The 144,179-nt window shown below is 39.6% G+C and overlaps 1 protein-coding gene and 1 long non-coding RNA gene across 4 annotated transcripts in view; both read left to right on the forward strand.

Moving 5' to 3' along the window:
* CEMIP2 (cell migration inducing hyaluronidase 2) overlaps positions 1 to 5,182 on the forward strand; it is an 81,271-nt gene extending 76,089 nt beyond the window's left edge. For all 3 annotated transcript variants that reach the window (XM_055311069.1, XM_055311068.1, XM_055311070.1), the window contains exons 22-24: positions 1 to 39; positions 2,687 to 2,790; positions 3,141 to 5,182. The exon at positions 1 to 39 is cut by the window's left edge and continues 116 nt beyond it. In XM_055311069.1, coding sequence (XP_055167044.1) covers positions 1 to 39; positions 2,687 to 2,790; positions 3,141 to 3,337 — 340 coding nt within the window. In that variant the 3' untranslated portion in view covers positions 3,338 to 5,182. The remainder of the gene's footprint in view (positions 40 to 2,686; positions 2,791 to 3,140) is intronic.
* A 37,544-nt stretch (positions 5,183 to 42,726) lies between these two features.
* LOC129500509 (uncharacterized) lies at positions 42,727 to 110,037 on the forward strand. The gene is made up of 4 exons (XR_008662557.1): positions 42,727 to 42,824; positions 91,097 to 91,205; positions 106,784 to 106,837; positions 106,937 to 110,037. It is a non-coding gene; the product is annotated as an uncharacterized LOC129500509 (long non-coding RNA).
* The last annotated feature ends 34,142 nt before the right edge of the window (positions 110,038 to 144,179 follow it).

Raw genomic sequence — 144,179 nt, forward strand, 5'->3', positions numbered from 1 at the left:
TCGCATGGAAGGGTATTTGAGAACAGGCATCCCTCCAAGGTAGGTGACGCTTGCTCGGTAAGAGGGACAAGCTGCCTGACCAGATGGTGCCTGGTTAACTCTGAGCTTTGGTTTGTCTTTCCACCCTTCTACCTCACGGGCCCTCAGGGCTGTTGAGAAGATGTTCATGCCTTCCTGCTCTCACACTGACGCCCATGTGGTCTAAACGGAATTATTACAGATCAGTGAAAGCCCGGATGTTAGAAGAGTTTACAAACGGTGGGAAGGCTCTTAGAAGGGCAATTGTTCGGTATTTTGGATCGTTTCTATCCCACATTTTAGTATTTGGTTGAGTACATGGCATCTAACTCACTCAGAAGGTTCATTACCAGTTTAAAGCAATTTTATAGACAGTATTACCTTTGTGGCCATCTGTACCACTGATAAGCCCTCAGACGGCATTGCACTGGGAATTCCCCTGATTTACATGGGAGTGACTAGAAAGGAGTCAATTGATTTTTAAGCAGACAGGTGTCTGTTCTCTTTTTTAAGAGCCCTGGCCTGATTGGTTTTGTTTTGTTCATCTCTGAAGAAGCATGCACATGAGCAAACCCTTTTTTTGGTGGTGGTGGATGACTGGGGAGACCTTACCTAGAAGAAGGGAGATGAATTCAGGCTCCTTTTCTGCCTCCCTTGGCTGTGCTGCAGACATAGATTTGCATGCAGTCCTTCATTTAGTGAAGTGACTAAGGGGAGGACATAAGCTTCCTGGAGGCTTAAGTCCTGTCTAGTTTTTGAATGCATCTTCAGTCATCTGATGACTTACACTTTTGACATATGACAGAGCCAGATTTCAGTTAAGTCCTATAAAGTCATTATAGTATTTGAGCATAATATTCGGTGTGCATGCATAGCTCTATCTTCTGCTTTAAGATACTTACAGGGAATTCATTTCTAAGGCCTCAATTTTCATTAAGGATTTCAAGATTTTTCCTAATGCTGAAAACATGTACTCAATTCACCTAAAACAACCCAGGGCATACAGCTCACCATAAATATTAGGATAACATGGCAGTCCTGTAAGGGACCCTATAGATTTAAGAGTTAAAACCAACTCATTAAAAAGTCAGTAGGTTGTTTCTAGAAAGGGGACCAAAGGAAGGCTTTTAAGATATGGGTAGTGCTCTGTTTATTCATCTGGGCCGGTTACATAACTGTGTTTAGCATGCAGAAATTCAGTGTGCTATACACTTAGTAATACTTTTCTGTATTTGTGTTGTATCTTAACAAAGTGTTAAGAGGTTATGGAGCAACTGCCAGTGACTTCTAAAGAGACTAGCCATGTGTTAGGGTGTGGGGGTAACTTGGGACCAGTAAAGTGATCTCACGTAAGTGATCCTGAGGAGGATCAGGCCTGTAGGGTTGCTATGGTCCAACATCTGTTCTGACTCTGAATGGTCACCACTGCTTTGGAGTGACATCAACCCGCCAAGACCCACATTCAGAAAATGAATAGTCATGGGTATATAAAAGTTGAAAAAAAGGATAGATTCTCTCTGTTCCTGGAGGGAAAATTAACATAAAAATGTCACTCTGCCTAAATTAATATATAAATTTGCCACATTTCCATTAGTGTCCTAATAGGTTACTTTTCTTTTGTCCTTGAATGTTGATACTGAAGTTCCTCTGGAAGAATGAATGTGGGAGAGTAATGGAGTATTTGTGAACAACTCAAAATAACACACGAGGCTTGTTTTATAAGATATTAAATCACGAGGACAGAGTAATTAAGCCAGCCTAGGGATCCCTGGGTGGCGCAGCGGTTTGGCGCTTGCCTTTGGCCCAGGGCGCGATCCTGGAGACCCGGGATCGAATCCCACATCGGGCTCCCGGTGCATGGAGCCTGCTTCTCCCTCTGCCTGTGTCTCTGCCTCTCTCTCTCTCTCTCTGTGTGACTATCATAAATAAATAAAAATTAAAAAAAAAGAACTTAAAAAAAAAAAAAAAGCCAGCCTAGCTTTGGCAGAGGAGAGAGAGAGATCAGGAGAAGAGAAAATCCACAGATTTAAGTATATGTGTTGATATGCTGCATAATAAACATGGAATTTAAACCAAACCATGGGATGCAATGCCTGGGTGGTTCAGCGGTTAAGCATCTGCCTTCGGCTCAGGGTGTGATCCCGGGGTCCTGGAATCGAGTCCCGCATCTACCTGTGTCTCTGCCTATATCTCTCCCTGTGTCTCATGAATAAGTGGATAAAATATTTTAAAAAAATAAACCAAACCATGGGACACAGATTTTATTTTATTTCTTCTGAAATAAAAGAATTGGCTGTTTATGCATTTATTTTATAAGTAGATAATAGGACACAAATAGATAAATAGAGCATCTGAAAACTAGCCTCCCTTATTAATATATTCCCTAAAAGAGCTGAGTCCCAATTCACCCACTGGGTCCACTTACCTAAATGACCTTTGCTTCCCCAACATTTTGTAATAGCAACCGAGTGTCCTGGGTGGGGCAGGGAGCTGGATCTTGTACCAGCAGGGGTGTGAAAAGCATCTGTTTTTTTTTTTTTTTTCTGTTTGTTTTTATTTCTGCTTTTATCTAATATTCCTATGCTATATTCAGTTCAGAAAGGTACTTAATTAATACTAGTTTATTGACATTTTCCATATTTTCCAATTTTCTAACTTCCACATACAGGTCAATTGTTCTGTTGAGCACAAGAGGAGAAATAAAGCATTTAAATATTTCAGATTCATTAGTACCTCTGGGATTAGCCAAACCAGCTCATCTTTATAACAAAGGTTTGTATTTGTCTTATTCTATGACGTTCTTATGAGTCCAGCCACATAAGCATTTTTATGGTGGAACATGGCTCCCGGACCATTCTCATGAGCTTATTTTGCTGGAGTGGTTATCATTAAGATAATTTTTCAATAAGGAAACATTATTTGAGGAAGTGTTTGGGGATGTGGTTTGTTATTTGGGGCAAGAGGTGGGTGGTAAGAGTTCATTGACTGACGTAAGAAAGCATACGCATTTTTTGGTGTTGTTTTATAGCTGTTTTTGTTTTGTTCACCTCCAGCTCACCTCACGCATTGTCTTGCCTAGAATGGGTAGATTTACAAATTGTACTTTTTTTTTTTTTTTTAAGGGAGTACCATATTTGTGGGATTCAGCGGAAACTTTAAACCATCCTGGGCTAAGCTGTTTACCAGTCCTGCTGGCCAGGGCCTCGGGCTGCTTGAACAGTTCATACCTTTGCAGCTGGAAGAATATGGTTGTCACAGAGCCAGCGCTGTCCGCAGGAGAGACCTGGAGATGTTAAAGCAGACTTCAAAAGCACATTAGGGACTCACTGTAACTTAAGTGCTGGGGGAAAAAAATGTGAACTAACTTATTTAATTTATGGCATTTTAAAATGACACTGTTAACCCAATGGAACCATTTTCCTGTTTGATACAGAGAGGGGACGAAAGAATTGAAAGCGATTTCTTGAATACCAGCTCCTGCACCTTCTAGTTGTACAAAGTGTTGACGAATTTATTTGTATTTGTTAGGCTGGTATATGCAGAGAGCATCTCTCCTGCCTCTCACCCTTCACCTTGTGTGTCGTAGTGACTGTAAGCAGTGCTTCACCTTTCGTCTAACAGGATGTCGTGGGGGGAGGTGGGAGTCAGCCCGAGTCCTTGAGGGGACCAGCTCTTGTAGCGCCTTGGATACTTGAAGTGTGATGCCCAGTTGTGTCATTGGCTTTGGGTCAGCAGTGGACTTGGGTGCCTGGCATGTTCGGTGATGCCTCAGGCCCTGGATTTGGGCCGGCCGCCTTTTGTGGATTGTATAGGATACTCAATGATGGAGGAGTTTTCAGTGGCAGCTCAGGCCCAGCTCATGCCCTTTTTTTGGCCTGGGCATGTGCTATTTTTATCCATTTGTACATTGATTCCTTCCAAGGGTTTAACTTTCAAACAGAAAGCATCCTGGGGCAAAGGGCTTTAGGGATTTGAAATCCCTTGAAACTGCACCCACTGGCAAAAATTTGATCTGCACCAAGGTCTGAAGTCGTCAGGACCATATTTGCAGCTTTACTCCTTAGCCTGTTTCGACTGTATATTTGTGTTTAAAATGCAGAGCTGAGCTAAATATTTACATTTTTTTTTAAAAGAAGAAGGCTGTTTTCCTGAACTGTAAACTTTTGTCGTTTCAGCTTACACAAAGGAAGTCTGTTCTTGGGGTTGCTCCTGCACCCGAGTTTTTGTTGTTTTTGCATGTGGATTTTTTTTAAGCTTTTCTGCTCACCGTCCTGCCAGGAAAATTGCAGAAAGCTTCATGATACCCCAAAATTTTGTACTCAGGGGGAGAAAAAAAGGGAAAGCCTTTTAAGGGCCAGAATTGTGAAGGGGATATTCAGAAACCATACTCTGTATAGAGGAGTTAGTCACTTGTAAATGAATTGTTAGAGCCAATTAAAAAAAAAAAAAAGTGCCGTGATGCCCTATTTCCCTTCCCACAGGGTGCATGCATGTCCTGTCAGTGAGAATTGCATGTGGCAGAAAGATTAGCTCCATGGCCAGGGATGTCCCCATATCAAGAGGGAAGGATGATCAGAAAATGCCTTTACCTTTTCCAAAACCTGCAGTACGTGGAGTATTTGAAGACATGGCGAGAGGGTAGGAAGTGAGTTCAGGCTGACTTGGCAGTGAATACAGACAAATTCGCTTTCCTCTACCAAGAGCAAAGGCTGAGGGCCTGGCCTTTTGTGTCCAAGAGAAACTGCAGAGCAGGTCTGAGACTTCTGTTACTTTACAAAATATGCTACCTCAAAATGCTACCGATAAACCATTCTAACTCTTAAGTGCCCTTGCTAGGGGCACGTGTCTTAAAGTTGAGGGTTGTGTTTTTTTTTTTTTTTTTTCTTTTGTATATGGATGAACGAGATCTTACCTATTAAATATGTTATTGGATCATGGTTCCTGAAGGTGATTAAAGTTTGTGTTTGTGTGTGTGTGTGTGTGTTTGTGTGTTTTATGACTTAAATATCTTTTGTGTGTGTTTTTTAGAGTTTGGTTCTTTAAAGATTTGGAGAGGATATGTAAGTTGTGAGGCACTCCGTTTTTCTGATTTGTATGCTAATTATCAGGGCCTAAGTTAAATAAAGAAAAATATGTGTGCATGTATTTTTTATAGATGTGTGTGACTCAATCAATGAATCAATGAATCAATCGATCATTTTTTCTTCCAGCTTCCAGCCGTGAAGAAGCTATTGGCAGAGATGAGGAAGGGAAACTGTCCACCAAATAGTTTTTGGAAACACTAAAGCTTCAGAAGGGCAGGGCTCACATTCTATATTGCAGAGGTTCTCAAGTCTGTCTACGCGTTGGAATTGCCTGGGAGCTTTAAAAAATACAAAGGCCTGGGCCCCACCTCCCCACCTCCATTCAGATTTAATTGGTGTGGGATGCAGCCTGGGTATTGGAATTTTTTTAAAGCTCCCTGGGTGATTCTAGCATGCAGCCAGGTTTAAAAACCACTGCACTAATATAATAGGTCCACTGTTTGACTCGAATCTGTAATTTCTTGTGACCCAAACAAAATTTCATTTATCTATTATTTTTATTTGCTGTTCCTATATTACAGCACTCCCAGCCCTAAACAGTGCCTCACTATTGTCTCCTTTTAAAGGAATTTTAAATATTGTTTTCCGTCCTTAATCGTCTCACATTGTTAAATTGGTAAACTAAGCTTTTAAGTACATTTCCGGCAATGGGGAGCTAGCAGTCTGTTTTATTTCTGTGGAGAAAATATATCCAAAGGTGATTTATAAGTTCGTAAGCATTTTCCATCAGGTGAGGCGATTGGCTGAGCTCCAGAAATGTGGCCGTCCACAAATCAGCCAGCTGATGAGAAACACAGGGCCTTCTCATATGTCAACAGACCGTGGGTTTTAAGTCTTTGCTGTAAGGTTCCTGCCTCTGCACCTGAGCCAGCATGCCACATACTCTCTTCAGGAGCTGGAGGAGAGTTTGCAAGAAGATGAAAGGCAGGCGCATGGTCTCAGGATGTGACTCCAGTGCAGTCGCTAAGCTCCGTGTCAGATGTGGAGATGGGGTGGGGGGAATATGACTTCTCTGTTTTCCAACTTCTTCAGAAGAGAACACATCCTCTTGCCTTTAAATGGATTACTTTGTTTTGAGGAGGGGCAGGCGATGAGGTGATGGAAGCTTGAATGCTTCAGATAACTAGGTGTTCGTTCTCTAAGAGATGAAGTAATGTTTGGAAAAGTCCAGTTGAAAGGCATTTTAATAAACAAGAATGCACTTAGTGAATTCAAGTGGGTTTTTTCCCCCTAATTGGTCCTTGTAGGTAAGTACATATGATCCCATCATGACCATGACACAAAGTTGGAGCTTACCCTCCAGAATTCTTTTTTTTTTAAGATTTTATTTATTTATTTATTTATTTATTTATTTATTTATTTATTTATTTATTTATTTATTTATTTATTTATTTATTTATGACACACACAGAGGCAGAGACACTGGCAGAGGGAGAAGCAGGCTCCATGCAGGGGGCCTGATGTGGGACTCTATCCTGGGTCTTCAGGATCAGGCCCTGGGCTGAAGGTGGCGCTAAACTGCTGAGCCACCCAGGCTGCCCACCCTCCAGAGTTCTTTGGCTTTCAGATTCTTATGAAACCATGTTTAATAACTCAAGAAATTCAGCTAAAGGTGAACACTGGGGTGAATGGGTGACGGGTACGGAGGGGGACACTTGACGGGATGAGCACTGGGTGTTATTCTGTATGTTGGTAAATTGAACACCAATAAAAATTAATTTATTAAAAAAAATAAAGGTGAACACTGTGAATGGGAGTAATTGGGTAACAGATTTGTATCATTACTGTTGTCTTAACTTGGTGGTAATAATTCAGTTTGCCAGAAAGGCAAGCAGACACTCTAGGCAGGAGCTAATTTTCACCAAAGGTCAGGGAGGGAAAAAAAAAAAAATCAGGAAAAGGCATGCCCAGGCCCCTGTTCACAAGTACCAAAATACTATGTACGTCTTGCTGGACCATTGGAGTCATTTGGAAGGTAGAGGTTTTTTTTTTTTTTTTACCCATTTGTCCTCAAAAGAAGAGAGGAGCTGAAAAAGATGCCAATCAGGCCCTGGTGTGGTGGGGGAAGGACCACACACTATTTTATGTGATAAAATTAGAGGATGACTGACTGAATTATGAAGATTTCTAAATGAGGAACTGTGCCCCAGAGGGCATCCGAAAATACCAGGCATAGGAAGCTGTAAAATGTTCTATCTGAAAATATAGCTGAGAGTCAGAAAACAACCTCATAGATTGAGTTTTTCAGTTTTCCTCAGATGGATAGTGTGATTAGTCTGGATATGAAAAGTCCTCTATTTCAGGTTCATCCTCAGAAGAGCTTGGACTGTATAACCACAGTTGGAGTCCTCAAGGGTTGCAAAGTGACATGGGGGCCAGATTTGCCCCCGATTGGCTTCATACCAATTCTGAGCTAAGAATGGGTTTTACATCTTTAAGTGTAACACCTTGGAAAAAGTCAAGGGTATAATTTTGTGATGTGAAAATCGAAGTTCAGTGCTCATATGTGAAGTCTTATTGGAAGACAGCCACTCTCATTGGCTTACGTGTTGACTAGTGCCCATGTCCTGGTGGCAGGCATTGTACCAGCTGGTTGCAGACACTACCTGGCCAGCAAAGCTGAAAAATATTTAGTGTTCCTTTCCTGAAAAAGTTTGCTGACCCTTGATCTTGGTGAAGGGTGTACTGGGTTCATTATCCTCTTCTTGGAACTTTGATAAGGTTTGAGAATTTTTTAAATAGAACCTTAAGGAAAGGGGTGCCTTGGTGGCTTAATCGGTTAAATGTCTGCCTTTGCCTAAGTCATGATCCCGGGGCCTGGGATGGAGCCCCAAGCCCTGAGTTGGGCTTCCTGCTCAGTGAGGAATCTGCTTTTCCCTCTGCCCCTGCTTGTGTTCTCTGTCTCTCTCACTGTGTCTCTCAAATAGGTAAATAAAATCTTTTTTAAAAAATGGAATTAATAGTAATTTTTAAAAAAAAAAGTTAAGGAAAAATCTGGCATCAGAATCACCTGAGGTGCTTGATGAAAGTGGAGAATCTGAAGCCCCAACTCAAACTGGGGAACTGGCATCTCCGGAGGTTGAAGCCGGGCATGTAATTTTACAACAAGCTCCCCAGCTATTTCTTATAAAGAGAAATCTGAGAGCTTTTTGAGAACCCTGTAACATGTAGCAAGGTCCTGTTCTTCTCTCCCTCCTCTCCTTCAGCAGAGAGCACATCGGAACAAATATGAATGTTGTGTTTTTTAGCCCTGATCTACATTGTCTTCCCAGAACTTTTTGTGCCAAATGCAAGGCAGATCTGATGCACACAGCACAGTGTGTAACTGGTACTGAGGCAGCGGTTTGGAGTCTCTCCATCATCCGAAATTCTCATTGTTAGTATTATCCTGTTGGCTACAGTTCTTCCTACGATGGAAAGCCAGCCATCCTTTGTTTTCTGAATGTTCTTCTTGTTAGTTGAGGAGTTTAAAGGAAAATGTACATTTAGCCACAACCAAGCTGCACAGATTAACAAAAGCATCGTTTCTTTGCTCTGGGGTGGAACTGTATGCACGCTGGTTATTTCACATTCCTAGAAGGATTGTCAATTGCAGGTTTGTTTTTTTTTTTTTTTAAATTTTAGCTTTTTAAAGATTTTATTTCAGAGAGAGGGAGAAGGAGAGAGAACCCTCAAGCAGACTGCCTCCTGAGTGCTGAGCCTGTTGGAGGGCCTGATCCCATTATCTCAAGATTGTGACCCAAGCAGAAACCAACAGTCAGAGGCCTAACCAACTGAGCCACCCAGGAGCCCCGATTTTTTCATACAAGCAGTTTGAATTCTAAGTGAAAGCCTTTTAACACATAAACTTAATGGAGGGGGTGGGAGGTGGTTGGATAGGGTTGGTGGATAATGAAATTGGTCTTTGCCCAGAGAGGGTGGGACACTCTGTGGGACACTGTGGCAGGACTACTTCTTCCATCTCCTCCCACCTGCCCATGTTGATCTTAAACACCCAGTTCCTGAGAAGGGAAGGCTTAGATCAGAAAGGTTTTTGGAGTGGGAGAATGTAGGGTCTTACAGATCTTGGGGGCCAAGGAGCATCATTGGTTCCCACCATGGCAGGGAAGAATAGAGTTCTGATAGGGGAGAGGAAAACAATCCAAAACTTGTTGCCTCCCAAAATGTACACATGAACAATCTAAGGGAGATGGCTCTTTGTGAGTGGATTTGAGATAGTGAAGTGTCTCATACAGTTCATTGTTGTAGATATGGTGGATGTTCTGGTGACCAAGCCAGATTTGACCCGAGTTTGGGATCTTTACTAGCAGTGTTACTAGATTTCTAGTCCCGATCTTCAGCTTCCTCATCTATAAAATGGGATTACTAATACTTGGGTAAAATTACAAAGGGGCTTAAATGAGAAGAGCCGTGGTTCCCAAAAATGGTTAATCAATAATAACAATGCCTGAGTGGTGGGTTCCCCCCACCCTCCCCCCGCCCCCCCAAATAGACTTCCAGACACCTGTGAATTGTGATCTAGTTTTTTCAGGGCTAAGGATGAGGAAATCTATTAAAACAAACTTTATTGCTAATGCCAAATTTGGGAACCACTGAGAAGTCCCTATGAAAGCCCCTGGCCTAGTTTTAACACACTTTCCGTACTCAGTTGTTTGTGTCTAGAAAACAAGACTTGGGGCCAGGAAGTGTGTGTTCAGTGACTTGTTTGAGGTGTCCTCATGAAATCTGCATCCGTGCCCTGTGTTGCACCCAGTCTGTAACCCAGCCTGCCAGCTGGGTATGGGCTAGGACTACGAAATGTGGAGAGACAGCCCTGACGTGAGAACATGGGGCTGCACCTTGTTCCATAGCTGGAGTGGGCAGCTCTCCGCTCTCTGTTCTTGGGACGGAGAATTACAGCTCAGCGAATAGGTTGTTCTTCCAATCCCTCTTTGCCCTAAATGCACATGGACTAGAAACAACTCATTTCTAGTTACCGCTCCGTCCTTCAACCACCCACATTTTCACTTTTGCGTCTTATCAAGCAGCAAAAATGTTAACCTACGGTGAAGTGGTTCAGAGCTTAGGTTTTATAGGACATGCTGAAGCTGAGGGGAGGGCTTGGAATACGAGCGGCTTTGGCGGCAAAGGTTCCCATGTCTCTCTGCATCCCATTTCTTCCTTGTCACACCTCCTGACTGCCCAGGGTCATTTGCCCAGGCCAGACTGGGCAAGACCACATTCCCAGACCTCTTTTTACCTTTCACCCCCCATCACTGATCCCACCTTCTGTGTCCAGCTCTCAGGATCCTGAGCCCTTGCTAAATGAATTCAAAGTCAGGATTAATCCTCAGATCTGAACCTAGTTCCCTCTTAGGCAATGATGCCATTTTAATACCAGCCCACAGTGCTTCTAATGCTAAAAGTAACATGTTGCTGGAAGTTCTGTTTACCTGATTTGAAGCAATTTTGCCCTCCTGCATACTTCACCTACAAATGAAGCTGCCATCAAAGCCTAGAGGAAATCACAAATCTGGAAAATCCATAAACCAGATCATCAGTTACTGGGTAATGGGGTCAGTACGGTTGATGAGATCCCAGCATTTGTGTTTGAATGGAATCCCTTCTGATCATCTTCAAGAACATTATGGATAATTCTATGATTTTCCTCCTGCTTAAGTAATGTTCTCAGAACACAGACTAGATGAGTAACCCTACCTGGCTCTGAAACATATAATTCATTTGGATTCCAGGCCCAAGGGCTTGGCCACAAGAAAGCATATTTATTCCAGCATCTTCCTGGAAGCTGTGCTCTGTGAGCACTGGAAAATCCCCTCTGTTTATAGTGTCTTGCATTTCTGTAAATTGCCTTATTTCAATAGCTGAAAGGAAGAGATTGGGGTAATTATAGCTTTCCTTTGTTGCAGCTTTATATTGAAAACATATGGCCGTAAGGTTAAGTGAGGATCCAAGAGGATAGATGACATATAAACAAGATTAGAGATCACAAGGATTAGGAGTTTCCTGTGCACTTTTATCCAGAGGAAGAAGGTCAATTACAAATACAAAATTATTATTTTGGGGGGTGAAGGCAGAGTGATTTTATTATACTGATGACCTCTTTCTTCTGGCTCTTGTTTCCAATTCCTCGAAAGGGGTTAATTTTAATTTTTTCTGTCAGTTATAAATTTTTAATGTGATATACTTTTTTAAAAGATTTTATTTATTTATTCATGAGAGACACACACACACACACACACAGAGAGAGAGAGAGAGAGAGAGAGGCAGAGACACTGGCAGAGGGAGAAGCAGGCTCCATGCAGGGAGCCCGATGTGGGACCCAATCCCGGGACTCCAGGATCACGACCTGAGCTAAAGGCAGATGCTTTAACTGGCTGAGCCACCCAGACATCCCTTTTAATGTGATATTATCTAAAAATCACTTGATTCAGAATCTACTGACAAGTATAATTATTGGATATTTTAGATAGTCAACTTTGAAATGATCAACTTAATACCTATATTGTTGCTACATACTTGAAATAACAAGAGGTTCTTCTCATTTTATTTGGTTCTTTATCTACTTACAGAAGACAAAATGATTAATATGAAGCATGAAGATAACCAATGAAAAACCTAAGAAAGTAATTGAAGGGGCACCTAGGTGGCTCAGTCAGTTAAGCATCTGTCTTTGACTCAGGTCATGATCCTAGGGTTCTGGGATCGAGCCCCAGTTAGGCTTCCTGCTCAGCTGGAAGCCTGCTGCTCGTGCTGTCTCTCAAGTAAATAAAATCTTTTTAAAAAAGAATAGTAATTAAAAATTAAGAATGAGGGCAGCCCGGTGGCGCAGCGGTTTAGCGCCACTGCAGCCTGGGTGTGATCTGGAGACCAGGATCCAGTCCCGTCGGGCTCCCTGCATGGGGCCTGCTTCTCCCTCTACCTCTCCCCCACCCCCCACCCCGTGTGTCTCTATGAATAAATAAATAAAATCTTTAAAAAAAATAAAAAATAATGAGATGAAGAGAAGAAGAATGACTATCTTTTTTTTTTTTTTAAAAAAAAACTTTTTCCATTAACTATTTCTACCCTTAAGTTAGCAAGTCAGAGCCAGTGGAATCTTGTCACTAAATTTCTGAGTTTGCTATTTTAAATAAATCCTGCCCTCCTTGTTACTCTGTGTGTGTGTGTGTATGTGTGTGTAATATGCCTGAGAGTGTGTTATACTGATATCATCACTACCACCATGAATTTAAAGTCTTTATCACTTTGAGTTCAGTTTTCAATGCATTCTCACTTGAATTTATTTTTTTTAGACAGTCTTTTTGTTTTGTTTTAAAGATTTTATTTATTCAAGAGAGACAGAGAGAGAGAGGCTGAGACATAGGCAGAGGGAGAAGAGGGTCCCTGCAAGGAGCCCAATGTGGGACTTGATCCTGGAACCCCAGGATCACGCCCTGAGCCGAAGGCAGACGCTCAACTGCTGAGCCACCCAGGTGTCCCTCTCACTTGAATTTAATTAAAAGTCCTTAACATGACAACCTTGAATTTAATTTAAAGTCTTCAACATTACGACTTTATCATATTGTGTACAGGTGTGCATCATTTTAGTGTGTAAAAAACAGGTGTTTTGTTGTTGATTAACAAAAGATTCTTTACAATGTTTCATGTAATCTAAATTAGTAAATACTGGGCAGCCCCGGTGGCGCAGCGGTTTAGCGCTGCCTGCAGCCCAGAGAGTTGATCCTGGAGACCCTGGATCAAGTCCCACGTCAAGCTCTCTGCATGGAGCCTGCTTCTCCCTCCGCCTGTGTCTCTGCCTCTCATTCTCTCTCTGTGTTTCTGTGAATAAATAAATAAAATCTTTAAAAAAATAAAAATAAATTAGTAAATACTGCTGTTTTGTTTATCCTTAATACACTTGACTGTCTTTAACTTTGTGATGAGTGACGTGAATTTAATATTAAATATATTTCTTTGGGGGATCCCTGGGTGGCTCAGCGGTTTAGTGCCTGCCTTCGGCCCAAGGTGTGATCCTGGAATCCCGGGATCAAGTCCCATGTCAGGCTCCCTGCATGGAGCCTGCTTCTCCCTCTGCCTGTGTCTCTGCCTCTCTCTCTCTTTTTCTGTGTCTCTCATGAAAAAATAAATAAAATCTTTAAATATATATATATATATTTCTTTGAAGCATGGATTTTTTTTTGTGATTATATAATTGAGGATTTGGAATGAGATCCACCAAGTGTCAAAAACTCACATTTAAAAACAAAATTTGAAAAAAAAATAAAAATAACAAAATTTGGTTCCAGACTTGTAAAGAACTTAATCTTGGTGAAGGCTACAACAGAGAATATTTTACTGGTGTGAACAGTGTTAAAGAAAACAATACTCAGAACTTGTGTTAAGGGTGGAAAGGTAGACTTTATTCAACGGGTTGTTACAATGGAGTTTTGGACTAGGAGAGAGGATGGAGCTCTATTCAGACTACAACTAGACATTCATAGCCAAGGAGCAGGGTGGTGTTGGGGGATAGGAAATTACTAAGAGGAAACTTGATGAGTGGCGGGATTCTGGCTTTATAGGATTTTTACCAGGGTGGTAAGATACCAAGGGTGGGAGATTTTCTCCAAACTGATGCTGCAGGATTCTTGCTAAAACTGGTTGAAATGAGCCAAAAGATCCCAAGACCCAAGGTCAGGGTCCTTGTCAGAACTCAGAGGAGCCTAACTCATTTTGATCAAGGAGAGGATCTGCCTCAGTGGTAGGTAGACTTGTGCTTTGTCGGTGAGTTTAGTCTACTGTTAATTGCCAGGGGGGAAGTTAGCTATTTAGATGTACCCATCTGCTTGGTATGAGTTTCTAAGTTTAGAGAGAAATAACAGTTTAGGCTTTCTCTCTGATTAGACTTATGTGAGATTGTCTTGAAATGGGCTGTAATAGTGAATGTTAAGGTTTCAGGTACCACATGGAAAAAGAACAGTTATAAAGAAGAGAGACATCACTGTTGTGGGTTTTACATTCTTGATTGTTTCCCAAAGCCCAGAATGTATCCTTTTAAAAGTGAGGTATATGGGCTGTTTCCATCAGAACCGTGGAGTTTATTGTTAAAAATTACAGATTCATGGGCTCCATTCTAGATGGATTGAGTTAGAATCTTTGGTTGAAACCCAAAAGTCTGCATTTAAATAAGCAGCCTAAACAGTGGAGTGAATCATTAGCATCCAGAAATAGTCTTGCAACAGAGATAGCATTACAATCAGTGGGTAAGGGATAAACTATTCAATAAATAAAGTGAGAATAAATGGTTTTCCATGGAAAAAAGATGCAGTTGGATTCCTACCAAACAGCATGAAGAAAATCAAACTCGATATGAATTAAACATTTAAGTGTGAAAAGTAGAACTATAAAACTTTTTGAGAAAATACAGAAAAATATAATTTTGACATTGGAAGAGAACAATATTAAGTACATAAAAAACACAGGGACACTTGAGTGGTTCAGTATTCGACTCCTGGTTTCAGCTCAGGTTGTGATCTCAGGGACTTGAGATGGAGCCCTGTGTGGGACTCTGTACTGAGTGCAGTCTGCGAAAGTTTCTCTCTCTCCCTCTCCCTCTGCCCTTCCCTGCCTTGCTCTCTCTTTCTCTCTCTCAAATAAATAAACAAAATTTAAAAGACACAAATAAATAATGAAAAAAAATTTACTAGATTACAATGAAATCATTTTGTATGACAAAAGGTATCATAAGCAAAGCCAAGAGACACACTGTAAACTTGGATATTTGTAATGAGTATAACCAAAAACAGAATTAGTACCGAAAACATGTAAAGAACTTCTCTAAGTCATTAATGAAAATAAAAGCAAACCAAGGGAAAACTGGGCAAATGTTAATCACATCCAACCGAGAACAGGAAACCTGGGAAGCAAATACATATATGAAAAAGATGTCCAACTGTACTAGTGTTTAGGGATAATGCAATTAAAAAGTGAAATATTGGGGCACCTGGGTGGCACAGTCAGTTAAGTGACCAACTCTTGGTTTTGGCTAAGGCAGTGATCTCAGGACCGTGAGATTGAGCCTCATGTTGGGCTCCACGCTCAAGGCAGGAGTCTGCTTAAGACTCTCTCTGTGCCTCCCTCCTGTATGCTCTCTATAAAATAAATAAATCTTTTTATTTTTATTTCTTTAAAAGATTTTACGTATTTCTTTGATACAGAGAGAGAGAGCAGGAGCAGGGGAAGGGCAGAGGAAAAGGGAGAAGCAGATTCCTTGCTTAACAGGGATCCAGAGGCGGGGCTCTATCCCAGGACTTTGAGATCATGACCCAAACAAACCAAAGGCAGCTGCTTAACTGATGGAGCCACCCAGGGACCCCATAAATCTATTTTTAAAAAAAGGGGGTTCCATTCAAAGAGTTCATGAATATGCAGAGAAAATGAAACTTTTGGATACATTGTTGGCTGGGAAGTGAGTACAAACACTTTGGAGATCAAATTGGTAGTATCTAATAGCTTTGTATATATAAGCTACCTTAATTATATATATTCCTATGAATTTCTTGTTCATAGGAATTTCCTTGTGCAAGGAAATGTGTGGAGATATTTATAGCTATGTTTTTTTTGAGATTTTATTTATTTATTAATGAGAGACAGAGAGAGAGAGAGGGAGAGAGAGAGAGAGAGAGAGAGAGAGAGAGAGAGAGAGAGAGATGGAGACACAGGCAGAGGGAGAAGCAGGCTCCATGCAGGGAGCCTTTTGTGGGACTCAATCCCAGGACCGCGGGATCATGCCCTGAGCCAAAGGCAGATGGTCAACCGCTGAGCCACCCGGGCATCCCTATAGCTATGTTTATATGAGTAAAATATTGGAAAGAACATGGATGTTCATTATTGAGGGATCACATAAGTACATTATAGTGTACTCATAGATTGGACTTCTGTATTCCAGTTAAAATGAACAAATTATGTTCAAGTATTGATATAAATACATCTAGAAAAGGTAATACTGATAGATGTTGGGGAGTAAGAATTTCCTTTTCTTTTCAAAGTCTTTCTAGATTGACTAAGAATCAAGTTGGCATGAAACAGATTAATAAGAGAAAAATCAAATTTAATAGCATATGTATGGGGAATCCACACAGGCATGAAAATTTCAAAAGTGGAATATTTTCCTTTTAAATACAGGCAATGTAAAGGATCCATCATCTGGCTATTAATGAGTAGGATCTATTAACAGCGATTCAGACCAATATGCCCTAATGGCTTAACCAAAGACCCAAGAGCTGTCCAAACAGGGCATAGATGATGGAGCCTCATGATCCAAAAGTTCACTCTCAAAATTAGCCTATAAAAGTAAAGACATTTGTTTCACAGTTGGTAAGGATGGTGTGATGAAAACAGTGTCTCCGGTCTCCCCACAGAACATGAGATGCCTCTATCCACAGACCTGCTAATCTGTGACACTCAGCTGGCAATACTGGAATGGGACTTTCCACACTACCAAGGAACAAAGGTTGATGTGACAAAAGTTCCTGTGGGTTGTAACCTCTCATGATAAACGTCCCTGAGAGCTGGCATGGCCAGCTGGCATGGCCAGACAGAGAAAGAGAGAGAGGGAGAGAGAGACTTGAATCCTTGATCTATTTGACCTCCAAAGTGCACTCAGTTAAGTGGATGGTGGAAACCAAAGAGAATGTTCTCATTGGTCACAAAGCTAACCTCTTAGGACATAGAACATCAGTTGTTGCAGAGGAAGAATTTCCTCTTCAAGGTCCTTCTAGCTGGACTAAGAATGAAATTGACCTGAGACAGATTAACAGGAGAAAATCAAGTTTAATCATGTATGTACAGGGAATCCACACAGACATTGAATTCCTAAGACAATGAGGCAAAATCATGCTTCTGTGAGCTAAGGAGGGGGTAGGTCTGAGGATACAAAAGGGAGAAAGGGAGAAAGACCATTAATAAGAAGGTGAGGGCCCTTTGGAAAGCAAAGGTTTCCCTATTATGTAGATAAGTGTCTTAGGTAAAGAGGAATCTCTGTGAATAGCTTTCTTCCTGCTGTATGCAGGCAGTTGGAGAGATAAACAGCTTTTCCAAAATCTGCTGGGTTTTGATTGCTTTTAACTCAAAATAATGTTCCTGCCAAAGTGGCTCATCTTGGAGTGGTCTGCCCTCGGCCCTTACACATACAGAAGATACAAATAAATACATAAGTATTGGTGACATGATATTTCTGGATGCAAACATATTGTTGAAGCTGCATGATCCAATTTCCTTCTACTCTTGCTAACCTTAGAGATTCATTGTTTTATATTTAGATATCAGAATGTTGATGTTTAAAATTCTAAAACTCATCTCATCTAATTTCTTCCTTTTTAAAAAGATCTTTTTAAATGAACTTATAATTTTAGAATTGTTTTAGATGCATAGAAACATTGTAAAGATAGTACAGTACAGAGAGTTCCCATATATCTCGGCACCCAGTTTTCCATATAATTAACATCTTACATTAGTTGGTACATTTTCTACAATTAATGAACTAAGTAGGGTTTATATTTTATTCAGTTTATGTTAGTTTTTTTAAAAATATTTTATTTATTTATTCATGAGAGACATGAGAGAGAGAGAGGCAGAGGGAGAAGCAGGCTTCATGCAGGGAGCCCAGTGCAGGACTCCATTCCCAATCTCCTGGATCACACCCTGGGCTGAAGGCTAAACTGCTGGACTACCTGGGCTGCCCCCTATGTTAGTTTTTAAACTAATGTCCCTTATCTGTTCTGGAATCCCATCTAAGATACATGTAAATGTATTTGTTGTGTCTCCTTGGGCTCCTCTCATTTATAGCAGTTTCTCAGACATTCCCTTTTTTTTTTCCTTTTTTGTTGTTTTTAATGACTTTGCCAGTTTTGAGTTGTAATAGATAATTCATGGAATGTTCTTCACTGGAATTTGTCAGATATTTTTCTCATAATTATATCGGAGTAGAACACCACAGAGATAAAGTAGCATTTTCATCACATTGTATCAAGCATCCATATCATTAACATGACTTATCATCTTTGTCATTAATCTTGATCCTTTAGTAGTATTTGTTGGGTTTCTCATCTGTAGAGTTATTCTATTTTCTCCTCTTTCTACACCATACTTTTTGGAAGGAAGTCTCTATGTGTTGCCCACACCAATCTCCTTTTTTAAAAAAGAGAAATTGGGGATCCCTGGGTGGCGCAGCGGTTTAGCGCCTGCCTTTGGCCCGGGGCGCGATCCTGGAGACCCGGGATCGAGTCCCGCGTCGGGCTCCCGGTGCATGGAGCCTGCTTCTCCCTCTGCCTGTGTCTCTGCCCCTCTCTCTCTCTCACTGTGTGACTATCATAAATAAATGAATAAAAAAAAAAAAAAGAGAAATTGTAGCTCAGAATGATAAAGCAATCTGCCCTAGGCCATACACCAATCATACCTAGTCCAAGGTATGATTTGGGCCATAGTAAAAGAATTACTTAATGTATGGTAGTTTTATTTTAAAACTAATCAATGTGATTCAACAAATTTTATTTTACTTAAATAAATTTTACATTTAATTTACATATAAAATAAAGGTTAAGGCAGTGGGTTTAGCACATACAAAATCAAGTTTCCCTTAACCCCCCAAAACCCTTCTACTTAAAACATATAGAATTATTAGATAATATATCTTTCATATTCACCCTCCCCCACACACATAGCTGAGCTCAAAATGAATAAAGGAAAATATGTACATGTTGGAAACTAGGAAGGAACTACTTCAAAGAGCAGGAGCTAAAGTTTCATTGGAACAAAGAATTTTTTTTTTTTAAGATTTTATTTATTTATTCCTGAGAGACACAGAAAGAGAGAGAGGCAGAGACACAGGCAGAGGGAGAAGCAGACTCCATGCAGGGAGCCTGATGTGGGACTTGATCCTAAGACTGCAGGATCAGGCCCTGAGCCAAAGGCAGGTGCTAAACCGCTGAGCCACCCAGGCATTCCCTGGAACAAAGAATTTATACTGAAACCTGGCCCCTAACAATTGCCATCCATGCAGGAGAGTCCAGAGTCCTGAATCTTGGGAACATGGTGAAGAGGGCAAGAGGTACATGTCCAGAGGGGTGTGTCTTCTCGGGCTCCTGGATTCCTTGGTTCTTAAAGACCGCCGCTGTGGTTGGGGGCAAGAGAAACCCTCTAAATGTTGGGTCACACTCCACGGTCTCAGATACCCAGTTCTTTTTTCTTTTTTTTAAGGTTTTAATTTATTTATTCATGAGAGACACACAGAGAAAGGCAAAGACAGGGATCCCTGGGTGGCTCAGCGGTTTAGCGCCTGCCTTCGGCCTAGGGCATGATCCTGGAGTCCCAGGATCGAGTCCCACATTGGGCTCCCTGCATGGAGCCTGCTTTACCCTCTGCCTGTGTCTCTGCCTCTCGCTCTCTCTCTGTGTCTCTCATAAATAAATAAATAAATAAATAAATAAATAAATAAATATCTTTAAAAACAAACAAACAAACAAACCAACTACCTTTAAAAAAAAAAAAAGGCAAAGAAACAGGCAGGGGGAGAAGCAGGCTCCCTGCAGGGAACCCAATGTGGGAACCCAGGAATGACAACCTGAGCTGAAGGCAGACGCTCAACCACTAAGTGACCCAGGCGTCCCCCAGATACTCAGTTCTGAGGGTGGTGCTGTAAACAGCCATGGGGACTATACTTGAGGATGAAGAGAAATGATTGCAGAGTGAAGCTATGTGGTACAAACAGCAATGATGAATAAAGAAAGCAGTAAAACATAGAATATAGTTTTACAAAGTGCTTTCCAGAACAAGTATAACAATATGTGTTTGTGTTTGGAAACAAGCTGGAAATAAAATACTTCATAATAACTTGGAAAGCATTGTTACTGAACTCAATTTGTCCACATCCCGGATGTGCAGTAAGTCAATGTCTGAGACACTGGTTTTGAAGCAAAAGAAAGCTTTAAAATCAGAAGGAAGGCAAGGGAGTGTTTTCAAGGCTGTCTTGCTCCACTGAGCCCAGGGGTAGCTAATATATGTTTGGGGAAGGAGGTGGATACTTAAGAGGAGAGTGAGGAGTTTCTTGAAAGCTTTAACAGGGTGGGCTTGAAACCACCTACAGGTATGGGTTCTTCTGGACAATGAGGCACCATTTGGGACCTGGTTCTATCAGGTATGTCAGATGATTTCAAGACAAATGTTGCTGCCCGGTCCCCTTTAGGTTTCTACAATCAGCAGATACACAGAGAGCAGGCCTAAAAAGGCGAAGTTAATGACTGATTCTGTGTGACGTTAAGTGGTACATAAAACATAAGTAGGGAACAAAATAGAACATGGAGCAAAGTTAATAGCACAACTAACACAACTGTAGTTCTGCTTATGCTTTCAAAACAGGTCCAGGAACCAAGTGTCCGGCCTCATCATGAGGCAGAGGAAGTTACTGTGTGCCAAGGTCCTGTCTTTCTCAGTAGAGAAAAGACATACTGATTAACTTTGACATTGTCAGCATATTTTAAATGTAAGAATGCATGCTAAAAATAAACAAGAGGCATAAGTTCCAAATTGGAAAGTGAAAAGAAAGAATTTTGAAAAATTGATCAATTTAATGAAAGTAAACAGAAGAAAAACAGTTAAGAATGAATAGCAAAAAATAAAATATAGAGATGGTAGAAATTAATCCAAATACATCAATGATTATAATACACAGGTGCAGGTTATACTTAATTTTCTAATACTGGATACAAAAATCTCTCAGTCTTGGATTAAAAAAGTGAAATTTGTAAAAAGGTAGACCTTAAAAGTTCTCTTCACAGAAAAAAATGTGTAACTATGTCCGATGACATGTTAACTAGACTTGGGGCGATCATTTTGTAGTATATACAAATATTGAATCATTATGTTGTACATCTGGAACTAATATAATGTTATATGGAAATTATACCTCAATTTAAAAATATATAATAATTATAAGCTATTTATAGATCTACCTTAAACAAAATGATTTGGAGTGATGAAAGGAGAGAAAATGATACACTAACAGAGAAATTTGATGTAACAGTGTTAATATTGAAAAATGTTAATACTAAGAGAATCCTAATAGGATATAAGCAAGAAATTGGGTAGAGGAAGAGGAAGGTAACACATAACAATACAAGGTGGCATTGGGAGACAAAGAGAAAGGGATGCCGGCTGGCTTAGCCCGTATAGCATATGACTCTTGCTCTTCAGGTCATGGGCTTGAACCCCTATCTTGGAGGTAGAGTTTACCTTAAAAAAAAAAAAAAAAAAAAAAAGAAGGGATCCCTGGGTGGCGCAGCGGTTTGGCGCCTGCCTTTGGCCCAGGGCGCAATCCTGGAGACCCGGGATCGAATCCCACGTCGGGCTCCCGGTGCATGGAGCCTGCTTCTCCCTCTGCCTGTGTCTCTGCCCCTCTCTCTCTCTCTGTGTGTGACTATCATAAATAAATAAAAATTTAAAAAAAAAAAAAAAGAGAAAGAGGAATATCCTTCTTAGAGCTTGATAGTTCATGGAGGCCAAATTAAGGAGCCACCCTGCTGAATCATGAAAAGTAGGAAATAGGCACTCGGTTGTTCTCCAATTCAAGATCTGTGGTGCTTTTTGCTTTATAGTGTAGGCCACATATTTCCCCTGCATTTCTTAACTACATATTTTCAGTTCTCCAAACCACCATATGTTTTCTCATCTTTGGGCTTCATATGCCCTTTGCTCTCTCCCCAGATCTTTCCTTTCCCCATTCTTGTTTTGAGCTAATGCCTCCTTTAATTTTTTAAAAAAAATCTCCAGTTCTCGGTTCAACTGTCACATCCTGTGGGAAATTGTCACTGTGCCAAGGGCTCCCATAGCACCTCATCCTTCTCCCACAGTGTCATGTGTGATTTTGTGTTGTAATCACCTGTGGTTCCCTGCCCCCCACCTTCCCCCAAGACACAAGCCTTCCAGCACCGGGGCTGGGCTCTTTTCTCTATTGTGAAATGTGATCACAGATAGACAGTTTAATTCAACCTAAGGAGATGACTTTGAAGAGGAAGTGCCCTTTAAGAAAAATCTTGGAGAAGGAATAAGGCCAAGCTCTGGGTAAAGGGAAAAGTGTAAACAAATGCCCTGAGGCCACAGAGAGCCTATCGGAGGCAGGGGATTATGAGTAGTTAAATTTAGTGTGGTTGCAGCATGTGTAGTAATGAAGGAGAGAGAAATGAAACTGAAAATCAAGAGTGGGGTCACTACATAGAGCCTGGAATGCCATGCTAAGGAGGGTTCACTTTCGTGAGATGTATACACTGAAGATATTTAAGCAGCAGGATGATCATGCTAGCTATTAGAGCTAATCACTGAATATTTCCAGTGTTTTCCATTTCAAAGCCTGTATCAGGATTGTACTTCTCTGCCTGCTTTGAAGTAAGCATGGCCACATAATTTGCTTTGACCAACGCTGTTGCTTGAACGTGATGTGTGCCCCATTTGGGCAGAAACCCTAAGAGACACTATCTGACTTGTCATTGAGCCTTTTCCTGCCTTAGCTACTACGGAAGCATGAGCCTTTGTCCTTGAGTGAGAATGACATAGAGAAGAATCTCAGCTAGTTTCTCAGCTAGGGAGAAGCAGACTCCATGCACCGGGAGCCCGACGTGGGATTCGATCCCGGGTCTCCAGGATTGCGCCCCGGGCCAAAGGCAGGAGCCAAACTGCTGCGCCACCCAGGGATCCCTGGCTCCTGCTTTTGGCTCAGGTCATAATCCTGCAGTCCTGGGATCGGGTCCTACATCGGGCTCCCTACATGGAGTCTGCTTCTCCCTCTGCCGGTGTCTCTGCCTCTCTCTCTGTGTCTCTCATGAATAAATAAATAAAATCTTTAGAATAAAAAAAGAGAGAGATGACATTAGAAATGGGTTCTCTCTCAGAGTCTTGAGAAGGTACCAACACTGATGACACCTTGATTTTGGACTCCTGGCCTCTAGAACCAGAGGGCTCAGGTAGAGAGAGAGAGAGCAAATGTTTGAATTCTGTTCACAAAAGTACACTTTACAAAATTGCCAACAGCTTAGGGGAAAATCAAAAGAGCTTTCCTTAAATTTGGAGACACGAAACATTAAAGAACCAGTATTTCAACCTGAATGATATCCAGGTCAACCCACCTCCCCAAGCACATTATTAATTTGCTTTTTTTTACATCAGAGAGAAGATCTTCCACTCAGATGGAAATCAAACACAGAAAGTCAGGGTGTCTAAGTCAGACATAGTCCCTTTTCTAAGTGGGGGATCCACTATGCCCCCAAACTTGGTCCACCCAGTTGGGACCAGTCTGACCCAGGCAAGAGTTGACTTCCAAGTCAGACACAGTTCCCTGCCCCCATTAACCAGGTTTCCAAGTCAGACCCAGCCTGACTTTGGCCACTTTCCAGACTCAGTCCCGGAAAAAGAAATGCTCAAGGGGTCTGAACACTCCTCACAAAGACCCTCGAATCTAGCTAGGATGGGAAGGCGACCTCCAGAGCCAACCAGAGTGCAGGGAGCTGAAGGGCTTCAGCAGGTAGGGAGGAAGGGTTACTCATTGCTCCTGGGACTCCTGGTGGCGGTGGTGGGGGCTTGGTGAGTGTTGAGAGGCCTCCTTTGGTTCCCTCTTAAGACATCAGAACTGTTAAAAGAGAAACTGAGGAACATTTAACATTTTAAGAATTTATTTGAGTGAAATGTGATTGAAATCCAGTAGCACCCAGCTGCAAGTGGCTAGGAAGGCTCTACTCACAGCAGCTGAGGAGAGTTTCTTGTAGAGAAAAGGTGGAAGCAAAGTCAGGAAATCATTGGCTACAACTTAAAATCTACTTGTCTGTGATCAATATTTTGATTTTGTAACCTTGAAGCAGAGACAGATCTTCCTTCCTTCACTTAAGATGGGATTGCATCTCCAGAAAGCCTTTGTAAGTTGAAAATATCTTCTTAAGGGGGTACTTGGGTGGCTCAGTTGGTTGAGCGTCTGTCTTCAACCCAGGTCATGATCTTGGGGTCCTGGGATTGAGCCCAGACCCGCTAAGCAGGGAGCCTGCTTCTTCCTCTTCCCTGCCCCTCCCCCTTGCTCATTCTCCGGAATGCTCTCTCTCTCTCTCTCAAATAAATAAAATCTTAAAAAATTATGTCTTCTTAAGTTGAAAATGCATTTAGTACACCTAAGCTAAGAAACACCATAGCTTAGACTTGCTTGCCTTAAACGTGCTTGGAACACATTAGCTTACAGTTGGGCAAAATCACCTAACACTAAGCCAATTTTATAACAAAGTTTTGAGTATCTTATGTAATTTATTGAATACTGCACTGAAAATGAAAACCAGAATGGCTGAATGGGTACAGAACAGCTGTAACCCTATCAGTAATTTACCCTGGTGATTGTGGGGCCCACTGGGAGCTGTAGCTTGTTGCCCCTACCTAGCTCAGGAGAGGGTTTCAATGTACTGCATATCACTAAATGGGGAAAAGATCCAAATTCAAAATTTGGAGGACAGTGTCTACTGAATATATATCACTTTAACACCATTCTAAAATAGACAAATTTTAACCCATCGTAAGTCAGGGGTGATCTCTATAGGCTTAGATTTTGCTTCGCTTACGTAAGCTGCTGCAACATTAGAGCCACACCAACCTATGGCCTATTTATTTATTTATTTATTTATTTATTTATTTATTTATTTATTTATAGATTGTATTTATTTATTCATGAGAGACACACACAGAGAGGCAGAAACACAGGCAGCGGGAGAAACAGGCTCCCTGCAGGGAACCCCATGTGGGATTAGATCCCAGGACCCCAGGATCAAGACCCGAACTGAAAGGGTCCTTTGCCTCCTTATTTAATTAAACAGAAGCCAGGGTTCTAAATGCTGGGCAGGTGTCCTTACCTGTCAGTTATGCAGTCCCAAGCACAAACCCTCTCCTTTGTCCCCTGTCTCTGTACGCTGCCTTCCAACAATCACATCTATTTCTTGTCATTTCATTTTGCTTTTGTTTGTTTTTGTCTCTTGTTGGGTCAAGTTTGGTTTGTTCTGCAGAAAAAACAAATGCCTGATTCCCCTTTTTTAGAGCTCTGGGGGGAAATGACCCGCAAGTTCATTTCATAGGAAATTTTCCATAGGAATTCTAGGAAGAGAAACAAATGACTGAGACTGAGAGCAACAACATTTGCTGTATGAAATGAGCTCCCCTTTTTTAGAGTTAAATCTCCAGATGTTTATGAGTGGTGACAATCCCCGTTGGCAGATATAGGAGCAGTGCTTTTGTTTGGGAGTGGGCTATCTTGAATGATACCAGCAGAAGGGGAATTTCAGGAATTTGCTTTTATGCAGCTAATTCATTGAAGCACATTGGAGAATGGCCCCCACTTTCTTTGGCTTTTATAAGCCCTTAGGAGGCCCAAATTTTCTTGCATAGTCTGAGAACATTTTTTTCTTTTCTTTCATCTGATGTGGCGGGGATGGGGGAGTGCAAGACAGTTGTTCAAAGGGAAGCTCTTTATTCATCCTGACCCGCAAGTTCATTTCATAGGAAATTTTCCATAGGAATTCTAGGAAGAGAAACAAATGACTGAGACTGAGAGCAACAACATTTGCTGTATGAAACATTCCAGTGGCTGGCTGTGGCCGGCAGGGCAGCCAAGCCTAAGGAATTTCAAGGAACGCAGCACTTTTTAAAATTGGAGCCCTATGTCTGGCCACAATGCTAATTGTTTCACAACAGCAACTTGGTGTATGACGCTATGGGGACTTCAGTGGTTTCTTTTGTCTGAAACAGGCTAACTCCTCGCGCTTGTTCCAAAAGGTCACAATTAAAAAGGATACTGGAATAGAGCTTGAGAAAGTAATCATGGGCACCAATATCCCCTTTCATTATAAGTCGCTTCCTCTTCCCTGCCTCTGTAGTTGTGAGGTGCCAAGTGCTCGAACAGTCCTGGGGTTCTCTTTTCCCAGGGAAGGATGAGGCGTAACTGGGGACAGCAGATATCTGAATGCCGTAGTCTAAACAGCTGGCACGGGGAAAAGGCGTGTAAGTGGAGGCTGGTGGTGATTTAAACAAAGCCCAAACATGCCTGGGGTTAGCTCAATTTACCAGAATCAACAGAATCTGGAAGAGAACCAAGCCGTGGAGACTTTGTTTGGAAACTTGTAGAATGAAGGCCAGTCAGACTCAAGTAAAGCACCACCATCAGGATCTTGAAACAAAACATTGAAGAAGAATAGAGCATTGAAACAGAGGGTGCCCCTATCTCTTCTTCCCATTGTCCGGGTTTTGAGTTCAGTGAGAGGACTAGTGAGTTGGAATAATCAGTCTCTTTGAACAAGCCAAGAATCTCTTCTGCCCTGGAACATAAAACACCGTGGGCTTGGATTTATTTCCATTGCTTAAGGCAAAAGCAAATTACTTATTTTTTCCTGATGTTTTTATTGTGGTTGAATACAAATTGGAGGCACTGTGAAGTTGACACACAAAGTATATGTGACATAAAAATGCCGTCCTAGAGGTGTGGCCTTTCATCTTCCATTTTAGCTGCCTTCCCAAGAAAGTTTGAGTCTCAGTGTCCTTTTCAGTGCAATGGTGGTACTAAAAAATAAAAGTTTTATTTTATTTTTTAGAGATTTTATTTATTTATTTGAGAGAGAGAGAGAGAGAGAGAGAGAAAAGAGCATAGGCACAGGTTGGGATGAGAGGCAGAGGCAGAGGGAGAGGGAGAAGCAGATTCCCTGCTGGCTCAATCCCAGGATCCTAAATCATGACCTGAGCCAAAGGCAGATGCTTAACTGACTGAGCCACCCAGGTGACCCTAAAAATACCAGTTTTAGAACAAGTCAAGTGAAAAACTGCCTGTAAATATAAACTTTGAAGTTCATATATAAACATGACTTTCTATGTATTTGTGCTCCGAATACTATAGTCTCCCCCGACACATGGATTCATCTGTATGGAAACAGAACACACATAGTAGGCACTCAGTTAGTACTTGTGGAATGAAAGAATTTTTTAATGGCAAAGTATCATCATTATGCTCTATAGCAGGAGTTGGCCAGCTATAGCTCACAGGCCCATTTTCCTATATAAAGTTTTATTGGAATACAGCTACATCCAGTGTTGACTATGACTGCTTTTTTTTTTTTTTCTACCATAGCAGAGGTTAGCAGTTGTGGCAGAGACCTTCTGGCCCATAAAACCCCAAATATTTACTAATTGGTCTTTCATGAACAAAATTTGCTAACTGCTGCTCTACCTCCAGAATTTTCTCCTCCCATAGACAATGGATCCACGAATACTTCTAGAACCATATGTCTCCAGGTCTGTCCCAGGGAACACTCATTCTCTGAGCTGCTGCTTCCTGGTTTAGGAAGTTTCAGAAAATAGAAATTTATAATGTACGTTGTGAAGCTCGGCAGTTAAAAACAACTCTATAATTTTGATTCAGTACTTCCAAATTCATTTGACATTATAATAATGATTATTATTTTTCACCAATTAACGTTTTACAGAAGGAAGCTGCCTCAGACACCGCTTAGGAGATATTGATAACAGAATTCATTTTGCATGCTAACCCCAGTAAATAGGAAGCCACTCTCCTGTACGTTGCATTGAGAAGGGTCACGAGGAACTGCTAAGGGATTGTGGGAGGAATACAGCAACTGCTTGCCTAGATCAGCCGTGGTATCTGTGCCAGCATTTGCCAGCACTTGTTGAGACCTTACTCAAACTACAAGAGGGTGATAGTCTATATGGTTTCTATATCTATCCCCATTGCACATGAGAAGTGACTTCAAAGATGCTCTTTTTTGTGTGGAGCTTGTGGTCTAGTTATGAATAAATTTCGCAAAGGGTTAAAGGAGAACTGCTTAGAAAATGAAATTTAATTGGTCGTACAGATGCAAACTTGATTATTACCCTTCATTCTGCCTCTGATATTCCTATTACACTTATGTTAACACTCTTTGTAATTGTTCCACAGCCCTTAGATATTCTGTTTGTTTGTTTTTTTCAGTCCTCATTCTTTTTGCTTTTTGGATTTTGAAGCTCCTTTTGACATTTGCATAAACCTAGAAATTCTTTCCTCAGCCGTATCTGGTCTCATTGAAGGCGTTTTTCATTTCTGTTATAGTGGTTTTGATTGCTTGCTAGCATTGTCTTTTCTTTTTTAGAATTTCCATCTCTCTGATTACCCATCTAATCTTGCATTTTGTCGATTTTTTTTCCATTAGCGCCTTGGGCATATTAATCACAGTTGTTTTAAATTCCCGGTCTCATAATAATAGACCTGATAATAGTTCTCATTCCTAGCATGTCTGAGTCTGGTTCTGATGCTTGTTCTGTCTCTTCAAACTGTTTTTTGCTTTAGCAAGTTTTGTGCTTTTTTTTTTTGTTTTTTTTTTTGTTTTTGTTTTTTGTTAAAAGTCAGACATAATTTACGGGGTGAAAAAGAACCTCTAGTGAATAGACCTTTACTAATGTGGTGGTGCAGTGTCGGGGGCAGGGAAGTTCTGTGATTAAGGCTCAGTCTCTTAGTGAGCCTGGGCCTCTGCACTGTCACCTTCACACCTGCTTCTACGTGCCCTTCCCTTCCCACTTAGGTGGGATAGGAGTGGGCTGCAGTTGGATAGTTTCCTTCCCAGAAATTGGGTAGGATCTGATAAAAGCTGAGCAGGTTAGGCTCTCTTGAAAGGAGGTATTTTGTTAAGAAGAACAGAATTCTCTAGAGTATTTCATAATGGATCCTTTTTCCCCATTGGATCCATTTTCTCCCATAGTCTCTACTTGTCAGCACTGAGCTTCCAGAAATTTGTCAATTACTTTTGAAGCTTTTCCTACCGTGGTATTGGTTGCAATGGGGGTTTCTGCTCTGGTAACGTGTGTTTAGGATCCTCAGAGTGGTACATGAAATAAGGACTTCCATTAAAAGGGCAAAAATTAACCAAACAAAATAAGCAGAAATGAAATTAAAAAGTATATGTGAAATAGAGCCACTTAGGTATCTTGTGCATGAAAAATATGGACTGAAACAAAGAACACAATAGGTTTCATCACCATTAGGCTGATACATCTGAAGAAAAATAGGGTGTTCTCAATAATTGTATTAGAAATTCGCCAAGAATGCAGTACAGAGAGAATAGGGAACAAGATATGGAGAAACAGGGGAAGGACGTGGAAGATAGACTGAGAAGCTTACATCCAACAGGAAGTTCAGAAGAAAGGAAGGAGGCTGAGAAACAGTATTCAAAAGAGATACTAAGGACTTCAGGGTTAGAGTCACAAACCCTCACATGTAAATGAACACGAAGAATAATGAAGAGGATAATTACAAATAGATGCACATGTAGACACAAAATGGTAATAATGTGGAACTCCAGGCATGGAGAGAAAAGTCTTAAAAGCTACAAGAGAGAATGCCTGCTAATAAATACCTGTTAGATGAACAACTGACTTCTAACCCGCAGCTGATGCCAGATTATAACAAAGTAACACTTTCAAGGTACTGATAGCAAATAAGTGCAAACATCGATTTCTAAATTCAAATAAAGTATGACTCAAATATAAAGACCAGGGACGCCTGGGTGGCTCAGTGGTTGAGCATCTGCCTTTGGCTCAGGGCATGATCCTGTGGTCCCAGGATTGAGTCCCACGTCGGGCTCCCTGCATGGAGCCTGCTTTTCCCTCTGCCTGTGTCTCTGCCTCTCCCTCTCTGTGTCTCTTATGAATAAATAAATAAAATGTTTTTTAAAAAAACAAATATAAAGACCATACAGTTTCAGAAAGCATTAGGAAAATTTGCTGCTTAACATTCTCAGTGAAAGAGCTATTAACAGCTATCTAAGAACTGGGATGCAAAAACCCAGAAAATAATATCTTATTATTTTAATTAATGATTGGCATTATTCACACACACACACACACACACACACAGCTCTACATAAGAATACTGAGGAAGTGGGAAAGACAGAAGAGGGAGTTGAGGTCTTTCCATTGGGTAGGAAAAGAAGGCTTTGGTTGTTTAGGGTAGAGATGTTCAGTAATTCTCAAACTCTGGCATGTGTCAGAACCACTTGGAACACAGGCTGTGGGCCCCACCCAGAGTTTCTGATTCATTAGGTCTGTGATGGGACCTGAGAATTTGCATTTCTAACAATTACCAGATGATACTCACGCTACTGGTTTGGGGTCCACACTTTGAGAACCACTCCTCCAGATTTCATTAGAAAAATATTGTAGCTAACTAACTCTGTAGGTCAAAAAACTGAGTAACCATCAAGAGAGTAGAAACTACGTATAGCTTTAAAACCACCAAGGAGAAGAGAATGTGTATAAAAATGTTATAAGGACAACAGAAGGCAAGAAAGGAGAAAACATAATGAAGAAGAAAAGGAGAATAGTAAACAGGAATGAAGTCGGTAAAACTAAATCCATAGGCTGAAAGACAGGTTTCACAACACAGAAGACTGAAAAATAATTTGTTTCTAGAACTTATGAAGAACCCTCGAAACCTTTAAAGAACAGACAAAACCTTGAGAAAATTTGCAAATGATTAGGCGATTTGCATAAAAGGAAACCAGCATGGCCAACGAGCACAGAAAAGTGTATCATCTCATTAGCAACTAGAGAAGTACAGATTAAAATGTGGATTCTTACCCAACAGGTCAAGGAAAATGTAAAAGCCTGGTAATTCTAAATGTAAGTGGGGATATGGAAAAACAAGACAGAAGTCTCCCACACAGGTGGTGAGAGGATGCACTGGTCTAATTCCTTTGTGAACAATCTGATAATTCCTAGTAAGGATATGGTCCTCATATCATATCCAACTAAAGATGCATATTCTCTGGGACCCAGTGGTTCTGCTCACTAGGAACCTATCAAAACTCTTGCATCTGATCACACAGAGGTGCGGGCATGAATGTTCTTGCAGCATTGCGTGTGATAATGAAAGACTGGAAATAACCTAATTCTTTTACCAGCAAGTGGATGAAAATGTAGGATCTTCATCAAATGGAATACTTAAAATGAATTGGTACTATGTGGAGATACATTCTACCTATAGATTCTCTGGTGTTCTTTACTAGACAACAGTATTGACCCCAAATACTTGGAAGTAGCCTCAGCTAAAGTTATCATTGAAACATGTAGTTTACAGTTTCAACGATAAGAAATTTCAGTGAAGTCATTGGCATAAGGGCTTTTGTGAATCCAAAATACTGGGTTAGCTGCTCTTTGTTTAGATTAGAAAGATAATGGAGAAAGAGAATATTTCAGTTCCAGTAACCATGATTTTTAAATTAATCTGTGCTTCCTTTATATTTTAGATAAAATTATCTCTATCTAAGTCTGTTTACTAAACAGAACAAAGAACTTTGTATAATATGCAAAACTTTGTTTAATAGTTCTTTTCCAAAGACAGTTGACTTGTGAACTTGAAACAATGTCTGTTTATTTTATGTTTGTCAAGGAATTTGTAATAGATAATTGTATTTTTCATTTGAAGAAATAAAGTGTTATTCTGTTCTTGTCTCAATTAATACAACCAGTGTATTAAAAATTCATTAAAATTAATAAAGTATAATTAAAGCCTTACTCTCTGCAAAAGGATTTTTGGAAGTAAAATTAGTGTTTCTAACATTCACTTAAAACTGTAATACTAAATCTGGGACCATGGGTGGCTCAGCAGTTGAGCGTCTGCCTTTGGCTCAGGGTAGGATGGGGGGTTCCTGGGATTAGAGTCCTGCATTGGGCTCCCCACAGAGAGCTGGCTTCCCCCTCTGCCTATGTCTCTGCCTCACTCTCTGTATCTCTCATAAATAAATCAATAAAATCTTTAAAAAAAACCAACCTCTAATACTAAATCTAATTTTCCAGTTACATGAGTTAACATGGTAAATCTCAAAAGCAAAAGTTGAATGAAAAAAGCAAGTTGTTGAATATGGACCTTGAGGTGACACTTATTTAACCAATTTAAACATTCACAACACTACATGAAAATATGTGAAAAATGCATTCTTTCCCTCATACGCATAATTCTTATAAACCAGTGATGCCCAGCAGGGTCCTTCTCCATCCTCCCACCCCGGCTGGCATCTCTTATTGGTGCCCATGCTGTGCAAGCCTGTAGAGCTCTGGCGGCAGGAGCCCTGGAGAGGCAGTAGTGGGGTGCAAGCAGCTGCCAGCCCGCAGCATCCTTCACGCTGCTGCTCCGGAGACCGGTCCTGCACTTTTCTCAGTAGCAACCTCTTGTTTGTCCACAACTGCAGACACACCTTCAGCAGTCTTCTAAGGCTCCCTAACAGTCCCCACCCTCAGCAGATGCCACCAGCTAGCATAGAGCTTCTCCTCCTCTGCTTCCTGACCCATGGGTTTGGGCCAAAAGCCTTTATTCTCTCCATTCCCCTCAGTCTCCGTGAGAACAGCGGCCTGCCTTCTACACCCGTTCACTGACTTGAGTTCTGGATCCCCTCCCGGCTTACTTTCTCAGAACATCAGTTTATCCACGGTGCCTCTGACGCCCGTGGTGGTATTCTCTCCTATGTGTTTTTATTTCCCTTTGGTCTACAATTATGCTTAACTGTCTTCTAACTTAAAGAAAAAAAATCCCCCTTGATTTTCCGGGAGCTTCCCATTTCCACTACTCCTATTTATTCCTCCCTCAGCAACATCGGTTTCTGAAAACTCTGTCCCCATGTGAAGAGCCCTAAGGGGGAAAATCCTTTTCTGACTGGCTGTTCCATGCAGTACCCTAACCCTTCACCATCAAATTCCTTAAAAGAGAGAGCTGTATGCACTTTCTGCACTGTCTTGGGCCTCTTCCACGGTTGTTTGGTTCCCGCCTCTCTTAGTTCCCTAAGTTCTCTTGCCAAGAACATTGTCAACTTGCTGTTGGTAAGTACGATGTTTTGACTTGGCTTCTTGGAAGTAGTTCATAAAGTTGATTATTTCCCCTTACTGAATGCCTTTCCTCCCCTGATTTCAATTTAGTTGAATGACCATTTATTTATTTATTTATTTATTAAAGATCTTATTTATTTATTTGACAGAGAGAGAAAGTGTGTGTGTGTGTGTGTGTGTGTGTGTGTGTGTGTGTGTGTGCACGCGCGCTCCCGCACAGCTGGGGGAGTGGCAGGCAGAGGGCAAGGGAGAAGCCGGCTCCAGAGGAGCAGGGAGACCAATGCAGGGCTCCATCCCAGGGCCCTGGGATCACAACCTGAGCTGAAGGCAGATGCTTAACTGCCTGAGCCACCCAGGCGCCCTGAATGAACATTTATTGATGGGACAGATAAGATGTACCAGAAACCATCAGAGGTGCCAGAGATAGGGAGATGAGTAAGACTTGGACCTGTCCTGAGAGCTTTAGAGGCTGGAGACAGGGAATTGATGCTTCAGTAGAATGTCATGGGCGCTGGGCCGTAACTCTGCTGATGAGCAAAAAGCAAAACAGGGTGGTAAGGTGGGGAGCAAGAGAAGGCTTTTGGAGAAGGTTGTACCTGAATTGAGTCTTGAAACAGGATTAATATGATTTTCAACTCTTCTTATTCCCTTTATATATCTCTGGCTTTTTCTTTCCACGTCTCTTCTTTTTTTGGTATCTATGTTCCCCTGGCTTGCCTCCTTGACCCTCTATTCTCTTCTCATTCTACTGGTTCTTTTTTTTTTCTTTTAAAGATTTAAAAAAATTTTATTTATTCACGAAAGACACAGAGAGAAAGGCAGAGACATAAAGGAAGAAGCAGGCTCCTCGCAGGGAGACCAATATGGAACTTGATCCCAGGACCCTGGGATCATGCCCTAAGCCAAAGGTAGATGCTCAGCCACTGAGCTACCCAGGTGCTCCTCCTTGTCTCCTTTCTTAACTGAACTATACCTCAGCCATTCAGGTGTCACTTCCAAACTACAAAATGCTTCCCTGTCTCCTTCTTTCTCAATTTAGCTCACTCCGACCCCACAGGCTCTGTAGCATCAGAATTTTTGTGTCTAGCATTTATCACGCCATACCTTTATTACCAATTGATGTGTCTGTATCACTTAATCTCTAGGGTCCTTGAGGCCAAGGACTGTGTCTTTGTTTCTGTGACCTCAGTTCCTAGAGTTGAGCCTGACACATGGGTGTAAGACATGTATTCAACAGATGTGTGTGGAGTGAATAAGTGGATCTAGCCTCCCTAAAATTTTCCCCATGGCTATCATCCTGGCACTGGTTCCTTCTCAGTCTGTATTCTGAGAATAAAGAAAAACGGAAGCAACATAAATAAGATAAAGAGACATAGGCAGAGGGAGAAGCAGGTTCCATGCAGGGAGCTTGACGTGGGACTCAATCCCAGGTCTCCAGGATCAGGCCCTGGGCTGAAGTTGGGGCTAAACTGCTGAGCCACCCGGGCTGCCTGTCTTTTTAAAGATCTTATTTATTTATTCATGAGACACACACACACACACACACACACACACAGAGAGAGAGAGAGAGACGACAGAGGAGAGAGAGAGAGAGAGAGAGAGAGAGCAGAGACACAGGCAGAGGGAGAAGCAGGTTCCCTGCAGGAAGCCTGATGTGGGACTTGATCCTGGGACCCTGGGATCACTCCCTGAGCCAAAGGCAGACGCTTAACTGCTGAGCAACCCAGGCATCCCTCCTCCTCCTCCTCCTCCTTCTTTTTTTTTTTTTAAGTAAGAGAAGGGGGGGGTGGAGAGGGACAGAGGGAGAGGGATAGAGACTCTTAAGCAGACTTAACACCTAGCATAAAGCCTGACATGGGGCTTGATCCCATGATTCTAAGAACATGATCTGAGCCAAAATCAAGAGTCAAATGCTTAATTGAGCCACCCAGTTGCCCTGGTAGGTGAAAATGCTCAAAAAATTCTTGTAAATATTGCCAAATTTGTGGAGAAGCAGACAAAGGAAGTGAATAGACAGCATAGGAAAAAGCCTGGACACCCTTGCCCCATGGAAATAGTTTTTTAGAGAGGAGAGCACTCACAATTAATGATGTGAATTCTTAAGATATTAGAAGAATTTCTGAAGAAATGGAAGAAACTGTGTCTTTAAATTAAGGTTACTCAGAGTTCCAGCAGAACTCTCCTCTTTTCCCTTACACCACAGACTGTGGAAAAATGAATCTAAAACAATATTCACTCTTTTAACCCATAACACGGAGAAAATAGTGTAGTCTCAAATGAGCTGCAAAGATGTCAATGAGAACTGACTTGCATTCTATCTGAGCAAAGAGAAGTTTGGTTAGAGCTGTCCACCTTAAATATGGGTAAAAAACAAAACACATGATGCTAGATAGATTGAGAAGAAGGAAGGAAAAAGAGAAGTGGAAAGAAAGGAAGAGAGAGTTGAAGGAAGCAAGGGGAAGGAGAAAAGGAAGGAAGGACCAAAGGAGAAGGAAGGAAAGAAGGAAGGAAGGAAGGAAGGAAGGAAGGAAGGAAGGAAGGCAGGAAGGAAGGAAGACAGCTTGGAAAGGACAAAGGAATGAAAAGAAAAAAGGAAAGGAAGGGAAGAAAGGAAAGGGAGGGTGACGAAGGGAAGGAATGAGAACATGGTGAGTAAATCACAGATGACTAGCTCAGTCCGTATTTCTATGAATGCTTTGGATCATAAAAGAAGTATGAACAGGAATTCTATTTTTTTAGAGGGAGGATGGGCAGAGGGAGAGGGAGAGAGAGAATCTTAAGCAGGCTCCATGCCCAGCATGGAGCCCAACATGGGACTCAGTCTCATCACCCTGAGATCATGACCTGAGCCGAAATCGAGAGTCCGATGCTTAACTGACTGAGCCACCCAGGCACCCCAGGAATTCTTTATTAAGAACAGACAAAAAATAAGAACTCAAGGACAGAATGGTAACAAAACAACAGCATGAAATACAGAAGATTTCAGAGCTAAGGGAACAAATTAAGGACCCAAACAACGTCATTAGGAAATTTACGCATAAATTAGAGACAACAAAGAGCAGAGTACACACAGCTGAAAATCAAATTATTTCCATAGAGAAAGGGCTGAAGATTTCAAAAGGAAAATGCAAGAGTTGAAAGCAGTTAGAACAGAGTCTCGCTATGCTGGTCTTCTGGATCGCTCTCAAGGCCACATCTTACCAACTCTTCCACTTCACTGCGATTATGATCCTTTGATCTGTGCGTTTCATAATTAATTCATCAAGCTTTCTTGCCTCACTGCCACTGTATCCAGCTTAGATTGACCTATTGTACTCCTTGAAAGTGGGAATAATACTTTGGTTGTTGTTTTATTTTATCTTTTTGGCAAATTCTCCCTGGAATGGTAGCCTTTCTGGTAATGGCTGGTGCTTGGTTTAGAGCAAGAGATACCCTATATTGAAGGCTCTTGTGCTATGGGCTGTCGCTGCAGTCAACTGTGAGGAAACCAGTATATAAGTTGACTCCTTTGCCTCCATCTCCTCTTTTATTATATTTACTCTGCAAAAGAAATAAGCAAAAAATAAACCTCTAAACAAAAACCCTACCATGACTAAATCCAGCCGTCTGTTACTTTGAGCCCCTGAATGGTGCTGGAGTAACTAGTACACATAGATGGACTAGTCCTGCTTTAAACTTATGCCCATAATTTTCATATGAGCATTTGATACTTCCTGGCCTTCTTTGTGTGTACGTTCTCCTTGCTCTCTCTAACTCTTCAAATTGATCTTTATATAATTCCCTCTCTCTCCTACAACCTTTAGTATCAGTCTGTTCCTGATGGACACTCTTGGCTGATGGCTTCCCTTTACCTGAGAAAAGTAAACGGTTGGCAAGTTGGCTTCCTCCTCTGCAGGGACCTAGTTCTCATCTTTCTGAATGTCTCAGTGGCAGAGTGGCCTCTCCATCCTTCATGAACCACTTACTTTCTTTGGCTTCTAGGACAATACTTATTTCTCCTTTCTCCTTGGCTACTCCTTTTCGGTCTTCTTTACTGGATTCTCCTTTTCTCAACGTCCAGATGTGACTATATCCAAAATCTTAGTCCTGGGTACACTTTTCTATCTATGTCAGTGCCACATTCAGTCCTCACATATGCTGTTTGTTTTGGGGTTAGAGAATGGCGCACCAGTATTTCTTAAAGCTCAGATGATTTTGTTGCACAGCGAGGACTGAAGACACTGGCTACCCGTGGTGATTTTCTTTCTGGTGTTAATTTTGTCCATATGTTGACCACTTCAAAACTTCTCTCGCCACTGAACTCTAGGCTCAACATAGAGTCTACTGGATTTCTAATAGATATCTGAAATGTGACACCCCTGGACACTCCTGGATCCCATCTATTACTTCTCCAGCCTTGCCCATTTCAGTAAGTGGTACTAATTTTAACCCAGTTGCTCAAGTAGAACAAAACCAACCAACCAACCAACCAACCAACCAACCAAGCAAACAAACCATTAGAATTTATCTTTGGTTCCCTTTTTCTTGTTCCTCTACCAGTGATTCCACCCACTCTAGGAAGTTCCCTCTATTCTACTTGTGATGTACATCCCAATTATGTCCCTCTCTGTATCTTCATTGTTTCTACCCCAGTCCACATCGTCATCTCTTGCCTGGGTTACTAGTATTATCTCCTCGCAGGACTTTCTGCTTCTACTTTTTCACCCTACCTCTTCTTTCAATTTTTACATGGCAGGTGGTCAAATTGATCTTCTAAAAATGTATATCAGTTTACATCCCTCTTTCCCCCTCTTACTTACACCTATAGGTTTTACATTTCATTTTGAACATCATTATCTGAAATATCTGTGTAAAATGACTCCTGACTATCTCTCTGTCCACATAGTCTCCTCTGCTACTTTCCCACTACCTTGGCCTGATTTCTGGTACTTAAACAAGCCACACTTATTTTTAACTTGGGCATTTCCTATTCTTTCCACATAGAATGTTTCTCCACTAAGGCCTTTTAGTGATGGAGACTTTTCAATTATTCATGACTCAGCTTACATGTCACATCTAAAGAGACATCTTTTTTTTTTTTTTGCTAAAATAGCTTTTCCCCCTACTCATTCACCATGTATCCTTATATACATGTAGCACTTACCACACACTGTCTGAGAAATATCTTGTTTTGTTTTGCCTTGTTTATTTTCTTTCTCCTCCTTTAGAATGTAAGTTCTGTGAGTGCAGGGATCTGACCCATTTTTGGACTCATCTCCCCAGTGTCCAGATACTCCAAACATATGATTGAATATACTCAGGATTGGAAAACTTATGGTAAAAAAATGATTAGTGTTCAGGTTTGAATACATTTAAGTAGAATACCAGGACTGAATACTCAGAGGATTATCATTACAAAACAGATTTTAAGTATTAAAAATCTTGACAAAGTTAAATAAAATATAACTTATAAAACTAAAAATGTGAATTACAAAAGGTGAATTTCCTTATTGTTCCAGGTAATGAGTTAGTCCTAATTTCATTTTCTGAACATTTCTTCTGTTAAATTCAAGAACAATTAAATTTTACTTTAAAAAGATGGTATATAGAGTACAGTTTCACTTTACATTTTCTCCTCTACCTATCCATCTTCTTTTTGGATGAAAAAAAATGTTACGAAAAGAAAAAAACGATTATTTTGGGGTTGTGAGAGTTCCAGTATTTTTTTTTTTTGCCGTTTTCTTTATTTTTTCCCTATTACTTAAAAAAAAGATCACATATCAATGAAATCATTCTGAAAAATAGTGAATGAAAGATGAAAAAGCACAGACTACATGTGTGGAGAATATTACAAGCTAGAAGCTTACAAACTACCTGTGAAGGAGAGCATTGAAATAGAACTCAAACTAGAGAGGTTTTCTCTAAGATTTTGCTAGCTTGCTTCTTGTTTGAGAAGTGAGGTACTAGAATAAACCAGAATGCAGATGAAATGGACTCAGAAGCAAGAATGTATACGCGTGGCATATTTAGGGAAGAGAGGTGATCTATGGAGTGGGATTCCCTTCCAGAGAAGAGGACAGTGAATGAGTCTCACAGCATCTATTCTGATCAAGTTTCTGTTGAGGAGATGGGTGATTTATCTACTGTAAAAAGGGGAAAAAGAGAAGATGGGTGTGGGCAGATGCAGGAGGTTATGTTGCTTTAGAATCAGTGGTGGGGGAACGCCTGGGTGGCTTGGTGGCTGAACATCTATCTGCCTTTGGCTCAGGGCATGATCCCAGATCTGGGGATCGGGTTCCGCATCAGGCTCCCTGTGAGGAGCCTGCTTCTCCCTCTGCCTATGTCTCTGCCTCTCTCCCTGTCTCTCATGAAAAAATAAATAAAATCTTTAAAAAAAATCAGTGGTGGGAAGTTGAGGGGTTTGATAGCTAATTCCTTTCATTACCTCTGTGAAGTTGGAGACAAGTCATTACTTGAGAATGCATGATGGAAAGTGTAAGGACATTGGAAAAGGTATATAAAAACAGTAGAAAAGCAACTACAGAAATAAACAGCAAGATGAATCAGCCCTGCTGAGGGTTCGGCTGAGGTTGGTGGTTTTAAATGTGAAGTGATGGCCATCTGTTCAGTGGGGTGATTTTTGTCCAGCTTTACTGGGCTGTTTGGCTACAGGTATGGAGAAAGTAGGTGGTTGAGTTCAATCAAAGTAGGTGCTTTGAGAAAGGGTCCTAGGGAAGGAGTTTGCAGGAGGAGGAGCACTGTTACGGATTCCAAGATGGTGAAGACAGAAGTGAAGAGACTCTGATGAATAAGGGGACATTGGTTTGGCCTATGAGTTGAAGGGTGGTGAGGAGTTTGAAGGGGGCATTTGAGCTGTATGTCTTCCTTTCATGCACGGCAAAAAGTAGACTGACTAGCTGAAGCAGTCATCTTAAGGTCCTTGTCCTAGCTGCTCTGTTGAATAACTTTATGGTTTGGTACAATCTACTTACTTGAGACTCTGTTTCTTTAGCTGTAAATAAATGGGTTGAGATCCTTGTATCTCAGACTTAAGGGTGCACACAAATTCCTTGAGTATAATGTGAAAATACAGATTCTAGTAGGTCATAGATAGGATCTGATGTCGCATTGGTAATAGGGAACCATGTAATTCGATGCTGCTGGTCCAGGGATCACACTTTGAGCAGCAGAGAACAGATAAAGTCTAGAGGCTTCAAAAATTCTGATCATAAAATCTTTGACCTTGAAATATATCTTCCCCTCCTCCTTGTCTTCCTTTTCTAAGCTTTGCCAATTCATCTTGAAACCAGGTCTTTGGACACTTCTATAATTTTCCCTTAACTGAGCAGGAAGTCAATAGAGAAAGATGCAAGCCCCACAGAATAACCAACGCCCAGCAACGGAAACGGAAGAGTCCTGATGACGTCTCACAGCTTGTGTCTGCCCGGGTGGGGGTAGGTGATACTGCCTTTTCCCAGGCATGGTGTGTCAAACAGGAATGTACTATCATGCAGGAAATGGCTCCAATACAAACAGGGACGCCAGAGATCAGGCTTGAATGAGAGACTGATCACAGCAAATGGCACATTACAGACAGACACTTAGATCAATTTCCTTCCTTTGTTGTGTCAAAAGGTTTCACTGTGTCAGGCTTCCTTTCCTTAAAAAACACATGTTCCCAATCTAATATACAATACAAAACGGACCGCAAGTCCTCCTTTACTCCCCCAGCTTTGGGTTTCATTTCGTCTTAAAGCTTAAGACTACTGGAAGGTCAACCGGTCCCGACGTAGGGGAACCAACCTCAACTGTTGCCATATTGTGTATTTCCCATATGTAACCTTCCCGTGTCAAAAGATCCCACCTACAGGGATGTGTTTTTTTTTTTTTTTTTTTTTTTTGCAGGCAATCAATTCGCATTTCAATTATTAGAAAAATAATGAAGTGCTTTAGCAGATTGAATATGATGGATTTGACCCAAAGGGAAGATTTGCTGTAAGGAGAAATAAATGAAATAAGGGAACATGAAATTTATGTAATGGCTATAACTGTTTGAGGACAGTTTGCTCTTAATGAGATGGACAGTTTGCTTTCCTAAGATGTTAGTGATCTTAGGAAAAGCTGAGTATGAGTAATTGAGGGAAAAGTCAGAGTCAACGTTTCCTTTCCTTTAGGGATCTGTTCCAAAGGAGGAGGAAATCATTCTGAGAAGTACTTACTGGCTTATAATGTGCATGACACTGCCCATAGGCCAAGTTTACAAAAGAATTGAGAAAGACACATTCAGAACCTACATGTCAGCTTCTAGCCTTTTGTCCTGTGGGGCAATCTGGTCCCACTGAGATTGACAAAGGGGGCTAATGTTATCTACTGGTTCCTTCTTGCTTTCTGGAGCTGGATTTACACCATATCTGAAGATGGCAAAACATAAAAGGGCAAGAACCGTCTTACCTAAGAGGTCTGTCTGTTAGGTTTTCTTTAAATATCCCAACTCCATTCAAGAAATGTCATGGAATATGTTTTACATTGTGCTGAAATCTAAGCCACCTTTATCTCCAGGAAATGGTGGTTGGGTCTCACAAATGAAAGTAAGGGTGTTTATTGATAGCAGCCGTTTGCACTGGGGCAGGCAGTCCACAGGACTAGGAAAAGAACAGTCACAAAAGCCCCTTTCCACAGGAAAAGAACATTGTATGTAATAAACACAAATGAACTCCCTGCTGCACCCCTTACCCCCACTCCACCACCTCTTATCACACCTTCATACATATTGTTGAATCCACAGGCCATGGGATAGGTAGATGACAGCACTGAATAATAATTAGGCTGGAATAACCTAAGAGGCCACTTTAATTATAAAGCCAGAGCTCATCAGTGCATTGAAATGAGGAAAAAGGAATTGGAGTAACCTCGCCTGAATTGCATTAGGTTACTATTTTGCAAGGCCAAAAAATTCCAAGGGTCTTCACAATAGGCATTGTGGAGATTTTTTTCAAAGGGGGTACATGGGGGTGTGTGTGAGTGGATTATAAGAGACTGCAAATTACTTTGAATAAAGAAGGTGTTTTTTTTTTTTAAATGAAAAGGGTTTCTACTACATGTAGCAAATTAAATTCCAGATGTTCTACAGCTACAAAATCGCTACCAGATGTAGAAATCCATGGTGGCTGGGGATGTTTATTGCACATAAGGCATTCAGCACCTGTTTAAAGAGACCTCCCCCTTACCTTTTCATGCAGGCTAGCATGCTAATTATCAGGAGTGCCGAAATATTTAGCCTCCATAATTAAAGAGGCAAGGAAAATGTCTAAAACCATTTGTTATTTTACTCTAAATGCCAGTTAAGTAAATGACTACAGTGTTTCTTCTGGGACATGTTTGAAAATTCATTAATCACACTGTTTCAAAATATGGGATCCATTTTGGGATGTTAATTCGGAGTGGGAAAGGACTTCAGATCACACATGATCCAGCCCCAAGGAAAGACACCGACTTTTAGCAGCCCCGATTGCTCCCTTAAGGTAACCCATTTGCTAAAGTGTCCTTACTGCAGAGCCTCCCCGTTTACAAGCCACGGAGTTGCCACTGCCTTTTCCATTGCATAAGAGCGCGGTGTCCTCAGCACACCGTCAATCATCAGAGCTGGACAGTCCCAGGCTGCTGGGGGAGGGTCCTTACGCAAGCCACTTTCCCCTTTGGTGTCACAATGCATTCTGAATGTCAGTTTGAGTTCTACAGTCTGGGATGCATGTTCCAGATAAGAGGAAATTACGATCGCTGTCTTTGCTACTGTGGAGTGAAATGTGTCAGTCTTTGCTAAACCAGTCACAGGGTAAGCCACAGGTAATGACAGTTATTGTCTTTGGGATTTGTTGCTTGGTACGGGGGTTGGGCAACAGGATAGAAATAATATGGTGTTTTTGGAATCTCACACCACCATGCATTCCATCACACATTCATCCTCTCTATCTGCAGCCCCTTATGCTGGTAAAACAAATTAGCTTTTTTTAAATAAAGGTTTTATTTATTTGAGAGACAGAGAGTGAGTGAGAGAGAGAGAGAGAGCATGAGAGGGGTGAGGGGCAGAGGGAGAAGCAGACTCTTCGCTGAGCGGGGAACCTCATATGGGACTCGATCCTGCGACTCCAGGATCATGACCTGAGCTGATGGCAGAAACTTGACTGACTGAGCCACCTAGGTGCCCCCAAATTAGCTTTTTATGAACATATTTTACATCCTGAGGTCTGCCCTTATGAATTTAGCTGGTCTATTTTTATTAAAAAAAAGAAAAAGAATTTAGCTGGTATTAATCTTTTCTGGTTTTTAATAGACTTATTTTTTAGGTTCGCAACACAACTGAGCATAAATTATGAAATATGCATCATCCCTCCCCCTCCCCGGGGCAGCCTCCTCCACTATCATTATCCCCCACCAGAGTGGTACACCTGTTACAATCAATAAACCCGTGTCGACACATGATATCACCCGAAGTCCACAGTTTACCTTACAGTTCTCTTCTGGGGGTGTACTTTCTATGGGTTTGGACAAATGTCTAATGCCATGTATCCACCAGGGTAGCTTCTGGCCTTATTCATTCCACCCTTCTAATCCCTGGGAACCACTGATCTTTTTCTGTCTCTGTGGTTTTACTTTCTTCAGAACATCATACTGTTGGAATCATTAGGGTATGTACACATTTCATGTTGGCTTTTTTCGTGTCGTCACATGAGGTTAAGTTTACTCCATGTCTTTCATGGCTGAATTTTTTCTCATCCACATAAAATGTGAGAGTGGGAGAATGAAGACACCTGGTACCTTGCAGGAGTTGAGGCTCCAGTGTTGAAGTCATTCTATGAAAAGGCCTTAGGCTAACACACCTTGAATTTTGATAGCCCACCAAGCAAGCTGGAAAGCTTTTACATGCTGGTTAGCCTAAGCCTGTTTTGCCATGTGATGTTCACAGGAGTCTGATGTTCCTTGGTCTTCCTTCATTGCCTCCTGACCCAATTCTTATGTTTATAAGAATCCAGTGAGACTCAAGATGGATTGTTGTTAGGGAAAGAGGATATTTATTCATTTCTATAAATAAAATGGTATAGAGAGTGTTTTGGTATAAACAAGACTAGAATAGTTCGTCTTCTGATTCCAGCTTCCTATTTCAGCAGAGGGCACTCTGACCTTACCTAGAGCCCAGTGTTTTTTCCTTTGACCAGTTTGGGAAAGTAGCTAGTTTATCAAATCCATCCCTCAGTTTAACTGTCAGCAGTGAGAGTATCTTTGAAGTAGAAACCAAATGTATCAAAAGAGGGCCCGGCTCTAGCCTGTGTGATCCTGAGATCTTTCATTCATCTCTACCCTAAGGTCCCTACTGTTTTCTAGTGTAATCCGTGCATTTACATGTAGCCTTTCTGACTAGTCTGTGAACTCCCTGGGGCTGGAACCCATACATTTCATCCTTAGGATATAGCACAAAGTCTAGCACAGACTGCCCACTCAATAAATCCCTACTGAATAAATGAAAAACAACAACAACAACAGTGGAGTCTGAGGGGACTGTAATGAATGGAAGATTGTGCATGCATTTGATGTTTCTATAGAAGTCACCATTTTGCCTATGTCAATAGTGTTCCTGGTTGAGGTCATACTCGTGCTCTGTATTGCTAGATGTCAAGAGGCAAAAATGTCATTGGCCTTAGATCCAGAGTAGAAGAACCCACTGTATCACCCCATTCAGCATGGCAGTATATTCAATCCCTATAATGACTCGGTCACACAGAACATGAGAGACTCCTAACTCTGGGAAACGAACAAGGGGTGATGGAAAGGGAGGTGGGTGGGGGAATGGGGTGACTAGGTGATGGGCACTGAGGGGGGCACTTGACGGGATGAGCACTGGGTGTTATGCTTTATGTTGGCATATCGAACTCCAATAAAAAATATATACAAAAAAATAAACCCCATAAGACTCTAAAAAAATAATAAAAAAAAGTTTGAGAGGCCAGTTAGGAGATTGTTGTCATGGTCAAGGAAGGATTGGCTTGGACCAGAGTGGTAGCTGAGTAGGTGATGGCTAATAATCATATTTGGATACATTTTCTAGAACAGGAGTCAAAGATGACTTATGTTTTTAGCTTTGGGTAATTATAGGAATGGAGATGCATATATAGATATGATTAAGATGTGGGCTGAACAAAATGAGGGAAAATAAAGTATTTGATATTATGCAAAAAAAAAATGGCTCAGTCACAAGTCATGTAGGTAAAGAAATGCTAGTTCTCTCAGCAAAGTTTGGACTGACAAAAGCCCAAGACAAATCCAGTTTGTGATTTGCAGGTACCTTTCTGTGGTCCTAAAATGTCCTACTCTTCATCTCTGAATCTCAAAATTTTACCACACATTCCATCACCAGCTCAAATGCCACCTCTTGGGCCTGTTTCAGGCCACTGAGAACCTTTCTGCTTGGTCTTCTATAGCAGTCAGAACTTTGAACAACCTTCATGGCACTTACTAAGTACTCTCTTGCCTTACAACTTTTCATATAGATGTCTTATCTTCTAGAGTTTTATCTACTGTAGAGGGACTTGACATTTTTTTTTTGAGTACCAACTGCATGTGTTATTTCATTTAATCCTTATAACATTTCAGTGGCAAATTATCACCCTCAGCTTGCTGAGGAACTGGAGCTCAGAGAAGTGAATTATCTTGACTGTTATCACCGAGCTAGCAAATGAGAGCTAGATTCTAAGACCAGTTTGATGCCAAAGTCCATGTTCTTTCCATTACATTACACTGCTTAAGAACAGGACCCATCATGGCCCTGAGAGAGTTGAGCCTTAGCAAGTTGAGGGACTTGCTTTTTACTTTGCCTTGTTTGTAGGCCTCCAAAATCATTATGATTTTCTTATTTCACTATTGACAAACTGCTCATAGAAGAGGATCTGTGGATCTGTCATTCATATTATTTATATGTTTAAAGTTTAAAAATTGATATATAATCTACATGATAAAACACCAAAATCTTAAATGTACAGTTCAGTGAGGTGTTTTGTTTTTTGCTTTTTGTTTGTTTTTCTGACATATTGCAGAGAAAGAGCCCAGAAGACTTGACTGCTATCGTTAGAGGCCTGCTTTCAAGGTTGCTAGGAATTTGAATTTGGAGAGGGTTTGCATTGTTTCCTGATAAGAATGACTCACTGTAGGTCCACCTGGCTGGTTTTTGGAAGAGCATGCGATTTTTGATCTCAGGGTTTGAGCCTCACGTTCGGTGTAGGGATTGCTAAAAAAATAAAAATAAACTTAAAAAAATTAAACAAAAGCAAATGGCTCATTGTGTGTTTATGGGAACAATGTGGTTTATGCTGAAGACTTGCTTTTCTTCTGAGAGTTTGTAATTTGGTACATGCTAGGCAAAAGCTACCTGTGTGCCTAGCTCCCAATAAAAATCCTGGCACGGAGTCTTTAATGGGCTTCCCTGGGAGATAGCACTTCACACGTACCACATTTCTTTCTGTAGGAATTAACAACATCCTGTGTGACTTCATTGGGACTCTTAGAATCTTGCTTCTGGTTTACTCTGAACTTTGCCCCATGTGCTTTTTCTCTTTGCTAATTTTATTGTGCATTTTTTTGGTAATAAATTATAGCTGTAATTGTGACTCTATGCTGAGTCCTTTGTGTCCTCCTGGAAACCATTGAACTTGGAAGTGATCTTGCAGTCCCCTGACATATATACAGATACACACACACACACACACACACACACACACACACACACACACAGATATATATCTGTATAACCTATAGAACAAGATATAGAAAACTCCAGAAAGTTTCTTCATGCTTCTTTCCAGTAAAAATCCTTACTTCCTAAAAGAGATAACAATTATTCTGACTTCTGTTGCCAGAGATTGGTTTTGCCTGTTCTTGAATTTCAAAACAGCAGATTTCAAATCAGCAGAATTCAAATCAGAAGAAACGTAATTACATATACTCTTGTGCCTGACTTCTTCTACTCAAAGTAATGTTTTTTGAGATTAATAAAAAATATCCAATATAATATCCAGCCTCTTAAAATCTTATAGCAGTTCATGTATATACACCACAATTTATTATTTTTTCTGTGGATGGACATTTGTGGTGTTTCCAGATTTCAGCTATTATAAATTATAACTGTTTTTTTTTTTAAGTTTTATTTATTTATTTATGAGAGACACACACACACAGAGAAAGGTAGAGACACAGGCAGAGAGAGAAGCAGGCTCCATGCAGGGAGCCTGACATGGGACTCCATCCCGGGTCTCCAGGATCACGCCCTGGGCTGAAGGTGGCACTAACCTGCTGAGCTACCCGGGCTGCCCTATAAATTATAACTGTGATGAACATTCTTGTATAAATCTTTGTAAGAACATATGCATTCATTTCTCTTGGAAAATATACCTTGGAGCCAAATTGTTAGATCATAGGGCAGATGCATTTTTATATGTATCAGAAAATGCTAAGCAGTTTTCTAAAAGAGCTATACCATTTTACATTCCCATCACTAGTATATAAGAGTTTGTTGTCACATCTTTGCTAGTACTTGGTATTACCAGTCTTTTTAATTTTAGCCCTTTTAATGGAGGCAAAGTGATATTTTGCTATGGCTTAAATTTGACTTTCTGATGACTAGTGACACTGAGCATTTTTTCACATTATTATTGGCCATTTGGATATCTTGTGATGCGATTCATGTTACATTTTGAAATGACTTAAAATTTTTTTCTATTTTGTCCTTAGTTCTATCACCTCATTTCTGAGTTTTCTTTAATTCTGATTGATGTTGAATTTTTTTTCATACGCTATCATGAAAAAATTTCCATTAATTCATCTGAAAATATTAAGTTATAGTTTTCATCTGTCTGTGGCCATTTTTCTGGAGAGCTTTCATTATCTATAGAGATATTTTCTTCTGCCTAATCTTATATTTTCTTATAAAACAGTTGTGTAGAATTCAACTATATTTCTTTGCTGTTGCTCATTTTCACATGAGATTAGTTTTCCTAAACTTTTGGGGGAAGGAACGGATCAGGATAGTTTTCTAGCTTGATTGCTATAGAGTTCTGTCTTTCTGTTGTTTTATTGTTTTTGTTCAAAACAAAAGATCTCCTGGTTTTGTTCCTCATCTCCACTTTCTTTGGATCCTCTCTTTTCTTCCTCCATCTCTTTGTCAAAGGTTAGAACCCTGGGATGCCTGGGTGGCTCGTGGTTGAGTGTTTGCCTTCGGCTCAGGGCATGATCCTGGAGTTCTGTGATCGAGTCTCGTCTCACATTGGACTTCCTGTGGGGAGCCTGCTTTTCCCTCTGCCTATATTTCTGCCTCTCTTTGTCTCTCATGAATAAATAAATAAAATCTTAAAAAAAAGGTTATATCCCCAGTAGTTTCTCCCTAGTACAGAGCTTTGTCCTGGAATAACACTCTGGCAAGTTCACTTCCATGGTTAAGTCCCAGATTAATCCAGATTCTTAAAATCTTCCTGCCATCTCATTGCACTCACATGTAAATAACCCTTCTGGTTTAGCTGTGGTCCTCAAATTGGCCACCTACACTTTCCAGTCAATATATATTGGCAGAGAGCCTGGATGGTGTGGTCAGTTGAGTGGCCAACTCTTGGTTTTGGCTCAGATCTGATCTCAGGATCATGAGATCAATGCCTGCATTGGGCTCTGCACTCAGCAGGGAGTCTGTTTGAGATTCTCTCCCTTTCTCTATGCCTTTCTCCCCTGTGTTTGCTCTCTCTCTCAAATAAATTAAAGAAAAAAAATAGGCAATCCTTGAGTCATCTTATTCTCAGATCTACTAGATGTCCCCTTACTTCCTTTGGCTTCTACCTATATAGATGCTAATAATATATGAGTCTTCGTGTTTTGTCCTCATTTACTCCAATTCTGGAATTCATGTGAATAACTTATTACTTAATGTTATAGATACTGTATGTGGCTTGTTGGTTTGGCTCTATCGGTTTTTATGGGGTGATTAGGGATATTATAAAAACTACATACCCTTACCACTCTCTTCCCATATTGTATTTTGAGTTTAAGCCAAGGTGGGTGTTTTTCCTCCTTTAGTGTATTTATGTTTTAGATATTCTCTTAAATTGTGGGACAGGAGAACACATCTCCAGTTAAAGAAGTCTCAGGTAACAGATGTCAAATTTTCAACCTCTTGAGATCATACCTGGTAAACATGTCTATGGGGCCTTTGCATTCAGACTCTTTTGAGAGAAGGGGTTTGAGAAGAACATATAACTCCATGTTTGGCTTTTCTCTTTTATTTTTGAAAAACAATTCCCCTAATTCTTCTACTTGTTTTCCTTCCCTTGATTTAAATTCCTGGGAGAGTATTCCACTGGTTTCTTATGTAAGTGTGGCAAAAGAAACTTCTTAAAAACTCTTTTCCCACTTCCCAAAGCAACTATTGACAAAGGTATGGATTTCAATTCAAACATACAATGGAACACATGGGACTGTTTGCATCTTTGCATAATGAAATTTCTCTATGGGATTCTTGCTTTCTTTCCTATCTCTTTAGGCCTCCTCCTATACTGAATTTAGATAATGAGTCTTCTGGCTAGGGAAGTTTTTCCTTATTCTATGGTTAGTGACCAATTTCAGAATGCTGCAGATTGGGGTAACCACACATATCAATATTTCTCTAACTTTGTCTACATAAGAATCTCCTGGGATTTTTGGATTCCACAAACTGGAGATTCAGGAACAATATTGTAGGGTGGGTCTAGGAATCTGCACAGGATATGCATCCCAGACGATGCTGATGCAGTTGGTTAGTTTAGGGATGTCAGTTCAAAAAACAGTAGTGTAAGCCAAAACTATTTTCAGAGGCCAAATCAAAACTAAGTTTGATGACTATATCATCTAAAAGCGGCAGTGAAGATTCAGAAAATGCTGTGGGAATATTCTTTCATTGTTTTTTTTTTTAAAGATTTATTTATTTATTCATGAGAGCCACAGACTGAGAGAGAGAGGCAGAGACATAGGCAGAGGGAGAAGCGGGCTCCCCGCAGGGAGCCTGATGTGGGACTTGATCCCGGATCCTGGGATCATGACCTGAGCCCAGGGCAGGTGCCCAACCACTGAGCCTCCCAGGCGTCCCTTGTTCATTGTTTTAATTAACATCATAAATGCTAACTGTGTGTCAGGGCCTGTGCTTATTCATTTTGAAATGAATAAGAGAAAGATCTAGAGTTTATCGTAATATGAGAGAAACATACAAAGGAATAATTCCAATATAATATTAAAAAGATAAAAACGTTGACCATTGGCATTCTTATGGGAGGTATCAGTGGCCTTCCAAATTTGCCATATAATTCCTCCCTCAAAATATGTCTGTAATTAAGAATGAAGAGTGAGAATTTTAGTGATATGTACAGTCTGAGCTATTATAATTTTTTTTCATTAAATGACCTTCAATTTTGTTCTAATTTTGTTCTGTAAAATGATTGGCTCCATGTCGTGAACCTTCTGGTCTGTCAAGAGTATTAAATCTATATCTACCAAAGGTTATTTGAAATTAAATTATTGTAGAACAGTGTTTTTTAAATTCAAGCAAGCTTGTTAAAACCCAGATTCCCAGGCCCTACCCTCAGATATAAGGACTCATTAGGTCAGAAGTGGAACCTGTGAATGCCCAGTGTCAATAATCTCCTGAGTGATGCTACTGCTTCTGGTCTAAAGACTACATTTTGAATAGCACCATTTTAGGAGACCTCTTGGTAGCATGCAGGACCTGGTAATTTGTATCTTAGATTGGAGAGTGAGAAAACATGATGTGGGGGAAGCTCTTCACAAAGGACCTGGGTGTTGGAGATTCAGTAGGGGTTCATAATGTGGGAAAGGGTGGATCATAGGTAAAGAGAAGATTTCCAGGCAGATGGCAGAGTAGGTGCAAAGACCCAAAACAGCACAAAGTGTTCAGGGACCTGTCTACAGACAGATCTTCCTACAGTCTAAAAGCCCACATTGATGCTGGAGACAGTGGGAAAAACTAAGCTCCTACTTGAGCAGCAGAGGAAATGAAGACAATGGTATGTGAGCTTCAAGGAAGCAAATTGTGCCAAGAGATAGCAGGATGCACCGATGTGTGATGTTCCTTTGAGATATTTCTGAGAAAAGGGTGGGTGGTTTGCTTCCAGGAATGAGTTAAGTAGAATTTTGTCCGTGTGGCAGAGCTTGCTGGTTTTTAGAGCTTCCATCCAAATTTTTGATTCTGTGATATTAAACATGCATTTCAAATTTGGGGGCATGAAGAGGAAAAAATTCACATTTCTATTTGATCAGATTTGCAACATGCAAACAAGTAGAAAGTCAGCTTCTGCCAGAGAAGGAGAAAAACTCTCCAAAGGCCTCTCTCTCTCTCTTTTATAAAAAGATTTATTTATCTGGGGGTGGGGTGGGGGGAGAAAGTGGTGGGGGGGGCAGGAGAGAATCTCAAGCAGACTCCCCACTGAGCTGGGAGGCAGATGTGGGGCTCCATCTCACTACCCATGAGATCATGACCTTGAGCCGACATCACTAGTCTGATGCTTACCAGACTGAGCCACCCAAGCCCCCTCCAAAAATCTCTGTCTTTTTTTTTTTTAAAGATTTATTTATTTATTCATGAGAGACCCAGAGAGAGAGGCAGAGACATAGGCAGAGGGAGAAGCAGGGTCCCTGTGGGGATCCCAAGTGGAACTCAATCCCAGGACCCCGGAATCACGACCTGAGCCAAAGGCAGATGCTCAATTGCTGAGCCACCCAGGTGCCCCTCTCCAAAGATCTCTTAACTGTACTTCCGAATATATGCATTTGTGGTTGCAAGTTCAATTTAGACTTTGACTTCTTGACTGTATTCAGGGGCAAATAATCCAGTTTCTCATTAGAATGAGCTGCCAGACAATGTTGTATTTACCGGGCAGCAAAGAGTACTGCCCCTGGTCAACAGATGTAATAATTGGGCACTCTCATTAGTGGTATCTGGAGTTTACAGGAAAGAAAACACCACACGAGAAAGAACATTTCTAATTGTGGCCCCAAAGGCTTTCACATCGCTGGGTATTCATTTCTTCACCCAGGAGGACTGGCAAGCTTTTTGCAAGAGGAAATAATAAGACCAACCAGGCCAAACAGTTTCTGCATGTGTTTTTAAAGAGAAAAAGAATATCCATTTTTACCACATTTTTTTCTGATGAAAGGCAAATTTTCTTCCCTACCCCTTCCCCTCACAGCTGCTGTGTAATTCTGCAGCCTGAAGTACTTCCACTCTAATACAAATTTTCATCTTATCTCTCAGCAGCAACTAACAGCAGACCCTAGGCATGTGTGAATAGCCTGGCACACGCTCTTCCTTCTATTTTAACTGTCCAGACCTACAGGATAGCTAGAGAACAAAAAAGCCAGGGGCTCTTTATTTGTGGCTGATTGGCTTGGGAAATGGATTTGTCACAGAAATCCTCTCTGAAAGGAAGTGACCCAAGTCTTTTGGCTTTTATGTATTTATTTTATGCTGCTAAGGATTGGGTTTGACTCTAAGTTTTTAAAGAAAGGGCCTTTCTAGTTCGTGGATTCAGTCATTTATTCCTTTATTACCATGTATGGTACATCTGGATGTGCCAACCACTGTACCACTACAGAGATACTGAGAACAGTTAAGACTTGGCTTTAGAACTTTCTAGTAGGAGAATGAGATAAGCAAGCAACTTTCCCCATTATTTTGAGGTACAAGGGGTATTTATGTCTACCTGGGTAAGCTCCAGAGACCAGGAAAAATGTAATCTGACTCTTTGAAGATCTGGGAAGCTGAGGGAGGTATACAGGACAGCAGCAATAATAAATGCAACATCATAGGAACTCTGTGGTCTTTGGAAAACTGTAGGGAATTTGGATTGGGTTTGGGTTGAGACAGGTGGTGTTGGCAGTTGAACATGGAGATCCAGGAGAGGCCACACAGTGACAGACTTAATACAAAAACATGAAGAGAATCTGTGGGATTTCTTAAGGGTCTGGCTCTGGGTGTGTGTTATCTCTATACCCCGCACTTTATCTTTATAATGGGATAATGGTTGTGCTTACTTCACAGGATTGTTGTAACTGTAAAGTGAGGTGACATGTGTCAAGCTCTTATCTCAGCCTGATTACTGGCAATTTTTTGTTTTTCATAAATCGTAGTAATTACAGTGACAGCAGTGAGAGTAGTTGTTCTTATTGGCTATGCCCATTATAATATTTCTGCAGTCCTTGCCATTTGGGTCTTTGAACAACTGTGGGGAATCTGAAAAAGAACCCCAGTGAGTCTATTATCATCCGCCTGGGGATGGAATGGTAAGATACCGATTGGAGGAAGCGAGAGAATTCTTGGTTCCCAGAGCTGAGAATGAACAAAATCTGGATCAAGCCAGTGAAGATGAAGATGCAGATCTGATAACAAATAGGTCTCCAACTGTCTGCCCTCAACTTTACTGAACTTGACACTGCTCCAATGGTGCTCTCTAGTGGCCCAGACGAAAAGAACATTTCCTATCAATAGGAGCAGGACTGAATACAGTGGTCCCTGCTTATCCAAGGTTTTGCTCTCTTCCCTTTCAGTTACCGAAGGGTAACTGTGCCCAGAAGTGGACCATCCTCCTGAAAAAATACATCATTCACCTCATCTGATCTTATCATGTACGCATTTTTATCGTCTCACATCATCACAGGAAGGGTGAGTACAGGATAGTAAGATATTTTGAGGGCGACCACATTCACATAACTTTCATTACAGTATATTGTTATAATCGTCCTAGTTGTTATTGTTAATCTCTTACCTTGCTTACTTTATAAATTAAATTTTATCGCAAGTATGTGTGTATGGGACAAAACGGTATATATGGGGTTGAGTACTTTGCACGGTTTCAGGCATCTCCTAGGAGTCTTGGAACATATCTTGTATAGATAAGGGAGAGGGACTACTATAAATTACATATAGACCATGGAATATTATGCAGCCATTTAAGAAGAATTAGCTAGAGCAATCCCAGTCAACTTGGAAGAATTTTCATGAGGGTTTGAGGGAGAAAAGCAGGATGCAGAAAAGCATAGTTGATGTGAACTCCCTCTTGTAAAACAATGACCAAAAAGCTTGTCTCTGTAATATTAGATGTGTATGGATAAGTATATATATAGGATTAAGTAGAATTATGTGAGCATAAATAATACAGGAAAGGGTAAGTACTAGATTGTAAAAGTGAGTTCTCGTGGGGTGGGAGTAAGAGCTCATGGGAATAGAGGGAAGATTGAGAGATTGCAAAAGTCAAACAAAGATCCACATTTATACATTCATTTAACATTATGTTTAAATACATATATTCATAAATAAAGGTTAATTTGCAAGTGAAATAGCCCAGATGATGGAATTTGTGAAAAAAAAATGTTCCAGAAAAGTGAAATAATATGGAAGATAATTTACTCATCTATTTATAACTTCTTATTTGGTTACTTTTATTCTTTTTTCCAAAAGCCTAAAATGGCTAGTGTTTTAAGTCATGGTGTTATAGAAGTTCAGTGTGTATGGTAAGATCTGTTGAGCTATTTCTAAACCCCTCCCTCCTGCGAGTTTGTTTTCTGAAATCCTCCGTTTTGCTTTCTTACCACAAAAGTGTGAAAAAGTCTTAAGCCTGACTCTGATACTGCGTTTTCTTCCATTTAACAGCCTTTACATGTGATAAAACTATGTTTGTGGTTGTTTGCTTGTCTTATAGTGACTTATTTTTTACTTTTATGTGATTGGCAATAAAAGTCTATTTGAAGATGCCATCGAAATATATACAGCGATATAGTATAGTGGAGAGATACCAGACTTAAATCTCAACTCCAACACTCACTATGTATATGAGCCTAGGCAAGCTATTATATTTCTGCTCTTTAGCTGTTTTATTTGCAAAACAGGGACAAAAATAGGACATAGCCCATACGTTTGTTTTGAGGATTGAATGAGATAATTAAGATAAAGTGTTTAGCAATCACCTCGGGACACGGTGTTCATTTATTCATTCATTTATTTGTTCATTCAGAACTACTTCCAGAGTGCCTCTATGTGCCAGGTTCTGTGCTGGGCGCTGGGAATAGGAAGCAACAGATCTATGTAGCATAAACATTAGCCATCCAGACAGACAAATCTAATGGCCACACAGTGAGTCGTTGCAAACTGTGATACAGGCTGAGAAGAAACAGCACAGGGAACAGTGAGACTACCTGAGCTGGCCAGGGAGTCAGGGATGGCTTTTCTGAGTAAGCAATGTTTAGGTTGAGAAATTAAGGATGAATAAATAATCTTTAGTTGCATGAGTTGAAATTGTGCATGCAGAACATTCTAGGCAAAAGGAAGAGCCTGTACTATGCCTGTGGCTATGGGGAGAAGGAGCCACTTTAAGAATGGCGTTTCAATAAATGTCTGTTACCAGTTACTTAACCAAGCCCACTCCTCATTTTCTCATGATACCTATGTTAGTCAAATTGAAATAATACCCACTTTGTAGTGTTGTACGGATTAAGTAAGAAAATGGATTTGAAGCGTGCTACTTAATACATGGTAGATATACCATTAACACCCTCCCTTCCAAAATCTAGCCTTTGGCACTGAGATGTTCAGTGTAAATTAATTATTATTAGCTATCAATGTAAATTAATGATTTTACACACACGTGTGCACCTCCTCCCCACGTACACTAGCTGTCTTGCAGAGACATCTTGCGCTATCGGCCGGAGACCTGATTTTGCTTGTAAAAGGTAAAGTTTTAACCCAATGAAATCTGTGTCTTCCATTTTTGAGCCTTTGTTTTAGAGTTCATGTGTTCTTAGTTTCCCTAGCCAAAGCCCCAGAGGTTGGCTGATATAGGAAAAAAAGAAAAAAATAAATAAAAGGAAAAAAGAAAACTGATATGACCACTACCAAATTCTCCAGACCTCAGGCAATGATCCTTTCTATTCTGAGTATTGACGAGGCTCTCATTTCAATTCACTACAATTTCAGGTGTGCCAACCATGTATTAGGCATTATATTAGTTTCTGGGTAATAAAACATTATTAAAACGGAATCCTTATTCAGAAGAGGAGAGATTCATATAATAACAATTAGTTATTTTTAGTATTCAACTTTTTTGGAGGGCAGTAAACCAGCCTTGGATGCTCAGTTGGAAGCGGTGCAGCCTAAAGAAATCTCCTATCCTGCCAAAAACTCTTTTAGTGCATTTTCCCTCTGATGCTGCTTTCTGCTCTGCTCCAGTGGTTTTAGGGCTCGCACTGTAAAATCTCCACCATTTTAGCCCTAAGAAAACCAAACACTCTGAACATCTAATCTTCCTGAGTGCTTCTGTATTTCCTTTATTCATTTCTACTCTCAGGTCTTGAATGAATGCTTCTTTTTTGGTCACATGCATAGCCCCAGCTAAAATGGATTCTCAAAGGTGAAGTGTTAGCTTCTCATTCTCTATTGTATAGGAAAACATGGTGAAAAGGGGTTGGGATTAGGAATCGAGTAAGCAAATTTGTAATACCTTCCCAGTCTAGCCTGGTCCATGAAGACTAATTAAATTTCAAAACAACAATGACAACAAAAACATTTTTCTGTAAAACAAAATGCAATGACTCCTTTCCCTCTTCCCAAAGAGGAGAATCAAAGTCTCACCAGTTACTGCAAATATCTTGATGCACACTTATCCTTTAATTGAGGATTTGGCAAACCAGTTTCCAGGTTAAATCCAGTCCATCGCTCATTTTGTTGTAAATACTTTTTGTTGTTGTTGTTTTAGAAAATTTTATTTCTGAGTAATCCCTATACCCAATGTGAGGCTCAAAACATAGAACCCTAAGATCAAGAGTCATGTATCCCACGGACTGAGCCAGCTAGGTGCCCCTGTTGTAAATAAAGTTTTATTGGAACATAGCCATACTCATTTGTTTATGGATTGTCTGTGGCTGCTTTTTTGCTCCAAAGGCAGAATTGAGCGATTGCTAGAGATTAGAGTATGACTAATGAAGTCTTAAATATTCACTGAAAATACTCACTAAAATTGGACCCTTTATCAGTAAAAGTTTGTTGATCCCTATCCTAGCTAGCTGTAACCCTGTCTTGGTATCCCATAACTAAATTTATGTTAATCACCATGAATGCACCATATGTAGAATAATAGGGCAAAGGGATTTTTCTTAAAAAGAAAAGAATAGTTAGTATATTTGAGCAAAGAAGAAACTATGAGTATATGTATGCTATGATCATCATGTCTACAACCCATGTTAACAGTTTCCTTTTCTCACTCCCCATTCTATATTCCTTTAACCTTCGGTGAGCATGTAACCTGTACTTCTATTTCCCATGGGTCTGAGCCTTAGTGGTCCTGTCTTTATGAGGTTGCTATAGTTGCTCTCTATTACTACTGGATATGGCAGTACTAGGAGAGGATCCAGAGGAATCATTTCAGACATGATTCTGAGAAGCTTCTCTGCTCACATTGTGGAGTAGCAATCGCTTTTCCTTTTGACTATTAGAATCTGTCACCTCAACCGACAAAATTTTCCCCCAGCCCTTTCACTCACACATTCAGTGGACTGAGGAGCTCAGAGTAATCAGGTAGGATTCTTACTTTCTAGGTCAATTATTTTGTCAGCTAAATTTGTTCTTTCACCCTTAGGTACTAAGATCTCTAAATAAGCTGAGCCCAAAGACAACCAGAATGGAAAACAAAAATTGTGTCAGGAGTTATTAGGGGTAACATTGAGAAGTGCCATTCCAAATCCTACTCCCTGGTCCCTGTCATGGGCTGAACTGTGACCTCCTCAAAAGTTTGCATGTTGAGTCACAATCCCCCATATCTGAGATTGTGACCATATTTAGAAATAGGATCTTTACAGAGGAAATCAAGTTAAAATGAGGTCATTAAGTTGGGTCCAAATTGACTGGTATCCTTATATAAAAGAGGAAATTTGGACGCAGATACATGTAGAAAAATGAAATGAGGACACAGGGAGAAGAAGGGCATCTACAAGTCAATGAGAGAAATCTGGAACAGATCTTTTCCTCAGGGTCTTAATAGGAACCTGAACCCTATTGATACCTTGATCTCAGACTTCCAGCCTCCAGGATGTGAGAAAATAAATTTTGGTCATTTAAGCCACCTGGTTTGTGGTACTTTATGATGTCAGTGTAAGAAGATGAATATAATCCTGGGCCTGTATATTTTGGCTATGGGAGAAACAACACAATATATTATTTACTTATTTAGAGCAAACTATAGAAGAGCAACCCAAACTCCCACCTAATGTTATGATTCTTCAACTGGCAGTTCCATGTTCAGTCGAGTCAACTGATTTTGAGTGATGGAGAACACCATAAGGTCAGTGACTCCTGTAAGTGGTACTTATTGTTTTACTTCTTTGCTATAAAATTGAGTTCATTAGTTAGAAGTGGTATTTTTTTGGTCTTTAATGGAGAGTCCAAGAGTGGCGATGTGGACAGAAGCATGGCTGGCACAGAAGGCAAAATCCACATTCAGAATAAATGTCTATTTTTGAGAAGACGAATCAGTTTCTTCACTCTACCAAGTGGCTGGCTGATCTCCCAGAGGTGTGGTGCAAGCAGTTGGTTTTTGTGGCTGGAAGTTTTAACAATCAGCAATGCTATTAGACCAGATAAAGCTTGATGCCATTATACCAACTTTATTCCTGCCACTATTGTTACTTGATAGATGAGACCATTGAGAAGAGTCTGGATAAAGATGTCAGTTGACATAGAATAAGTCATGTTGTCCATGATTACTGTTAAACCGTGCTAAGGAGGCCACTTTGGATAGGTATTATTATTATTTTTAGAGGTTTTATTTATTTATTCATGAGAGACACAGAGAGAGGCAGAGACATAGGCAGAGGGAGAAGCAGGCTCCATACAAGAGCCTGATGCAGGACTTGATCCTAGAACTCCAGGATCATGACTTGAGCCAAAGGCAGATGCTCAACTGCTTGAGCCACCTAGGCATACCTGGATAGGTATTAAATACAAATGTATTAATACTTGGTTTATTCTGAAAAGATCACACATATACTTCTTTCCAGATATCTTGTCATAAATCCAAGTCCATGACTATTTAGACAACCAATTGCCTCTACCTTCTGTGAATATCTGTGTCTTCAGTCATTTCTCTTCTATGCATTTTCTTCCCATCTTTCCTTAAGGCCACTCCTAACTAAGGCTGTATTTATGCAGTAGTCCATTTATAGCTGATGCCAGGATGCTGAACAAGACCATTTGTAAGTCCAGTTGATATTGTTTTCCCACTTTAATCAACTTCTAAAAGGCGACTTCCCACCAGTTCATAAATGTGGCAGTACAACAGGAATATATATATTAGACATATTAGGAATAGGTATATAAAATTAGGGATTTATATTAGGAATGTGTTTATATTAGGAATATGTATATAAAAATACACGCTCATGCAACTTATTTGTGCTTTCAGGACCTACTGGAGCCTGATAATAAATATAAAACCTCACTGAGGTCCTGCTGGGCACACTCAAGTTTATGGCTTGGTGGGTCAGTAGCCTCAATTTATCACATGTATCTCAGATCTCATTACTTTGTGTCCCATTGTCCACCTTCTCAGGGCCAAGGACCAAGTCAGAAACTATTTATTAGAAGGAAAATAGTGATCTGCTAAATAGTTTGTGGTTATTTTCTAAATTCCAGATTGCTTACATTGTGATCATCCTTTTTAGACTTGCCACCATTGTCACATAACACGCTGATGTGTGACAGATATTTTAAACACCTTTGAGTTTGTTGGTTCATAAGGGCCAGTTGGCAGGATTATTTGCCCTGCAACTACTTGGCTGAGAGCCTCTCTTGCTATGTGCCCCTTTATTCAAAGCTGGCAACTTTGCTAATTACTCAATGAGGGAGTAGGAGCAACAAACCAAAACGGAGTATGTGTTACCACTAATTGTCTCAAAACATTTGTCCCTCCAGAACTTCCCTGAGAAGGCAGATATCTGAGTATTCATGAAATTTATCTCTAACCATCTACATGCATGTGTCTCAAAATGGCATCTAGTATACCTGCTCCCCTCTGTCTACAAGCTTCTGTCATCATCCTGTCATTCAAGTAGTGGGCCAGCATGATGTCCTATGGAATGGTGGGATAAAGTCCCTGCAGAATAAATAATGGCACAGAACCAGAGGTTAGATAGAGCCCTGTGGGAAAAGAATGTAGGCAATCTGTGACCCCACTAGGTGAAAACAAACTGCTTTGGGGGTTTCATAATGGAATAGAAAGAAAGCATTTTTCAGATAAATAGTTGCAGATTTCATGCCAAATGCTGGGTTGACTTGCTCCAGTAAATTGTCTCAAATGGGAACAGCAGCAGCCATTGGAATTAACATCTGATTAAGTTTATGATAAGACACCTGTTATTCAGCAAGAAACAGCTGTGCTCCACAGAAGTTAAACAACCAAGTTAAACGGAGATAGAATGGTATTACCATCTTGTTTGTGGAATCTCTCGTATATGTGGTATTTTTAAAGCTATTCTTTTGGAAGTTGTCTTAGCTCAGGCTGCTGTAATATAATACCATAGACTAGATGGCTTAAACAACGGACAATTTTTTCTTATAGTTCTGAGGGCTGGGATGTCTAGGATCAAGATGTTGACAGATTTTGTTCATAGGGAAGACCCTCTTCCTGGCTTGCAGATAGATGGTGGCCATCTTGCTGTGTACTCATATGACCTCTTTGTTGTTCATGTTCACGGGAGGAAAGAGATCAAGTGCTTTGTGTCTTTTCATCTTCTTCTAATGGCACTAAATTTTGTGATGAGGACACCATCCTTATGGGCCCCACCTCCAACTACCTCATATTGGAGGTTTGGGCTTCAACATATGAATTTTGGGGGTACACAAACATTCAGTTCGTAACAGAAGTCTTTGCTCAATGGTCATGAAGCCAATGGGGGGATGGTTTATGTTAATTTCCAGAAGAAATGAAGATCCAATCAGAAACTCAGGGTTCGTGGAAATGACCAGAGAGGATTTAAAGATCCTTTGAACCCACTGTATTTGGTACAAAAGTAGTTTATTAGCTGATTCACATAGGCTCCTACTGTGGCAGGTAGATGGCAGTGGTGTTCAGGGCCCCAGAGATCAGTATTAGCTCCACTGAATCTTCAAGGGTTAATAATATGTCCTTTCCCCTGATAAATAGCCACAGTGAAGGTTCCTTTGAGGGACATTCTTTAAGAGGACCTCTTGATTCAAGGGGTTCTGAGGCTGCAAAATGACTCAAGTCTGAAACTGATTCACAGAACATAACTATCCATTACCAGATGAAGAGTTTTCTGTTATACAGATCATGAAAGTGAGTATGCTACCAGTCTTCATCTAAGGGACTTCAAGATTTATAAGTCACTATAGAGATTTTTATAGGTCAAATCATTCTCATTACCACTTATGTCTTCTATCATCACAGTAATTACTCTCACTTTGCCTTCTTTATTTTTAAATTTTTTTTTATTGGAGTTCAACTTGCCAACATATAGCATAACACCCAGTTGCTCATCCCGCCAAGTGCCCCCCTCAGTGCCCGTCACCCAGTCACCTCCCCCCCCGCCCTCCTCCCTTTCCACTACCCCTTGTTCATTTCCCAGAGTTAGGAGTCTCTCATGTTCTGTCTCCCTCACTGGTATTTTCACTCATTTTCTCTCCTTTTCCCTTTATTCCCTTTCACTATTTTTTATATTCCTCAAATGAATGAGACCATATAATGTTTGTCCTTCTCCGATTGACTTACTTCACTCAGCATTAATACCCTCCAGTTCCATACAGGTCGAAGCAAATGGTGGGTATTTGTCGTTTCTAATGGCTGAGTAATATTCCATTGTATACATAGACCACATCTTCTTTATCCATTCATCTTTCGATGGACACCGAGGCTCCTTCCACAGTTTGGCTATTGTGGACATGGCTGCTAGAAACATCGGGGTGCAGGTGTTCTGGCATTTCACTGCCTCTGTATCTTTGGGGTAAATCCCCAGCAGTGCAATTGCTGGGTCGAAGGGCAGGTCTATTTTTAACTCTTTGAGGAACCTCCACACAGTTTTCCAGAGCGGCTACACCAGTTCACATTCCCACCAACAGTGCAAGAGGGTTCCCCTTTCTCCACATCCTCTCCAACATTTGTTGTTTGTTTCCTTCTTGTTAATTTTCCTCATTCTCACTGGTGTGAGGTGGTATCTCATTGTGGTTTTGATTTGTATTTCCCTGATGACAAGTGATGCGGAGCATTTTCTCATGTGCTTTTTGGCCATGTCTAGGTCTTCCTCTGTGAAATTTCTGTTCATGTCTTTTGCCCATTTCATGATTGGATTGTTTGTTTCTTTGCTCTTGAGTTTAATAAGGTCTTTATAGATATTGGATACTAGCCCTTCATCTGATGTCATTTGCAAATATCGTCTCCTGTTCTGTAGGTTGTCTTTTAGTTTTGTTGACTGTTTCTTTTGCTGTGCAGAAAATTTTTGTCTTGATGAAGTCCCAATAATTCAGTTTTGCTTTTATTTCCCTTGCCTTCATAGATGTATCTTGCAAGAAGTTGCTGTGGCCAAGTTCAAAAAGGGTGTTGCCTGTGTTCTCCTCTAGGATTTTGATGGATTCTTGTCTCACATTTAGATCTTTCATCCATTTTGAGTTTATCTTTGTGTCTGGTATAAGAGAGTGGTCTAGTTTCATTCTTCTGCACGTGACTGTCCAATTTTCCCAGCACCACTTATTGAAGAGACTGTCCTTTTTCTGGTGGATAGTCTTTCCTGCTTTGTTGAATGTTAGCTGCCCATAGAGTTGAGGGCCCATTTCTGGATTCTCTATTCTGTTCCATTGATCTATGTGTCTATTTTTGTGCCAGTACTACACTGTCTTGATGATCACGGCTTTGTAGTACAACCTGAAATCTGGCATTGTGATGCCCCCAGCTATGGTTTTCTTTTGTAATATTCCCCTGGCTATTCGGGGTCTTTTCTGATTCCACACAAATCTTAAGATGATTTGTTCCAACTCTCTGAAGAAAGTCCATGGGATTTTGATAGGGATTGCATTGAATGTGTAAATTGCCCTGGGTAGCATTGACATTTTCACAATATTAATTCTTCCAATCCATGAGCATGGAATATTTTTCCATCTCTTCGTGTCTTCTGCAATTTCTTTCAGAAGTGTTCTGTAGTTTTTAGAGTCTAGATTCTTTATCTCTTTAGTTAGGTTTATTCCTTGGTATCTTATGCTTTTGGGTAGAATTGTAAATGGGATTGACTCCTTAATTTCTCTTTCTTCAGTCTCATTGTGAGTGTGTAGAAATGCCACTGATTTCTGGGCATTGATTTTGTATCCTGCAATACTGCCAAATTGCTGTATGAGTTCTAGCAATCTTGGGGTGGAGTCTTTTGGATTTTTTTTCTTTTTTTTTTAAGATTTAATTTATTTATTCATGAGAATACACAGAGAGGAGAGAGAGGAGAGAGGCAGAGACACAGGCAGAGGGAGAAGTAGGCTCCATGCAGGGAGCCCGACATGGGACTTGATCCTGGCTCTCCAGGATCAGGCCCTGGGCTGCAGGTGGTGCTAAGCCGCTGAGCCACCAGGGCTGCCCTCTTTTGGGTTTTCTATGTACAGTATCACATCATCTGCAAAGAGGGAGAGTGTGACTTCTTCTTTGCTAATTTAAATGCCTTTTATTTCTTTTTGTTGCCTGATTGCTGAGGCCAGGACTTGTAGTACTATGTTGAATAGCAATGGTGAGAGTGGACATCCCTGTCGTGTTCCTGATCTTAGGGGAAAGGCTCCCAGCATTTCCCCATTGAGGATGATACTTGCTGTGGGCTTTTTGTAGATGCCTTTTAAAATACTGAGGAGTGTTCCCTCTATCCCTACACTCTGAAGAGTTTTGATCAGGAATGGATACTGTATTTTGTCAAATGCTTTCTCTGCATCTATTGAGAGGACCATATGGTTCTTGTTTTTTCTCTTGTTGATATGATCTATTAGGTTGATTTCTTTATGAGTGTTGAACCAGCCTTGCATCCCAGGGATAAATCCCACTTGGTCATGGTGAATAATGTTCTTGATGTGTTGTTGGATCCTATTGGCTAGTATCTTGTTGAGAATTTTTGCATCTGTGTTCATCAGGGAGATTGGTCTGTAATTCTCCTTTTTGGTGGGGTCTTTGTCTGATTTTGGAATTAAGGTGATGCTGGCCTCATAGAATGAGTTTGGAAGTATTCCATCCCTTTCTATCTTTCAGAACAGCTTTAGTAGAATAGGTATTGTATCTTCCTTAAACGTTTGATAGAATTCCCCTGGGAAGCCATCTGGCCCTGGACTTTTGTGTCTTGGGAGGTTTTTGATGACTGCTTCAATTTCCTCCCTGGTTATTGGCCTGTTCAGGTTTTCTATTTATTCCTGTCCCAGTTTTGGTAGTTTGTGGTTTTCCAGGAATGCGTCCATTTCTTCTAGATTGCCTAATTTATTGGTGTACAGCTGCTCATAATATGTTTTTATATAAAGCTCTAGAACAAGGTTGGAATTGAACCTATGTTGTATTTTAACAACCCATAGGATCAGACCCTACAGGTTTGCTTTGGCTGTATCTGCACAGCAGCAGCAAGAGATAATGTCCACATTAATGAAGTCATGGTTCTCTCTCTGTGACTTTGGCTAAGAATTTAAAAATCTCAAAAATAATATTTTCTTTATTAAAGCTCTCCAGCACAGTTGAAATAGCTAGCTCATATCCCACATAACCATTGCATGCCCCATATTGATCAGAATAGCTTTTCACAGCCGTGACTTGGGTCACCAAAGCCCACTAGTAGCCCCTTGCCTTCAAGACAACCATAGTGACAAGTTGACACTGTATTTCATGGAAATCCATTAGACATTAAGTGCCCCAACCTCTAATGCTAACCAGCATTAACCGACTTTATGTCTAACCAGAATAGATAATTGTTACAGATTAAGCCCCTACCCCCATTTATACGTTGAAGCCCTAATCCTAGTGTGGATGGTGTTTGGAGGTGGAATCTTTGGTATGAATTAGGTTTAGATGGGTCATGAAGGTGGAGTCCCCATGATGTGATTAGTGTTTTTATAAGAAGAGGAAGAGAGACCAGAGCTCTCTTTCTTTGCCATGTGAGGACACAGTGAGAAGGAAACCGTCTGCAAGCCAGGAAGAGGGCCTTTACCTAGGAATCAAATCAAGCTGGCACCTTGATCTTGGACTTTCCAGCTTCTAAAATGGGAGAAAATAAATTTCTGTTGTTTAAACACCCAGTCTTTGATATTTTTTTATGGTAGCCTGAGCAGACTTAAACAATAACTAACGTTAAGTTGCCATTTTCTTAACGGGTCCACTTATGGCAAACATTTCTGGTGCAAATTTCCATATGGGCCAGTATTATTAGTCGCAGATAACAGAATCTACTCTAAGTAGTTTGAACAGAAAGCGATTAATTTTAGAGCATTAAGTAGCATATTAGATTTCCAAGAGGGCCAGGGAGCTAAGTTTAGATAATATACAATCTAACATGGTTTAGAGAAACTCTAAACCACTTTGACATTGTTTTAATGAAATTTTTTCTGTTGCAGTTACTTGCCTTGTGACATCTACGATGTTAGTGGCATGAAAGTAGAACTTTAGCTGTGGTTGGTCCGGGAGATCTAAGTGCTTCTTTTTGTGGGAAGATCTGATCTCCTACCTTTATTGTGTGGTTATGAATTACAAGCTCTCAAAGAAACTTTTCAAGAGAATCTGGGTCATGTAGATATATTAGCTTTCTAATACATGAAGGCATATACTAAAAAGATCCTGACATGGGTGTTGACAGAATTGATCCGTAGTATCTACTGCAACCTCCATGGAGTCTAATGAGAAATGCTTGTAAAACATAAACAAAGAAGATTCTTGGTCTGGTCTTTTGTTATCTAGTTCGAATCTTCAAAGAAACCTCTATTTAGGGAATGTAATTTGTGATTATTTGCCGAGTCTCTGTTGGGAAACAATCCATTATTCTAACCCCAGTTTAGGGGAGACAAAACAGTATCTTCCTTTTATTTTGATGAGCTGCCCATTAGTACTCTGTTATTGGACCTGGATGGCTCATTTCCTGACTAGAAGGATAAGCCATCTTTTGTGAGGATGCTTTCAGGAAAACTGGCCATAAGGGGAAAAAAACTAGGTTGAAACTTTAGCTCTTTTTTCCTTTTTTTAAACGTTACTTACGATTCAGAGTCCAGCCTGTGTACCTTTCTCAGTTCTTTAAGATCTAGCTGGATAGTTCAGGGCTTTGTTACTGCTTTCACAGCAAGGAGGAAGTCATGGCACAAGTTGACAGCCTGTGTAGCCCACTGTTTCCCTCTGTGGTCCTCCTGGATTTTGTCCTTCCAATGGCATGTCAGTTCCTTTTTAACCATCCTAACAATGAAGTATGTTTAGCAACGGATGCTGTTTTCTCATAATCTTTCATCTCTTGTGAAAAACCAATTTGTCTTCTCAAATAATAAACTGCAGGGACTCTTGTCCTCCCACATGCCATTTTCTCACATTCTTAGGTCTGAGTGTTGAAAAAGATCTACAATATTTCTATAAAAATATTATTAAGATGCATCTCTCAGAGCTTCGGTGTCTCTACTAGGAGCAGTGTAGTCTTTGGCTAAGGGCAAGAGCTAAGTGGAGCCTGGATGTTTCAATGCCTGAAAGACTTTTCTTTCTTTCTTTTTTGGTTGGGAAAAGAAACATATATAAAAAGATACCCACTCAGGATCCTTGTTCAGTCAGTGAGAAAAACTATGGACCATATTTTAATGAGAAATGTATTCTGCTTAGAAGAGAAATGTTTGGACAAAAAACTATGAAGGGAGTGAGAATGGCCAGGCTATTGCTTTGTAAGAAATAGTAATATATTCTTTTCTGAAAAGTAAAGAAATGATCTTTAGAAAGAGGAATCTTAGAGCAGGGGTTTTTGAAGTACATCAGATTTGAATCCAAATCCTAACTATTCTACTTACTGTCTAAGTAAGTTTGGGCAAGTTATTATCTCTTTGAAACATTTAAGTTTCCACATCAATTTAATGGGTATAAATATTGATAGCTATTAATAGTATGGTAAAGATTAAATGTAATATTGTATGAGGGTACCTGGCTGGCTTAGGCAGTAGAGCGTGTGATTCTTGATCTCAGAGTTATGAGTTTGAGCCCCACGCTGGGGGCAGAGTTTACTTAAAAACTTTTTTACAAAATGTAATAATGTATAAAATATTTTAGTGCCTGGATATAGCCAGTAGCTATTATTAATATTGGTGATTTTATAAGCATCTTGAACAATGTAGGGTTGCATAGGAACTTTCAACTGGAAAGCTTCTAGACCACGTGTGTGTGTGTATGTGTGTGTGTGTGTGTGTGTGTGTACACACATATATACACAAACTTTTTAAAGGTATACACGATGGGTCTTTTTTTTAAAAATTTATTTATTTATGATAGTCACAGAGAGAGAGAGAGAGAGGCAGAGACACAGGCAGAGGGAGAAGCAGGCTCCATGCACTGGGAGCCCGATGTGGGATTCGATCCCGAGTCTCCAGGATCGTGCCCTGGGCCAAAGGCAGGCGCCAAACCGCTGCGCCACCCAGGGATCCCGAATCTTTTTTTTTTTTTTTTTTAAAGATTTTATTTATTTATTCATAGAGACAGAGAGAGAGGCAGAAACACAGGCAGAGGGAGAAGCAGGCATCATACAGAGAGCCTGACATGGGACTCGATCCAGGGTCTCCAGGATCACGCCCTGGGCTGCAGGCGGCGCGAAACCGCTGCGTCACCGGGGCGCCCTATGATGGGTCTTTTAGGTTTTTTTTTTTTTTTTTATTTACTTATGATAGTCACAGAGAGAGAGAGAGAGAGGCAGAGACACAGGCAGAGGGAGAAGCAGGCTCCATGCACCGGGAGCCCGACGTGGGATTCGATCCCCGGTCTCCAGGATCGTGCCCCGGGCCAAAGACAGGCGCCAAACCGCTGCGCCACCCAGGGATCCCAGTTTTCTTTGTTAATAAAAATAATGAACTCAAGATATTGAGTCTTTAGAAGGCAGATAAAACTTGTCAACTGCACAATATTTTTTCCCCCATTTTCCTAAGAAAGTCACAATGTGCTCTGCTAAACAACTAGCGTTCTTGCTGTTAGAAGTGGTTATGTGACACAGTTCTGATTAGAAAAAGAAAGCAGAAGTTTGCAGGTGATTTCTGGAAAAATCTTCCTTTCCTAATATTGCTACCCCCTCTTTCTTCTTGTCACTGTCAGTGCTGCTTTTGGACTGGAAGGTTGAGATGAGGATAGAGGTAGAGTTTCCATCTCGAGGCAACAAGGAGACCATAGGATAAGGGCCACTCACTGAGGCTGGCAGAGCAGAGAAAGAGGGAAGTAACTCGGGACAACTGATGACGCTGAGGAGTTGCTTTCTTGCACCACCTCGATCTGAAATTCTTTGAGGAGACAATAAATTCCTATTTGGTAATCCCTGAAGTGGATCTTCTAATTCTGTGCAGCTGGAATTAATCCCTGACTGGTGATTCTTTCTGTTTTCTGGTAGTATGCTAATTTGCTTTTCATGAATTATCCAATTTAACCCTAACACTACTCTGTGCTATTCTGTGAAGTACAAATATTTCCTTCATTTAAAAGATTAGGAAAGCTCAGAACTGACTTGTCTATGGTCACAGAGCCAATACACAGAATAGCCAGGAGTTAACAAACCAAGGCAGTCAGACTTCAGAACCATTGTTTATCTACTTATACCTTCATATGGTTCTACTATGGATTTCAGGCTCTCTCAAGAACTACCTAAAACAAAAGAGGAGCACCTGGGTGGCTCAGTGGTTGAGTGTCTGCCTTCAGCTCAGAACATGATCCCGGGGTCCTGGGATGGAGTCCCATGTCGGCTTCCCTGCAAAGAGTCTGCTTCTCCCTTTGCCTATGTCTCTGCCTCTATGTCTGTGTCTCTGATGAATAAATAAATATAATTTTTAAAAATATAAAATAAAATAAACAAATATAAGTAAAACGCTAACGTAAAAAACCCCAAAGTGTTGCTGTATAGGAAAAAATACATTTCAATAGGATGTAAAAACCAAGGGGCAGTGACCAGTGGGACCAGAACACAGGTGGATGGACCAGACAGTCACTCTAGGAAAGATCCACAAACTTAATGTCTGAGCTTTCTAGTAGCTAGGGAAAGATAGGATATGTTTTTGTGTGATGAGAAGACAGACCCATTGTTAATGGGAAAAAAGCTTTTCCATAGTAAGTTCTACAAGCAATTGCTAGCATAGGTTTTCATGTGGAACATAAATGTGATTAGAGGCCCTGCTAAGACACAGATTCCTGGAAGCTACCCTCAGAGATTCTGATTCAGTGGGTCTGTAGTAGGGCCTGGGAATTTGCATTTATTCCGCACTTCTAGGTATTACTGATTCTGTGGACTACATTTTGAATGGCATAGATACAGGACACAGGTCACAAGCTGATATGCCCAGAGGTACCAACTAAGTGATATAAATGATTGAAGTGGGCCTCATGGAAGACAACAGGGAGGGGTTGCTGCTACAGCCATTTAGGGGTTGAAAGCTTCATTTTAAAGGGGGAGCTGCTTCTTGACACCAGCCAGTTGTTGCTTTGTGGAAATTCAGACAAATATTGCTAGATTTTCAAACATTTCAAGAGAAATTCAAATGTTTCAAGATATCCCAGATGTTATGACGAGAAATTTATGTGAAATTTCTATTTCTAAAAATACAGTTTGAGGGACGCCTGGTTGGCTCAGTGGTTGAGTGTCTGCCTTTGGCTCAGGTCCTGATCCTGGAATCCAGGATAGAGTCCCACATCGGACTCCTTGTGGGGGGCCTGCTTCTCCCTCTGCCTATGTCTCTGTCTCTCTCTTTCTCTCTGTGTCTCTCATGAATAAATAAATAAAATCTTTTGAGAATAAAAATACTGTTTGGGCCAAATACATCTCTCTCTCTCTCTCTCTCTCAGACTCCATGTCCAGTGTGGAGCCCAACAGAGGACTTGAACTCTCAACCTTAATATCAAGACCTGAGCTGAAATCAAGAGTTGGATGCTTAACTGACTGAGCCACTCAGGTGGCCCTATCGATTTCTTAATAAAAGGACTGTAGGGGGTGAACATATCTTACTGCTTTTATTTTAATTTCTCTATATTTTTGTGAGTTTTGTAAAACATTTTTCTGCATGTTACTAATATAGCCATTGATGATTAAGGAATTCCTCCTGAGATAATGTGTGTTTATGGTTTTACTTATGTCAGTGACTTTCTATCCCTAATGGAGGTTCTTATATAAGGGGTAGGTGGCCAGATTGCAAAAACTTACTCCAGTATCTTAAAGCTGAGGGGTTTTCTTCCATTTCCTTGGAGATCAAGAATTAATGGGAAATATTTATAGGGGGTCCAAGATCTTGCAAATAAAAGTCTTCTAGTTTTTGGTCCAAATTCCATGCAAATATGAGTTAGAAGATTTCACATAATCTTTTATTCAAGGTAATTTTTTTCTTCCAATAAATGGACAGAAGGGAAATCTCTTCGAAATTTCCAGAGTACTTTCTCTTTGTTGACTGATGACATGATGAGATACTGTGATAGCATGTTTATTGTTTCTTTGATAATTTCTTCCTTTTTATTTCTTGTTCTCTTTTTCTAGAACTGCTAATATTCACATATTGACCTGTTAGACTGTCCTCTAAATGTTTGCTCTGTAGTTTTTATGTGGATACATATTATAAGATAAAGGAAATTCCTTCTCTTCCCGTTTTGCTAACAGCTTTTTTAAGTCATAAATGGGTTTTTTAATTTTATCAAGTGATATTTTTGCATCTATTAAGATTTTCATGATTTTTCTCTTGTTAATATGAAAGATTTCTTAGATTGATTTTAGCACATTAAATCATCTTTGCGTTCCTGAAATAAACCTTATTTCACTAGGGCATATCATAATTTTTATGTATTGCTGATTTGATTTTCTAAAATTTCTCTTTATAAAGAACTTTAGCCTATGATTTTCTTTCTTTTAATGTATTGTCAGATTGTAGAAGCAAGTTATCCTGGCTTTATCAAAAGAGTTAGAAATGTTTTTTTCCTATTTATTCTCTGGATATAAGGAATATTAATTAAAGTTATTAATTTTTTCCTTAATTATTTGGAGGATCACTGATGAGGCTAGCTGAACCTACAGATTTCTTTGTGGAAATATTCTTTTAAAATTATTATTATTATTATTATTATTTAATTTAAATTTAAATTTAATTTAGTTAACATATAGTATATTATTAGTTTCAGGAGTAGAGTTTAGTGATTCATCAGTTGCTTATAAGACCCAGTGCTCATTACATCAAATGCCCTTCTTAATGCTCACCACCCAGTTATCCTATCCCCTACCCACCTTCCCTCCAGCAACCTTCAGTTTGTTCCCTAGAGTTAAGAGTCATTTATGGTTTGCCTGCTTCTCTGTTTTTATCTTCTTTTATTTTTCTTCCCTTTCCCTGTGTTCATCTGTTTTGTTTCTTAGATTCTTCATTTGAGCGAGATCATATAATAATTGTCTATTTCTGATTGACTTATTTCACTTAGCATAATATTCTCTAGTTCCAAACATATTGTGGCAAATGGCAAGATTTCATTTGTTTGATGGCTGAGTAGTATTCCGTTGTATATATACACACCACATCTTCTTTATCTAATCATCTGTTGATGGACATCTGGCTCTTCCCATAGTTTGGCTACTGTGGAATTGCTGCTAAACACTGGGATGCAGGTGCCCCTTTGAATCACTATTTTTGTGTCCTTTGAATAAATACCTAGTAGTGCAATTGCTGGGTTGTAGGATAGTTCTATTTTTAACTTTTTGAGGAACTTCCATGCTGTTTTCCAGAGTGGCTGCACCAATTCACATTCCCACCAACAGTTTAAGAAGGTTAGCCTTTCTCTGCATCCCCACCAACACCTGTTGTTTCCTAAGTTGTTAATTTTAGTCGTTCTGCCTGGTGTGAGGTGGTATCTCATTGTGCTTTTCATTCGTATTTCCCTGATGCTGAAGGATGTTGAGCATTTTTTCATGTGCCTGTTAACCATTTTTATGTCTTCGGGGAATTGTCTGTTCATGTCCCAATGGCAGAAGCCCATTTCTTGACTGGATTATTTGGTTTTTAGATGTTAGGTTTGATAAGTTCTTTATAGATCTTAGATATTAGCCCTTTATCTGATATGTCATTTGTGAATATCTTCTCCCATTCTGTAGGTTGTCTTTTAGTTTTGTTGATTGTTTCCTTGCTGCGCAGAAGCTTTTTATCCTGATGAAGTCCCAGTAGTTCATATTTACTTTTGTTTCCCTTGCTTTTGGAGATACATCTAGCAAGAAGTTGCTGAAGCTGAGGTCAAAGAGGTAGCTGCCTGTGTATTCCTCTAGGATTTTGATGGATTCCTATCGCATATTTAGGTCTCTAATTCATTGTGGGTTTATTTTTGGGTATGGTATAAGAAAGTGGTCTGGTTTCATTCTTCTGCATGTGGCTGTCCAATTTTCCCAGCGTCATTTGTTGAAGAGACTGTCTTTTTTTTCCACTGGATATTCTTTCCTGCTTTGTCAAAGATTAGTTGAGGGTTCATTTCTGGGTTCTCTATTCTGTTCCATTGATCTATGTGTCTGTTTTTGTGCCAGTATCATACTGCCTTGGTGATTACAGTTTTGTAATAGAGCTCGAAGTCTGGAATTGTGATGCAACTCGGTTCAGTTTTCTTTTTTAACATTCCTTTGGCTATTCAGGGTCTTTTCTTGGTTCCATACAGGTTTTAGGATTTTATGTTCCAGCTCTGTGAAAAATGCTGGTGGTATTTTAAAAAAATATTTATTTATTTGACAGATCAAGAGAGGGAGAGAGAGAACACAAATAGTGGGAGTGGCAAAGGGAGAGGGAGAAGCAGACTTCCTGCTGAGCGTGGAGCAGAAGGACTTGATTCCAGGACCCTGAGCCGAAGGCAGCCGTTTAACTGACTGAACCACCCAGGCACCCCTGCTGGTGGTATTTTGATAGGGATTGCATTGAATGTGTAGATTGCTCTGGGTAGCATAGATATTTTAACAATATTTATTTTTCCAGTCCATGAGCATGGAATGTTTTTCCATCTCTTCCTGTCTTCCTCAATTTCTTTCATAGTGTTCTATAGTTAACAGAATCCAGATCTTTTACTTCTTTGGTTAGGTTTATTCCTAGGTATCTTATGGTTTTTGTGCAATTATCAACGGGATCAATTCCTTGATTTCTCCTTCTTCAGTCTCATTGTTAATGTAGAGAAATGCAACTGACTTCTGTGCATTGATTTTATATCCTTCAACTTTGCTGAATTCCTGTATCAGTTCTAGCAATTTCTTGGTAGAGTCTTTTGGGTTTTCTACATAGAACACCATGCTGTCTGCCGAGAGTGAAAATTTGACTTCTTCTTTGCCAATTTGGATGCCTTTTATTTCTTTTTGTTGTCTGATTGCTGAGGCTAGGACTTCTAGTACTATGTTGAACAACAGTGAGGAGAGTCGGCATTCCTGTTGTGTTCCTGATCTTAGGGGAAAAGCTCTCATTTTTTTTTCCCTTTTGAGGATGATATAAACTGTGGGTCCTTCATGTATGGCCTTTCTGATGGTGAGGTATGTTCTCTCTACCCCTATGTGCTAAAGGGTTTTTATCAAGAAAAGATGCTGTATTTTGTCAAAAGCTTTTTTTTGTTATCTATTGAGAAGATCATGTGGTTCTTATCCTTTCTTTTATTCTTTTTTTTTTTTTAAAAGATTTTATTTATTTATTTATTTATTCATGAGAGACACAGAGAGAGAGAGAGAGGCAGAGACACAGGCAGAGGGAGAAGCAGGCTCCATGCACTGGGAGCCCGACGTGGGACTCGATCCCGAGTCTCCAGGATCACGCCCTGGGCCAAAGGCAGGCACCAAACCACTGCGCCACCCAGGGATCCCTCCTTTCTTTTATTCTTGTGGTGTATCACATTGATTGATTTGCAGATGTTGAACCATTTCTGTAGCCTTGGAACAAATTCTTGGTTGTGGTGCATAATCCTTTTAATGTATTTTTGGATCTGATTAATTAGTATCTTATTGAGAATTTTTTGCATCCGTGTTCATCAGGGATATTGGTCTGTAATTCTCCTTTCTAGTGGGGTCTTTGCCTGGTTTTGGGATGAAGGTAGTGCTGGACTCATAGAATGAGTTTGGCAGTTTTCCTTCCATTTCTATTTTTTTGGAACAGTTTCAGGAGAATAGGTGTTAATTCTTCCTTAAGCACTTGGTAGAATTCCCCTGGGAAGCCGTCTGGCCCTGGAGACTTGTTTGTTGGGAGATTTTTGATTACTGATTCTGTTTCTTTGCTAGTTAGAAGTCTCTTCACATTTTGTATTTCTTCCTGTTTCAGTTTTGGTGGTTTATATATTTCTAGGAATTTTTTCCCAGATTGCCTAATTTGTTGGCATATAATTGCTCATAGTATTCTCTTATAATTGTCTATATTTCTTTGGTGTTGGTTGTGATCCACTTTCATTCATGATTTTATTTATTTTTTTCATTTATGATTTTATTTATTTGAGTCCTTTCTCTTTTCTTTTTGATACATCTGGCTAGGGGTTTCTCAATGTTGTTTAATACTTTCAAGGAACTAGCTCCTAGTTTCTGTTGTTCTTTTGATTTTTAGATCATTGATTTCTGCTCTAATCTTTATTATCTCTCTTCTCTTGCTGGATTTAGGCTTTATTTGCTGTTTTTTTTTCCCCCCAGAACTTTTAGGTTTAAGGTTAGGTTGTGTATTTGAGACTTTTCTTGATTCTTAAGGAAGACCTGTATTGCTATATACTTTTCTCTGGACTACCTTTGCTTCATCCCAAAGATTTTGAACTGTCGTGTTTTCATTTTCATTTGCTTCCAAGTTTTAAAAAAAATTCTTCTTTAAGGGACTCCTGGGTGGCTCAGTGGCTGAGCATCTGCCTTTGGCTCAGATTGTGATCTTGGGATCCTGAGATCGAGTGCTGCATCGGGCTCCCTGTGAGGAGCCTGCTTGTTCCTCTGCCTGTGTCTCTGCCTCTCTCTGTGTCTTTCATGAATAAATACATACAATCTTAAAAAAAATTCTTCTTTAATTTCCTGGTTGACCCATTCATTCTTTAGTAGGATGTTCTCTAACCTCCATGTATTTGTGGTCCTTTCACGTTTTTTCTTTTTTTTTTCTTTTTCAAATTTTTTCTTGTGATTGAATTCAAGTTTCACAGTATTGTGATCTGAAAATATGCATGGTATGATCTCATTCTTTTTGTACCAATTGAGTCTTGATTTGTGACCTGGTAAGTGATCTATTCTGGAGGATGTTTCATATGCACTCAAAAAGAATAAATATTCTGAATATATGAATGAAATGCTCTGACTATATCTGTGAAGTCTGTCTGGTCCAGTGTATCATTCAAAATCCTGTTTCCTTATTGATCTTCTGCTTAGATGATCTGTCCATTGCTATGAGTGAGGTGTTAAAACCCCTTACTATCAAATTATTATCAGTGAATTTAAGTTTATCATTAATTAATTCATATGTTTGGATGCTCCCAAGTTAAGGGGCATAAATATTTACAACTTTTAGATCTTTTTGTTGGATAGACCCTTGTATTATGATATGGTATCTTTCTTCATCTCTTATTACAGTCTTTGGTTTAAAATCTAGTTTATCTGGGAGTGTCTGGGTGGCTCAGTGAGTTGAGTGTCTGGCTCTTGGTTTTGGCTCAGGTCGTAATCTCATGGGCATCGCATCAAGCTCTGAGCTCAGTGGGGAGTCTGCTTGAAGATTCTTTCCCTCTGCCCCTTCCCGCACATGCATGCTGGTCACTCTCTCTCTCTCTCAAATGAAGAAATAAATCTAAAAAAAATTATTTTGTCTGATATGAGGATGGCTACTCCAGCTTTCTTTTCATGTCCATTAGCATGATAAATAATTCTCCTTCCCCTCTCTTTCAATCTACAGGTGTTTTTGGATTTAAAATTAGTCTCCTGTAGGTAGCATATTGATGGGTCCTTTTTTTTTTTTTAATCCATTCTGATACCCTATGTCATTTGATTGGAACATTTAGTCCATTTACATTCAGAGTATTTATTTTTTAAATTTTTTATAATAAATTTATTTTTTATTGGTGTTCAATTTGCCAACATACAGAATAACACCCAGTGCTCATCCCGTCAAGTGCCCCCCTCAGTGCCCGTCACCCATTCACCCCCACCCCTCTGCCCTCCTCCCCTTCCACCACCCCTAGTTCGTTTCCCAGAGTTAGGAGTCTTTATGTTCTGTCTCCCTTTCTGATATTTCCCACACATTTCTTCTCCCTTCCCTTATATTCCCTTTCACTATTATTTATATTCCCACAAATGAATGAGAACATATAATGTTTGTACATTCAGAGTATTTATTGAAAGGTATGAATTTAGTGCCATTGTATTGCCTATAAAGTCACTGTTTCTCTAGATTGTCTCTGTTCCTTTCTAGTCTTTGTTAATTTTGGTGTCTCTGATCAAAGGGTCTGCTTTGTTTTTTTTTATTTTTTAACTTTTTATTTTTTTTTAGATTTTATTTATTTATTCATGAGAGAGAGAGGCAGAGACACAGGCAGAGGGAGAAGCAGGCTCCATGCAGGGAGCCTGACGTGGGACTTGATCCTGGGTCTCCAGGATCATGCCCTGAGCCGAAGGCAGGCACTAAACCACTGAGCCACCCAGGGATCCCAAAGGGTCTCTTTAATATTTTTGCAGGGCTGGTTTAGTGTTCACGAATTCCTTTATTTTATTTTATTTTATTTTATTTATTTTTTTTAAGATTTTATTGATTTATTCATGAGAGACCCAGAGAGAGAGGTGGAGACATGGGCAGAGGGAGAAGCAGGCTCCCTGCAGGGAGCCTGATGTGGGACTTGATCCTGGGACTCTAGGATCATACCCTGAGCCAAAGGCAGATGCTCAACCACTGAGCCACCCAGGCGTCCCAATTCCTTTATTTTTTTGTTTGCTTGGAAACTCTTTATCTCTCCTTCTATTCTAAATGACAGTGTTGCTGGATAAAGTATTCCTGGCTGCATATTTTTCCCATTAGCACGTTGAATATATCATGCCAATCCTTTCTGGCCTGACAGGTCTCTGTGGCTGCCAGCGTCATGTATCTACCTCATAGGTTAAGGACTTCTTGTCCTGAGCTGCTATCAGGATTTTCTCTTTATCTTTGTAATTTGTAAGTTTCACCGTAATATGTCATTTTGTTGATTTTGTTGATTTTGAGGGGAGTTCTTGGGGCTCTTGGACTTAAATGCTTATTTCCTTCCCTAGATTAGGGAAATTCTCAGCTATGATTTGTTCCAATAAACCTTCTGCCCCCTTTTCACACTCTTCTACTGGAACTCCTATAATATGGATGTTATTTCACTTTATGGAATCACTGAGTTCCCTAAGTCTACCTTTGTGACCTAATAGTTTTCTTTCTTCTTTTCAGCTTCATTATTTTCCATAATTTATTCTTTTATACACTAATACAGTCTTCTACCTCATTCATCTCTGTTGTTATGGCCTGCACTTGGGACTGCTTCTTGGTTATAGCATTTTTAATTCTGGCCCGACTAGATTTTAGTTCTTTTATCTCTACAATAAGGCATTCTGTAGTGTCTTCTATGCTTTTTTTCAGGCCCAGATAGTATCCTTATAATCATTGTTTTAAATTCTAGTTCAGACATCTTATATCCGAATTGATTAAATCCCTGGCTGTAAGTACTACCTCCTGTTCTTTTTTGGGGGATTGAATTTTTCCATCTTATTGTTTTGTCCAGACAAGAAAAGAAGAAAGAAGAAAGAAAGAAAGGAAGGAAGGAAGGAAGGAAGGAAGGAAGGAAGGAAGGAAGAAAAGCAACAAAAATAATTATAACAACAACAACTACAAAAAAATTAAAAAACTATATCCTGGGTGTGTTTTGGTCTGCTTGTTAAAAGAAATTAGATCCCCAACTAAGAAAGCAAGGAAAAAAAATAAAACAAAATACAATTAAAGGAAACAAAAAAAATAAAATATATATAAAAATTTAAAAAGAATAAAAAATTGGAAAAATAAAAAAAATAATTTAAAAAATAATAAAAAGCTAAAGAAGAAAAGTATAAAGGATGCTAGATACTGTTTTCCCCTGGAGGTGAAGCTTTGCAGCCTCTATGATCAGTAAACTTGGTGGGAGGGAGTTCTTCATGCTGGTCTTTTGGGGGAGGGACCTGTTGTGTTGGTTCTCAGGTGGACTTGCCCTGGTGGAAATGCACCTCCAGTGCACAGGATGGCAGGGCTGGGTAAGCAGCTCCAGACTCCACCAGGCAGTGCTGTTTTGCTCCCTGAAGGCTTTCAGGACTTGTGGGTGGAATGAATATGGCCACACCCTACTCTCTAGCCCTGGAGTTGAAAGTTTGCACCCCCCCATTCTTCAGTGAGCCCTCACAGAAGAGCAGTCATTCACTCCTGTCTCCCAGGTTTCTGTCAGAACTCTGTGTTCATCCTGCCTGTGCCTGCCATTTTAATCTCCTGCAGGTGACTGAGTTTCAAAACTCCAAATTTTAGGGACTACTGGGGGGGATCTTGCCATGCCTTTTGCTGGACCTGTCCCAGGAAAGCAGTCACATGACCCGGCAGCAGTTCACGGTTTATGGCAATACAGAGCAGAAAGCCTGCCCATAGACTCACTATTCTCCACTGGTCTCCCCACTCTTTTACCTGGAAACTGTGCTGCACTTAGGCGGCACCCATTCTTCTCACAGCCCAGGGGATCCTCAGATCATGGCGTCATACCTGGGATTCTGTTCTGCTTCACATACCTTTAAGCCAGGCCTGTCCCCCACTGTAGCAGACTTCTAAAAGTTCCAGTTTTATGCTCTGCTGCTTATACTACCTTGCAGTAGCCTCCTTAAGCAGGCTCCCTCCCTGCCACCTATATTCAGCTATATCACCCTGGGCTCAAGTCCCCACACCTTCTACCTCCCAAGAGGTGGTGGCTTTTCTACCTGTAGACTTGGAGTATTTGTTTTCTCAGACTTTTGATTGATTTCTCAGGTTGGCAGAATAATTTGATAACTATCTAGTTGTATTCAAGGAATGAGACAGACTCAGGGCCTCCCTACTTCTCTGCCATCTTGAGAGAAAGTGTGGAAAGGCTCTTAATTAAGCTTTCAGTTTCCTTAATAGATAAAGGATTATTCAGATTTTCAGTTTTTTCTTATGTTAGTTTTGGTAAGTTGTATTTTTCCAGGAATTTGTCCATTTCACTCAAATTTTCAAGTTAAGTAGCCTACAATAATTTATAATAGCATCTTTTTAAAAAAATGTCTGTTAAATCTGTGATGTCCTCTTTTTATTTCTGGCAAGGGTAAGTTGTAACTTTCTGTTTTTTCTTGGTATGAATGACTAGGAATTTATTAATTATGAATCTTTTAAAAACAAAACTTCTGGCTTCGCTAATTTTTTCTGCTGAATAATTTGTTTCCACTTCATTAATTTTTGTATCTGTGTCATTTCCTTGTTTCTTCACTCTTTGTGTGTAATTTGTTCTTGTTTTTCTAACTTTTGGAGATGTATTTTTAGGTCACTGATTTTTAGCCTTTTCTAATAGACACATTTAAGGTGCTACAGTTCTTTGTATGGACTGCTTTAGAAGCAAATTATGTTTTGCTATGTTATATTTTTTGCTATCATTCAGTTAAAATACTTTTTTAAAAGATTTTATTTATTTATTCATGAGAGACACACACACAGAGAGAGAGAGAGGCAGAGACACAGGCAGAAGCAGGCTCCATGCAGGGAGCCTGACGCGGGACTTGATCCCAGGTCTCTAGGATTAGGCCCTGGGCTGAAGGCGGCACTAAACCGCTGAGCCACCTGGGCTGCCCAGTTAAAATTCTTCTAATTTCCACTGTGATTTCCTCTTTGGTCCACAGGTTATTTATAAATATATTGCTTAATTTCCAAACATTTAGTTTTCTTGCTCTCTTTTCATATTGATTTAATCATCAGTTCAACTGTGGTCAGAGACTGTTCTCTATATGACTTTAGTCATTTCAGAATTTGTTGAAATTGGCCTTATGGCCCAGCATATAGGGAATTTTTTTGTGTATGTTTCCATGTACATTTGAAAAGAATAAATATACTGCAGTTATTTGCTGAGTGTTGCATAAATGTTAATTAGGTCAAGTTGGTTAATAGTGTTAAAATCTTCTACAATCTTATTGACTGTCTATCTAATTGTTCTATTAATTACTGGGGAGGGTTGAAGTCTTCAACTGTAATTGTGGATTTGTCTGTTGCTCCTATTTCATTAATTTTTCTTGTTGAATACAAATTTAAAAATTTTCTATCTTTTATAAAAATTTTGTATCTTCCTAGTTGACCCATTATTATTATGAAATATCTGTTTAGCAATTTTCTTACCTTAAAATTTACTTTATGTGATATAATTATAGCTAAGTAAGCTTTTATTGATTGGTATTTGAGTGGTATGTATATTTCCAGTATTTTGCTTTCTAAAAATATATGTTGCTTTTTTCCTCTCAGCTTTATTGAGATATAACAGACATAATATTGTGTAAGTTTAAGATGTACAACATAATGATTTGCTATGTACATATTACAAAATGTCATCATGTACTTTTATTCATTTTATATCCTTATATTTAAAGACTGTTGAATAGCATGTAGTTAGATCTTGGATTACATCCACCCTGACAACTCTGACATTTAATTGGGGTGTATAGACCATTTACACTTAATTACAATTACTATATACTTACTTTATTTCTATAATCTTATTATTAGTTTTTAGTTTGTCCCACCTATTTTATATTTTATTTTCTCTCCTTTCTTGCATTTTCTTTGATTAATTAAACATTTTTCATTATTCTATTTTCTCACCAATTGCTTGTTCTTAATGCATTCCTCTACTTGTCTTTTAATAGTTACCTAGAAATGATGATCTTTGTCATTGTTAGAGACTAATATAAATTATTACTTTTTCTACTGAAAAGTAGTATAAATTATTATTTTTAATACATCCAGGACAATGCAAGAAACTAGGAGAGTTTTTATCTCTTACTTTCACCTAGTGGTATGTTAGTGCTGGCTTATATCAGCTCCTAAAGGTTGATTGATAAGTTTTCAGGAATTTTACAAACCAATTGGTAAAACATTGATAGTTTGCATTTGGCCATGGTGGGGACTGTTTATATCACAGCAACTGAAATAGTCAAAGTAAGATATTTTGTGTTTTCTCGAGAACTTGTTAAACATCTACTACCACATTACAGTCTCCATCCCCAGGTATGTTACTGTTTCGATATATTTTAAGCATATGTTTAATATATTATTTTGCACAGTTAGTATTCATATATAAATGGAATGATTAGAATCATAGATCCCTGACAAAACTTCCTATGTATTTTAAAATCAGCAATATTTTCCATAGCACAAAGAATTGAAGTATAATGAATAATTACCTAACTGGTTGAATTAACATGAGTTGTGGGCAGAAGCTTTGCCTGATTTTGACTCCTTTTCATGTCAGCAACTTGAGGAATGTCAGCTATCTTCTTAGGCATTCAGTCCAGTGTTTGTTGCATGAAAGACAAAATTAATAAACACATAATCTATAACTTATTAGATGATATTATCTTTGATACTACTACTACAATAATAACATTAAGAAGGGAATCCCTTTTATTATATACCTGAAACATAGTGTGTGTTCAATAAATACTTGCGGAATTAGTGAATGAATAATTCAAGCCATAAACAAGCACCTGTCTTCACCAGCATAATCATCTCTAAAACCGGGAATATTCCTGTTTTGCCTTGAAAAGTCTATTCGTAGTTCAGGCTTTAGCTCTCTCTAGAAAGCCTTTCTTGACTTTTCCAAGCTCATGGTAGGTGTCCATTTGTGCCTCCACACCATGCCAGACTTTCTCTAGTGTGACACATTGTAATGACTTGCTTAATTATCTTTTTAATTTAATTTAATTTTTTAAAAGGTTTTATTTATTCATGAGAGACAGAGAGAGAGGCAGAGACATAGGAAGATAGAGAAACAGGTTCCCTGCGGAGAGCATGATGCGGGACACCATCTGAGAACCCAGGGATCACCACCTGAGCCAAAGGGAGACGCTCAACAACTGAGCCACTCAGGTGCCCCTATTTGATTTTATTTTTTAAAAGATTTTATTTATTTGAGAGAAAGAGAGAAAGAGAGAGAGAGAGAGAGAACATGTGTGAACACATGCAAAGGGAGGGAGAGGGACAAACAGACTCTGAGCTGAGCATGGAACCCGACTCAGGGCTCGATCTCACAACCCTGAGATCATGACCTGACCTGGAATCAAATTTAGATGCTCAACCAACCCAGCCACCCAGGCACTCCATGTAATTGCTTAATTATCGATCATTCCACCATTCTGTGTGCTCTGTGAAGGCAGGGATCGTGGCTCTTCTGTCCTATAGTAAATGCTAAATACATTTAACTTGGGATCCCTGGGTGGCGCAGCGGTTTGGCGCCTGCCTTTGGCCCAGGGCGCGATCCTGAAGACCCGGGATCGAATCCCACGTCGGGTTCCCGGTGCATGGAGCCTGCTTCTCCCTCTGCCTATGTCTCTGCCTCTCTCTCTTTCTCTCTCTGTGACTATCATAAATAAATAAAAATTAAAAAAATACATTTAACTTGAACAAATGAATTACAGATTCTCAAGGGCAGGTGCTAAATCTCATTTGCTTGTTTTTATTTTGCAGTGTAGTTATAGTACTACATTGCTACATGGTTTTCAGTTAGTACTTCTTATCTGAAATTGCCTCACCGTTAGAACATGTGCTTAGAAAAAAAGAAACTACTTTCAATATTGATTTGCAGAAAACAGAAAACTAAGCTTGGCTTAAATAGTCATGCAAGGATATTTGAAATACTTTCTCTTGTAGCTTTCCAGCTTTTGTTATTAGTCAACTACATAGGTGACTGAGCCCTTTTGGCATTTCCAAGAAAAAAAAAAGGGAAAATTCAGTCACGGAACATATTAGAGGATTTCCAAACATTTAAGTGGTATTGGATGGTGATGTTTAGCAAAACTTGGGCATAAGTGAATCAAATATAGTATCAGAATTAAAGTCAGGAGTTTTGACTCTTAGCTTCATGGTTCCTCAGCAGACAGAAGGCCTTGGAATCTGTGCATGTGCCCCATGTAGGACCTTGGTCCATGTCATACCTAAGAGGGCAGAATCTAAGTTTTTTTTTTTTTTAAGACTTTATTTATCCATTCATGAGAGACACACAGAGGGAGAGGCACAGAGACACAGGCAGAGGGAGAAACAGGCTCTATGCAGGGAGCCCGATGTGGGACTCGATCCTGGGTCCCCAGGATCATGCCCTGGGTTGAACCGCTGAGCCACCCGCGCTGCCCTGAAGAATCTAAGTTTTTAAATGTAGTCATCACAGTTCCACAAGTCTGGGCTCCATTGAACAATTGCTTTAGCTGCAATAACAATTTTCCCTTTGTCTTGCCATTGTCAAAGCATATTGAGAAAGTTTAGAAACAAGGATTATGTATTTGGCATTATGCAAAATTTATAGAACTCCCTGGACATGGTCTTAGGCTCTGAACCAATTGGCAACTCCAGTTAGTTGGAAGGGTTAGTTACATTTGTAAAGGTTTTAGTTCTTAGAAATCATACTCTGGGAATAATGAGAGGCAACAAAACAAAACAAAACACACCAAAACAAAAAAACCCACAACCCCCCCAAACAACAAAACGACAAAAAAACAAAAACAAAAAACAAAAAGCAAAACAAAAAAACCCTAAACCCAAAAGTCTTGTCTATCTTGGCTGGGATGGGGCTAGTCATGTCATCTGTCTTAAATTTGTGGGCAATGGAAAGGCATTAAACCCTATTTTTAATGATTACAGGTCATGATTTCCATAGCCTGACTGCATTTGGCAACATGTGATTGTGTTACATGGCACGTAGACAGTTTTGAAACCTACACCATGATATTTTCCTTCTTTTTTCTTTTTCTTTGCTAATCATAGCTGCTTTGTCTAGAACCTCTCTTTTGCTGTGCTGTTAGAGAATCTAGCAAAATTTCCTTAGGGAAGATTCTTCTTCGGGTTGGTCACTGAACATATTCTTTCTACTTAACAGAGCACTTTTAATGACTAATTGAAACCAGTAGATGGTCTTTTGTCTAGTTTGGAGAACTGGTTCGGTTTCTGGTGGCCAAAAGTGGCCAGAGCTTTGAAGTGAGATGGAGCCTGTGTTTACGATGAGGGAGAAAGATTTGCTGCCAAATCAGGTTGGAAGAGTGCCTGCTCTAAGTCCCATGCCACATTATTTATCCAGCTCCAACTTCTGTTATCGCTACTGGGCAAATGATATTTTCCCCATCTCCTGAACATAATTGTGTGTGTTTATTTTTGTGTGTACGATACTGGGATACAATGGGAACCATATATCCTCTTAATTTTCCAACAGTGTGTGGTGATTATTAAGTACAGAAAAAACTTAGCAGCAATTCAGTGTTACTTAAAGGAAGCAGGTGAAAGTCCCTTTGCCTTAGGCATTTTCCTCAACCTGTGCACTACATAGGCTCCCACCTTCTCACCTCTGAGCCGTCAGCCCCTGGAGAGAATGCCTGCACAAATCTGCATCCTTTATCTCCTTTCCCTTATTTTTTCAGTAACCACTTTGGAAGGGGCCGTCTTAGGATAGATTTCTACTTTTGGAAGTAGTGTCCTCTCTACCCTAGGGTAGAACCTGAGGCCATCGACAGGGATCTCGATATTGGAGCCATAGGGTGACTTGGAATTATGGATTAATGAGAATGAAAACACATTGGCTTAATTCTTCCTCCTTGAAAACAATGCCCTGTTACATACATTTAAAAAATGGGGTTGCAATATCCATACTTCTAACCTACTTCAAAATATATATCATGGACAGCTTTCTGTGCCCTCAAATAATAGTTTACATTGTCATTCTTACTGATTCCATACTATTTCACTGTAGTTTACTTGACCTTTTGTTGATACAGAAAATGAAAGATTTCATTAATAGAGCTCTTTTGTAATTGAGTGCATAGTAGTTCCTACGATTTATTTCAGGCTGAAAAGTTGCTACCCCTCTACTTTGGCATATTCTTTTTTTAAGACTTTAAAGAAATTCTGAGTCTCTTAAGGTTTTCCAGGACATTCTAAGTAAACATAATGCTTATACCAGCTATTCACAGTCAATTGCTGGTGAGGTTTAAGGTCCCATAGAGAAGATTACGGTGTATTTCAGGAAAATTCCCTAACTTTCAAGATATACTGATAAATACAGCACCTGGGTGGCTCAGTGGTTGAGTGTCTGCCTTGGCTCAGGTCATGACCTCGGGGTCCTGGGATTGAGCCCTGCATCAGGCTCCCTGCAGGGAGCTTGCTTCTCCCTCTGCCTATGTTTCTGCCTCTTTCTCTGTGTTTTTCATAACTAAATAAATAACTAAGTAACTAAATAACTAAGTAACTAAATAAATAAATATCTTTTTTTAAAAAAAGATATACTGATAAATAATGTTTAAATACCCAAATCTAGCTAAATCTGGGCCTAGGTCCTCTGGTCAATGTTGTGTGGCACCACCATTATTAATACGATGTCAGAAACAGCTTCTCACCTCAAAATATTTTGCAAATAATTGAATACACTGAGATCGTACTTATAGTAACCTCACTATATATTACCTTAGATTTTTTTTTATCCTGTGGGTATGAAATGCCATTGGTTTTGGCCTCATTTGTACTTTAGTATGAAGGAGTCTCAGAAGGCTTGTGTATTTTTTTCTCCAGTATCTTTTTGAAAAAATGTGAGAGGGAAAGAAGATAAGCATATTGGTACCTAATGTAGGAAAGTAGCCTGACAAGTATAATGGTGTGGGTGGATGAGGTGAAGACTGGGATCTGGGATATAACTGCAGAGCAGTTTGCCCAATCCTAATTTTGGTCATCATGATTTCTGATGGGGTCATAGATAGGAGTGTAAATTTAAGCTCTTACTGGCAGGAAGGGGCAATTCTCACATCCCATGGACAGATCTGATAAGGATCTTAAAGAACAAGACTGATTTCATAAAGTTGCAATGAGGAGCAGTTCTTTTTAAAATTCAACAGATGGCAAGCAGTCCCTTTTATGCAATATATTGCAGTAGGCAAAAGAACCATAGGCAAAAGAGCCTAAAGGTGCTATATAGGTATTAACTTACTGATAGTTGAGTGCCCCTAGGGGATGGCCAGTGGAGAAGATGGTCCAGGTTCCTGAATTTTGGCCCCCTTCCCATTTTTCCAGTCCATGGGGCAATGCCTGATGCCACCTGTGGATAAAAAGAGCCTCTAGACTCATGCTCATTCCTAGTGGAGCAATGAGAGTTCCAGCTCTGTTTATGAATAGCAGTTATGAGAATTGAGGTAAGTGGCAGTACTTTTGCCATTTATGAGGTACCACATGGATATTAGTAATCATTTTGGCTATGATCATTCCCTGTAAGGCTGTCTGTGATCTTATTTGGGAGAGAATGTAATTCTATTCTCATAACAACCCTGAGAATAAGGGAAAAACTATTTTAATTTTACAAAATGAAAGTAGCTTTATTTTTTTTTGTCCAACTGTGGAAATAATACCCATATAAAATATCCAGAAAAAAATCATATAACCAAGAGAAGGGAATACATATTTAAAATTTTGATCATATCACTAAAGAGCTCTTTAAAAAGATCTGGTCAATCAATATACTTACCAGCTTCCACACCTGCAAATGTTGGGTTTTACCCATCTTTTTCATCATAGCCAATCTGTTGCTTTATTTATATGTCTTTGATTCCTAGTGAGGCTGAACATCTGTTCATATAGGTATTGGCTCCATTTTTTTGAATTATGTATTCATATCCTTTGCCTGTTTTTTCCTGTTTCATACTGATTTATAAGAATGTGATGCACTGTGCATATTTACCCTTTTCCTGGTACATATGTTGCAAATATTTTTCTTGAAGTGTCTTTTATTCTTGACTGAAATATTTTTGTTACTCAAAAAACTTTGTTTTATGTAAACATATTAATATTTTAATTTATGGTTTCTTGTTTTTCACCATGCATGGAAAGACTTTCCTCATTTAAAGATGTAAAATTATTCATCTGTACTTTCTTTGAAAAGAGCATTTATGGGGTGCCTACATGTCTTTGTCTCATTGCATGTATAATGTCATTAAATTTGCACCAAAATCTTATGAGGTGAGTATTGTCATCATCTCTATCTTTAATAATATTTTTTTAAATTTTTTTTATTTATTTATGATAGTCACACACAGAGAGAGAGAGAGAGGCAGAGACATAGGCAGAGGGAGAAGCAGGCTCCATGCACCGGGAGCCCGATGTGGGATTCGATCCCGGGTTTTCAGGATCGCGCCCTGGGCCAAAGGCAGGCGCTAAACCGCTGCGCCACCCAGGGATCCCTCATCATCTCTATCTTACAAATAAAAAACTTGCAGCTCAGAAAACATGATTTACTCAAGGCCACCCAGCTGAGAAGTGGTAGATTCACCGCTGAAGTCAGATCTCTGACTTTATAGAATATAAACTCTTCGAGTATTTCATATTCCAGAGATGATCCTGCCTGCAGATATTTAATTTGAATAAATTCATAAGTTAAAAGGAAGCTATTACAAATACTTTCCCCAGAAAAATGCCCAATCTGAAAAGAATTACTTTAATAGCTTTATGCAGGCCAGATGATAAAAAGTAGGAATAATGGCTGAGAATGCCAAGAACCAGTTTATACAGTAAGATTTATTGATTTCTATAACTTGGCAAATGGAATATTTTGGCTCTTCAAATATTCCAGTTAAAATAAACTGCAGACAGTGTCCTTATGGGCCAGTGGATAAACATTCTGAGGTCCTTTCTGGGCAGAAATCATATTCTTCTCTAATAATCAGGGATAAATGAATGAATGTTAGTCTCCTTCTATAATAGCCCCTGACCAGGGGTGACATTTTATTTCTGCCCTGTCTAGGCATTTCATATGTTAATTTATTAACTTTAACATACGTTAAAGTATTTTTGCAGTTAAGCCTTGTTAACTGTTCTCTTTTGATTCAAGTGCTGTTTGATACCATAATTAATTATTTTCTTTGAATTCTTTGTCATGTTATACATTTGTGACCCATTTCTAGCAAAACCAAGCCAGTGAACTATGAGATGTTCTGTAAGTGAATTATCTAGGTTCTTGCTAAGATGAGAACTGGTTGGCAACTTTTTAAAAACTATGGAGTATGATAAGATATTGGTGTTGAGATGGGTCTTTCATGTTGATATTTTGAGTCTTGGGTACTCTCAGAGAACTTGTACAGGAAATGAGAAATTTTAAATTACACAAAAAAAGTTATTAACTTTCTTTTGAACATTTCATATCACAGAGAAAATAGTCCTTTTTCTTTTTTAAAGATTTTATTTATTTATTCATGAGAATACACAGAGAGGAGAGAGAGAGGCAGAGACACAGGCAGAGGGAGAAGCAGGCTCCATGCAGGGAGCTGGACGCGGGACTCGATCCTGGGTCTCCAGGATCAGGCCCTGGGCTGAAGGTGGCGCTAAACCACTGAGCCACCCGGGCTGCCCAATAGTCCTTTTTCTTGACTGGTAATTCAAGAGTTGAAGATGGTTTCCAAAATTTTAAAGCCAAGAAAAAAAATTAGGTAGAATAATAAGACAATGGGAGATAGTTTTAACCACTATAATAAGAGTTGCAGAATAATTTTAATTTGCTTAAGAAATGTGTGTGTAAGATACAGTATCCAAGGAAGTTCCTTGTTTTTGTTTTCATTTGGGGTTGGGGTTAAAAATATCAAGATAATTTTATATATTTGAATTAATGACCTAAAATATAATTCATAAGGTATGAAAAGGGAAGTTTGCAGGATACTTATCCATCAAGTAAGGGAATACAGTGAAGGCAAGAGGATGTGAATCCAATCTTTGTTGTCTTCAAGGAATGTTTCCTAGACATCAAAAGTCTAGATAAATTTCTTTGAATAAGCAAAATTTTTTTGCTTGCCATCTTGCTAAAAACATAAAAGGGAGAGTGAGGGAGGCTCTGACTACTGGGTAATAAGTTAATTTCTCTTGGGGGTGATCCATCCTTGGTGGAGAGAGCTGAAAGATAATGACATGAATGATTGTATTGGTAGTGGTTCCATTTACTAGATGAGATAGAAGAAGGAAGGCTTGGGGAAGGTGGACTGGAGTTCATGACAGGGGTCTGGACTGGACATACAACATACAGATTTGGGAGTCATTTCTTGATTAATTTAGTCAACAAATATCTCTGGAGTATCTACTATGTGCCAGGCAGTACTGGGGAGCAGTATTGGCTGTTCACAGTAGCTTTAGCCCATAGATAATTGGACTAATTGGGGGAGTGCCAGGAAGCGTGCTTTGTCTCATCTCACATCCCTCATTACTCCCTGCTAAGGGAGAGAAAAGGTTCATCAGTAGCTCAGAACCTGAAGTTAATGGGCTATATTTTTCTGAGGGCAGAGCCACTGTATTCATGGTGTTATTAATGGCATGCCTTCCTCTTTTCCTACTCTCTGGATCCGTGCTGCTGGCAGGTTAGAGAGTCAAGGACTTGCCCCTTGTATGAAGAATAGCTATTCCTTTTTGTTGCTCTGTCTGCTTCCATGGGCCAGACCGGCCTGCCAAGTGGCAACTGCAAAGCCATATCAGGAGTTGAACTTGCTCTGTCTGTGTCTGCCTCTCTGTTCCTCTGTGTTGGGGCTGGTGAGGCAGGCCTCTAATTCTTGTCCACATGGGTAGATCTGTAAGTGGATTTGGGGTTGCCTCTGCAGTGCCGGTCTTTATTGCTTACTTATTCCTGGCATAGCTGAGTCTCGGGGCTCAAGGCTGGGAAGCAAGTGGGTCCCTTGAGCCTGAGCTGTGTTTCCCATTCCAGCTTTTGCTAGAGCTCTGCTCTGCTAATGCCATTAATAAACAGCATGTTTTATTTGGCTAGTGTTGTTTGTGTTCATGCTCTGTTGGCCAGGCCTTGAAGGGAAGGAGGACAGAGTAGCAATTCAATTCAATTCAACCCAATTCTTTTTTTTTTTAATTCAGCCCAATTCTAAGGGCATTTGAATAACATGTAGGGTACCCGAAGCCTTGATAGTACATAGATGAGCCAGGAACAGTATGTGAGAGAAGAGGGGAAAAGGTGATAGAATCCCAGGAAAAATGCCACAACATTCAAGGGGTAGATACTACATTAAAAAACTACAGTGAAAGGAGAACTAATGTGGGGAGTTAGATGGAAGCGTGTGGACACAGATACCAGGGGAGGTTTTCTATTCATCTTGTTTTTACTTTTTGTACCTTCTTCTTTTCCCCATCCTAACAATGAGCAGTAGCTACTTTCATGGTAATAAAAGAAGCCTTATGGGTGCCTGGGTGGTGCAGTCAGCTAAGCGTCGGACTCCTGGTTTCAGCTCAGGTTGTTCTCAGGGTCATGAGGTCAAGCCTTGTGTCAGGCCCTGCACTCAGTGGGGAGTCTGCCTGAGTTTCTCTCTCCCTCTGCCCCTCCCTACAATGCTCTCTCTCTCTCTCAAATCAGTCAATCAATCAATCAATCAATCAATTAATCTTTAAAAGAAAAACTTAGAAAAAGTCATCTGAAGAAAGAGATTAGCAGCCTGACCTAGGCAGAGGAAAGACCCTTTGGAATAGTAAACACTTAAAATGTCATCTGATTCTAAAATACTGCTGTCTCCCTATGGTCTCAAGGAAAGAGGCATCTTCCTTCCACCTCGGGCTGCAATGAACAACCCCACTTTTTGACCGCAGGTACATTAATAGTAGTGTACTTCTTTTGCAGATAACACATGGTTGCAGCAAATACGGATTCTGAGAGAATTCATGTTGTGAAGAACCATCTGGGTACAATAAAATCTGAGGCCAGGAAGCATGTGCCACAGCTGGAGAAAGTGAGTGCAAAGGGAGAGAAGAAACCTGACCTAAGAGTAAAGGAATTTATTTTCCATTCAACAAATACTCACTAAATGCCTGTTATGTATCTAGTTCTGTGCGAAGTGGTGGGAATACAATAGTCAACAGGATCAATGTGATTTCTGCTGTCACTGACCTTCCATGCTAGCGAGGACTCACCTGTCAGGAGGGGGTTGAACAGAGTGAAAATGCTGTGATGCATCATCGCTACCTGGAAACATCTAGAATAGACTGTGGTGAGAAGTGAGGCAGCTGGTGGTGGTCGATCGAGAAGAGCATCTAACAATGCTACGGACCTAACCTTCCCTAGCTATGTATCTGGAGATTTCTCTGCAGCCAAGGAATGACATTTTTCCTAATAACTGTGTAGGCAAAGTTGTGATGCTTCTCCATGGTTGTGCTGCTGCTTCCGTGACTGATAAAGAAATGACTATTCTACTGATCAACAAGAGACCTAAAAATTATGAATCCTCAGCCAGGCATCTCAATATGCTTTTTAGTTCTGTTCCAGAAACCTCTTTCACTTTAGGAGCTGTCTGGTTTCCATACCTAAGCCCAGCTGAAAAGCTAATTTATGAACAGAGGATGTCCAATGCCAAGATAGACAGGCCTTTCCGTAGCAGCTGCAGCAGATTACAGCCTGTTAAGTTTGTAAAGACACATGTCACTGTGCCATTCTGCTTCGAGGAAGCCATATGCTCTATTCTCAAATGTTTTGGGTCTGAGTTCCCCCAAGGTTTCAGCTCCACGGTGGCGTGCCTTGTTGACATGTAGGGAGCCAAGAACATCAGCGCTGTGTCTCCCAAGCTTGAAGAAAGGGGGAAAGGCATGAGCAGGGGATTGAAACAAAGACCGGGATTAAAACATGTAGGCCTATGGTTTTACTCTCATTGCCATATGCTTCTGAGCCTATGATCTGCCTAACATGCTAATCCAATTTCTGGTAAGCTTTTCATTAGTTAAGTGTGGATTGGTGCATGAAAAATGTCCAGGCTAGGTATACAAGGGGCTTGCCTCTGTTTTTTGGATTTAGAGATCCAGGGAGAGCATGATGGTAGACCCTAACCTCCCTGGGCCAGGTGGTGCAAGCAGGAGGGACTCTCGGTGAAGACTATGGCATGATAAAGTTGTGAGGATTTAATGAGAGAATTGTCATGAGGCACTTATAACAGATAATAAATATACAATAAGCACTCAGTAAATGTTCTTCTTTCCTTTCCAAATATAGTTTCTCTCCTCACCCTGGGCCTCAGATCGAAGCTCTTCTGCCAACTTGTTTGGGTACATAGAACAGGCTTAGTGGGAGCAGAACTATGGTGACAGGGTCACTTATTTCTGCTTTGGCTTTCAGGGCAAGGACATAGTTTTCTCAAACTAAATGATGGTTCTGGGGCATCATTGACCTTGAACAGAAATGCCTCCCAGGTTGATTCAGTGCCCACAGCACATCCGGTTACCGGGTCAGGGTGTGAGGACAAATGATTGGAATGTTGGGTGGCTCAGTTGGTTACGTATCTGACTCTTGATTTCAGCTCAAGGCATGAGACTGAGCCCTCTGCACTCATGGGTCGTGAGAGGGAGCCCTCTGTGCTCAGCAGGGAGTCTGCCTGAAGATCCTTTCCCTCTGCCCCTCCCCCTACTCTCATGCATGTGTACAAGCACCCATGCACATGCTCTCTCTTTCTCTTCCTCTCAAATAAATAAATCTTTAACAAAGCAAAATGTCAAAGCTCTCATTTATAACAATGTTCCCTCTTTCCCTCTTTGCTTTCTCTTTCCCTTTCTCTCTCTCTCCCTCCTTCCTTCTATCTTTTTCCACCAGAAAAAGGAAGCAAAGCAGAAACAGTTTAGAAGGACTAGAAAGATACCTGAATTAGAGATCTTAGTTCAGCCATGTACTAAAGCTAAGTACCAAATGTACCCCAAATTTCCTAGAAGCAAAGCGAAACTACCCCAGCATCCAAAAGCTGAAAATAGCTATCTTGGCAACTTGGAAATAATACATTTTTGAATAATCCTAACCCTTGCTGGCCCAAGTAGGCCACATTGTTTATGCAACTAGAGGCCAGAAGAGGTAAAAAGAGTGTTTCAATTCTCATTGTCTTCATTGCTCAGTTTCTTCTTTGCCCTGATAACTATTTACACTGATATAAAATTGCCTATATACTGGTTTCTCTGATTAGACTGTAATCTTACTGAGGGCCAGCACCGTGCCTGTATTGTTTTCTCTTGGATACCTATTGCTTAACATGGTGATTTTTACACAGTAAAATTTGGGTGCACACATGCATGAATGAATGATTTTTGAAAAGATGCAAACAGGACATATGCAGATGAGTACATGAAGTCAAAAGGAGCCCACCAAGAATGACCAAAGATGAGATTATCTCAGATGTTAAGATTTGAGATCTAAGACTAATAGTAGTTTATGCTTAGTAGCCTATAGTTTGGCATATTGATCTGGTTCCAATGGATCCAAGGTACTGAAGAGTAAATAATTAGGAGGGCATTGCCAAATTATATCTCTCCTGCATACATAACTTATAGAACCAAGTATCACATTTGTGTTGTCTTTCCATCAGAATATTTCATAGAGAAGCCCAATAGTATTTCTTCCCCTTAGGTGGAAAGACAGGAATGATCCTATAAATGAAAAAAAAGAGAAAGGGATGACTTGTCCAAATTGAAATGATGAGTCAGTCACAGATACCAGAAATGACTAATGACCTACGGGAACCTTCCTGAGTCACTGAATTCTTTTGAGCCTCATCTGGCAGGTGGGTGTAATAATAGATGCCCTATTACTTGTCTCATAGGGTTTTTGAGAGAATTAAATCTCCTACTAGATGTGAAAGCCTTTAAGAGACATATTACATAAATGTATGATAAGAGAATGTTGTGTTTTGTTTTGCCTGCCGGCATGCAGTTCTGTATTACTTGAGGAAGGCTAAATAGCTGAGTCAATAGACCTAAAAGAAATAGTTCAAACAAGAGAGAGATTTCTTTCCTCCCCCTGTAATAGTCTGGGCTGGTTTTGCTGGTGACGGTGGTGGGGGTCTGGGGGTGAAAGTGGATTATTTCCACGTAATCATTCAGGAACTTAGGCTGACCGAGGCTGTCACTCTCAATGCTCGATTCGTAGTTGCTCTTGGCCATGCCATTATCACTCATGGGAGTGATGAGTTTAACGGTCCAGGCCTAGAAATGGTAACTGATTGACTTGTACTTGTTGGAGAGAACTTTGTCGCATGGCCACCCTAAAGGGTGCAAAAATCTGGGAAATGCTGTGCAGTTGCACAGAATATGAGAATGGATTTTGGTGGATAGTAAGTAGTCTGTGCCCTGGATGAGGTCAAGTTCTCCCTTTATAGGATCTCACATCCTTTACAGTGGTCCAAGGCACAATTACATTTTATGATTATCAGATTCATTTTGCCCCACCAGACAAGGGTAGGGATCATGTTTTTTGTTCATCATGATCTCTAGCACTTGACATAGTGCTAAACTCATAATAGACCTTAAATGAAGATTCATTCCTTGAGAAAGGACACATGAATGTATCAAAGACATTAGTTGATACTAAAGAACCTCGGATGAGACCATGTGGATCTGTCTGGTGAAGTTAGAGCCTAGGACTTATCAGGCTCTAACTTTTGTTAAGAATGCCTTATCTAGGCATCTTTTGTGACCTTTGGTAACACTTTGGGAAAGGCGGTGTGGTAGGCAGAGTTCTGAGGTGATCTGTGTTGACCCTCACCTTTGTATAATCTCCCCTTCTTGAGAGTGGCTGAAACAATCAAATATGATGATGATTAAAGTTATGTTATTTGGCACAGGTGACTTTAAGAAAAGGAAATTATCCTTAGTGGACTCAACCTACTCAGATGAGCACTTGAAAGGGACAAGTGCTCACTTCTGTCCTTGAAGAGGTTGGAAGTGTGAGAGGTATTTGATGCAGGGGAGATTCCCTGTTGGTGGCTATGAAGCTGGAGGGGACCACATGACAAGGAATATAAGTAGCTTCTAGGAGCTAAGAGTGGCCCCAACTGACACAGAGAGATAATGAAGGCCTCAGTCCTACAACCACAGAGAACTGAATTTGGTGAACCATCCTCAGTGAGCTCACGAGTGGATGTTCCCCCCTAGCCTTCAGATGAAAACTCAGGCTAGTTGATACCTTGGTTTCTACCACAGAAGACCCCGAGCAGAGATCTTATCTGAGATACATTCAGACTTCTGGTCTACAAAAACCATGAGATAATGAATGGGTGTTGTTTTAAACCACTGACCTCATGGAAATCTGTTAGGCAGTACTAGGAAGCTGATTCAGTCTTATGTTTGTTTCTTGGGATGCGGTGGGAGTTAGAGGAGAGAGAATGACATCTGTTCCCTTGAGGGCTTTGTAGGTCTGGTGCCTGAATTTAGGTAGAATAACTGGTTGCCTGGGACAGAGCGTTCTCAAGTGTGTGGGATTTTCAAAACTAACACCAGGACAGTCCTGAGAAACGAGTGTAGTTGATCCCCCTACACACTGTAGGAGTTGCTTTGTGAAGATGAGGTCCAGTGAAACATGGTGATTAGCTTTCTTCTGTTGAGCAGACACCAGGAATGCGATGCGGACTTTAGCCCACAACAGCATGTTATTTTAGAAACACTGATACCAGTATGATCATGGTGGAATCTGCAGTAGAGGCTATGGTGAGGTCTGGCCCTTGAGAGACTCTAAGTAGCAGATTTAATGGAGGAATCCCTGAGGGAAATTATATGAATGTCAAATGCAATCACAGGGGCATCTCCTGGACCTTCTAGAATTAACCATATATATCTCTGAAATGGATCTGCAGCTCTTGCACAACGCAGATTTGGCATGTACTAGGAAGACTGCGTTCTTATTGTCAGTGTGACCTCATGATAACCACAGGCTCATGAAGCTAAGGTGTACACACATTCACTGTGCCAGGTGCTGGGCTAGCTGTTCTCATATGTGCTAGGTCACAACATCTTATGTGGTGGATATTATAAGCTCCATTTTGATTATGAGCAATCCGAGGGTTTGTGAATTTACATAATTTGCTTAGGAATGCCACGTGGGGCTATTTTACATGCGTGCTAAATCTCCAGGAGGTATTAAAAACAGCTTTAAGAATCGGTACATATAGCATCTTCAAAACTCTGGAAGGACTACTTGGGTGAGCACAGTGGTACTTTATCTTCTTTATTTGCTTTTGCTTAGCTTAGGAGCTAGGAGCTCTGTGGGGAGAGGTAAGGGATACATCGAGTCTGAATGGCATTATAGGTTTTGGTGGCCAAAGCAGATGCATTTATCAAGGATGACTTAACTCCAGTACTTGACCAGGAATGCCATTATTATATATATACACACACACATATATAAAATATTTTATATATATTTATATAATATAACTAAAAATTTATTTATTTATTTATTTATTTATTTATTTATTTATTTATTTATTTATTTTAGAGCGGGCAGGGAGGGCAGAGGGAGAGAGGTCATTTTAAGCAGGTTCCCTGCTCACAACCCTGAGATCATGACCTGAGCCCAAATCAAAAGTCGGACTCTCACCTGACTGAGCCACCCAGTGAGCCACTGAGCCATGCCATTATTTTAAAGGCATTTGGAGATGGATTAATTTTTTTTTAAATTTTTATTTATTTATGATAGTCCCAGAGAGAGAGAGAGAGAGAGAGAGAGAGAGAGGCAGAGACACGGGCAGAGGGAGAAGCAGGCTCCATGCACCGGGAGCCCGACGTGGGACTCGATCCCGGGTCTCCAGGATCGCGCCCTGGGCCAAAGGCAGGTGCCAAACCGCTGCGCCACCCAGGGATCCCTGGAGATGGATTAATTAAATTAAATAAAGAAATAAGCATTAGTGCATATTCTACTAACAGGTTACTTCATAAAATATAGAATATTTGACCAAAAGGCAGAGAAACATCATGTTTCCTCTGCATTTGCTTCCTTACTTAAGGGCAGGGCTAATAGAACCAGAAACTGAGCATCCCTCATTCTAGCTCTTTTTGTGAAGAGAATAGATTAAGTTTCTCATTTTCCAGCCAAGGGCCACTGCGTACATTTGGGCAGGCTGTTTACTGCACAAGAGTGCCTGGCCTAACAGGCATCTTTTTCTGATTTGCAAAGAATAAGGTCTGGGTGAGCTAGAAGCAGCCCTTCTCCCCCCACGTGGTGCCAGGCCTCTCTCCCTGTCTTTAGGCAGAGTCTAACTAGGCTCTGGAGAGGTCCAGTGCATGCTGGCAAGGACAGTATGTCTGTCTGTCTGTTTGCTGGGATGGATGTGGGACAGATGGAAAGAACCCAGTTAGCCCCGGGTGATGGAGTTACAGTTTTCATGTCCTATTTCTGGTTAGTAGATAGAGAACATAATATGGGGGTAACAGGAAGATCTCCCTGCACCACAGAGGGCTGGACCTGCCCCCCAATTAATGCAGGGATCTGAGTTTTTTACCTAGATGTGCAAATGATAACTCTCCTCAGTTCCTTATGATGCAGCTTGTCTTTATTATAAGTGCCTAATGACAGAACTCTTCATGTCAGTCCATTTTTGCTCATTTCCATTATTTCAGGTTTCAATTTAGACCATTTGGATCTTCCTAGGTCCCCCCCCCCCCTTTTCTCTCTTCTTTTCTCAGTTCTGCAGGCTTAAATCTCACGATAGGACTGTAGGGAGGGGGACTGTCCCTGTGACTGGCAGCTGTCCCTGTGCCAGGTAGAAGGTGTTGACGTCATCCCACGTGGACTTTGGTATTTCACATCTGTGCCCTCGACCTTGAGTCCTGCATTAGTGGCAAGGTCCTCTGTGTGCACTTGTTCCCATCTGCAAAGAGCTCTCAGTGCGCAAGCCTTTCTCAGCCCCTTGGCTTTCTGCAGCCTCTTGGGAACACAGGAAAGTTTTAGCTGTTCTCTCATACCTCCACAGACATGTGCAGGAGCCTTAGCCCCTCCTGGAAGGTAAGTTCAGGTCCTTTGTGCTTCCCAGGCCCTACTGCAGTGTGGAGTTTATTGTCTCTCCCTTGAGATCTGTCCCAAGAGGGTGGGTACTTGTTGGAGACACTTTGCAGGGTCTGACTTTGTTCCTTTTCCTTTGCTCTTGTAATTAAATTTGGGCCAGAGAACTGACTTTTTAAGTCCTCTGTTATGAATAAGATAAAATTTTCCTCTTGGTACTTAAAACTGAGTTTTTGAGACTCAGAAACATCTTTCTCAACTTATTGCCTGCGCTGAGAATTTCAGAACTCTCCATGGAGAGAGCTGAGACATAACTTTTCTCTGCTGTTCTCCTAAGGCCTTCCATCCCCCAAGTCATAAGCCTGGAGGGCCTCCATGCATTTGAAAAGAGGGAGTAGGAAGCCCAGAGCAGTTAATAGGAAAAGATTCCTCCCTTATGCTTGTTAGCATGAAATGCGGGATCTTGACTGAGGCTGGGCTGGTGGAGATAGGGAGCAGGACACAGGTCATATTCACAGCTTGCTCACTGACAACACCAAGCCCAGGTAGATCATCCCTGGATTGAGGATGAGTAGAGATAATCAACCTGCAAAAGGTCTAGATAGAAGCCTTGCAGAATAAGACAGAGGTGATTGCAGCTGGCAGACCCAGAAGAAATATGGAGCTTTGAAAAATCACCTATCTTTGGGGGCACCTGGTGGGCTCAGTCCGTGCAGCATGTGACTCTTGATCTCAAGGCTGTGAGTTCAAGCTCCATGTTGGGCATAGAAATTACTGTAAAAATAAGTATTTAAAAAATCAATACGATAGCATCCAGAGAAAAAAAATGTCATTGTCCTCAAAAGAGTGCATTGTGAATAAATTTAAAAAGAAGACCCCATAATATGTGTTCCCTACTTAATTATACTTGAAGGAGGAGAAAATGCAGATGACCTTGGCTTGATTCTGTTCACTTAGGTATCATTTTCATCTCTTTTGGTGCCACAGTTGAATCTCAGATGAACTAACGTGTTTAGTTCTACCTCCCCAATCCCCAAGATTTCCTCTGCTTCTAGATATTGATATGATTGTTTTTTAAGTAGGCTCTACACCCAGTATGGAACCCAACACGAAGCTCGATCTCACAACCCTGAGATCAAGACCTGAGCTGATGGGGCAGCCCTGGTGGCTCAGCGGTTTAGCGCCGCCTTCAGCCCAGGGGCCTGATCCTGGAGACCCGGGATCGAGTCCCATGTCGGGCTCCAGTCCCATGTCGGGCTCCCTGCATGGAGCCTGCTTCTGTCTCTCATGAATAAATAAATAAAATCTTAAAAAAAAAAAAGACCTGAGCTGAGATCAAGAGTCAGACACTTAACTGGCTCAGCCACCCAGGTGCTCCCCTCATCTGATTTTTAAATCTCTTTTATTACCTATGTGGAGAATGCAAATACCTCCTAGACTTGGTGGTATATCAGCCTTAGATTTTGAAAATGAATTATGTTTTCATCTTTTTCTATTTCTGATGATATTTTGTTGAAAAAATTGGAGAGGTTACATTGGGGCCACCATCCTAACTGGATGTCCCATTGTAAGTTATTTTTAATAACATTTAATAACAGTGCAAATAAATGTTTTCATTTGGTAATTATTAAAGGCATTGAAAATAGTGAAAAACCAATTAGTTCTTTTTATATGTAAGTTATTAACATTATTGGAATCAAAGATATCCTAACAAAAGTAACTTTTCTGAAAACAGTTAAAAGTGATTTAAAAAATGAGTAATAATGCCTTTAATAATGAATACTGTGAGTCTGTATAGGCTTTGCATTGTACAACTCAGGGGATGGATGATGCCCTTGAAGTTGATGAATTCAACATCTCAGAGTAAAATCAATCACTAAATCTACCCTTTAGTAAATGCCATAAAAATATTTAAAACTTGGGGTGCCTGGGTGGCTCAGTTAGTTGAGCATCTGCTTTCGGCTCAGGTCATGATCTCCTGGGATGGAGCCCCATTGGGCTCCTTGCTCAGAGGGGAGCCTGCTTCTCCCTCTCCCTCTGCTGCTCCCTCTGCTTGTGCTCTCTCTCTGTCAAATAAATAAATAAATTTTTTTTAAAATTTAGAACTGGAAATTCCTGTCACATACTGAGATCTAAAACTGTATCTGATGAAAAAAAGACATGAAAGAGGTGGCAAATAATTTTCCTTTTACATAACTGAAGATGGACAGTGGCTGCCTGAAGAACTCTGTTAAGAAGCATTCTGAAGCCACATCTAAACCCAGAGGGAAATGGGATCAGGATCAATCACTCATGGTTGTCACAGGCACTGACAGTGAAGTGGCAATCAAAACCTGTGTCAAGCTTTTGCTATCCTTGGTGTGAGAGAAAAACACGAGTAAAGAAAAAAGAAACCAGGATGAGCAATATGTAAGACTGCATGGATTAGTTTCAGAAAGTCCAAGGATGTCTTTCCCTAATTTAACATGTGTGTACCAAGTTCTGTGCTGTGAGCTCTGGGGAGAGAGAGCTGTTGGATGAAGCTGAGATCCCTTCAGATTCACAGGCATCCATCCTTCAAGCCTGAATGCCAAAAGCTTTTACTTTTATGTAGGCAGAAGAATATTGACAGCCCTTACAAAGTGATCTTACTGAGTCTTTTGTAATGTATCATATTTAGGTGACTTCACAACGATAAAGAGGAAATATCCTTCGTTGTGTTCATTTTAAAAATGTTTTTCAGGCCTATCTGTTCCATGGTGTTATTAGTTTCCTTGGGCTTCCATGTCAAAATACCACAAGGTGGATGGCTTACACAACAGAAATTTATTTCCCTCAAAGTTCTGGAGGTTAGATGTCCGAGAAGAAGGTGTTAGCAAGGTTGGTTTTCAGGGGAGCCTCTCCCTAAGGGCTGTCGATGACCCTCCCAGCTGTACACACACACACACACACACACACACACACACACCACCCCTCTGGTGTCTCATCCTCTTGCAAGGACACCAGTTTTATTCAATTAGGGCCCCACCCATTTGATCTCATTAAGTTTAATTACCTTCTTACAGGCTCTATCTTAAATACAGTTGCATTGCATGTTAAGGCTTCAACATACGAATTTTGGAGGAACTCAGTTCAGCCCCTATCAAAAATCTTGTGCCTTGGGCTGCACACAATCTCCTGGAAGGCTGGGCATGCTCACCTTGCTGTAAGGCAGGGAGGTCGGACTGAACACCTGGGATAAGGATACAAGAAGTGAGGAGGGACTTAAGAGAGAGAGGTTGCTATTAGCAACGACCACAGCCTTCTGCAAGTTTCCTTATCTCTTTAGCTACTTGTTTCTCCCTAACTTCAATCACATCTGCTTCCACGGCATTCTCAGACTGTGCTCTGCAGAGCCCTGGTGGTCCACGGCTGTTTTAATGATTCCTTGAATGTGTGATTCAGATTTCGTTAAAAAATATATTTCAACTATTAAAACTATAATAAAATAACAGGCACACAAGCTTATGAAATAATTCATGTGTGTTATATACCAAATTTTCACACATTATGGATCACTCACACAACGACTTGGGAGTTCCTGTAGACTTTGGAATAAAATCTCTGCTGTTGTTGCATGCTAATTGAAGAATATCTTGAGACAATAGGATGAGCTGTAAGAAATGGCTTAAATGGGAGAAGAAACAAAACAAATTATGCAAATAAATTTAATGTTGAGGTTAATATACAGTTTTCATTTAAACCATGGTTTCTGGGCACCTGGTGGCTCAGTTGGTTAAGTGTCTGCCTTCAGCTCTGGTCATGATTTCGGGGTCCTGGGATCGAGCCCCATGTCAGGCTCCCTACTCAGCGGGGAGCCTGCTTATCCCTCTCCTTCTGCCGTTCCCCCTTGCTTGCGCTCTCTCTCTCTCTCAAATAAATAAATAAAATCTTAAAAAAACACAATCTCTGCTTTTTCAAAATAAATTTACTGACTTAAAATTGTTGCATAGAGCTTATAAATTACATTTATGCTAATGAATTGTTGTTAATAAATAATGTCTTTATACTTATTTCGTGTAAGATTTCATTTGAAGGTAGGGTTGCCTCTAAAGCAAGTTTGAAAACCATTGTTCTATTTGTCTATATGTCTTCTATGCTGCATGTGCTATTAAACTACTAAAAATTGCTGGAGCCTATCATATGATGTTAACCGAGCAGTTAATATCAGGCACATGCAAGTCTAGGTGGATAGACATACATGTCACTTATGTGCTCTTGAGTTATTGTTTTACAGCCTGGCAGTGAGCAGTCTTTCATTATAAATCATTAGAATTTTAATTTAAAAAATTAGTGTAAGGAGCTGAGTTGTGGGGAGCATTAATATGAGTATTTGGTATTAAGATGAGAGCAGCTCTGTAGGAAACTTCCTAATGGAAATGTCACTGATAGTAATTACCCCTTTCCAGTCAAGCAGTTCTTTGATTTTCCTTCAGCATTAGGGGACTGGGCGGTCTGACAGATACAGTGGAACAAGAAGGGTGATTTTAGAAAGCTAGAGAATCTGGAAAGCTGGCTAGAGAATTTGGAGACAGTGGTGTGGTTTGCTATTTGCACCATCTGAGAAGTATGTTGGGTCACGCTTTTTTATCACTAGACAGAAACTCAATGGGGGCCACTGGTGTGGGATACTGAGAAGTGGGGTGGAAAAGTAAGAATTTCAGGACCCGAATGTTCATGCTGATGGGCAGTGGTGGTGGGTGGGGGAGGGCAGGAGAACCAGCCAAGGTGAGGGGAACACCTGGAGGTGGCCATTCTTGCACTTCTCCCATGAGGGGTATCTTTTTAAATTTAATTTACTTTTTATTTATTTATTCATGAGAGACAAGCAGAGAGAGGCAGAGACATAGGCAGATGGAGAAGCAGGCCTAATGCGGGACTCAATCCCAGGACCCCAGGGTCACGACCTGAGCCGAAGGCAAGATGCTCAACCACTGAGCCACCCAGGTAACCCCCATGAGGGGTGTCTTGCTCTCAGAGGGCCCAACGGTAGTGTGCCAATGACCCTGGGAGGAGTTTTAGGATGATGTCTAGCATCATTGTTCTTTCAGTCAGCATGTGAGGTGTTTATCATTTACTCAAATCTTATGAAATCTTACATTAATTAAACTGAATGTGAGAAAAGCTCTAACTAGAGTCCCCAAACCAAAGTAGCTTTTTTTCAAAAGAATTAATTCTTGGAATCCTTAAGCCAAGTACCAGTAGCATTCTACTGTCAAAGAAAATGCTTCTAAGTTGAAGGGTGAAATTTCTGATGATTACACAGCATCTTGCCAATGGATAAATATGTGTGCCTTCCATTCTTTGGTTTTCTGTATTATTATCCTATATGTTTCTATCATTTCCTCCCTCATAGAAATAGCCTTGTTATCTCAAAATGAGGAAAGTGAATGAGAGCACTGGTCCTGATTTTTTTCCTTTCTTCTTCAAAGATTAAAACTTTCTTTATTAAGAACATTAAGAGAAACATGTCAGAGGGCTTAAATTATCTATATTTGAGTGTGACAAGTTAATAATAAGATTGAGTTCTTCTGCCTGCCTCTGGAATAAGTCTCATTTCTCTGGGAATACGTAACACACACAGAGAAATACACATTTGTAAGACAGTGTGCAAATATGGCCAAATACACTTAAGAATATCCACTGGTGAAATTAGACAAATACTTTCAGTATATAAATTTTTGTTTCTCGAGAAAGGAAATACTGCAGCCACCTCTCTGTAAAGCTATGCTGACTGCTTGTATTAACTGGCTGATATAATGTTCAGGGTATTTTTTGGTTGATTTCCTAGCAGTCAGAGATAACATGACGATTCGCAGTATTTGATTTTTGTGGGTAAAGGTTCAAACACAAGGGAGTAATTCAAAAACTTTGCTTTTGCGGGTTCAATAATTCCATCTCCACTTAGAAATGAAATGATACTTTTTTTTAAAAAAAAAGCAAGTAAATAATGCATGGTGTGATGGGATGAGGAGAGTATTGCTAAAATTCACATCAAAAAGCATCCTCTACCATACTGCTCAGTTCTCAGAGCTGTTCCATTAGTGCCCCTTTTACATGTAATATTTTCCAATTAAATGTGTTGGTAAGAATTATTCATTTTAATAATTAAAGAGCTTCCCCAGCTCCCTGAAGAGCGTTACCATGGAGGCCCAGCTCCACTGCTGGGAATAATCACAGCATGCTAATGTAAGGAGAGGGTGATAGTTGAATGTTAGTGTTGCCATCGGGTGAAACTAACTTGGGGCTCATTTCAATGACTGGGCCCTGGGACACCCATGAAGTGACCTTTTGCTGTAGCAGGCTGTGATATGTTTTGTTTTTGTGGCTATAATGGAGCGTAAAATTTTTCTGTTATTATGTATTTAGACTATGCTTTGAGACATTCTAGGATGATTTGAGGAGGCTTTTTGACTGCCTTTATACTACTTAACTATTACACAGTGATTTTCCCGAATTGGGTTTTGTGATGCCTTGGGGCTGCCATGAAATTCTGCGAACAAAATTTTCTTTCATTTTAATTAAAGAGAAATATATGGCCTTGGGGCTTTTAGGAGAGGCTGATGTAAAAGCAAACTTTGAGGAGTCATAATTAAACGTAATGGAGATCCTCGGTCCGTTGGCGGCAGCTATGTTGAATCTGGCTCTCTGGGCTGTAGTGAGACAGACGATGCCTTCTTGGGTGTAAAATGCTGGTCAATGTAACCCCAGCTGCTAATATTAGGAGAGTGATAGTTCCCAAATACTTGAGTTCCTATTATAAGAAAGTTATATAGTATACTAAAGCCCCAAACCCCATCCCATTACTGAAAATAGTGATGAGAATCATGGTAACCACTACTACTACTAATCATCATCCTAGTGGGTGCCTGGGTGGCTCAATGCTGCTTTCAGCTCAGGTCATGATCTCAGGGTCCTAGAATGGAGCCCCATGTTGAGCTCCCTGCTCAGTAGGGAGTATGCTTCTCCCCTCACCCCTCTCTTCCTGCCCACTTATGCTCTTTCTCAAAAAATAGATAAATAAATAAATAAAAAATAAATAAAAAATAATAAATAAATAAAAAATCTTAAAAAAATCATCCTAATAAAAAACTCATGCTTCTAGGATGTTGATCATGGAACTTTAATCTGAGTGCATTGCCAAAACAGACTCATTTAACTATCATCTACAAAGATTAGGTCCTAGATTCTGATAACTTGCTTGAGATACCAATGGTGATAAACAGGTCTACAAACATTAGCACTTCCCTTATGATGCTAAGGCTTTGTGACTAGTACCACACAGCTTTCAAACCACTCTTATATTTTTTGTGTGATTCTTGCAACAAGCCATTGAGGTAAATAGAGCTACTTTTATGTTAATTGTACAGAGAAATTATGAGATTTTACAAAAAATTTAACAGTTAATCTGGGATTCCCAGAAGTTTCAAACTGGAGGTATTCTATAAATTTTTATCGGTGAGAAAACTGTCTTATAGAGACTTGTGGTCTGCTCAAGCTTTAGGTCTTGTCCTTGTCATTCTTATGAATTTCCCATGACATCAGTGTTTTTGCTCTTATTATCAGAATTGGAATGATCATCCCTTAGCTTTCCTTGATAAGAAACAGTTTTGTATAAATCATTCAGGAGCACCCCAATAATAAGAACAGAGGCAAAGTAGTTCCTATAAAGGGTTCTCATTTTTTTTCCCAACTTGGTTACCGTGAAAAGTGAAAAAGAAAAAAAGAAAAATAGAAAAAAGAAAAATGACCTTAAAGTATCAGAAGACAGAGGGGGAGAGCAGATTACCTGTCTGGTTTCTGACCCCCTCCGTGCCACAGGAGGCAACTGAGCACTTCCTGGTTTCTCAGACAATGAGTGGACTGTGGTACCACCCCCCACAGGATTCCAAGCTGCAACCAGCCATCTCGGGGTGGCTTGTTCTGATTGTTTTGTCTACATTTGGGAGCAGTCATGATGTAGTTGTGAAGTGTGAAGGGATGGTCAGAAGCCTGGGCTATTGGAGCCAGCTGTCTACATTCCTCCCAGGGTGGATCCAATTCTCCATCTGTCAGCAGGTCTCACCACCATCTTCTCTGTAATCCAGGGCCTATCTTGACAGATGGTTCTTATGTGATATTAGAGCTGTTTTCATTTTGGGGCGGGGGGGGCGGTGGGTGGGTTGTGTGTGAAGATTTCTCAGCCCTCGAACTTACAGTTAACAATTTGGGTAAATCTTTCTTTGTTATCTCTGGGCAGTATATAGACATGACCTAGTGATTTTCATCTGCACTGGGTAGTATAAATAACTTGCTAATTCATAAGTTTTAATACAACAACACATGCACATTATGCTTGTAGCACCGTTGAACTAAAGGTAGAGTCATCACTCTCTGTTGTGAGAAGAAAGGGAGTGAAAGTTCTCTCACGGTTTGTCCCCTAAATCCCTGTGGGTCCCAGGTGTCATGTGTTGCATATCCCCAGATTATTATGATTTGTTATTTCACTGGCTGACTTAATCAGGACATATTTGGTTGCAAGTAACAAAACTCTTTTTTTTTTTTTTAAAGAAAATGAGGGATTCATTTCAAGGATACAACGAGGAATTTCAAGCTAATCCACAGGTAGGAAATGAAGTCTGGCCCATTTTTTTTTTTATGTGACTGGGACTTGGAAATAGGGTGCAAACTGTGTCTCTTTTTCTCTTCTTTTTATTTTTCCAGAGCCTCCTTGTATTTGGTGGCTGCTTTTCCTGGTGATCTATAGACTGTCTTCTGCTCTCACACGGCTTATCGTGGCTGTCTCCAACAGCAGCATCACATCTCACATTTGCCCTATCTTATGGTCTCAAGCTGGCAGCAGACTGGTCTGGACTCTGTGTTATCAGTGCCTCTTTATTGTAAGCAACAGAAACCATCGTGGCTAATTTAAACAGAAAAGGAACTTACTGGAGGATATTATGTAGTACCCAGAATTGTTTGAAAGGGCTGGAAAATGGGCAAAACCCCCAGAAGACTCCACGGCTGCTGAATGTGCCCCAGAACTGGTCCTGTGGGTCTTCACAGCTGCTGAACACTGACCTTACTAATCCTTGACTCACTGATGCTGGATGGTCTTGGATTTTGCTAGTGTTGTCTTCATGGCTGCTCATCTTGTTCTTTCTGGAATAAGATTCACTAGTGTCCCTGCATCTGAGCATCACTAGTTTAAATTCAAAGTCCAGGGCAGGTATTTCTGATTGGTCAAGCTTAGGTCATGTGCCAGTTCCTTGTCTGCAAAGGAGGCTGGGAAAGCAACTGTCAGGTGCTTCTAGGCTCTGTAGTAGAAAGAAGGCTGTTCCTCCTACCATGTCTCATAGGTGGGAAACTTCTCTAACCTAAGAAGGGAATTTAGATTCTGGGCAGCCCCCCAAAACCAAAGCCAAATGGCCACTGTACTCAGAGTCCCTATTCTTTACATCTGAATGAATATGAACATTCTATTTTGGGTCAGATATCCATGCCTAGACCAATAGTCTATGACTGGTGAAGCAAGATGCCTTTATACAGAAGGCTACACTTTCCAAAACTGGTTGGGTATATTCTTTTCTAAGAAACAGGGGTGTGTGTGAAATTATGGCTGGGAAGTCATGGCTACCTCTCTTTTTTATGATGGTTCATGATTAATATCCTGAGTTACTTGCTAATTTTCTGTCAGTTGCATTAATATGTTCAGATGATTTTTAGCTTCTCTAGAATAGAAATGGTTACTGTGGGGCAGTTGGTGGCCTAGTCGACCCCAGATCTCTTCTAGAAAGTCCAATTTCTTTTCCTGCTTAGATAATGAACAAATTCAAGCCTACTCCTTGGCTGGAAATTTGGAGTTGTAGCTTTCTAATATTGATCAGATTGCGTCTAATGAAACAACTTTTTGGGGCTTTGATGAAGGTCTTACAGGTATTATCTTTGAGAACACCTACCTGTGTATCTTTCAGAGATAGGCTAAGTATGAAAATGGAAATATGCTTTGGGAAGATAAAATAGCACTAAATAATAATTTCTTACAATTACTTTTGTTCACTCAAAAAATACATATTGAGTGCCTTTTGTATGCTAGGCACTATGTCAAACTTTACTAAAGTTAAGTTTTCTTAAATGGGAAGATGACCCCTATAGATATTTTTCCAACAAAACATACAGATGACCAACAGACACATGGAAAGATGCTTAACGTCACTAATTATCAAGAAAATGCAAATCAAAAGCACAATGAGATATCACCTTATACCTGTCAGAATGGCTAAAATAAAAAAGACAAGAAATAACACATGCTGCTGAGGATGTGGACAAAAAAGGAACCCTTGTGCATTGCTGGTGGCAATGTAAACTGGTATGGCTACTGTGGAAAACAGTACGGAGGTTCCTCAAAAAAGTTAAAAATAGAAATACCATAGGATTCAATAATTCTACTACCGCGTATTTATACTGAGAAAACAAAAACACTTGAAATATTTGAAAAGATATATGCACTCCTATGTTTATTGCAGCATTATTTATAACATTCAAGGTATGGAAGCAAACTCAGTGTCCATTGATAGAGGAATGGACAAGGAATATGTGGACACTGATACAGAGGAATATTATGCAGCCTTAAAAAGGATGAGATTATGCCGTTTGCGACAACATGGATGGACCTAGAGGTTATTATGCTAAGTGAAATATGTCAGAGTGAGAAAGACCAATACCATATGATTTCACTTATATATGGAATCTAAAAAAATAAGTGAATAAACAAACAAAAGCAGAATTTATTAACCTATAAATACAGAGAACAATTGATAGTTGCTAGAGGGGAGGTAGTTGGGGATGAGCGAAATGGGTGAAGGGGAGTGGGAGATACAGCCATCTGGTTATGAAATGAATAAACCATGGGAATAAAAGGGACAACATAGGGAATATAGTGAAAGATATTCTAATAACATTGCATGGTGACAGATGGTAGTTATAATTGTGGTGAGCATATTATAATGTATAGAGAAGTTGAATCACTATGTTGTACACCTGAAACTAATGTACCAGGTGTGTCTACTCAAATTAAAAAAAATTAAAGTTAGTTTTCTTAGCAGTGCTCATGGTAAATTGAAATAAAAGAAATCTCTTTCAACTGTAGCCAAATAAATAACCAGTAAGAGCCATCTATGGCTTTGCACAGTATAAGCCATATATAGCTTTTCATCTCTATATTTTAATAATTTGGATATTTGGGATTCAGGTGTGGGGAGACAGGACACCTAGCTCAATATTACAGTCCCCCCTCAAGAGAGTTTTAAACTTTTTTTGCATCTAATAAAGAATTCTGAAACTCTGGAGTTTTTGTTTGGGGGCCTGAGTTTTACGAAGTACAACTGGGTATTTGTTTTGAACGAGGTAAATGGTGCCAGGAGAAACAATTATCATTAATGTTTGCTGTTATTTGAGCTTTACAGAGGAAAAAAAAGAAAGCTCATGGAAAATACCAAAGTTGATAAGTAATAAAAGGAGTCTATAGGAAGCAAAACACAACCGAGAAAGAATATTACATGAAAACTCCATCATATTGAAAGGGCAAGAGTAGTAGAAAGAGTTTCTTGATTATATACAGTCAGATTTTAAAAGCATAAGGCTGTTATATTACATTTAGTAAAAATATTTGGGCTTTGGAAGGAAAATGTGGATATTGAAACACAGGCAAATATTAAAAGAATATCAGTGATTTACTGCATCGTCAACTTATTTTATGAATCCACCTTACAATCCACACCCATGTCTAATCTCTTGTTTTGAAGGTCTGTTGCGTCCCATAAAGATGTAGTTTTATTTCCAAAGTAATGACACAATTACGTCGTAAAACAGAGTGGTGGAGCAGGCTTGCTTGACAGCATGGTTGTATGTGAGATGTAGTGAAGTAAACTGTGTTCTTTGATGGCATTAAAAAAAAAAGAAGAAACATGATGACATATGAAATAGTAATTTGTATACTCAGTAGGATTAAAACAGATCACCATAAAATAATCTCCTTAGGCTTTAGGGGGATTGAGTGTCCAAGGGGCAAATACACATAGAGCAGCAGGCATGCTGTAACGTGGCCTCACATGGTACGGAGCAATTCAGTGGAATAAGACTCCTCTGCAACCACTCCACTCCTATTCAACAAAAATATGGATGGATTAAACCCTCCTTATGCTAAAGATTAAAGGCAAGCAAACTTACCATCCAAATGAATTCTCTAAATTAAGAGTAGGCCAACTCTCTATGAAGGGCCAGCTAGAGAATATTTTTGGCTTTGTGAATACTATGGTCTCTTGTCACAATTACTCAACTCTGCGGTCAGAGCACAAATACATGCATAGGCAATATGTAAGTGAAAGTGTGTTCCTGAGGAATGTTATTTATGGGCACTGTAATTTGAATTTCACAGAACATCATGTGTCATGAAACCTTTTTCTTCTTTTGATGTTTTTTTCCCCAGCCATTAAAAAAATGTAAAAACTGTTCCCAGGTTTGTGGGCCATACAGAAACAGGTGGCAGACCAAATTGGGCCTGTGAGCTGTAATTTACCAGCCCTGCATTAAGCTGTGCTAGCATTTTCTTTTTCTCAAAGCTTCCAAACTAAATAGGATTAAGTGAATTTTCAGGAGGCATTGCACATTCCATACTGTGTCACAAGTTTGTTTTAAAATATTGTGGTCTGGGGGCACCTGGGTGGGTCAGTGGTTGAGCATCTGCCTTTGGCTCAGGGCGTGATCCCGGGGTCCTGGGATCGAGTCCTGCATCCGTCTCCCCGCAGGGAGCCTGCCTCTCCCTCTGCCTGTGTCTCTGCCTCTCTCTCTCTCTCTCTCAGTGTCTCTCATGAATAAATAAACAAAAAATCTTTAACAAAAATATTGTGGTCTGGCCTGTCACTCTGCCTTCCCCATCCAGGTGTTGGTATCTTTCAATTTATAATCTCAAGAATGTGAAATGTAGGTAGGACTGAGCAGGATTTATAGGTTCGATATTTACTCTCTTCCACGTTATTTAATCCATCTTTTCTTTCCCCAATTTCGTAACATAATTCCTGATCCCCTGCCCTTCACTTTTCCCTTCAAATCTAATTTGTATGTGACATATGTAATCTTCTTTAGAAAAGATATTTGCTGTGACTCAAACAATCCCTCCATTCGCTCTTGGTTTCTTACTCTTGAAATGAGAGAGCACACATCTTAGTCTGGATGAATAAGAGAGAGAAAAAAAACGTAAATGGAGTTGAACACCAGCCAAAATACAGGCTTTGCATAAGATGCCCGGCTAATTTCCCTCAGCTTTGTCCGCTCTATTAATTTTCTGCCAGTTGCTTATTTTCTCCCGAATCTTACACATCCTCTGCATGCAAAAGCGATACCAGTGAAAGCTCATATTTGAGCCAGATAAGCAGGGAGAACTTAGCCATTCTTACTATTATCATAAAGAAGAATTTCTTAATTCAATTTAACCAATGATAAGGTTGTGAGCATGTGTTTTTCCATAGACAGTACTGTGTGGAATGGAGGATGCTAAGAGCCCATTACAGTAGGGTATATACCCTCAGAGAACTTGCAGTTAAAGAATGTTCTTAACATATATATGTAAGTAAAAATACAGAAGAATAAAAATGCCAATCCAAGCTGGCTAAGAAGATGCAGCATTGGAAAAAAATATTCTGTATGGCTTCTTTACCTTTCTTTTTCCAGTGCTGCTCTTTTGAAGAAGTTTTAGTTCCTCTGGCATTCCTTTTAGCCTCTTGGGTTGCTGAAGGATTTCTTACACAGGCTCTCTGTTGTCATTCCGTCTTTACATCATGACAGCTTGGTGCTACACCTTGTTGAGTGCATGTTAGATCATAGTACGGAAGATTTCTGCTAGCCTGAGTTCTCCATTTGGACAGTATCCCACCCCTGAGGGTGCCTGGCTGTCTATCCTCTGTTGTTTCTAGCTGGGCACCCTGAATGACATGTTCTTGGTCTGGAGGAAATGTCTTTTGTCCATTTTTGTTACTCTGCTGCAATGCGCTACCCTCTCACTCAAAGTTTTTCTTATCAGGTGGAGAATGGAGCTCTAATATTTTAATATCATGTTAATGGCAGTCCCATTTCCCACCTCAGGACTCAGGAGCTTTAAAGACTATATGCTGGGAATAATTTGAGAGTCAGGTACCAAAATACAGTCATCTCTTCTCTATGATTACCCAATGACCTTGAAACAAATGTATGCACCTAAATTCTCTCTTCTCTTAGCATGGATTTCTTCCCCTAAACTTCCTTGGTCACTCATTCATCTAGATCCCAGGCCAGGCAAATCCCATAAGCCCCATTAAAATGCTTCATGGCCACAGACAGCTTGGATTTTCATTCTGGGGTCTCCACAAACATAATTAATAGCCAAAGTAAGACACACAAAAGAAATTGTAGGTAAGTGTTTGAAGAGAATAAAGATTATGTTTGAGCTTGAGTTGTCAGAGGAAGAGTCCATGAGGAACTAAAATTTAAGCTAGATTTTGAAAGAACAAAAATTTAAAAGAAAGAACAAAATTTTAAAAATTGAAATCTGAGAGAACAAAAATGAGAAAGTGGGAAAGGCATTCCTTATATGTTGTTAGTCATTGCTTTTGGGGGGCACACCTCAGAGTACATACTTTGCCCTGTAGCATGTTTCAATTATATGTGCACAGGATAGGAGCAGATTTGTGTGCAAGAAAGGCTTTATGGAAGAGATGGGATTTCAGAAGTTTCTGATCACTTCCCTGAAGGTTTAAGAGGCTCTGGCTAATATTAATTCATAAGATCTGTAGGATAAAATTCCTTGGAATACCACTAAGATGAAACCCTGCGTAAAATAGCTTATTTTTATTTTTTTCACTTGCTTTAACAGCTTTCCCCTTGAATAGAGTTTTTTAAACTCTTAGAGGTTGATTTTTGATTGAAAAGTAACATTCATTTCTGTGGTAAACCACTGAAAATGACCACAACAAAAAAGCATAGCTAGTTGAATTCTCTGGTTCTGGTTTTCATGGTTGTGTTTGTGTTGAGCCAAAAAGACAGTGAAGGGAGAATGATGAAGTGTGGCATAGGAGAATTACTAGGATTGAAAACTGTAAGTTGGTTGTGAGGTTGTAATAGCTCTTAAGAACACCTGCCTTAAAGTCTTCTTTCTCTTTATGGATTATTGTTGTTTAGTGGTAGAGAGTACTCATCACACACAGTTTCTAGGGCTGATCGATCCAGTAACGGTAGACTGGTGTCTTGTATGATATGTGTATTGTTCTTCTTTTCCCCTCTCTGCTAGCATTTTCACCACAAATGAGGTCAAGGACAAGGAATATTTGTTATCAAATCCTTCAAAAGTCCAATCATGGATATAGTTAAAGGGAGGTTTGAAATGAAATCTGGCAATACGTCTATGGATTTCTTTTTTTCAAGTCATCCAAGAGAAGCAATGAAGAATAGTTGAAAGGCTCCAAGGTTTGGTGTCACAGTGCTGGTTTTGTAAGCCCAGCTTGGCCACTTAGTCACTGTTGAGCTGAGTCAAATGTTTCTGGAGGGCAGAGACTTTGTTTTTTTTCTTTCTTGTTAACACTAAACACCTAGAATGATGTCCAGCACATAGTAGGTGCTTAGTTAATATTAATTAAAGGATGAATTAGTGAATTTTAAGGTGAAAGTGCCTTTCAGATAGAAAGTGCCTTTATTCTTCAAATTATCCAGAGAGAAAGATTTTAAAGAATTGGCTAATATGATTGTGGAGGTCAGCAAATACAGAATTTGCAGTGTAGGCCAGCAGGCTAGAGACCCAGGAAATAGCCGATATTGCAGTTCAAATCTGAAGGGGCTGTATGCTGTCAGAATTCACTTTTGCTCAGGGGAGATCAGTCTTTTACTCAATTTAGGCCTTCAACTGATTGGATGAAGCCCACTCAGTATGCAAGGCAATCTGCTTTGCTCAAAGTCCACTGATTTATTGACTTATTTAATTTTATTAAAACATTTTTTATTGGAGTTCAATTTGCCAACATTTAGCATAACACCCAGAAGTCCACTGATTTAAATGTTAAATCTTATCCACAAATACCCTCACAGAAGTATTTAGAATATTATTTGACTAAATATCCAGGCACTGTGGCTCATCCAAGTTGACACATAGAATGAACCATCTTAGTGTCCAATACATGTGGAATCACAGATTCATCTTATCCCTACAAGGCAGTGGATTATTATAGAATCATCTATTACCAAAACATAAACTCAGACTCAATTTGTCATCAGTAACCAATTTTTTTGTAGAAGAAAATAGGGAAACAAAAATAGAGACGTACTAATGTCTTATTTCTTATAGATTTTTTTCCCCTCAGTAGTGAAGATATACAGTTGGACTACATTTGGGGGGCTTTGCTTGATCTCTTGCCACAAGTAAATTTCTTTCTTCTATCATCTCTGGAGCCACCTCCATCTTAATACTTTCTGTTTTTAATAGGGTACTAATCATGGAAGTTATGATTGTTGGCGCTGCTCATGTTGGAAATACAGGCTCATTTCTTATGTTGCCATTTATGTTTCCTTTAGTTTCTTTTGGCTGCAAGAAGCAGAAGCCTACTTGTATTTATTCATGTGAAAGCATATTATAGGGATTCAGAAGTATATCATAGGAATCCAAGGGCACATGGCTTCAGTCAATTTGCAGGGGACCTGGAAAATGTTAGAAACTAGAAGTTGCTGTATTTCTGAAACATTACCTGGCATTTTAGTTTTCTAGGGATGCTGTAACAAAGTACTACAAATATAGTGGCTTAAAAGAAACCCAGGATTTTGTCTTCTTAAATTCTGGAGACTAGAAGTCTGAAATCAAAGTGTTGGTAGAGCCATTCTTCCTCTCAAGGATTTAGGAGAGGTGTTTTTGTTTTTGTTTTTTTTTCCTGCTTCTAGTTTCTTGTGGCAAACTTTGGTGTTCCTTGGCTTGTGGCAACAGAACTCCAATCCCTGCCTCTGCTTTCATATGAGCTTCCTTTCTGTGTGTCCAACTTTACCACTTCTCTTTTTAAAAAAGATTTTATTTATTTATTCATGAGAGACAGAGAGAGACAGAGAGAGACAGAGACACAGGCAGAGGGGAGGGGGCAGTACAAGCAGACTCCATGCTGAGTGCAGAGCCCGAAGTAGGGCTCCATCACAGGACCCCAATATCATGACCTGAGCCAAAACTGAGAGTCAGACACTCAACTAAATGAGGCACCCAGGGACCCCAACCAGCAAGATGTTTTATAGAAATAAACAAGATCATTCTAAAATTCACATGGAAAGACAAAGGAACTAGAACAGTAAAAAGTTTCTTGAAAGATAAGAATGAAGTGAGAATAATCTCTATATTATGTCAAGACCTATTATAAATCTATGGTGATCAAAATTGCATTGTATAGGCAGAGGGATAGAGTCATAAAGCAATGGAAAGAAACAGAGAGCCCAAAAATATACTGAAATAAAAATGCCCAGGGGCAGCCCGGATGGCTCAGCAGTTTAGTGCCTGCCTTCAGCCCAGGGCCTGATCCTGGAGACCTGGGATGGAGTCCCACATCAGGCTCCCTGCATGGAGCCTGCTTCTCTCTCTCTCTCTCTCTCTCTCTCTCTCTCTCTCTCTATCTCTCTGGGTCTCTCATGAATAAATAAATAAAATCTTTAAAAAAAATGCCCAGCTGATTTTTGACAAGTGTGTAGAAGCAATTCAATGGAGAAATGATGGTCATTTTAAAAAATATTTTATTTATTTAGGAGAGAGAGACAGCACACAGGAGAGGAGAGGGAGAAGCAGACTCCCCTCTGAGGAAGGTCCCCCACTTCCTCCAATGTGGAGCTCCATCCCAGGACCTGGAGACCATGACCTGAGCCAAAGGCAGCAGCTTAACTGACAGATCATGACCTGAGTTGAAATCAAGAGTCAGACACTTATCTGACTGAGTCACCCTGGCACTCTAGAAATGATACTCTTTTGAACAAATGGTGTTAGAACAATTGGTTGTCCATTGGTAAGAAGAAGAAGAAGAAGAAGAAGAAGAAGAAGAGAAGGAGGAGGAGGAGGAGGAGGAGGAGGAGGAGGAGGAAAGAAACTCAAGCTAAACCTTACATGTTATAATAAAATTAACTCAAAATGTATTCATACATTTAAATGTGTACCATTCAACCCACAGCACTTGAGAACTTAAACCTCTTTTCACAGCGTTCCCGTTCTATTTTCTTAACATCTCTCTGAGCTGAGTCTTTCACAAAGCAACAGTTTAAAATTTTGATGAAAATTTATTGATTTTTTTTCTTTTATTAATTGTGCCTTTGGTATCAAGTCTAACAGCCCTAGATCTCAACGATTTTCTCCCATGTTTTCTTCCAAAATGTTTATAGTTTTATATTTTACTTTTAACTATTTGAAAATTACTTATCTGTTAAAAGAGTCATATCCAGACTTTGTAATGAACTCTCAAAATTCAGCAGTAATAGAAAACAAACAATTCAATTAGAAGAGACATGAGGAGTCATTTTATCAAAGACAGTAAATGAATGATAGACGAGCACATAAAAAGATGTGCAACAGCCCTAGTCACTAAGGAAATGAAAATTAAGACTCCAATAAGATATTGCTCTAAATCTATTAGAAGAGCTGAAATAAAAAATAGAGCACCAGATGCCAACAAACGTGCTAACAATCTGGATCTCTGTGAGGCTGCTTATGGGTGAAGTGGTATAGCCACTCCGGAGGTAGTTTGGGAATTTCTTAAAAAATACAATCTAATACATACACTCTAATAATCACATTTATGCATATTTATCCCTGATAAATGAAAACTTTTATCCACAGAAAAAAATTCGTATGCAATGGTTAATAGGTTTATTTGTAATAGTCCTAAACTAGAAATAAACAAAATGTCCTATACCAGGTGAATGGTAAACAATCTGAATAGAATACAAGATTGACATCCTGAAACTCCTGTTCATGTTGATATTTTGACCTCTTCCCATGGGTCCCAAAAGTTCTTAATGTCATATATTATGGTGAATCCTTTCTAGAACATTTTCAATTTAATTTGACCAGATCCATCAGAGGAAACATTATTTATGGGAGGTATAGTTGTATAAAATATATTTCTTTTTTATGTGTGAAGATTTTATTTATTCATGGGAGACCCACAGAGAGAGAGGCAGAGACATAGGCAGAGAGAGAGAAGCAGGGTCCATGCAGGGAGCCTGACCTGGGACTGGATCCCGGGTCTCCAGGATCAGGCCCAGGGCTGAAGGCAGGTGCTAAACCGCTGAGCCGCCCAGGCTGTCCTATTTCTTAAATAATAAAGCTAAAAAGTAAAAAATTACTCCTTGATCCATGGCCATTTAATCTTACATCTCCGTCCGAACTGTAGGCTGACCCAGGCGCATTGTTAGTGAGCAGTACTGTTTTGAAAGGAATCTTTTTTTCTGAGCAACAGGTCTCAACAGTGGGCTTGAAATATTCAGCAAACTGTGTTATAAGCAGATGTGCTGTCATGTCGTCCGTGCTTTATTGTTTCATTTACAGAGCAAAGGCAGAATAGATTTCGCACAATTCTTAAGGGCCCTAGAATTGGCGGAATGGTAAATGGGCATTGGCTTCAGCTTCAAGTCGCCAGCTGCATTAGGGCCGAATAAGAGTCTGTCGGTCCTGGAAGCTTTGAAGGCCGGCAGTGACTTCTCCCCGCTAGTGGTGAAGTCCAAGATGGTATCGGCTGCCAATGGGAGGCTCTTCCAGCCACACCGAAGAGCTGCTGTGTTGTGCAGTCACCCTCATTAATGGCCTTTGGATCTTCTGATCACTTGCTGCAGCTCCTACATCAGCACTTACTGCTCCACCTTGCACTTTCATGTCATGGGGACAGCTTCTTTCCTTAAACCTAATGAACCAAACTGCTGCTAGCCTCAAACTTTTCTTCTGCAGCTTCTGCATCTGCCTCGGCCTGCACAGAATTGAAGAGAGCTGGGGTCTTGCTCTGGATTAGGCCTTGGCTTAAGCGAAAGTCTGATCTATCCAGACCGCTAACACTTTCTCCCTATCGGCAGTAAGTCTGTTTTGCTTTCTTATCATTCATGTGCTCACTGAAGTAGCACTTTTAATTTCCTTCCAAAACTTTTTTTTTTTTTTTTGCATTAACAACTTGGCTAACTGGTGAAAGAGGCTTAGTTTTCAGTGTATCCTGTCTTTTGATATGCCTTCTTCACTAAACTTAATCATCTCTAGCTTTTGTTTTATTTATTTATTAAGATTTTATTTATTTATTCATGAGAGACTCAGAGAGAGAGAGAGAGAGAGAGAGAGAGGCAGAGACATAGGCAGAGGGAGAAGCAGACTCCATGCAGGGAGCCTGATGTGGGACTCGATCCTGGGATTCTAGACTCACGCCCTGGGCTGAAGGAAGGTGCTAAGCCACTGAGCCACCCAGGCGTCCCACTAGCATTTGTTTTAGAGTGGGAGACATGTGACTTTTCCTTTCACTTGAACACTGAGAGGCCATTAGTAGGTTACTAATTGGCCTAATTTCAATAGTATTGGGTCTCAGGGAATAAGAAGGCATGAAGAGAGGGAGAAAGATGGGAAAATGGCCAGTGAGTGGAGCAGTCAGAAAACACACAGCATTTATTGGTTAAGTTTGCTGTCTTATAGGAATGTGGCTTGTAGTACCCCTAAACGATTGCAATAGTAACATTAGAAATCACTGATCACATATCATCATAACAGATATAATAATGATGAAAAAAATTGGAAATATTTTGAGAATTACCAAATGTGACACAAAGTCAGCAAATGCTGTTGGAAACATGCTGCTAATTGACTCGCTTGACATAGGGTTGTCATAAAGTTCCAATTTATAAAAAACACACTATCTGTGATGTACAGTAAATCAAAGCTCAGTAAAACCAAGGATGCCCAGAAGCACTTGGGTGGTACAGTCAGTTGAGTGTCTGACTCTTGGTTTTGGTTCAGGTGGTTGTGGGATTGAGCCCTTCATGCAGCCCCTCATTGGGCTCTGCACTCAGTATGGAGTCTGCTTCAGATTCTCTCTCCTTCTCCCCTGCCCTGTGCTCCTCCCTGCTCATGCACCCTCTTTTTCTCTAAGATGAATAAATAAATCTTTAAAAACCTCAAAAAACCAGGGATGTCTGTATTTGTTTTTTGAGGGGAGGAGTTGTTTTTTTTAAATATTTTATTTATTTATTCATGAGAGACACAGAGAGAGAAGCAGAGACATAGGCAGAGGGAGAAGCAGGCTCCATGCAGGGAGCCTGACGTAGGACTCGATCCCGGTTCTCCGGGATCACACCCTGGGCTGAGGGCAGCGCCAAACCACTGAGCCACCCGGGCTGCCCCGAGGGGAGGAGTTTTGATGTCTTTCTGTTCCATAACCAATTTTATGTTTCTAAAGCATGAGAGATACAGATGTCTTATTTTATTTATAAATCTATTTATGGCCATAACAGGGAAGGCACGCTTCCTCAGCCTGATATTCCCCCCCTTTCAGAAGCATCACATTAGAAGTGCTATTTGATGGTGCAAAAACAATCTATTTAGAAATGGCAGTGCCTTATCAATCAAATTAATTTTTTTCTTATCATGTGTCAGTAACCTGTGTCAATACTGTGACACTATTTGTGTAGATAGGGTGACTTGGTTGTTATCTACATAAAACTAATGATGAGTTGGATGCACATCATTAAGTTTCTTATTTCAGTGAGGATCTTAAAATCATGCATTTGCAATTAATAAACTTTAAATTTAATTCTTAATTATCAGTGTTAAAGGAGATGATCCAAAGTGTGACAATATCTAATTACTGGGCAATATGATAATTACATATGCTGCTACATGTGTTTCTATGCCGTATATGAAGAGAGAGAGAGAGAGAGAGAGAGAGAGAGAGAGAGACCCCCTTGTTCCAACTCTGTCTTCCAGGAAACCCAAGTTCTTTATAGTCTCCTTTGTGCCAGGAATCAGTTCTCACTTCCAGGTTATTTGAACTGAGTCTTAAAAAGCAATAGAATAAAATGAGTAAAATATATTAGCTGTCATTCTGAGCTGGAACTGGACAGAGATGGGAAATTTCTGTACAGTGTGTGAAAATTTCACCATGCAGGGAAATGATTTCCTCTGTAATCTCCTCTTTTCCTATAAAAATTATTCAAAAAATGTACTGTTACTGTAAAATGTAAAATTATTCAAAATATTGTTGCTATGAAATCATTCAGAATTGTAGTGTTATTATCAAATTATACAAATCATGCCAATAAACTGCATCAATTTGTAGAAGATTAAAGTGTTCTCCAACACTAAAAATATATATATACATTTATATTAGAAAATAGTAAAAAAAAAAAAAAAAAGGAGATACAAATGACCAAAAAAAAAAAAAAAGTTTTACGTATCACACAACTGTTTTTAGCTACCAGGGCAAAATGCTGTATATGTTTTCTTTGAGTTAGTCTTGACATTTCTTTGAGGGGGATTATTATATTATCATCATGTTGCCAACATGGAAACTGTGACTAAGAGAAGTTAAGTAACTTGCTTAGGAAGGACATATAAAACTTGGTGTAAAGCAGGGGCACCTGGCTGGTTCATTTGGTAGAGCATGTAACTCTTGATCTTTATAAGAGCCCCATATAAGGTGTGGAGCCTACTAAAAAAACAATACAAAACCAAAACCACAAAACCCGTGGTGTCATGCAAATTAGAAACCCAGTTGGTCTGACTCTCAAGAGCTTGTTTGTACAGAATGTGGTCATGTGATGTGAAAATTCACAGTATTATTTTCAACTGGAGGTGATATGAATTTTAGAAGTGAGATTTTTCATTTCATTAACTTCCTTTTCTGCTGAACTTTTAGCCTTGCTTGTGAGACTGATGAAAAGTCTACTTACAGCAATTCTAGCCTCTGCTATTTTGCTGGCCTTTAACTTCCCTGGGGCTGAGTGATAATTGCTTTTATATACTTCATCTTACCGTCTTGCTTTGCTTGAGACAACAGAATTTATAAGCATAACTGGTTTACAGTCATTTAAATACAGGTAATCTTCTCTTTGCCTCTAAGTATTAGAAAAACTTGGGTTTTTCTTAAAATTAGTGTCTTGGAAATTCACAGCTTTCACCCCGGTTGCATCAAACAGGATGGTGCTCTCAATTTATGCCTTCTATTTCATTTATTATATGCAGACTACATAATGATGACAGAAAGAATGTGTAAGCCAAGATTATTTTTGTCCCTAGTAAGAAGCTTTGAGATAAACACAGGCATTATACACTACCCTTGAGTTTCATTCATCTATTCCCAACATATGATTCTCCCTTAAAGACATCATGAGCTCTATATTTGGAAGACCTATGTTAGATGTGGATGGTATCACAGATACGCAAGAGGCTACTTATTTGATAATTTCACTTCTTGTTTGTTTGTAAGTGACCAAAGCGTTTCCCCAGTATCCCTGGGAACCAGTCTGAGATGGACACATGGCCAAATAGACTGAGTATGCTAATGTTTATCTTTTGAGAATGAATGTGGCCCAAATTATTTCAATGTCTTTGATGCTCACAAAGGAAGTGAAAAAAGGTCTCATGAACAGGTTACATAAACTGGTAGTCTTCACCTTTGCTGAGGTGCAGCTGCTCGCTGTGGGCTTTTCCAGAGTGTTGAGGGTGATTTTGAATCCCGAGGGGGCAAAGGTTCACAAATAGCACCAGAAGCTGCTGTCAGTGAAAAATGAGCAAAAATGAAGGCATAAGAGGTGCTCATTTTTCCAAGATTTAAATAATGCTCATCTTTTTACTAAATGCTGTTTGGCCCGTAGCTTATTTCATTCTTAGGTGCCTTAGCATTTGAGTATGTCAGAACATCACTTTGCATTCTGTGTGGTTCACTGAGCAGATACTTTTTTATGAAAAAGAGGAGCTAGTAGGAGATTCTTTGCTCCACAGGTTTTCTTACAAATATCCTGCATCTGAAGATATTCTCAAGCCCCTGGATGTGTTAATTGTCCTTAAAAATTACCACCACAGCCATTACTTGCTGGTCAGAGTCCTTCGATTCTATCTGCCCTCCCCAAACACACAGTTTAAACCAGCTACTACATATAATGCTACAGAATCAAGAATGTGGTGTGGTGCCTTCCAATAATAAAACGCAAATAGGCAATCATAGAAGAGTTAAGTTCTAATGCAAAGATTATATCTTAATGTACTGAATGCTGCTGTAACTTTTGGGGCAAAGCATAATTTTTTTCAGACTACTTTTCCTGGGAAATGGGGTTTCCAAACAAGCTACTTTACAAAAGGAAATCATTTAAGAACCAGTAGAAATTTAAGTACTCTGTACTAGGAAGGAAAAATGTAGCCCCTGTATGTGTAATGCAATATTCTGGCTTGTAATTAGAATTCCCCAGGAATTGAAGCACATGGGTTGGATGTCTCAGAAAATGAACAGGAGTGATTATAGGCAGATGAATGGTCCAGAAATAGTTCAGAAAGCAGTACATTGATGTGCAGTCCCAGAGTCCCCAAGAAAACTCCCAGACATGAGGATTTTGAAGTGGAGATAAATGCCCCTCAATATATTTTTAGGTAAATAATAAGAAGAAAACAAAATCTTTTCCCTTTTTTTTAACTTCAAATTGGTGTGAAACTTGCTAAATTGAAACTACTGGTCTAGAAAATAAAGAAATTAGAGTTGACACCAAGATGTAATTTTTCCATGCAGCTCTTCGGAATTCAGAATTGTCACAGTGGAATGTCAGCTATTGTTTATGACGGGACACGGCTATGATGGTCCATAAATAATAAATGCTCGCTTCATCTTCTATCCAGGAGCCTGGGATGCATGGATGACCTTAAAAACATTGCCTCTTTCTCACTGGGAGTGATTTGAGGACTTTTCTGACCAATCAAGGTGGAAACCAGGCATTGCTCCCGTGAAACACTGTTCATGTCATTGACTACAAGAAAACAAACTAGATCAGCTGTGTTCTGATGTCTTTGGAAGTTTCACTAACATTCTCAAATGAGAGTAAGATAGAATAAATAGGGATACTATTTACCAGCTGTATTGTCCTGACACCCCAGAATATGTAACTGTGTGTAAGTATCAGCCAGGTTCCTAAGAGAAATTATTCTGAGTCTGAAACAGAGGAGATTTAGTGTTAGGTTGAGAAGGGGTCTAACCTTGGATGGTATAAGTGCCATTTATAATGAGGAGGGGGCATCTGCTCTGAGGTTATCATTTGACCCCTGGCATGCGCTGCAGTGAATGCAGCTTGTCCTGCTTGTCCATGGGCGTCTTGTTTGGTACCTGCCAGGCTATTGGGCATCAGCTGACACCTTTGATGATGTCTAGGTCCCGTTACACCTGTGTGTTGAGGGTCTTACATTTTGCATCTCTCTCATCTCAACTCAAACTTATCTCAAAAGAGATTATATCTCTTCTGGTTCACACTTTGGCCTTTCAAAAGCCCGAGAAACTTCAGCTGCTTTCTTTATACCACCCCAGAGTATATAGGTCTCTCAGGCTCCCATGGGTCCACCTCGAAGTTCTATTTTGATCACCATCTCCCTGCACTGGCAGGCTCCCTCGAGGCAGCTTACACTCTTTCCAGGATATTCCCTGGAAAGGCAGGCCCAGCTGACTTTTCCTGTTACTCTGCCAAACCTCCTTGGGGGTCCTATTATTCTACTTTGTGCAACCAAGGCCTGGGGAAATAGGGTATTGGGGACTGTCTCAGTGACCCACGTAGCATGTGAAACCTGGTCTTGCGTCCTCCAAATCCTTTCCTTTCTTCTCTATTTTATGACTTCCCTTTCTTCTCTCCTCCTTCAGGACAACACAACATACTCTTAAGAAGGTCACACTTTAGGAACAAAAAGTGGAAGGGGGATTGATGTCAAAACATTTCTACTTCTGAGGGGTACCTCCTGTGTTTAAGCAAGGGGTGCTGCAGCAAAAACAAAGCATATGTTAACATCTCAATAAATTATCCTGATATGAAAAAAAATTATCCTGATATGTGTTGAAGTCTTAGAAGCAATTATTATAGTTATTCCATGATATGATATGATAGAACTTTGAATTATACTTTCATCACTTAACTTATATCCAGGGAAGGAGTTTTAGGAATAAATATTTTGATAATATTGAAGATGAGGATAAGGCATCAGACTTAATTGTAAGATTTATATCAGGCTTGTAGAAAGAAGAAAAAGGGATCAGTCCAATATGGAATATTTAAATGATTTTAGGATTTTGTCCTAGTAATTGGAATGAACTTAGAAATCTATAACTCATTGTCTGTGATAATTAAAGGTGGAATTGCAAGAGATCCTAGATTATATATGGGAGTGGGAAAGAAATTCACAACCAAGATTGAAAACTAAGATCTGTAAAAGAAAAAATATGATATATTTGTTAAAAGTTAAAAATAATTATAGTATCTGATTCCATAATCAAAGTAAAAAATAAATGATGGATTTGGAAAAAGTATTGGTAATACAAATGACAAAGGGTTTATAAACATAATCATATACAGGACACTTAAAACTGAAAAAGACAGGCCAGTAGAAAAATGAAAAAGTATATGCTCAATAAACACAGAAAAGTTGACAAGATGTATCAATTCAGGGATCCCTGGGTGGCGCAGCGGTTTGGTGCCTGCCTTTGGCCCAGGGCGCGATCCTGGAGACCCGGGATCGAGTCCCACGTCGGGCTCCCGGTGCATGGAGCCTGCTTCTCCCTCTGCCTGTGTCTCTGCCTCTCTCTCTCTCTCTCTCTCTGTGACTATCATAAATAAAAAAAAAAAAAAAAAAGATGTATCAATTCACCAGCATTAGGCTGACAAAAAGGAACAAACAAACATGGAAATGTAAAGTCCTGTCTTGGGGGACACACACATATTCATCCATTGGTGATAAGATTCGTGACCTTCTTCTGGAAAGAGACATGGCAGTGCCTACTAAAATTAAAACAAAAATGTAGATATCTGTAGACTTAGCAAATTCATTGATTAAAAATATATTCCATGGAAATAAAAAGTCAATTACAAAGGGAAATATATACAAGAATATTTATCACTATCTTGTTCATAATAATTAAATTATGGCAAACTTACAGCCTAGAGAGCTGTGCATCTACTAAAAGGATTGAACTAGAGCTATATTAGTCATCTTGGAAGGATTGCCACAAAATATTGTTGGCTAAGCAAACAAAGAAATCTGCGCAAGATGATCTAATTCTTATAAAATGATAACAACTCTCCCATATAAGTGACTGAGTGTACATGTGTGTGATTAGAGAGGTACACTGTCAATTTTAACATGGGTTACCTGGAGGAGTGGTGTTGGGGCTGAGTAAAGGAAAGATGTTAGACAGAAAGCAAGGAAAAAACATCTGGACTAAAAAAGCAGATGTACAATCCCCAAATAAAAATACACGCACACACAGAGAAATTAGGGGAAAAAAAGGATAAATTTAGTTCTGTGCATACTGACCTTTGTGAACAGTGCATAATTTGTCAAGTTTCAATTTACAGAATAATATATATAGTATACCATCTTTGTTAAAACAAGTGAATAATCTCATATATATGTGGATATATGTTTCTATATGTGTGTATATTCATGCACACACATTGTACAGGGAAAAGTACAGACTGCACTTAATATTGCACACTTTAGGAGGTGAAAATGAAGCAAGCACAGGATTGCCTCATTATTTCTTTCATTATACATTGTTTGACTTTTTATACTCAACTTCATGAATTTTAAATTTTAAATAATAATGCCTAACATATGTATGACTTCTAGATTCTACAATCTATTGACCTAATCAAGTAATGCACCAACCCTGGCCTATGGTCAACATTACCTAAGCCAAACTCTGATCTTATCCCAAAGCAAAATTTATTTTCCTTACACTAAGTGATTGCTAAGATGCCATTTCCCCATGTATCTTCTCACCTACTTCTCATCAGTAGCCTGAGAGGTATTATTATCCTCATAGTTATATATATGGAAGAAGGAGTCAGAGGGCTCAGTGACTTGACAAATGTCACAGAGGACCTAAATCCAGATCTCAAATTCTATTTTTTCCCCTTTCAATTATATCACAAATGCTGCTATGGAAGTACTTTCCTAGTTCCTTCCAAAAATCCAACACTTGCCTAAGTCCTGGCTATGGATGGATATTCATGCCACATAGTGATACATATTCTCCCCACCATCCCAGTTGTCAAGAGATCATTTATTTTTTTCCAATCTCTAATGCCTTCTTTTCTTCCCCCTCCTTGACTGAATTCTGTCTATTTGTGAAGTCGTTTGGATACCTTCCAAATGTATGGCACCAAAAGAAGACACAGCCCTATTAGCTACCTTCTGTTTCAAGTAGAATAGCCTGTTTCTTAAGAAACTACATGATCAAGGTTTCCACAGCCCAAGTGCCAAAGAAATAAGATGAATAACTCTAATAAAAAGGCTTCATAGCCTCAGGCTACTATCATGAAAGAAACAGAAAAGTAACCAAAACAGAAGGTTGGTATGGACTGAATATTTGTGTTTCCCTAAATTCATATATTGAAGCCCTAACCCCCAGTGTGCTGGTATTTGGAGGTGAGGCCTTCAGGAGGTAATTAGAGCTAGGTTAGATCATGTGAGTGGACCCTCATGATGGAATAAATGCCCTTATACAAAGAGGAAGAGACACAAGTGCTCTTTCTCTCCACTATGAGAGAATACAGCTGGAAGACAGCATGCAGAAGAGAGGAACAGTGCCCCATCAAGATACTAATCTGCTGGCATCCTGATCTTGGACTTTCCATCCTCTAGAACTGTGAGAAATAAATGTTTGTTGTTTAAGCCTCCCAGTCTGTGGCATTTTGCTAGAGTAGCCTGGATAGACTAAGACAAAGCTGTAACTAGGAAATAGAAATCACTGATAAAACATTTTCATGTTTGCTATTAGGCAGTAGGACTGCTGCATGTACATGTGCGTTTTATTTCTTAAATCATATATCATACTTGGGGTGGGCAGGATTCTAAGACGACCCCCAATGAGTCATAGCCTGTATATAATCCTATTCCCTTGAAAGCAGGCAAAACTTGGGACTTGCTTTTAGCCAATAGTGGATGGCAAAGGGGATGGGATGGTCAGTCCTGTGATGGCATTACATGATATAAGAGTGTCTTAGCAGACCGCAGAGGGATTCTCCTGCTGGCCTAGGGAATGAGTAAGCTGCCATGTTGTAAACGAGCCATTTGGCAAGGTTCTGCAGGCAGCCTCTGGGAGCCAAGAATGTTCCCACCTGGCAGCCAGCAAAGGGACCCAGGGACTTCAGTTCTACAACTCCAAGGGGCTAAATCCTACCAACGGCTCCATGAACTTGGAAGAAGACCCTGAACTCCAAAATGTGGGCTGAGTGACACCTTCACTCTGCTTTGTGAGACCCCAAGTAGAGGATCCAGCTACACCGTGCCTGGACTGCTGACCCATGGACACTATGAGAAGAGAAACATGTTTTGTTTGAAGCTTCTAAATTTGTGGTAATCTCTTATGCACCAACAGAAAATGAATACAATAGGTAACAAGTACAAACCATGATGTCATGGAAAACGCAGCTCTGGAACATAAGAGTCTTGGCTTCATTCCTCATGTTCCAATGAACTTGCTTTGGGGCATCAAGCAAGTCACATAGCCTTTGGAAGCTTCAGGGACCTGCTATGTGAAATGAGGGCCTCTTCGAGATCTCTTTAAGGTCTTGTTGCTGACACCTCCTGGCTGGTGTTGACATTCATTACGACAAGATTGCTAGCCGTAGCAAATATACTCTATCAAATGCATATTATCATCATATATTTTAATCTGGCTCATGTATTTTGTTATTGTCATTGTCATTCTTCTCCTGCCCCCAAGTCTATGAAATTAGCATGCTCGGATTTTGATTTAAGAACTCAGGAAGAAGTCTAAGGACTAATTCAAAGAGGTATTTAAGACAAATTGTGTGATGATCCTTGTCACCTTTGAGAAATCTCATTGTAAAATGGAGAAATAAGACATAGCTCAGGTCAAAGAAGGGCAAATGGGGATTTTACTTTCCAAAACGTTTTCAGGAATGTGAAAGATAGGCCAGATGTGATTTATGTCTCTATTTCTGGAGCATTGCACAATGTGGGAAAACAGAGCAAATCCCCAGCATCTCTGGAGAGAACAGTGCGGGTTCCCCAGGTGAGACTCTTGCATCAGAAGGCAGCACCTTCCCATCACCATCAGGATGCTGGTGGTTCAGCAGGTTCATCTTAATGGTGTGCACTTGCTCATTTATAAAAGAGAGAGGTGAACGACAGTGGGCCCACCAACTGTTTTATTGTACTTTGTCACTATTATGAAGCACTGTAGTTCATATTTAGTGTAAGTAATGAGGCTCAGAGAGGCAAAGCCACATGCTGCACAGGGTAAATGGTATATTCCTTCCTGATCCCACAAGGCGCTGCAAACAAAGGAGACTTCTGCTATAAATAGGACCTGGCTCAGGAAATGCTTCATGCAAGTATTAATAATCAATGTACTACACAGTGTAAGGTAGCGGCTGGGGCAATTATCATCTAGTGAGGAAAACGAAGAAATGACTTCCTTTGCTCCAGGTGGCAGCTGGTGTGACCAGATGAAGGAATTCTTTCTTCACGTAATTTTCCCTCTTTGCATTGACTTAGCTCTGCAGTTGACACAGGAGGACTAGAGCTTACTCTAGGCAGTCAGCTCTTTGGAGCAGGGGCATTAGCCATCATTTGCAGACTCACCAGGAGACTAGAAGCAAAGCTAGAAGACAGAGCTGCCAAAGCCAATAGTTGCAACCTGTGGCAGGCTCCACTGCCTGGGCTCTCCCATCACCCTAGGAGAGAGGTCCCGCCCCCTCAGTCCTCCTGGATGCACGGGCTTGCTGCTCTCCCCGCACCTGTCACAGATTGAAATGAGGAGACAGCTGGGATCATTATAGTTCCTGTGTTTGAAGGTTGCCCAAATGAAAAACAAACAAACAAATCTGGTGAGTTTCGTGTTTCTTTTAAGTGTACAGAAATGCAGCTGCTAAGTGGTGTAGGAGATCAAAGAAGTCTTTTAAATTCAGGACACCAAAGTGTTCTTCCTGGCTTGATCCTAGGTGGAGATTTGTTAGGAAACTTTAGAAGGGAGTTGCAGAAGAGGATTAGGTCTATTAAACTTGTCTGATTGTGAAAAGTTCTTCGTAAGGCTCATTAAGTGTCTTCCTTGCTGATCTCCGTGGAGATTGTGATAGTGTAGTGAGCCCGTAGGTTGTTATTGCGGGTGATGAGTTAAGTGCCTAGTTGAAAAACATTTATTTAATAGAGTGGTAAGGTAATATGACTGATTGACTACTAATCGTCAGTTTCTTAGAAACAAAGATAGATTCTCAAGCATCCAGTAATTCCAGTACTTGGAATGAAATGAAGTTTAATCTTAGCCCTCAAGCTTGGAGTTGTGTTTTAAAATATAAAGATATTATGTAGGTAAAATAACTGGCATATTATTTTCAATGTGCATTGCATTATTTTAAGTAGATTAGATTCTGGATGAATGGGGCAAACAAAATGTGTATTTGTTGTTTTCTATCAGAATCTTAGCAGTTACGAATTTTTTTAGCAATAAGAGAATATAAAATTACTTTGCCATTGTGTGGATTGCAATAGAAAAGTGAATGATAGTATTTGAAGATTCAAGGTTTCTGAACATGAAAAAAAATCTTATATATATTTTTTAAAGTATTAGTTTTTAAAGTATTTTAAAGTATTAGTTTTTAAAGTATTAGTTTTTAAAGTATTAGTTTTGATTTTGTCCAGAATTGGTTAAATGACTGAATTGTGAATGGTTTTACTTTCAAGTCACTTTTCTTTAATTTGATGTGGTTTAAATGACTTCTTGATCATGTTACCATTCTATTTAGCAGCAGAAAATTTAAAAATAGGCTATATGGATAAAACTAACATTGCAAATGTGTCTTATAATATATCTTAGTTGTTGTTGACAGTGCTTGTTCGTATGATAAGATCTATCTTGATTATCTGAGTTTTTTTTTTTTTTTTGGATTTGTTATCCAAACTAAATGAGTTGCTTTTGGCTAAGTATTTTCCCCCCTCTGGCTAAAATAATAGACTGTAAAAATTAATTTTCACCTGGAATTGTTTTAATCCACAAAAAAACGGAGAACTCTTTAATACCTAGCTATTTTGCTAAGTCTGAATCCTTTTTTGACAGTTTGACAAAGTGGTTTGCCAAAGTGGGGGGAAGAGAAAGGGAATGTGAAGAGGCTCTTGAATTAAATAATGTATAAAGGTTAAACATCAAACACTCGTGACTGTTATCATCATAATTCTAAATCACAGCTGACTATGGATATTGATCTCTTCCTCCAATAAATCCTCACCTCCTCGGTGTATTTTTTTTTCTTCTGTTGATCTGATTTTCACTTTCTTAGCCTTCAGGATGCAGCTCCAAAAAAGGTAGGTTTGAGGTAGGTTTTCATTTTGGATACATGTCAGAATTTGGAATTGGAATTACCAGAGGAATTCCAAATGAGGTCCTGGGTGGGGCATGTTCTCAAGGTGGTCTTGTTAAAGTACTGAGCTGTAGCATTGGTTGGTTTTCCAAAGAAAGGCAAGTGAATATGTGTATGCATCTAACTGCAAAAGAAACTCTAGGTTTTAAAGGACATGTATAGAATTTCTGGAAAGGAAACTTTAATAACAGTTTAAAGTCATTCAACCAAAAGTCATGTTTATTTATTTGCTCTCCACATTTGAGAATTAATTCACAACCATTTTAATTTGGTGATTGGAGTATATGGTTTGTGTGGTTGGAAAGGAGCTGTGTCTTCTGCTTTCTGTGTGAAATGCGCCCATTTTTTCTTATTTTGGTGCCTAATGGTATAGGCTTGGGTTTCATTTCATAATTTCATTTAAACAATAAAGCCATTCAAATCAAAGATGGAGTTTAGTAGCAGTAGATTAATTTTGTTAGAAATTTGACTGGAATATGTGTTTCACCAGGTCCATGGGAGTTGAAAAATTCATCAAGGTAATTGTTTCTTAATCCATAGTAAAATACATGTCCCTTTTGAGAACAGATATTTTAAACATGATGCATGTTCATTGTAGATAGATCAGAAGATATAGAAAAGTACAAAAATAGTTTTAAAAACCACTCAGTCTTAGACTGAGAGAACTATTAAATACGGTGTATTTATCAGCATAGAATATGCATATATTTTAAAAAATGAAATCATGCTGTATACAAACTATATTCAGCCTTTTCCTATAAAATACTAATTATTTTCAACTACTACTATTTTTAAGTAGCTACATATTTTGTTTTGCACAGAATTCAGTTTCTATATTAAACTTGTGTAATTGTCTTTTCCTCTTTTGATTTTTCATTCTTTGGATATATGTCATGTATGAGTGTGGGACATAAGAATTATAAGCATATATAGTAGAGCATTTACTATGTACTTGTTACCTAAATCCTGAATTGCCTCATATTTAAAATTTGTAACGACAAACTCACTATTGTTAAACATAGATCATTAAGAACTTACATAATATTCTATGAAATGGATATATTATAAACTCCTTAAAATATTCCTTTGTTGACATCTAAAATTTTATTTTATTTATTTATTTTTTAAATTTCATTTTAGAGTAAGAGGATGTAACAAGATTTGCTTGGTACAATGCATTTTATATATTGAAAACAGAGGCTTTTCTTTATTCTCCAAATATGGGTGTTTTCACTTCTTCACAATGGGGTACTTCATTATGGGCATGGATAAAGTTCTTTATTTCTACATCTTTGTTTTAAATTTAGGCATTGCAAACATCAATTATTATAACTAATATTGGCTGAGTGGGTTCTATAAAGATTCATTTAAAGAAGACTTAATAGGTCATTGATATATCAAGGGAACACCTTGAAAAGAGTCTGCTTACAAATCATTTAGAACACTGCTGAGTACCATTACACTTGTATATTTGCAAGCAAATAGAATATTGGCTTTGTTAAAATGCTCAAGGCACTTTTGATGCTACTACCTCTAATATAACAATAGTAGTGTTAGCTGAGATCTGTGGTTTTAGGTGGGTAATAAAATTGGTAGGGGGTGATAAATTTTGAAAAACTAATTATCAGTTACTAGCTTAAAACAGCATTTGGCTAGCGGTTCCTACTTAATAGTTCCCCACTCTCCACTAAAATTCTTAGGAAGGCATTCTAGAAGATAAATTCCATAGTATTCCCCAAAACCAATCCTGGTAGTCAACTTGTTGCCAATACATGGGAGAAATTTCACTGGACTAAAAAATATCAGTGACTCAAGCTTCAATATGACCAGAAAATGGGGAGAAATCCACCTCATGCCTTTTTTTGTGTCTTCCTTCTTTTTTTTTTTTTTAAGATTTTATTTATTCATGAGACAGAGAGAGAGAGGCAGAGACACAGGCAGAGGGAGAAGCAGGCTCCATGCAGGGAGCCTGATGTGGAACTTGATCCCAGGACCCTAGGATCACACCCTGGGCTGAAGGCGGGCACTAAACCGCTGAGCCACCCAGGGATCCCCTTGTGTCTTCCTTCTAATTCACAACTTCCTGGTCTATACCAAATAGAGAATTAAGCTTCTGTCCTTATTGGGTGCTGCTTTTGAGGAAGCCAAGCCAAAGTACTATATGTTTCGCCTAGATTTTAGCATTTCTCTTTCTAAAACTGTCCGAGACAGCAGGCCATGTGAACAGCTGTGGAGAAAGGATGGCAGATTACCAGTGTTAATGGCACCATGCACCTCTGGGGAAATCCCTGCAGATGGGTGGAGAACATGGGAGAAGCCTAAGAGTAGTGTACATGGAGTCCAGCGTTATCATGTACTCCATCTCTTCAAGCAGGGCTACCTGAGCAGGGCTGTGCAGTCTGTACTCTGCCCCAACTGAACAGGGACAGAGTGTCTGTCTTAAAAAAAGAACAGTACTTTTTTAAAGTACGTGTGTGTGCACTTGACACAAAGTCTTTGCATGTCCTAGTCGTCACCTTGTCTTTAGAGCATCAGAAACCCAGACTGTGTAGGTAGGACAAATACTCACCAAGACCAGTAGAACCATGGTATAAATACTGCTAGACCCTGGAAATTCGGCTAGGAGCTGTGCAAATCAGACTACCTCCTGAGCAGCAGAGATCTGATAAGGGGATGTGAACAGTGCCCAACTGGATCATAACTGAGGCCAAGGGAAATTCTTAAGACCTCTTTCTGTGTTGGCAAACAGCTGGCTGAACTCCTTTTTATAAATTGAGATTGAGTGCAATTTTGTTAAATAACAGGTGTCATTGAAAAATACTAGAAGGAAAATAGTCTGGTCATCCTCTATCTGGTGAGATTATGGGTTATGAATGATGATTATTTTATGTAAAAGTAAGTGCATCATATTTTAGCAATCAGAAAAATGGAGGTAATTCTTAAATAAGAAGAGAAAATCTGCTAAAAGTTTTATATTCATTCATACTCAATGGAATTGGGATCTTTCTTGCCCCTTTTTAAATTTACTTTTTCTTAATTAGTAAAGGTATCTAATAAGATATCAATGGTTCTATTTTCATTTTGAACTGATGCATCCAATGATTGTCACTTTTTGGTTTATTATACACAGGTTGGCTAGGTATGGTGGTAAGAGGAGGAAGATTGCTTAGTCACCCAGATTTCCCCCCTTCTTGGAGTAGTGACACCACAAGCCACACCTGAAACAACTCTTTTAATCTCAAAAATTTCCCTCTTTGCTCTGGTTAGAGAATGTCAGTGTACTGGGCAACCAAGGTTATGTGATCTGGTGGGCCAGATCCGATTAATGTTTTTAATTGTGATTTCAAGATGTAACACACCCAGGGAGATTTGTTCCAGATGGATGCAGTACAAAATGAAAAATAAAATAAAACCCCCTCCAAGCACAATATTGTTCTGAATACTTCTTTGAGGCATCAGCAGGTTTTAAATCATTGGAAGATGGGCTGAAGGCATTTTCTACATCATTATGCTTTTCCAAGTTATTTGAAATAAGTTTTAGTTTTAAAGGCTTTTTTTTTTCTGTAGCTCTATTCTCTACCTGTCACTGGCTACCTCACCTATTATATTACAAAGAAGTGACAGAAAAGTATATAAGTTATAATGTGGATGATTATGACTCTTAAGGGTATTTTATATGACTACCCAACATTTTCTCTCAGTGCATCAAAAGTTCTGCCTGTGTTTGTGTCTGTGCACCCTTTAAAAGATCAAAGACAATATGAAACCTTTGTTTAGAAAATAATAAATTAAATGTTAAAAGTATATGAGCAAACCATTACACAGAAACAAATGAAACAATAGATCTGTTTTCTCTGTAAATACACAAGTTATTGGGATATTTTGAAAGATCAAATAAGAGAGTCTAATTATATAGTAATTTCTGATACCTATTAGGGTCTTGTTACATATCCTATAAAGTAGAAATAAATCATTGAAAAGACTCTTAAAGTCTGCAAGCAAAAACAAATTTGGGGGGGAAGACATTTTCAAGAGTAAATTAATTTGGATTTAGGTCATTAAAGTTCTCACAGAAACATTGGGTTTACAAACTGATGAGTTTCATCTTGGTGCTCTTGGTTTGATAACTAGTTCTTAGAGCTGACAACTAAGAAAACATCTTTGCAAATTAAGATGCAACGTCATATCTAATGCAATTTTAGCTTGTTGGGGATGCTCAAGATTTATCCCCGGGGTATTTCAGTTGTGAAAACATAATTAAAAAGCTAGTGGTTACTTCTCTTTGATGTTGTAATCACTGGCCTTTTCTCTTTGGATTTGGGTAGCCTTAGAAAATTTAAGACTTCCTTAAACTCTTACAATATAGAGGAAAAAAGGAATGCATTATGATCAGAGGCATTAGGTGTTTGAGGAATAAAACACTATTTAGGAAATCTGTTACAGGTTAAGTTACCATCCAGAATACAATTAATGGGTTGAGTATGAAGCAGGAGGTGTGGATTTTGTCCTATGTGATTGGATAATGGGGAAAATTTACACACACATACAAGATGAAGACTTTAAAAAGTTGCTAAAGATTTCTATATGAAATTAAAATCACATATATGTAACAAATAGCACAAGCATCTTTGGTTCAATACTGTAACCATTAGAGCTAGTGGGAGTAGTTGCCTTCATTTTTAAAAGCTAATCACTTCAGGAGAAAGATTTGTTGACAGCGTTCTGGATTAAGTGCGGAAAGCTGAGGATCTTTCGAACTAGGTACTGTCCTACAATTGTATTGATAATCAAATTGACTCTTAGAGGCACAAGAGTCAGGTGTGCTCTTTCTTGACCTCAAAGCTCCTGAGTTTCGCTTTGAAAGCAAAACTTTCGGGGATGTAGCTGAAAATACCTGTTCCACAGAACAGATATTTGAAAGTGAGGATGATTCAGGGAGCTAAGAGAATAGAAAGTGTTTTAAGTTGTTCTTTCAATCTGAATACAGTTGCTAAAATAACAATGCTGTTTGGTTTTAGTACAAGAAAACAAAACATATGCCAAGGATATCTTTTTCTTTTTCAATAAGCCTCCAGAGGATGGGAGAAAACATCCTGACGTGCATAGTTGAAAGGATTTGACTTGTGTAGACCTCAGGTTACGTATAGATGTGAATTGGAAATTTGGTGGGGTTTGGGGTGGGAGGAACAGCCCAATTACTCTCTCATTCCCTGTATTCTTTGTTGGTTGATTCAGTTTTTCTTGGCTTCTTTGGGCACAGTAGATGTACGCTAAAATTCACTAGGAAAGTCTTTCTCTGTACAGTAGTCCCCCTTATCTGCAGCTTTGCTTTCTCATGTGTCAGTTACCAGGGGTCAACTGCAGTCCAGAAGCAGATGATCCTCCTTCTAACTTATGGTCAGAAGGTCAACAGTAGCCTAACCCGTGTCACAGCACCTACATCGTTCACTTCACTTCATCTTATCACATGGGCATTTTATAATCTCACATCATCACAAGAAGAAGGGTGAGGATGGTACATAAGATATGTTGAGAGAGAGAGGCCACATGCACACAACTTTTATTACAGTATATGGTTATAATTGTTCTATTTCATTATTGGTTGTTGCTCATCTCTTACTATGCCTGATTTATAAATTAAATCTTACCATAGGTATGTATTTGTAGAAAAATGCACAGTATATACAAGGCTCAGTACTATCCACAGTATGTGGAGGGCTCAGTACTGCCAAGGAATCTGTTGGAGGTCTTAGAACATTTCCTGGGTTACTAAGGGTGGGGGGGAATGTAAACATTGAAAGACTTTGCCAGTTCTAAATGGACAATTTGGCAAATATGGAAATCAGTATTGTGGAGAGGCAAACATTTCACAGGCAAAGTATTTTCCGGGCACCATTTAATTTGGTGGCTTTGGAAGAGAAAATCTTTTTGAGATGATTAATTTTCAACAAAAACTGTTGAATAGGTGCTGCATAATCACCCTGACTATGGCTATTTTTTTCTTCAAGTCAAGCTTTCATTGCTTACCTTTTGTCAGTCATGACTTTACCTTTTACAGAATTTATGCCAAATAGAAAAGTTAAAATTGAATGTGGGTTTGGAACATCTTTCCACTTTTTTAAAGGAGGCTCTTTATGATTTATGTAGATTCCCTCGTGCTCTAATCTCATTTTGCAGCTTGTCTCTTGGTGTTTATCAAAGTGGAAGCAAGAGGATAATTGCCAGAGGTGGGGCCCTGGGATCTGCCTTTTTAACAGGCACCTCTAGGTCAACTTTGGGAGGTGCTCAGAAGTGACATACACCTCTGTCTCACTCCCCACCCCCATACAGTAGATTTTTTTTTTTTTTACTTGGCATTTTGACAAAGGGTTTCATGGGGAAGAAATTAGCTTGGATGACTAAGACTGGATTGTCCAGAAGTTTAGTTTGTCCAGTGCACCAGAGGCTAATGCAGAGCTAACATGTAGCATGACTGGTCCAATAATCATACATTGTGAATGTAGGTATAAGAATTATGGAGGGAGATTTCCTGAGTAATAAAAATAAGTGGTCAGTTCTTCAACATTATTGTCAGTCATTGTCATTACTGCCATCATTAACAATGGCAGTTTAAAACACCATGCTTTTGAAGTTGAACTAAGAGGTCTAAATCATTTCCAGGTTGTGGGGAAGATCTTGACCTAGAGCTCATGGTTGATAGCAAAGAAATATTGCTTTGTAAATGAGCTAATGCTAAAATCTGATAATATGAAAGTCAGTCGTTTATACCTATGTTGATGGGAAATTTTGGCTCTTCACAAGCCAAAGGAATGAATAAATATATAGATACCTCAAAGTAAACATAACACACACCATCTTGGTATGCTACTGAAAATAGTAGAAGGGATAAAAAACAGGAAGAGAGTATAAGCTGTTAAAAATTGAGGCTTTTAAAATACATAAATTTATGAATAAAATGCACTACATGGACTGAGCCAGATGTATACAGAGAAGTGAGTGACTTGTGAGGGAAACAGTATTTAGCAATATTCTAGGAGAGCACATAAAGCAAACTGTTGTGATCTTGGGGTTCCTAACATCATGTAGCTCTCAACTATTAGTAGTCTCAAATTACAATATGGTATAATAAAAATAATTTTAGACACACTTGTTAGAAGAGAAGGTAGTGGCATTCTAAATCTTGATTGGCGGGGTTCTGGAAATTTCATTAGAACAGATGACTCCAGAGATCCTTATGGGTACTGTGTGCTCAAGAAACGTTTACCTGTCATCATTATTGTTAATCTTCAGGACAACTGACCTGGGATTCAGGTTATTTTTCAGATTATTTTTTCACTGGGTTTAGTTTGACTTTAGTCTGAGGCTTTGGAATTTGTGGTTTGCTCTCTTTCTTCCTGTCTGCAAATACTACAGAAGCAGCGGTAAGACCAATTTGGTGTTTGATAAAATGCCTCTCATAATGCTGTTCATCATGCACTTAAGTTTTAGAAATTCAGAGCCTTTCAGCAAATAGCTCTGGAAATGGTGTTGAACTACAGCTTCTGCATCTGGGAAAGGATGTCACAGAAGTAGATGTATTATACTTAAAGATAGTTTGAGGTTTGTTCTCTGTGTGTGTATGTGTGTGTGTGTGTGTGTGTGTGTGTGTGTTTAAGTTGAATAGGCAGTGGGTGTGGCTGCTAACAATACTGTGTGTCTTTCTATTCAGGAAAGCTGGTGGTTCCAGGGGGCTGGTTGGTTGGGTTCTCTAATTATTTCCCTCAAAGCCTTTTCTTCTTCAAGAGCTAGGAGAGAAATGAAGAAAACACAGAATTCTCAAACAGGGGAAAGTTAAGTGAGGTCTTGCATTTTAAGTAAGTCCCCTGAGGGAGGTGCTTAGATTTTTAAATGCTAACTGAAGAGGAAACTGCCTAAGAATGAGAAGCAATTTGAGGCCAACTGGATGTTAAGCCACACCAAAAGTTTGGGGTGAATCTCCTGGAGGAGCATTTCCCTACAAGCTAAGAAAAGTTTGGAATAACAACTTCTAAAACGGTGCTCATTTAATGAAAACTTTTTTTATTTGCCAAATTTAAATTTTAACAAGTAGGAAAACCTATCTTTTAAAAAATTGTTTATTTTTATTTTTTATTTTTTAAAGATTTATTTATTTATTCATGAGAAACACACACACACACACACACACAGAGAAAGAGAGAGAGGCAGAGACACATGCAGAGGGAGAAGCAGGCTCCATGCAAGGAGCCCGATATGGGACTCAATCCCGGGTCTCCAGGATCACACCCTGGGCTGCAGGCGGCTCCAAATCGCTGCGCCACTGGGGCTGCCCAAAATTGTTTATTTTTAATAATTTTTTTATTCAATTATAATTAACATACAGTGTTATGTTAGTTTCAGGTGTATGTTATAATCCAACAATTCTATACATTACTCGGTGCTTATCACAGTAAGTGTGCTCTTTATCCCCTTCACCTATTTTCACCAATCCCCCCAACCCACTTCCTCTCTGGTAAGCATCTATTTGTTCTCCATATTTAAGAGTCTGGTTTGTTTTTTTTTTTTTTTTTTTTTGGCTGTCTCTTTCTTTCTTTGTTCATTTATTTTGCTTCTTAAATTCCTTGTATGGGTGAAATCATATAGTGTGGTGTCTAAATGGGGTGTCTAAATCTCACCAATCAGATTGGCCCCTAAATGTGGGATGACAATCTGGTGGCAGCTGGTGGTGAGGGCTGTGAAAAGAATTCACCAGATGCAGAACAAAAAAGATAGAAGTTTGTTGAATACACCGAAAGGGAGTGGTAGATAGAACAGAAAGGAGAGAGAGTCTGTAAGGAGGCAGTGGCTGGGGGCTGTTTTTAAAGGGGGAAGATGAGGAGGTATGGGGATGTATAGAACTTTCCCTTTTTTGGTAACTGTGCTGGTTGTAAGTAGCTCAGTGGTCACTTAGGATATTTTGAGGTGGTCACCTGATGGGCTGGTCTGTATTCAGCCAGGGGGTCACCGTGGGCCCTTTCTACATTTCATCACTCAAGCCTGTTTGCCTAAAAGTGGCCTCTACATGTGGTATTTGTCTTTCTCTGATTCATACTTCACTTAGCATTATACCCTCCAGGTCCATGTCATGCAAATGGCAAGATCTCCTTATTTTTTATGCTGAATAATATTCCATTACACACAAACACACACACACCGCTTATTCTTTATCCATTCATCAGGGGATGGACAGACACTTGGGTCGCTTCTATAAAATGGCTATTGTAAATAATGCTGCAATAAACATAGAAGTGCGTGTATCTTTTCGAATCAGTGTTTTCATTTTCTCTGGGTAAATAATCCTCTGGGATTATTGGATCACATGGTAATTCTTTTTTTAGTTTTTTGAGGAATGTCTATACTGTTTCCCACCAAGCTTGCATTTCCACCAACAGTGTCTGAAGTTTCTTTTTCTTCAATGCTCACCAACACTTGTTACTAAATCTATCTTTTTATGAAGAAGATGTGACTAGTGTCATCCATATTTATGGTAGGGTACTCACCATGTGATTTGAATTATATGATGGAGACAGCTTTGCCACCCAGCGGTGGTATATTAAAATTGCAGGTTTAACTTCAGTTCAAGCTGGATTAGGAACTTCTTTATTTTTTTTTATTTATTTTTATTTTTTATTTTATTTTGGATTAGGAACTTCTAAAAAATATTTAATACTAAACAGCACAATAGAGAAGTGGTGGGAAATATCATCTTACTTTTTCTTAAAAGATACCATATGAAGCATATGGTTAAAAAGATCATAGAAATCTGTGGAAAGCAGAAGCTGGAAAAGAATCCTTTGGCAAAATCTCCTTTACTGGTGGGGTCTTTCTTATTAAATATAGAGCACTGAATACTAAATAAAAATTAAATATTTTTCTTGAAATGTGAGTAGAATACAGTTAAAGCATTGCATGTGACATTTATCAAGCTTCAGAGGAAAAAAAAGAGATTGTCAATCCCTTGTCTGTCACTCATTTGGGACAATACTTTCTTTAGTTATTAAGTCAATGATATGCAGCCCACAGAAGCAAAAGGGCAGGCCAGTGTTCTTAAGGTGGGGGGAAGGCAGAAGAGGAAGTCTAATGTTTTAGCAAGAAATACGTAAACCTGTGGTTGCTCTTTATGTTTCATTGCTTGGCCTTTGTGACTGTTACTACTTCAGTGCCCTTTTCCCATTGACATTATTTTTAGCATTAAGAATGAAATTTCTTTTTTTTTTAAGATTTTATTTATTTATTCATGAGAGACACAGGAGGGGAGAGAGAGAGAGAGGCAGAGAGAGGCAGAGACCCAGGCAGAGGGAGAAGCAGGCTCCATGCAGGGAGTCCGACGTGGGACTCTATCCCGGGACTCCAGGATCACGCCCTAGGCCAAAGGCAGGCGCTAAACCTCTAAGCCACCCAGGGATCCCCAAGAATGAAATTTCTAATCAGCCAGACATACCATCAGAATCTATAGCTAAATTATCACTTTGGTATTATGCTTATAGAAACTGAGTTCCCATAATTGACAGCAGGATAGTAAAACCAAAAGCAAAAGCAAATATCTATATTTTTAAATGTGTTTCTTTGCATAAATCTTCAAGTATTTTAGCTATCAGACCATAAAAGCACATAATTCTCTTTTCTTTTTTATTCACCTCATTATGCGAGCTTCCTTATGGAAAAGCTGACAACACTTGCATGCTGCCACTCAAGCATTTTGTAGAAAAATCTCTTTTGAGAGGTGAGCAACCAAATGTCCCCCTGGACTTTTGACATGTGATTAGTGATTTCTTGAGAGTGATAAGGTGTGCTAGTCTAGTTATGTGTCTTTTTTGTTTGTGTTTTGGATGCAGACCATCCCTCCCACCATTTCCATAATTTGGTCCTCCTTATAGTAAAAGCACACCTTGAAAGGTGCTGCCTAGCTATGCTGCAAAGATGACTTCCCAATTTGTTCAGGTGGGTCAGAATCCAGACACTGGGTAGTTCTTTGAACTTGATCACACACTATCTCAAACTAGATTTTCTTATCAATAAGTGGTAGTAGCCAATCAAAAGTTGAAGAAAACTCACAAGAGAACCATAGTTATGAAACCATAGTTTGAACCATAGTTTGAAAATCATTATGCTAAGGTCAGTGAGCCTCAACCCTAGATGTTTATTAGAATCACTCAAGCAATTCTTAAAAATCACTTTAATATCTGGGATCCACTCCAGATGGGTTTATTGAGAATTCTTAGGTGTTTTGCTCAGACATTTATAGCTTTAAAAAAATTTCCAGGAGATTACAAATGCATAGTCAAGGCTGTGGGTAAGGCCATGGTTAGATATTGAGGGAGATCCAACTTGGGCCTTGTCTGTGATAGGCAGGGCAGCTGTTACTATTACCCACGGTGTGTGTTCTGGTTGATTGTAGCAACAACTCCAGCCAATAGGCGGCTGTGACCTACCAAAGATATGTATATATTCAGCTTCCATATCACATAGGCCAGTCCTGCCAAAGTATGTAATACTTGTTGAAATTCACTCATCCTTAGGGTAGGTAGTATTACCTAGTGCACAGAATATAAGGAAGTCAGACAGACTTGGTTAAAATTTTAACTCAACCATTTATATATGGATATTTTCTGAGCTTTTTTTTTTAAGATTTATTTATTTATTCTAGAGAGGGAGCTTGAGTAGAGAGAGGGATAGAGGGAGACATAGAAAAATCTTCAAGCAGCCTCCCCACTGAGCATGGAACCAGGCATGGGTCTCGATCCCAAGATCATGAGATCATGATCTGAGCTGAAATCAAGAGTCAGATGCTTAACTAACTGAGCCACCCAGGCACTTTTGAGTTTTGTTTCTTCAACTATACACTACAGATTAAGGCTAGTCAGTCACCATATATGAACAGTATCTGCTACTTCCTGCTATTATTGTTCCCACCTTAGACCAACCGCTTCCTTCTGTATGACTTCAATGAGCATTAGTTATTATGGTTATATTGCAAATGTGTTTGCTTCATGACTTTGTGGTCTGGGACTATAGCTAAATTTCACATATTTTTGTCAGAGATGCTATCTTCCTTCTTGATCATGACAGCTTTCTTTTCATTGCCCCCAACCCCAATCTTGAAAATATCCTAGCTTTTATACAGCTCTCTCTATGGTAGCTATTTTCTAAATGCTGATGATGGACTGTCCTTTCCTGATTTGAAAATGCCATAGACTTCTTAATGTAGACATTAAGAACAGTTCCAGAGAATCAAGTCTTCAGTAATTAAGTAATAAACAATGTAGAGTTACATTATAAGAATTTTGAAATACGATGTTTTGAAATATTTGTTCAGTCCCAAGTAGAATCTTCACCTGAAACTAATATGGAGGCATGATGGTATTTTCATGCAAAATATATTTTTTCATTAATAATCAGAGGCTGCATGATTATATAAATGTACGCACAAAATCAGAGAGCCTGCCAAGAATTATCAGCAGATTATTTTCATTTATGATTTCTTTCTAATGTAAAAGAAACTTTCTTTGAGCTCAAATATAGCTTTGATTATATCTAGGGAATATGCCTTGTGGTCCTGCAAGTTTTCACACTGTGATGCTAAGAGCAGATGGAAAAAGGTGCTATAATATTGCAATATAGTCTTGCAAATAGGTGTGAAGAATCAGTTTTCTAAAATTTCATAGTCTTTGTCTTCTGGTGGCTGCACCTGTGTAGTTGTTGCAATTTTATAATATAACTAACATTCCTTTTTTTGGAGTTTAATTTTATTTCTCTTATGCTTCAAGTCTGGTTTCATAATGATTTGAGCTCCAGCCTATGAAACTGGGACAGGCAGGAAGGCTGCAATGTGTGTACAAAGTTGTGTTGACTTGTGGGGTCATGGAAGACCATCCTGGATCTGAAGTTGCTTTTCTATTATCACCATCTCATCTAGGGGGCCAGTTTGCTCTGTGGCAAAAATGAAGGAACTCCAAACCAGATATGCTAACTTAGGTTTGTACTTCCCAGCATTTCTTTCCTGCCTCCATTTTGGCACAGGTTCTTAGGGATGCCAAATGTTCTTTCCACACACAGGAGACTCCAGCTCCTGCACTGTGTGCTGGTGAGGAGCCCTGGTCTCTAGGGAGGGGGATCCATGTGGATTTTGGCAGTGGCCTCTGCCTAGAAGCAATTGAAAAACAATTATGTAGGGAATGCCTACTTAGCCTTCATAGATAGCATTATTGAGTGGTGGTATTTGGGTCTTAAGTGACCTTGACATCCTTGGATTCTGGCAAAAAACTTTGGATATGATTTCATCTCACAAATGACAACAGAG

The sequence above is a fragment of the Nyctereutes procyonoides genome, unplaced genomic scaffold, assembly GCF_905146905.1.
Source record: "Nyctereutes procyonoides isolate TBG_1078 unplaced genomic scaffold, NYPRO_anot_genome, whole genome shotgun sequence".
In the NCBI taxonomy this organism is placed as follows: domain Eukaryota; kingdom Metazoa; phylum Chordata; class Mammalia; order Carnivora; family Canidae; genus Nyctereutes; species Nyctereutes procyonoides.